Source organism: Bufo gargarizans, chromosome 3, assembly GCF_014858855.1.
Source record: "Bufo gargarizans isolate SCDJY-AF-19 chromosome 3, ASM1485885v1, whole genome shotgun sequence".
NCBI classification, from domain to species: domain Eukaryota; kingdom Metazoa; phylum Chordata; class Amphibia; order Anura; family Bufonidae; genus Bufo; species Bufo gargarizans.
The window spans coordinates 110,329,172-110,473,350 of record NC_058082.1 but is presented as its reverse complement, the minus strand read 5'-3'; the positions used below and the strand labels follow the sequence as shown (position 1 = coordinate 110,473,350).

At 44.3% G+C, this 144,179-nt stretch overlaps 1 protein-coding gene and 1 long non-coding RNA gene across 2 annotated transcripts; one reads left to right on the top strand and one right to left on the bottom strand.

Moving 5' to 3' along the window:
• Positions 1 to 45,977: 45,977 nt before the first annotated feature.
• Positions 45,978 to 123,381, top strand: LOC122931975 (solute carrier family 26 member 10-like). Its single transcript, XM_044286100.1, has 18 exons — positions 45,978 to 46,262; positions 58,487 to 58,597; positions 64,349 to 64,509; positions 64,743 to 64,907; positions 66,669 to 66,821; positions 68,180 to 68,262; positions 70,633 to 70,780; positions 75,163 to 75,276; positions 77,530 to 77,607; positions 78,601 to 78,696; positions 80,757 to 80,863; positions 82,839 to 82,908; positions 84,193 to 84,372; positions 91,443 to 91,503; positions 94,408 to 94,487; positions 96,544 to 96,598; positions 116,406 to 116,512; positions 122,400 to 123,381. The coding sequence occupies exons 1-18, from the start codon at positions 45,998 to 46,000 to the stop codon at positions 122,436 to 122,438; spliced, it is 2,073 nt and encodes a 690-aa protein (XP_044142035.1). The 5' UTR covers positions 45,978 to 45,997; the 3' UTR covers positions 122,439 to 123,381.
• LOC122931976 lies at positions 106,612 to 111,175 on the bottom strand. The gene is made up of 3 exons (XR_006388261.1): positions 111,125 to 111,175; positions 107,207 to 107,352; positions 106,612 to 106,671 (listed from the first exon to the last, which is right to left on the bottom strand). It is a non-coding gene; the product is annotated as an uncharacterized LOC122931976 (long non-coding RNA).
• Positions 123,382 to 144,179: the final 20,798 nt, after the last annotated feature.

The following is a 144,179-nucleotide window of genomic DNA, read 5'->3' as shown; positions in this document are numbered from 1 at the left end:
AGCTTAAATCTGTCTGTGGAATTGTATTTTATGTTATTATGCGTTCGGTTAAATTGTATGTTATGTGAGGGCACCCAGATAGCTAATATTATTGTATTCGTGTATTCTGAGTGCCATTCACCTAATGATATGCACTCAGACTTGAGCTATCTGGGGATATGTTAAATGTCTGTGTTTGCTGTGGGGGTGTGCCATTGTGTGTTTAAATGGTGATGTCTGTCCTGTTGTCTCCACATGTGTATTGGTGATCTCCCTTTGTCCTGAGAGATAATTGGATTGCCTTCGGTTGTCTCTGGGACAGAGAGGAGGAAACCATGATGCATTGTGGGGATATGTTGTATCTGTTCTGTATTTGCAAAACTGTAATAAAAACCAGGCTGGGTGTGCCAGCACATGAGAGCACTGCTTGACCCTCAACACGGAGCCTTGTCTCGTTATTGGGGGGATTCCCTGTATGCTGTTAGAGACTGATTGCCAGGAGTGTAAGCTGACTGATACGCTTTTCCTGTTCGTCTGCCGGCAGCTATTCGCGAGGTTCCAGTTTGGAGTTCTATTTTGTATCCAGTTCGGGAGTTTGGTGTTCTGCAGTAGCTGTGCCTGTCTCTCGGAAAGGGGCATATCGCCTAAACGGATTTTACCCCCTTGTCTGCTGAAACGGTCCGTTACACCAGTATACAAGCTACTGGATCTTCAAGAATCCGAACATCCAGAAATACAAGTACAATCTCTGCTATCTCTTTCCAATATCTAAAAAGTCTACGACATCTCCAAAAACAGTGTATAAGATCTGCATTCTCTCCCCTACATTTTGGGCACTTATCTGAGGTTCTCGCACCAATTTTCTTTAATATCCTAGGAGATCTGTGTAATCTATGTACTATAAAAAAAACTGTGATATTTTATGTAAGCTCCTATCCGACACCTTAACTTTTTCCCATTTTTTTTTAGCAAGTATTGTAATCTGTTCTTTTTTTCTCTCCATCAACATCCCATATCTTTTTGCCGTTATTCCTCTTTTTTCTCCTCCATTAGTGAATTTATATATTCTATCTGATTGTTCCTTTCTATATTTGTCTACATGTACCACCGTCCTCAGAGCATTCCTAAGCTGGAAATATTTATAGATATCCTTTTGGGGGATCCCAAACTCCCTAACGAGCGTATTAAAGTCCTTCAGTTTATCTTTTTCGAATACTTGACCTAAATATTTCATCCCTTTTTTTTCCCAGTCAATGTAACTCTTTATCGTTTGCAACTCCTTTAAATTAAATTTTTTCCAAATAAGTGTATATTGCAAAAAACCTTTAATCTCCAATATTTTTTTAATCTGCACCCATACATAGTCCAGTGAATTCAGTATTCTATTTGGTATAATATTTTTCCCTAGTGTGCCAGATTCCAATACCTCTAAGTGATTCCATTCCCCTATCCAACCCAGTTTATTTAATTCCTGTCTTCCCACTACACCATTCAAGCTACCTCTTATCTGACTATATTGTGTAATTAAATAATATAAAAACCAATTAGCAACCGCCAAACCACCCTCTCTTACTGGGAGCTGAGGCACTTCTTTTTTTAACCTAGGGATAGCACCTTTCCAAATAAATTCCCCCATTAAACAATCCAACAGTCTAAAAATCTTCTGCAACAATCTTAATGGAGTATTTTGTAAGACATAAAGTATTTTTGGAAGAAAAATCATTTTTATTAAGTTTACCCGACCCTGGGTTGAAAGTGGTAATCTTTTCCAGATATGTATTTTAGTTCTAGGTTTTTTAATTACATGGAGTACATTACATTTTTCATAATCTTCTATATTGCTGGAAATTTGTATACCTAAATATTTAGGTTTGATGGGATTTGGAATAACAAGAATACATAGTTTCTTCCAGGTTCTGATACCGCCAATATCTATCCAATTAAATTCCAAGGCCAATTTAAACAGATCTACATTTTGTATTCTTCCCCCTCTGCTAGACATTCTATCCTTGAGTGAGTCCATTACAGCATTATAGTCTCCTATCGCAATCATTATGCATTCTTGTCTGTTCAACATAAATCTATGTAATTCATACAGAACATCAGGCTTATATGGTGGTGGAATATATATATTTGCAATTACTATTTTAACCCCTTCTATATTACATTGCAAAAAGAGGTATCTACCACAGTCGTCAGCCTCATATGCGACACACTCAAATTTAATCTTATCATGGATCAGAATTGAGACCCCTCTTGAATAAGTAGTATATACCGAATGGTACCTCTCCACTATCCATCTCTTCTCTAACCACCTTACAGATTATTTATCTAAATGTGTCTCTTGGAGGCAAACGATGGCTGGCAAAAACCTCTTCATCCACTCAAGGATAGCGTATCTCTTTACTCTCTCTCTTAAACCTCTCACGTTCAATGAAAGAATCCTAACCATCTAGCAGAGAGAAAAAAATTAAAATAAAATAAAATTATCCTGTCCCCTCTCTCCCTCTTCTCCAAATTACCTCCCCCCTCCCCTAAATAGCCCCCCTCTCTGCTTATCAGCAGTCAGGGCGGCTCCATTACTTAGCATATGACTCCTTATCCTCTCTCACCCCCCCCCCCCCCAAAGGCCCACCCCATCCGCCTATTCCCTGACTTCAAGTGACGTCTGAAAAAAATGAATCCTTCCTTTATATTCCACCCTTAATTTTGCCGGAAAAAGTAAACTGTACTTCAAACCTGCCTCCCTTAATCTCCTTTTAACCGTTATAAACTCTTTTCTACGTATATTAGTCTCAGTTGACTAATCTGGGAAGAGTCTTAACTTTTCACTGTGTATCTGATATTTTTCAGAGGTTCTAGCGTCAGACAATATTGTATCTCGATCCTTAGCAAGTAGGCAATTAAACAGCATGTGTCTGGGGTAGTCCCCTGGAACCCTCTTTTTTGTGGGGACCCTATGTGCTCTTTCAATAGCGAACATCGGGGAAAGAGTACCCTCCCTACAATTCTCCTTTATCCATCTCTCCATAAATTCAATACAATTATCGCCTTCTGCCCGTTTTGGGATCCCTACACATCTTATATTTGTTCTCTCTCTATTTTCTTGATTTATTAATTTTTGTTCCATCTTGCTATTCATCTGTTTTAAGGATACAACCTGCTTTTCTAAATTCTGAATGGAGAGCTCCAGAGCGGGAATCCTTTTTTCCATCTCATGTAGTCGCTGCCTTATTTTCTCCATCTTATCCCGTATTACACTGACATCTGTTTGCACTGCCCCGATCTGTATCACTATATTCCCCATTACATTTTCCATCCTCGAGACAGTGCAAAATATGTCCTACATAATTTTTACATCTATCTCTGTAAATACGGCAGAGGATCTCCGCTCTCCTACTCCACCCGAAAATCTATTCTCCTGAGTTAGAGCATGGGACTCTACGTCTATAGTTTTTTCTTTCTGTAAGGGGCTAGAACCTGGAGAGTTTGGGACCAGAAATTTATTTAAACCCTGTTAGTTAGACCCAGGCTCTAACCCTGTTACTGACCTCCTACCAGTACCACCTGTAAGGCCACGCTGTTCCTCCTTTTTCTTGGGGGGCATTTTCGTTCTCTCCCTCCTATCCTCCTCTCACTTCACTATCTCGACCCCTCCCAACCGTTCTCCCGTAAGTACAGATGTAAAATTGGTCCTGTTAACATATAATAATCCTTAAAGTTTACAATATAATAACATATTATATCAAAAATCCACTTAATCCCAGCCGTTAGACCGGAACAAAAAAAAAAAAAAAAAGTCCAGCAGCTGGGTTATAAACGTTTTCCTAGTGTCCCAAGATATCAGATACATTAACTCAGAGAAAACAATGTCCAACGGTCCAAGCTCACTTGATCAATCAGGTGGAGTTCCACAAAACAAGTACCAACCTTGTACCTTTAATGAAGAGGTAATCTACTTTAATCCCTGGTTAGTCTGGGAGAGTTTAGAGGTGTTAGAGGGGGTTAGTCTCATAGAAGGTCGTGTGGAAGATTTTTCCTCAAGAGGTTAGATTCCAAGGTCTAAGTCAACATTGCAATAGGGGTAAAAATACAACGATTGCTATACTCTGTAGTCCACAACCGTCTAATTATCTTCTCCCCCTTTTTTTTTTCCTCCTAACCTCCTAATCTCACTTGTTAATTCCTCCTTCCCCCAAAGGGCGCCCAAAGGAGCACATAAAGAACCCCTTTAACAATATCCCTGGATTTATTATAAAGTGGGGGACATCCAAGCAATCTTCAGGGCGGTGGACTCAACTCTGGGGGTACGCTCCTCACCAACAACACCCCATAATGCCATTAAAGTAGCAATTCAGCCCCTCACAATTAAAACCTTCCAGGGACCATCCAAGGAGGGGGGGGGGGCAAGCAGCCTCCTCTGGTCCTCAACTCCTGCGGACCAGCGACTCACCACCCCAGAAACGACCACCGCATCAACATCCACAGCGGACCCCTCAGATCTGTAGACTAGCAAAAGTCAGCATCCAGCTGACCGCTTTATCCTCAGCGATGGCGTCCGCGGAAGACACCTCGAAGCATCGGCAGGAGCAGGGGTGCAGGGGCACAAAGGCAGCATCTAACTCAGGGGCAGACAGGCAGACCGAACCGGCCGGGCGGAATCTAGATCCCCGGCATCCCCAGGCCTCAAACAGTCACAAGTGGACGGGCCGGGTAGCCAACGAGCGGCGGGGGAGAGGGGGTGGAGCCTAGCGTCTTTCGTCAGACGCTCCCATGCTCCTGACATTAGCATATTGTTAATGTCAGTCAGCTACATAATGATTTTTCCCATGACAGAAACCCTTTAATTGTACCTGTGTATGTTGTTTATAGAAAAAGCACTTGCAATTTTGCAACTATTTAAGCTTGTGACTTGGCAATGCTGAAATAGGCTATGTAATAAACACCTGGAAAACAAAAGAGCTGTGCTTCATCATCCTCAAGTAAGAATGTGGTGGTTGTAGTAATGCAAACAGCAGTAGCAGCACCAGCCAGTAGTAGTAGCAGCAGATCACAGTTTTCCGGTAGGCGCAAGATGACATTGTGGACTAGATGGCTATCTACTGACGCTGAACAGGCGTTTGACAGGGTGGGTTGGCCTTGGTTATATGCAGTACTTAGCCATATGGGTATCGAGGATCCTCTGTTATCATGGATACGCTCTCTCTACTCCTCCCCCTCGGCGTCCACAAAGGTGAATGGAGTGCTCTCGCCTTCCATTGAAATTAGGAATGGCACCCGTCAAGGTTGCCCCCTATCATCTTTAATTTTCATCCTTACTTTAGAGCCCCTTCTGAGATCAATTAGGAAAAACCCTGACATCTCTGGTCTGGTAGCGGGGAGTCAGGAATTTAAAATAGCAGCTTACGCAGATGATCTGTTGTTTCTGATTACAAATCCCAGGATCACCTTCCCCAACCTTATTGCGGAATTTCAGAAGTTCCACAACTTGTCCAATTTGAAAATTAACTTACAAAAATCTGAGGCTCTTAATATATCCATTCCAAATTCCCTAGAGGCGGAACTGGCGGGCTCCTTACCTTTCAGGTGGACGAAAGATGCCATCAAATACCTGGGCACAATGATCCCCAAAGATCTAAAGGAAGTGTTCTCTAGAACACTTACATTCCCCTATTGAGTCGGATCAGAGTGGATCTAAAGAGATGGTCCAAAGGCCTATATACTTGGTTTGGCAGGTGCGCTATATTCAAAATGAATGTCCTCCCACGCCTGTTATACTTATTCCAAACCCTCCCTATCCACATACCAGCTAGTTTTTTCAATTCTGCTCATCGTGACCTCTTCAAATTTATTTGGGCGGGAAGACATCCAAGAATTTCTAGATCCTTGCTACATGTCCCGAAGGATAGGGGGGGTCTGGGGATACCGGACTTAAGGAAATATCATGCTGCCTCCATGTTTCAACGTGTGTTAGACTGGTGCCGACACCTCCCTTTTAAACAATGGATTTCTATTGAGCAACTCTCTTCCCGTACCCCGTTGGCTTTACTACCGTGGGTTGATAGGAAGCCTCCGACTGCAATCTCCTCACACCCTATCATAGGCCCTACTCTACTCCAATTTGGCAAATATCAACATATTCCTACAGTCTCACCTACACCATCCCCAATGTTCCCAATTTTGGGACACCCGGACTTCCCGGCGAGTATTTCGGGAGGCCCATTTGTGCAGTGAAGACGGAGTGGGAGGTGTTGTGCGCCTTTCTTTAGAACAGCAGTACGTTGGCTTACTCACGCCGAACTACTAGAGCAGTCTCAGCCATGTACTCTCGGTCCATGGAGAACTAGGCAACTGCATCACTTCCTTTCCTCTATTCCCTCTTCCCCAGATTTTGATAGAGCCCTCACTCCCTTTGAAAAAATATGCATAGGTTCAGGTGTATATCGCCATTCTCTCGCAGAGCTATATAAAACACTGGTAATACCTGACAAAGATTTCTACCCTTCTTACGTAAACAAGTGGACTCAGGATCTACGACTGGATATCTCCTTTGACCAATGGCTTAAAATATTCCAATTAGCTCATAAGTCTTCCATTGCCAGTAAGTATCAAGAGGCTAGTTACAAAATATTGTCAAGGTGGTACTATGTTCCGACCCGTCTCCAAAGAATGTTTCCGACAGCGTCCCCTCTGTGCTGGCGTTGTGAATCGTCTCAGGGTTCGCTTCTCCATATTTTCTGGCAATGTGACAAAATCAGGCATTTCTGGGACTCAATTCACAGGGCTTTATCGTCCGTTTTCCCTTTCACTATTCCAAATTCGCCAGGTTTTTTCTTACTGCTCCACTCGGATTTGCCCATGAGCTTACTCTGACGCTCCTGTTTGCGTCATATGGTCATTGCGGCTAGGTCTTGCGTCCCGATGAAGTGGAAATCCTCTGTTCCACCATCCACTGAAATGTGGATTCAAAAAGTGGAAGAGATCCGGAGAATGGAGGAACTAACGGAATCCTTGAAGTGCAACAACAAAACTTTTGTTACAACTTGGACCCCTTGGTTCACCTTCCAAGATTCAACAGAGTATCAATCCTTGCTTACCTGAAGTGTCCCTTGCGCTTAACCCGCCTATTAAGTCTTCTCTCACTGGATTTGTCCCCCCCCCCCCTTCTGTGATGTGTCTTTTCCTTCTGTCAGTCTTATTGCTGTGTTATTGGTATCTTGATAAGAATACTTCATGATTGGCCACTTTTAGAGAGTGGTTTTTCTTTCTGTCTGCCATGATCAATATTATTTTGTTCAGTCACTATCATGGTTATCATATGCTATGTATATTCAGATTCTTTGTCAGAATATCAATATGTTACTCATGTCTGTATGCCGGACTGGTTTCGGCTGTGCCATTTTGTGATATGTGATTTAACATGTTACAAGCATTGTCATACTCTTGAAACTTATAAATAAAGAATTTATAAAATGTGGACTAGATGGCTCCTTTCTCCTGTCAGTCACAGCAGATTGCTTTGGGTGTTATCTCTAAGTATAACATAGTGCCTTTGAGCTACAGCTCAGCACCTTCCTCCTGACGCTGCTCCTTGTGGCCCCAGAGAAGCATTTCACTTGCATCTATGTGTTTACTGCCCTCTACTAATGGGGCAACTTTTTTTTCCTAAGAAGAGGCAACAATACCCAATGTGCTATAAAAGATACTCATGATAGTCTTCCTCTTGATGACTTATGTGAGAAGGATCAGGGTCCGCATTTGAACTGCCATGAGGAGGAGGTTTAGGTAGAGGTATATATACCCGATATATATATAGCTGTGTTGGTAGTAGTAATAGTGGTACTTGTAGTCACAGTGGTGGTGGTAGGGGCAATGGTAGCCATGGCAGTATTGCCACTTGGGGAAAGTACAGAGGAGTGAATCAGGAGGGGGCCAAGGAGACTATGATCACATATCACAGTTTTCTAAAAGTGGTGATGATTGTGTATTAGGCAGAACCTTGGATCTGGATAGGTGTGCAGAGGAGGAGGTGACATCAGAGGAGGAGGGCGGGGACTGTGGCGGCAAGGGATCATTTTTTGTGCGCTTGTTCACAACAAACAACTGCTTTTTCTGATACTTCCATGCATATAAAGACCAGCAAAAAGAGTCCATTTTTGGAATGTTTTTAATTTAAAAATGCAAAACATTTATTTATTGCGGACAAGGATAGGCTTTGCCGGCCGGGTGTATTGCAGATCCGCAATACACTACGGACATGTGAATGGACCCTTATTTAAAGGATGCTGATGCAAACTGGGAAAACCCCTTTAATGTAATTTAACATTGTTAAAGGGATTCTATCACCACAGACCTCCCTATTAAGCGCAAAGCACTGTTAGATAGCTTTTGCTCACCAAAATAAAATGTTTTTATTTTCTTCCAGATCTGAGGCAGCATTCCTGTGATATTGTATTTTCCCCAATATGTTAATGAGCAGTTTGGTGCTATGATTGCACTACCGTTGCACTCATCACACCAAAGCTCCTATCCTTCTAGCACCCAACCCCCTTACTGCAAGGCCCTGTCAATCAAAGCAGAGAGGGAGGGGCTTGGCACTAGAAGGAGTGGGGTTTTGGTGCAATGATAGCAACAGTGAAGCTCTTGTTGCACCAAACAGCTTATTTCAATATTAGTGAAAACATCATAAGTCAGGAACGAAAAAGGGATAGAAACATTTTATTCTGGTGAGCAAAAATTATCCAACAGTGCTCCATGCTTAATAGAGGGGTCTGTGCTGATAAACTCCCTTTAAATCTTGAATTAATTTATTTGCTCCCAGACATCTACAAGTTGGGTGTAGTTTTCTTTACTGATTACTATCATAGTCATGTTTCACATGGTCTGTACCACGTACACCACAACCTATTTGTACCTGCTTGGCTATAAAAATGTTATTTGAATGCACACGAGAAACCATTTCCTTCTTGTTAGCAACAGGGATCCAGCAGCATACGTTTCAATAGGAGTCAGAGCTCCTTTAGCTTACATGTAAGGAAAATATCACAAAAACAAACAGGAAAACACATCTGAAAAAGCGTGATAAGAAAAACGATTGCAATGCAAAAGTGCTATCTCAAGCAAAATGTTGTGCAGTATATTTTAATATGTATGTGCAGTATATTTTAGGCATCTTATAATGAAGTCATAACAAAAGGAAAGGACTGACATCAAGTCTTTTTTCCATTGTTGGGAAAAAACAAAAAAATAAAAATTTTGGTGTATTTCCTCACAACCCTAGAGTTCTACTATTGTGCTATTATTGGTGACATAAGAATACACCCTCATAATGTGCAGGCCCTTTAACAAGTTTGAGCTTCTGATGTGGTATATGACATTTACAGTCATGGCCATAAATGTTGGCACCCCTGAAATTTTTCACGAAAATGAAGTATTTCTCACAGAAAAGTATTGCAGTAACACATGTTTTGCTTTACATGTGTTTATTCCCTTTGTGTGTATTGGAACAAAACCAAAAAAGGGAGGAAAAAAGCAAATTTGACATAATGTCACACCAAACTCCAAAAATTGGCTGGACAAAATTATTGGCACCCTTAACTTAATATTTGGTTGCACACCCTTTGGACAAAATAACTGAAATCAGTCGCTTCCTATAAGCATCAATAAGCTTCTGAGAGACGGTGATGAACTGAGGTAGGCAGATCTAATGAAAGGAAGGGTCATTGTCCTGCTGGAAGACCCAAGATCTCGGACGCAAACCCAGCTTTCTGACACTGGGCTCTACAGTGCGACCCAAAATCCATTGATAATCCTCAGATTTCATGATGCTTTGCACACATTCAAGGTACCCAGTGCCAGAGGCAACAAAACAACCCCAAAACATCAATGAACCTCCACCATATTTCACTGTAGGTACTGTGTTCTTTTCTTTGAAGGCCTCATTACGTTTTCGGTAAACAGTAGAATGATGTGCTTTACCAAAAAGCTCTCTCTTGGCCACATCTGTCCACAAGGCATTTTCCCAGAAGGATTTTGGCTTACTCAAGTTCATTTTTGCAAAATGTAGTCTTGCTTTTTTATGTCTCTGTGTCAGCAGTGTGGTCCTCCTGGGTCTCCTGCCATAGCTTTTAATTTCATTTAAATGCCGATGGATAGTTTGCGCTGACACTGATGCTCCCTGAGCCTGGAGGACAGCTTGAATATCTTTGGAACTTGTTTGGGGCTGCTTATCCACCATCCGGACTATCCTGCGTTGACCTTTCATAAATTTTTCTCTTCCGTCCATGCCCAGGGAGATTAGCTACAGTGCCATGGGTTGCAAACTTCTTGATAATTTTGCGCACTGTGAACAAAGGCAAATCTAGATCTCTGGAGATGGACTTGTAAATTGTTGGTATTTTTCCACAATTCAAGTCCTCAGACAGTTCTCTTGGCACACACAGACACACATTGCAAAGACTAAGTGAACGTCTCTTCTTTTTATCTACTTTCATGTGTGATTGTTATATTGCCCACACCTGTTTCTTGCCCCAGGTGAGTTTAAAGGAGCATCACATGCTTGAAACAATCTTATTTATCCACAATTTTGAAAGGGTGCCAATAATTTTGTCCAGCCCATTTTTGGAGTTTGGTGTGACATTATGTCAAATTTGCTTTTTTTCCTCCCTTTTTTGGTTTTATTCCAATACACACAAAGGGAATAAAAATGTGTATAGCAAAACATGTGTTACTGTAATACTTTTCTGTGAGAAATACTTCATTTTCTTGAAAAATTTCAGGGGTCCCAACATTTACGGCCATGACTGTAACTACAGAATGATAATGTGTTTGCGCTTATCAAAACAACAGTTTATCTTTAGGCCCCTTTAGGTCCGTGGCGACAGCATGCGATGTTGCGCTGGGCTTAACGGCCCTCTGAGCGCTAGATCAATAGGTCGTGTAATCAAGGATAGGTGGCTATGGATAATGTTTCCTTATTTAGTAATGACACAAAGTATAACAGGTTGTCCCTCCTCTAATGTAACTTTGTATCCATACTATCGATGGCATATTTGTTGTCTGTTCATACGTTCCAATGTGCTTCCCAGTAAGTTTACATCTCCTCTTTTTATGCCCAGCGATATTAGGAATACTATGTTCTCCGGGTGTACAGATTTTATGAAGCTACCTAGTATTCACCTCTTTCTATGTATCGTTTACACCCTCGGACCTAGCCATGTATTGACAGATGGGGGGAAGGCAAATTTCCTTCAGCCTTCCTGTCTGATTGGATCCCTGCCACAAGGATCCTCCTGAAGGGTGTGGCTTCTGCTATTTAGCAGCAGCGCTCTGGCGGCCGTGTTACAGCCGTCATAGTGCCGGAGGCTCTACTCTGTTGTGTGCACGCCATCAGTGGCACGCAATGTCCTGTATATGTGTGGGTTTTTTTTCTCCATGCCGCTCCTGACGATTTGCTGTTCTTACAGCAATGAAATGCGTTGAGCATTAAGGAGTATGATGTTAGTAGCCTGACAATAGGAGGGTTAAAGGGGTTGTCCGGGTTCAGAGCTGAACCCGGACATACCCTTATTTTCACCCAGGCAGCACCCTTGAGGCTAGCATCGGAGCATCTCATGCTCCGATGCGCTCCCTTGCCCTGCGCTAAGTCGCGCAGGGCACAGGCTCTTTTATTTATCATAACACACTGCCGGGCTCTGAACCCGGACAACCCCTTAAATTTAGGGATCCAGACATTATAGGGCAAAACTGCACCTCTTTATCCAGTATACCTAGGACTCAAACAAAGATAGTGGTAAGGTCTGGTGTGTATGTGGTGAATGACCCTGCATGATCTGTAGGTGCATCCCCTGGACAGTGTATGTTTGCTTGATGTGGCACCACATTGCCGCTGTTTCAAGTGGGCATGGTGGAGGTGTGATTGGTTCTACCAGACCCAGTGTTTCGAGCGGGCTAGGGGGTGATATTCGAGCAAAGCACTCTAGGGGGCTCCATCTATTCCTTACCCTCCTTTTTACATTAAGTTTTTAGGCAGATAGCCTTTTATATTATTCTCTAAATAAAGTTTTTTTTGTTTTTCTTTTTTTGATCGCTATCTACCTTATACGGTAGTTAATTGTATATGACATTTAACCATCTCAATTGTATCATGCACTGCAGGGGCATTACTAGGTTAAAGGGATTCTGTCATCAGATTTGACCCCTCTAACCTAAACATATGCTCATGTCCAGACTAATAAGAAGAATCATAAGCTGGCTTTATTAAACCTCACTGTGGCTCTATTTGCCCAAAAAACAGTTTTTTATAACCTGTCAATCACTTACTTAAGGTGCCCAAGTGGAGGTCCGTTAATACAGGGTGCCTGCCCGGACCCCTTTGCCATCCGGTGCCCAACGCCACCTTCCCTGTCTTCAGTCTTCAGCTCCGCCTTCTACAGCTCAGCGCCGCCTCCGCAATCCTCCCCGTCCCTCTGCCAGATTCCGCGCCTGCACACTAGGCTCAGACAATCTGCAGGTCATATCAGGGTTGAGCAAAGTGCGCATCAGGCCGGTGCATGCACACTTCGCTCAACAAAGCCTCTGCCAGGAGTCCTCACGGGCGCATCAGGCTGGGCCTAGTGCGCAGGCGCGGGATCTGGCAGAGGGACGGGGAGAATTGCGGAGGCGGCGCTGATCTGTAGAAAGCGGCGCTGAAAACAGAGAAGGCGGCGACGAAGACAGGGAAGGCGGCGCTGGGCACCGGACGACGAGGGGTGCGGGCGGGCACCCTGTATTAACGGACCTCCCCTTGAGCACCTTAAAGGGAATCTGTCACCTATCTCGAGTATATAAAACTGTTAACATAGCAATGTCCAATAAAGTACCTTCATTCCAGCATGTGTCTTCTTTCTTTTATTCAACTTTTCATTCAGATAAAAAAGTGATTTTTCTGATATGCTAATTAAGCCTCATGGTGCCCAGAGGGGCGTTATTACTCTGCTCTAGTGCCCAGTAATCCCCCTCTGCAGTGCCCAGCCCATCTTTCTTCCAAGCCCAGTACGCCTCTTAAGAAATACATTTACTCCCACATCCTTGCCGAATGGCGCTGCCTGCTCCACTACGTCATGTAATTTATTCACCCCACCATCCTTGTGTCCTCCTTTATTGGCCTCCGAAATCCCGCGCAGCCGCAGTATCGCTGACTGCCTGCACCCATACGATATCAGAAAAATTGCTTTTTTATCTAAATGAAAAGTTGAATAAAAGAAAGAAGACACATGCTGGAATTAAGGTACTTTATTGGACATTGCTATGTTAACGGTTTTATATGCTCAAAATAGGTGACAGATTCCCTTTAAGTAAATGATTGACAGGTTATAAAAAACTGTTTTTTGGGGCAAATAGAGCCACAGTGAGGTTTAATAAGGCCAGTTTAGGATTCTTCTTATTAGTCTGGACATGAGCATATGTTTAGGTTAGAGGGGTAAAATTTGATGACAGAATCCCTTTAAAATATTCGGGGCCTGGGCCCATGATGTTTTGTCCCAGGCCCCGAATGTCCTGCCTGCCAGATAGATACCACTGTATTTCTAATGCCCTGCAAGAGCTGAAGGACCCGTGATGACATCACAGTCCATGTGATCAGTTCTTAATGCAGTAGCTGAAAATGACCTACGATGATGTCTCCATCATGTGACCAGTGCAGGAGAGGAGGGCTCAGCCGTGAAGAGAAGTCCTGGGTAGAAGCTGAGGTGATGTCTGCTACATGAGGAGAGGTAAGTAAAGGGGTAGATTACTCAGTGTGAGAGGCAGAGCAATGTTGGGAGTTGTAGTTATTTAACTGCAACTGTATGTTAGGGCTGAGTAATCTAATATGTTATAAATACTGGTGGAACTGTAGCTTATTATAAATCCAGAGGACATTAGGCGTTCTTATTACTACTGGGGGCTCTATAGAAGGGACTTATAGATCCGTATTATTTCTACTAAGAGCACCATGGGGGTCCTTATTACTACTGAGGGGTTTGTAGAATGCTTTATTACCACTGGGGGAACAATAGGGGGCCTTTTTTTATTGGGGGCTCTGTAAGGGTATTATTAATACTGGAGGGCTCTTCTACTAATGGGGGCACTCTTGGGGAGGGTTATCACGGTTGGGGGCACTGTAGGGGCAGTATTACTAATGAAGGGAAGTACTATTGGTGGGACTATGAGGAGAACTATTACTATTGGGGGCACTAATTTTTCTTTAAGATAGTATTTGGGGGTATTGGGGGGCACAGCGAGCAGCAGGACAACACTGTGGAGGCTCCAATTTGGGGGACGATGATAGAAATGTGAGGAAACTAAGATGTCTATGTGTCCTTCTGCAGAGACGAGGCGGCTGAGAGAAGTCCGGACCGAATGGAGAAGATGATGAGAAGATCTACATCAGAGGATCAGACGTCACCTGGAGGTGCTGGGTGTGACCGGTATGTGCTGCTGTATGGCGAGTACAGGAAAATGTCTTTAGTGCTAGTGTTTTCAGGGGACGGGGAGGGGGGTCTTTTGGTTGACTTAGAGAATTGGGCCATATGCATTGGGGCTTTGGCCCTGGATCTTTTGAGACCCTAGCAACGCCCCCTGCTGCACTGAAACATATGGAGCTGTGTAGACATAGGTTCCATGCTACATGTGGGCCACAATATTACATTTCTATGTATGATAACACATTTTGGGTTTGGCAGTCAGGTGTTTGGTCTTAAAGATGTTTTCCAGTAAAATTAGTTTCTGGAGCATCTCGTAACAATGGTCCATCAAAATCATTGACTGTCAGTTGGTTTTGCGGACCCATAGACTTTAATTGGTGTGTTTGGTCTGCATCATGGACCAAAGTAGTGCATGTCTCAATGGTTTTTCCACCAACCCAAGATCAGTAAAAAAAAAAAAAATCACTGTTGTGTTAATATAAATATTGAAATCAGTGGGTGTGTGAGCTGTTCATGGAATGCGTACAGCCAGGGCAACAAACTGGGCAATTGCTCAGGGTCCCGACCCTCTAGATCGCTGCCAGGACTCCAGAGTGGGGAATTTCCTGGCTTAGGAGTCCCTGCTCTGAATCCATATATGGATGTGTCCATATATGGAGTCAGTGTTATGAACTGAAAGGAGTATTATTCCCATGCATGGTTACTATGCTTGGGGACACCCTGTGTATTAAGGTCTAATTTTGACTCTATTTTTGAAATGTTTTTGCTGAAAAACCTCTCAGAAGTTTCTCTTGCATTATAAAAGCAAAAATGGGCAACAAGGATGGGAGAGGCGCTCATAGGGCGATATTCAGGTTAAAAAGAGGGTCGTTTAGGATGATTAAGCTTACCATATATGGTTGTGCAAACGTAGGCACAACCCTAGTGTACACAGGTGGTAGTCGAAGGTCGGTGCTGCTAGTGTCGTCTAATCCTCGCTTGGATGGGTTGCCAGCCCTTGAGAGGTAAATGGTAATAGTGTAAAGGATGGGGCCCACGTGGAGATCCACACCCTCAGTGAAGACACTAAATCGGCGCAACTGAATGACCAAGCAAATTCGAATTTGAATTTCTCTTTATTCAAGGATGGCATCCTTGAATAAAGAGAAATTCAAATTCGCCTGAGACAATCAAACACCTCCATTTTCTTCTCCACTGTCTAGACTAGAGATATATAGCTACAGTGCCAATGCTAGTGCAAATGTTGGCAAACTCCTGGTCACAATTACTGTTACTATGAACAGTTACAGTGCTGCCCCTGGCAAATTTTGACTTAAAGTTACTTTTATTCAACCAGCAAGTAAAAATGATATAGGTGTCTCCCAAAAGATAATGAGACGATGTACAAGAGGCATTATTGTGGGAAAAAAAAATTCTCACCTTTTTTTACATTTGAGCAAAAAGTGTCCAGTCCAAAATTACTCATACCCTTCACAAACTGTCACAGTCTGTGGGAAAATCAAATGTTCTATACCATTCCAAATAGTCCAAGCTGTTCTAAAGCATCCTAATTACCCTGATTAATTGGGAACAGTTGTTTAAAATCACCTCAACAGGTGAAAAACAGCAGCTCTCTGCAGTTGGTTTGTGGACAGTCATGGCTAAGACAAAGGAGCTCAGTGAGGACCTGCGTCTGCGCATTGTGGCTGCTCACAAGTCAAGAAAGGGCTACAAGGCCATTTTAAAATGTTTTCAAATTCCAGTGGCTACAGTGCAAAGTATTATTAAAAAATACAAGATGTTACGCACTGTGGAAAATCTCAGAGAACGTGGTCGGAAGCCAAAAGTGAATCCAAGGATCACCACCATCTTCTACATTTTCACAAAACAGGAAAAGGACCGGAAGCAAAACTTTGGGCACCCTGCATGGTTAGTACTTTGTAGCATCCCCTTTTGCAAGTATCACAGCTTCTTAACACTTTTTGTAGCCAGCTAAGTGTCTTTCAATTAATGTTTAAGGGATTCTCATCTATTCTTACTTGCAAAAGTTTTCCAGTTCTGTGTGATTCCTGTCTTTGGCTACTTTCACACTAGCGTTCTGCTGTCCGCTCGAGAGCTCCGCTTGAAGGAGCTCACGAGCGGAGCAGAACGCTTGCGTCCAGCCCTGATGCAGTCTGAATGGATGCGGATCCGCTCAGACTGCATCAGTCTGGCGGCGTTCAGCCTCCGCTCCGCTCTTCAAGCGGATCCGTTCCCCATTGACTTTACATTGAAAGTCTGAACGGATCCGCTCAGGCTACTTTCGCACTTAGAAATTTTTCTAAGTTATTAATGCAGACGGATCCGTACGGATCGCAAGTGTGAAAGTAGCCAAATGCATTGCTCGTATGAGGTGTATTCACAGATTTTCAATGATGGTCAGATCCGTGACTGTGAGGGCCATGGTAAAACCTTCAGCTTGCACCTTTTGAGGTAGTCTATTGTGGATTTTAAGGTGTGTTTAGGATCATTATCCAGTTATAGAAGCCATCCTCTTTTCAACTTCTATCTGCAAATTGTTCACTATGCCATTGGCTGCAACCCAACCCCAAACCATAACTTATCCCCACATGCTTAATGGTTGGAGAGCTGTTCTTTTCATGAAATCCTGTGCCCTTTTTTCTCCACACCTACCTTTGCTCATTGTGGCCAAAGAGTTCTATTTTAACCCCATTGGTCCACAGGACTTGTTTCCAAAATGTATTAGGCTTGTTTAGATGTTCTTTGTCAAACTTCTGATGCTGAATTTTGTGGTGAGGACGCAGGAGAGGTTTTCTTGTGATGACTCTCCCATGAAGGCCATATTTGTGCAGGTGTCGCTGAACAGTAGAACAATCTACCACAGTCTGTAAATTTTCCTGAAGGTCTTTTGCAGTGAAGCAGGGGTTCTGACTGCCTTTCTTGCAATCCTATGAACAGCTGTCTTTGAAATGTATCTTGGTCTTTCAGACCTTCTCTTGACCTCCACTGTTCCTAGTAACTGCCATTTCTTAATTAGATTTTGAACTGAGGAAATGGCAACTTGAAAATCCTTTGCTATGTTCATATAGCCTTCTCCTGTTTTGTGGGCCTCAATCATTTTCAGAGTGTTAGGCAGCTGCTTAGAGGAACCCATGGCTGCTGTTTTTTAAACAAGGTTAGAGGAGTCTGAATATTTATAAACCTTTAAAATTTGCATTACCTGGCCTTTCCTAACGATGATTGTAAACAAGCCTTAAACCTAACAGGCTATTTAACCACCTCAGCTCCCCTAGCTTAAACACCCTTAATGACCAGACCACTATTTACAATTCTGCACTACACTACTTTCACGGTTTATTGCTCGGTCATACAACTTACCACCCAAATGAATTTTACCTCCTTTTCTTCTCACTAATAGAGCTTTTATTTGGTGGTATTTCATTGCTGCTGACATTTTTACTGTTTTTGTTATTAATCAAAATTTACCAAAATTTTTGCAAAGAAATTACATTTTTCACTTTCAGTTGTAAAATTTTTCCCCAAAAAACTACATTTCTATATACATTTTTCTCTAACTTTATTGTTCTACATGTCTTTGATAAAAAAAAAAATGCAATAAGTGTATATTTATTGGTTTGGGTAAAAGTTATAGCGTTTACAAACTATGGTACAAAATGTAAATTTCCGCATTTTGAAGCAGCTCTGACTTTCTAAGCACCTGTCATGTTTCCTGAGGTTCTACAATGCCCAGACAGTAGAAAAACCCCACAACTAACCCCATTTCGGAAAGAAGACACCCTAAGGTATTTGCTGATGGGCATAGTGAGTTCATAGAACTTTTTATTTTTTGTCACAAGTTAGCGGAAAATTATGTTTTTTGTTTAGTTTTTTTCTTACAAAGTCTCATATTCCACTAACTTGTGACAAAAAATAAAAACTTCCATGAACTCACTATGCCCATCACGAAATATCTTGGGGTGTCTTCTTTCCAAAATGGGGTCACATGTGGGGTATTTATATTGCCCTGGCATTTTAGGGGCCCTAAAGCATGAGAAGAAGTCTGGAATCCAAATGTCTAAAAATGCCCTGTGAAATCCTAAAGGTGCTCTTTAGAATGTGGGCCCCTTTGCCCACCTAGGCTGCAAAAAAGTGGCACACAAGTGGTATCTCCGTACTCAGAAGAAGTAGGGCAAGGTGTTTTGGGGTGTATTTTTACATATACCCATGCTTGGTGAGAGAAATATCTCTCTAAAAGTCAACTTTTCCCATTTTTTTTATACAAAGTTATTTGTCAGAGATATTTATCTAACCCAGCATGGGTATATGTAAAAACACATTGCCCAACTTCTCCTGAGTATGGCGATACCACATGTGTGACACTTTTTTGCAGCCTAGATGCGCAAAGGGGCCCAAATTCCTTTTAGGAGAGCATTTTTAGACATTTGGATTCCAGACTTCTTCTCATGCTTTAGGGCCCCTAAAATGCCAGGGTAGTATAAATACCCCACATGTGACCCCATTTTGGAAAGAAGACACCCCAAGGTATTCCATGAGGGGCATGGTGAGTTCATAGAAGATTTTATCTTTTGGCACAAGTTAGAGGAAATTGTGAGAAAAAATAAAAATAAAATCAAAGTCTCCCTTTCCGCTAACTTGGGACAAAAATTTCAATCTTTCATGGACTCAATATGCCCCTCAGTGAATACCTTGGGGTGTCTTCTTTCCAAAATGGGGTCATTTGTGGGGTGTTTGTACTGCCCTGGCATTTGAGGGTCTCCGCAATCATTACATGTATGGCCAGCATTAGGAGTTTCTGCTATTCTCCTTATATTGAGCATACGGGTAATGAGATTTTTATTTTTTCCGTTCAGCCTCTGGGCTGAAAGAAAAAATGAACGGCACAGATTTCTTCATTCGCATCTATCAATGTGGATGAAAACATTTCTGCCCAAAAAAAAGGAGGGGAAAGGCGTCTGCCAGGACATAGGAGCTCCGCCCAACATCCAAACCCACTCAGCTCGTATGCCCTGGCAAACCCGATTTCTCCATTCACATCAATCGATGTGGATGAATAAATCATTGCCAGGATTTTTTTTTATATGCAAAGTGTTTGCCAAAGCATATGAATACCGCCCCTCAGCTCATAAGCCTCGGCAAACGTATCTTTTTTACTGCAGAGGAGAAATCTCGTCTTGTAGCGCCGCATACACCGACTTTTGTGTAATCTGACAGCAGCGCAATGCTTCTGTCAGAATGCACATTAGTGCTGCAGCTGGTTCATCGGTTAGTCCACCTAGAAGGTAAAAAAAAAAAAAAACAGGCCACAGCGCAATAAATTTATTAACATTAACTTTATAGAACATTTGAACAGAACATTAACTTTTAAAACTTTTTTGAACTTTTGAAACATTAACTTTTTTGCTTACCTGTGATTTATTTTTATTTTTTACCTTTTACAGGACAAACCTCTCCTTCCCCATGGGACAATGTGCAAAGTCCAAATCGCCCAGAGATGTGGCGAAGTACATTATGCACTTTGTCCCAGGTGAAAGGAGAGGTTTGCAGCAGCTGTGAGTGAAAGCGCCCTAACAGCCCTGTGTGCCTGTCCTGTGTAACGCAATCCCTATGCTAAGTGTACCTGTGTGTGGTACTTCTGGAAACACTCCCCTAAGCATAGGGCAGGGTGGTCAGGGCAGTCAGGACAGAAATGCGCCTTATTCCACTCCTGCTACAGACACAACATTTTTTTCGGGGTGGCGGTTGGTTTGAGGTACCAGCAACGACACTGGGGAAATGTCGCTCGTGTAGACGGTTCACTACACTGGTGGATGGGGCCACGGAACCTCCTGGATACAGGAGGTTCTCGATGATCTCTTCCTGAAATTTGAGGAAGGATCTTGTTCTCCCAGCCTTACTGTAGAGAACAAAACTATTGTACAGTGCCAATTGAATTAAATATACAGACACCTTCTTATACCAGCGTCTGGTCCTGCGGGAAAGTAAATAAGGAGCCAACATCTGGTCATTGAAGTCCACCCCTCCCATGAGCGAATTATAGTTGTGGACACAGAGGGGCTTTTCAATGACTCCGGTTGCTCGTTCAATTTCGATTGTCGTGTCTGCGTGAATGGAGGAGAGCATGTAAATGTCACGCTTGTCTCTCCATTTCACCGCAAGCAGTTCTTCGTTACACAAGGCAGCCCTCTCCCCCCTTGCAAGATGGGTGGTAACGAGCCGTTGGGGGAAGCCCCTGCGACTAGGTCGCGCGGTGCCACAGCAGCCAATCTGTTCTAAAGACAAATGCCTGAAGAGGGGCGCACTTGTGTAAAAATTGTCCACATAAAGATAATACCCCTTGCCAAATAAGGGTAACACCAAGTCCCAGACTGTCTTCCCACTGCTCCCCAGGTAGTCAGGGCAACTGACCGGCTCCAGGGTCTGATCTTTACCCTCAGACTCAAAATTTGTGCGTATAGCCCATGGCCCTTTCACAGAGCTTATACAATTTGACCCCATACCGGGCGCGCTTGCTTGGGATGTATTGTTTGAAGCCAAGGCGCCCGGTAAAATGTATAAGGGACTCGTCTATGCAGATGTTTTGCTCAGGGGTATACAAATCTGCAAATTTGGTGTTAAGGTGGTCTATGAGGGGCCAAATTTTGTGGAGCCGGTCAAAAGCTGGGTGGTCTCTGGTACGAGAGGTGCTGTTGTCACTAAAGTGCAGGAAACGCAGGATGGTCTCAAATCGTGTCCTGGACATGGCAGCAGAGAACATGGGCATGTGATGAATTGGGTACAAGAGTGTGGCGGCTCTCTATAACTCAAAAGGATGGATTACGGTGCTCAATCCAGACAAAGCGTACCCAACGCTTGTAGTGGGGAAAAGTGAGTAGAATTAGAGGGATGGCACTCAAAACATTTGTGCTGTATGGGTAAATATATTTATTAAGGGATGGCTCGGTGTGCCTAGTCAAGTAAAAGCTGAGTAAACACTAGATACAATATCATAAAACAAATATCATAAAACAAATCACTGATAAATTTGAGTATCAAATGTAAAAAACAGTTAGTATTATCAGTATATAGAAAAGAGGGGGGTGACCCTAGGGGCGTCCAAATGGGGACAGAGAGGTCCAGGGGGGCCAGTGCTCCCCCAATATACCCAAAACGACGCCCCTAATGAGAATGACTCGGCTAAAGCTCCCGAGCATAGATAAGAACAAAGAGAAAATGGAGCTCAAAACGCCAGAAATAGAAATTATTATAAATATTTATTTATGTCGTAAAAAAACACATCAAGGTTACATATAGCAGAATGCAATGATACAGGGACAAGAAGAAAACAGGGAAAAAATGGCTAACAGCGCCACCCTGGATGGGAGGCTCTGGTCATAAATGTAGAAAAACACAATCAGCGGAATGGGTACACAATGGTACTGGTACATAGTAATGGCATAATAGCGCCGCAGATGTCAATAAATACAATAATGGGGGTGAGTCCACAGGTATAAATAGAAGAAATAGGTCAAGATAGAAAAACCCATACCCCAAAGGGCAAGAGCATCCAGTTATAAGTCAATGCCTGACGGCACAATAGAAATCCATGTGAGACAAACCGGAATGCACATAATAAGAAGGGACTCACCACAGTAATAGACCAAGAGAGAACCAGCCAGGATGGCGCCACCCCAACGCGCGTTTCGGCGTACCTTCGTCAGGGTACGAAGGTACGCCGAAACGCGCGTTGGGGTGGCGCCATCCTGGCTGGTTCTCTCTTGGTCTATTACTGTGGTGAGTCCCTTCTTATTATGTGCATTCCGGTTTGTCTCACATGGATTTCTATTGTGCCGTCAGGCATTGACTTATAACTGGATGCTCTTGCCCTTTGGGGTATGGGTTTTTCTATCTTGACCTATTTCTTCTATTTATACCTGTGGACTCACCCCCATTATTGTATTTATTGACATCTGCGGCGCTATTATGCCATTACTATGTACCAGTACCATTGTGTACCCATTCCGCTGATTGTGTTTTTCTACATTTATGACCAGAGCCTCCCATCCAGGGTGGCGCTGTTAGCCATTTTTTCCCTGTTTTCTTCTTGTCCCTGTATCATTGCATTCTGCTATATGTAACCTTGATGTGTTTTTTTACGACATAAATAAATATTTATAATAATTTCTATTTCTGGCGTTTTGAGCTCCATTTTCTCTTTGTTCTTATCAGTATATAGTTGACATCTTGGTGGTAAAATGGTATATTGAATGTTAATTTGATAAAATCCTGTTAAGAAAAGGAGGCAGTTTTTATAGGCCTGTTGGAGAAAAGCGCGTTGAAAGGAAATCCAATATCATGCTATAATGTCCGGTAGGAAAAAAAGTGCAGGAAACGCAGGATGGTCTCAAATCGTGTCCTGGACATGGCAGCAGAGAACATGGGCATGTGATGAATTAGGTTCTTGGACCAATATGACCGCAATTCATGCTTTTTTGTTAGGCCCATGTTGAGGAGAAGGCCCAGAAAAAAATGTAATTTGGAAACTTGGACGGGTTTCCACCGGAAAGACTGGGCATAAAAGCTTCCTGGGTTGCCGGCTATAAAATGAGTGGCATACCGAGTGGCATACCGATTTGTTTCTGCCACAACTAAGTCCAAGAGCTCCGCAGGGTTTGCCAGCACCTCAGGGACTCTAGGGGCTCTAAGGCCTGTCTGTGCGACAGGGGAACTAATGCACGTGCCACCGTACCAGCTTCAACTGCCCTTATGGTGCTCGCCACTTCACCATATTGTACGGCAGTGCTGGTACTAGGTCCAGGATGGGCTGCGCTGCTGGTGTATGCCTCACCACGTAATCCGACAGCGCCAGCCCCACTCTGCTGCCCTTGAAGCGGATCCTGCGCAACCTGTGGTCTAGCAACACAGGGCCGGGTACGCCTGGTGCTATCAGGGACCTCAACCTTCTCGTCCGAACTTTGGGTCAGACTGCCACTGCTTTCTACAGGTTCATATTCTGACCCGCTGGATTTGTCAGATGAGGGTTCCCATTCCTCATCCGACTGGGTCAGAAGCCTGTAGGCCTCTTCAGAAGAATACCCCTTACTTGCCATTTGGTCAACTAAATTTAGGGGGTATTCCCTGAGACTACCCAAGAAAAAAAGCAAACCTGTCTTACAAATGGGAGGCTAGCGAAGTACCAGAAGCCGCTGCGATTCATAAAAAATATCAAAACAGACTTTTTTTTTTATCGCTGCAGCGCTTGTGAAGTGATGGTGCAGTGGGGCGGGCGTGGGTGAACGCAAGTGTGGGCGTTTTGGGTTGAGGGTGAACTAAGGTGACACTAATACTATTATAGATCTGACTGATCAGTTCTGATCACTTACAGATACTATAAAAGTACCAATGCTGATTAGCCATACGCTAATCAGCGAATCAGTGACTGCGGTGCGGTGGGCTGGGTGCTAACCGACGGTAACTGCCTAACAAAGGGTCCTAAACTATCCTAAACCTAACCGTCAATACTAGTGAAAAAAAAAAATTTACACTGATCACTTTTTCCCTTTCACTAGGTGATTGACAGGGGTGATCAAGGGGTTAATTGGGGTGATCTGGGGGCTAATTGTACTGTTTGGTGTACTCACTGTGATGTGTGCTCCTCTGCTGGGACCAACTGACGAAAGCAAGCAGCAGAGGAGCACACAAGCCATTTAACACCTTATATTTATAAATATAAGGTGTTGGCTTCTGATTCGAATTTTTGAAAATCACCAGCCTGCCAGCAATGATCATTGGCTGGCAGGCTGGTGAGAAAATGCTCCTTTAACTTTTGCCGGCCCGCATTGCGCATACGCGGGCCGGCTCTGCCCGAAATCTCGTGTCTAGCGAGATGACGCGCCGGCGTGTCCAGGAGGAATAACAGGGCCGCTGCCAGGACGCAATCCTGCGTACGGCGGTCCTGAGGTGGTTAAGGTCTGAGACAATGGTTACAGTTATCTGAGTGCTCAAATCTCCTTGGGTTCCCATACTTTTGCAAGGTACTCCTTTCCCTTTTTTCACTCTAAAATTGTGCAAAACCAAAATAATGCACCGATATTGCTTAAAATGTTGAAAAGTGTCTTTCATCTTTAACTTTATACCTTTTGGGGATGATTTTATCTTTAACTTGCTTAACTGTTCACAGTAACAGTAATTGTGACTGGGGGTCCCCAAACCTTTGCCTGCCACTGCATATACAGTTGCAACAAAAAGTATGTGAACCCTTTGGAATGATATGGATTTCTCCACAAATTGGTCATAAAATGTGATCTGATCTTCATCTAAGTCAACAATAGACAATCACAGTCTGCTTAAATAACACACAAAGAATTAAATGCTACCATGTTTTTACTGAACACACCTTGTAAACATTCACAGTGCAGGTGGAAAAAGTATGTGAACCCTTGGATTTAATAACTGGTTGAACCTCCTTTGGCAGCAAAAAGTTCAACCAAACGTTTCCTGTAGTTGCAGATCAGACGTGCACAACGGTCAGGAGTAATTCTTGACCATTCCTCTTTTAATTGGGTTGAGGTTAGGACTCTGACTGGGCCACTACAGAAGGCGTATTTTCTTCTGTTTAAGCCATTTTGTTGTTGATTTACTTCTATGCTTCAGGTCGTTGTCCTGTTGCAACACCCATCTTCTGTTGAGCTTCAGCTGGTAGACAGGTGGCATTAAGTTCTTCTGCAAAATGTCTCGATAAACTTGGGAATTCATTTTTTCTTCGATGATAGCAATCCATTTCTCTACTTTATGTATTGTCTCCTTATGGCCAGTATAATTGGTTGATAAGACGCTGAATCTAGTGATCCTATATGTATATGCCATGTGGATCGCAGGTTTGCAGTGCTCTAGACCCCGATATCAGTATAAGATTCTTTAAAATGTATTAATCATTAGCAGAAACCTGTTCCTTGTATTTGCTGTTATCTATTTACATTGGGCCCCCCAAGATAAATTTTACTGGTGGGCCCTAGACAGCCCAGTCCGACACTGACTATATCTAAATATGGTCGCTATGCACTCTATTTGAGAGGTCAATAACCTCAAAAATACTCTGTAGCTATTGCTAGTAATCTGTTAGGTATCAAGTGCACGATACTGTAGATCCACTGGAAGAATGATGGCACTACTCCTTAAAAGGATATATACTAGCGCCACAGCTCCCTAGGTGGAATACACTGGGGTGTGATCACTGATGGTGAATTGATGGTGACCCACTGGGCTCTTTATATTAAAGGTTCCTATTATAAGTGGATATATTTTTTTTCCTATATATCAGACATCCATCATTCATTCACACCATCTAACACACAGGGAGACCAAAGGTGGATAGCTTCCGGACATACACTCAGTATCTAATTATCTGGACAGAGATCACAACCCTTGTAAATATTAGATTCAGCCCAATACCGTAACCTGCCTAAAATGCAAAAACTATCACTACCCCACCCAACATGTTTCGCTGCGATGCGGCTTCCTCAGGGGAGTTGGGGTAATAGCGTAGCATGCTATAAATCGCCTAGCTAAATAAACTATCTTTCCCCTCCCAGTTTGTCCTCTCCACCAGTGAAAATTAGCCACTGTAGATTGACAGGTGCCAGGAAGGGTTACATCACTGAGCTACCTCTTACCTTCCACCTATCATGCGATCCGCATTGAGATTGACATGTGGCGCATGCAAGCAAGAGGCGCAACGTCATCAAAGTGCTGCTTCCTCTCTACCAATGAGACACATTGCACTAGAGGCACGCCCCCATACACCGCAAGTGTTTCTTAGCAGGGGCGGAGATTTGGAATCATTGTTTCCCACGTTTGATGTAATGATGCACAACAACAAAAAACTTGTGATTCTGTATCGAAGATGATTCTTATGCACCTTTGTACTTTGTGATTTGGTACCATTTGGTATTGCAGAGTGAGCGTGGATTCATAAAGAGAACAAGGAAGCCGGATCACAAAGTACAAAGGTACATAAGAATCATCTTCGATACAGAATCACAGTGTGAGTCGCACAACAGTGACGTCAACTTAGCGTCCATCCGGTACCCTAGACAACCTGGTCACCTGGGACGCCACGTACAGCTGAGTACACCACGTGGGACGCTGCAAGTGTACGGCCACCGGAGAAGCCAGCGCTGCGGACAGGCAGTGAAGAAGGGTAAGACCGGGTCTAGACCGGGTTCGCACTGAAGTAGTACAAGTTGCAAAAGACTGTAAGTAAACTGGACTGCCAGTCTAATTGCTACATACCTTTGAACGCTCATATCACCGGACACTGGTACTGGGTGATTACATCACCATACTGCTCTATCAGGATTGGCCATAATTGCCATCGCCACCATCCAATTGGCCATAGTGCCATCACTATAATATTGTTCCATCAGGATTTGGCTATAAGGCCACACCAATAGTACTATATTACTATACAACATCAGGACTCTGATTGGGACACAGTCGGCACCATTACTATACGCACAGTGGATTGGGACATTGCTGCTGCCACGTAGAGGTCATTGTGTAAGAGTGTAGCATATCACAATCATCATTGATGTGCGTTTTATGTGTGTTTTATATTTATTTTAAGGGAGTGTTTTTAATGTATTAAAGTATCATCTGTATCATCCATTTAGTGTTTCCCGCTTGAGTGTGCCCCTTCAATCCCCATTTGCACTTGTACTTCAATCTAGGTCCTGAGGGTAGGACCGGAGGGTGAGCACCTTTCCATACGGAGTGCGGGTGAGCCGCTGTATTCCTCTCTTCTCAAGTTCCCAGAGATGCTTAGCACTTGTTGGCCCTTTTGCCTTCACTCTGCGGTCCAGCTCACCCCAAACTATCTCGATTGGGTTCAGGTCCGGTGACTGTGGAGGCCAGGTCATCTGGCGCAGCACCCCATCACTCTCCTTCATGGTCAAATAGCCCTTACACAGCCTGGAGGTGTGTTTGGGGTTATTGTCCTGTTGAAAAATAAATGATGGTCCAACTAAACGCAAACCAGGTGGAATAGCATGCTGTGGTAGCCATGCTGGTTCAGTATGCCTTCAACTTTGAATAAATCCCCAACAGTGTCACCAGCAAAGCACCCCCACACCATCACACCTCCTCCTCCATGCTTCACGGTGGGAACCAGGCATGTAGAGTCCATCCGTTCACCTTTTCTGCGTCGCACAAAGACACGGTGGTTGGAACCAAAGATCTCAAATTTGGACTCATCAGACCAAAGCACAGATTTCCACTGGTCTAATGTCCATTCCTTGTGTTATTTAGCCCAAACAAGTTTCTTCTGCTTGGTGCCTGTCCTTAGCAGTGGTTTTCTAGCACATATTCTACCATGAAGGCCTGATTCACACAGTCTCCTCTTAAAGGGGTTGTCCAGGTTCAGAGCTGAACCTGGACATCCCTCCATTTTCACCCCGGCAGCCCCTCTGACATGAGCATCGGAGCAGTTCATGCTCCGATGCTCTCCTTTGCCCTGCGCTAAATCGCGCAGGGCAAAGGCATTTTTCTGAGTTCCGGTGACATACCGGGCTCTCTATGGGGCTGACAGGCAGCCCGGTGACGTCACCGGCACTGATGGGCGGGATTTGGCTCTGCCCTAGCCAGTAAAACGGCTAGGGCAGAGCTAAAGCCCGCCCCTCAGAGCCGGTGACGTCACCGAACACACTGCTGGGCGGAAGTTACCGCCCGGCAGTGTGTTATTGAAAACACAAGAGCCCGTGCCCTGCGCGATCTAGCGCAGGGCACGGGAGCGCATCGGAGCATGAGATGCTCCGATGCCAGGCTCAGGAGGGCTGCCCGGGTGAAAATAAGGGTATGTCCGGGTTCAGCTCTGAACCCGGACAACCCCTTTAACAGTTGTTCTAGAGATGTGTCTGCTGCTAGAACTCTGTGTGGCATTGACCTGGTCTTTAATCTGAGCTGCTGTTAACCTGCGATTTCTGAGGCTGGTGACTCGGATGATCAGTCTATTCAGTAGGACTATCAGCTGTGTATCCACCTGACTTCTACACAACTGATGGTCCCAACCCCATTTATAAGCCAAGAAATCCCACTTATTAAACCTGACAGGGCACACCTGTGAAGTGAAAACCATTTCAGGTGACTACCTCTTGAAGCTCATCAAGAGAATGCCAAGAGTGTGCAAAGCAGTAATCAAAGCAAAAGGTGGCTACAAGAACTAGAACCTAGAATATGACATATTTTCAGTTGTTTCCCACTTTTTTGTTATGTATATAATTCCACATGTGTTAATTCATAGTTTTGATGCCTTCAGTGTGAATCTACAATTTTTATAGTCATGAAAATAAAGAAAACTCTTTGAATGAGAAGTTGTGTCCAAACTTTTGGTCTGTACTGTATATATATATTTTTTTACTTTTACAGTGACAACATTTAACCCCCTTAGAGGGCTAGAACCTGGGATCTTTTGATCTCTTGTGCTATTCACCCTAATAGAGATCTATTAGGATGAATAGTATTTTGATGCATTCCTTGCTGAGCTGTGTTTTAATAGTAGCAATGGAAACTTCAAAAGTGTCCAGGCTGACACATGGTAACTGATCAGAGCCCAGCAATTTCACTGCGGGGGCTCTGATCGGAAGGCAGAGGGAGCCGCATCCCTCTGCCTTACCTCCCAGATGCCGCGATCAATGTTGATCATGGCATCAGAGGGCCTGAATGACAGGGATCGTCGGTATCGCCATTTTCCACCATTGCGCCCGGGTGTCTGCTGTATGATACAACCGGCACCTGCCACGTATGGAGCAATCTCACTGCAATCGCCTGCTCCAGACATTCCCTCTGCCACCATGACATATGGGTATACATGATTTATAACGATTTGTGACAAATAAATTTAGAACAAATCAAATTTCTTGGTTAACTTCGGCAAAATCGCTGAAATCGAATTTTTCAAAACTTTGTTCATCTCTAGTAATTTTTTTATAAAAATGGTGCAGTTCTACTTCATCTAGGCCACAGACATTAATCCCACAGTTTGGCAAGTAGCAAAATACTCCTTTAATTAAAATACAACACAAAAAATATTTTCCAGACATGCCTTAAGAGTTGTAGAATGGCATCTGCACATCAACGTTATGTGTCTGCTTCTGCCAGACGTAACATCATTCCCAACATAATTCTGCCTGAAAGGCATTCAACAAATTCTGTTTATTTTCAAATAAAATGTACAATAGGAATGTGCCTATTTTGCCTAGACGAGGTCCAAACACAATTATACAGCTGTGTGGAGGAAGACATGCACAATGACTCTACACTTAGCATTGTTACTTTAAGGGTGAAGTGAAGGTTGACTGCTATGCATCATTTTCCACATGCCAGTGTCTCTATAGCTGAGATAAACATACTGATGTACAAACAGAAAAGGTGCCCTCAAAATAAAAAAAATATTAGCTTTTATAATTTTTCGATGTTTCTAAAAATTTTTACCTATTCAGAACAAGTATTACCCAGAAAGGATCTAGAACAGAGTTCTTCGGGGCCTCAGTGCCCACTTGCTGGTCATGATTTGAGAATATCCCACAGAATACCTGTGGTACCTCCTAATTCATTAACATAAACTACAGTATATTACCTGTTCAAAACTAAGGACATCCTGAAAACATGAAATGCTGGGGGGTCATGAGGACTGGAGTAGAGAAAAACAGATCTAGAGGAAGCATAACTTACACTGTTACTACTTAAAATGTGTCTATGACATTAAATATCAAAGTTGTCCAGAGTGAGGCTTATTTTGCACATTACGCATATTGAGACTCCAATCAAACAAAAAGAGAACTATGCTTAGAAGATTAAGGGATTAAGAAGATAACCAGCAACAAGATCAGAAATGTAAACATGATCAGTCATGTAAGCAATACATTTTTCATTTTGGCAAATACAGTATATACACTCCTCAACATTGAAATTGCAACACCAAGAAGGAAAAGTTGGGGAATTATGGAAAGGGGAACACATCAATGGATATGTTAATGATATGCAAATGATTAAAAAATGTAAACAAAATATTCAAAACATCTCAATTTTAACCCCTTAAGGACCCCCGCCGTACATGTACGGCGCTGGTAGACGTGACTTAAAGACCAGCGCCGTACATGTACAGCGGGTTGATCGGGCTGGTGCAGGAGCTGTGCCCGCCTGATCTGCGGCACAGACCCGGCAGTCACTGACAGCCGGGCCCCTGCTGCATATGCCGGCATCGGTGAAAACACCTATTCCGGCGTATTAACCCCTTGTATGCCGCGGTCAAAGCTGATGTCAGCATGCTGAGGGTTTACAGATGGTACGCGTGCCCTCCGCATTTCCATTGGGTCCCCGCGCTGCAGTGGCGGGGACCCGATGGCAGAGAAGGCAAGCCCAATGCCTTCCATAGGCATCGGGGCTTGCCTTCTACGGAAGACTGTGAGATCCAGCCCTTTAGGTTCGGTCTCAAAGGCAGTCTGTCAGCATAAAAGCTGACAGTCAATGCATTACAATACAGGTTGTATTGTAATGGATTGCAGAGGGGATTAGACCCCAGAAGTTAAAATCCCAGAGTGGGACAATCAAAAAAGTTAAAAAAAAAAATGTTTTTCAGAATAAAATTGTTTTTAGTTTTAAGTAAAAAAAAAAAGCCCCTTTCCCAAAATAAAACACACAAAATTGTAAAAAAAAATAGAAAACCAGACATATTGGGTATTGCTGTGTCCGGAACAACCAGCTCTATAAAAATATCACATGATCCACCCCCTCACCTGAATGCCATAGAAAAAATAAAATAAAAACTGTGCTAAAACAACAATTTTTTGTCACGTTACATCACAAAAAGTGCAACACCAAGCGATCAAAAAGGTGTATGCTCCCCAAAATAGTACCAATGAAACAGTCACCTCATCCCGCAAAAAGTTAGCCCCTACATAAAATAATCGGGCAAAAAAATAAAAACTATGGCTCTCAAAATATGGACACTAAAACATGATTATTTTTTTTTGTTTCAAATATGCATTTATTGTGTAAAACTTAAATAAATAAATAAAAGTATACATATTTGGTATTGCCGCATCCGTAACAAACTGTTGTATAAAAATATCACATGAGCTAACCTCTCAAAACCATCACAAAAAGTGTAATACCAAGCAAAGTGCAATACCAAAAGCTTGCCCCTAATAGAACAGTACTATTCTTGTCTGTAAAAGTGCCACCTTATCCCGTAGTTTCCAAAATGTGATCACTTTTTTGGAGTTTCTACTCTAGGGGTGCATCAGGGGGTCTTCAAATGTGACATGGCAACTTAAAATTATCCAAGTAAAATCTGCCCTCCAAAAACCATGTGGCGCTCCTTTCCTTCTGCCCGTACAGCAAACTACAGAATCAGGGTAATAAATATTGAGTTTTGTTTGGCTGTTAACCCTTGTTTTGTTGGTGAAAAAAAATGAATTGAATTGGAAAATCTGCCAAAAAAGTGAAATTCTGAAATCTCATCTACATTTTCCTTGAATTCTTGTGGAACACCTAAAGGGTTAACAAAGTTTGCAAAATCAGTTTCAAAAACCTTGAGGCGTGTAGTTTCCAAAATGGGGTTACTTTTTTGGAGTTTCTACTCTAGGGGTGCATCATGGGGTCTTCAAATGTCACATGGTGTCACGGACATGCCGAGTCATACGGACGTCCCGGCGAAAGTGAGTGGCAGGAGATCTGTGAGACTGGCAACACGTGGTTTGATCTGACAGGTTTTCCTTGTGGATCAATAGGTGTCTGTGTTGTGTCTGGTAATGGCCACACCCCTTGCCTCCAGGTGTTGTTTATGTGGTCATTTAACCTTCCTTATCTATAGTTGTTTCTCCCACTACACTGTGCAGTTTATAGCTTCTGTGCCTGTGGATTGTTTGTGGTTGGATTTCGGCTGAGTTCTTGGTGCTTCCATAGCCTCTTTAAAGTTAAGGCTTTCCTTTCCCTTTTGTATTTTGTTTGGGTTCTGTGTGTTGCTTTTCCCTATTGTATGTATTAGGCCTGAAGTAGACTCCTGTTTGTCCTTCCTTTTGGAGGAACAGATAGTCTCGTCCCTGCCATTAGTACCAAGGTCCTATAGAAGTAGATAGGACTCTAGGTATTCCTGCGTCTGAATTCACCTACCTTTGGGGTCTGTTCATACTAGTAGTCAGTCAGGTTTTTGGTTAGGGTTTTCACTAGGAGGTGTCCATCTTCCTTCCCTAGTTCTCAGACCTGATTCCCTGTTTCCTCCTTCCCTCCTATACTCAGTGGGGTGTTTCTCTCCGACACCGAAGTGTGACATTATAAACCGCCAAAACTGTCATTTTTTGTTTGTTTGTGTGCAGCCATGGATTCTATTGCTGCACTGGCAGGTCAGCTGCAAGGGCTGTCTTTGGAGGTAGCTGACCTCTGCACGACCGTCTTGCAGATGCAGAGATCACAGGCTGTTGGTCCTGGTGGTAGTGGTGGGAGACAAGGCCTATCTGGAGCCTAAAGTTTCCCGCCCAGACGGATTCTGTGTAAGACGTGATAATTTCATTTTGTTTAGGGAGGCGTGCAAACTGTATTTTAGGCTACGTCCACACTCATCTGGGGATAAGAAATAGTGAGTCGGTGTGTTTATTTCCTTGCTGAAGGGGGATGCGCAATCATGGGATTTTTCTCTGTAGACCGGATTGCAGTCTCTCTGGTCAGTAGATGGATTTTTCGAAGCGTTGGGTCCTATCTATGATGATCCGGATTGGACCTCTCTAGCCGAAACCAAGCTGCACGGCCTTCGTCAGTGTGATCATAACCAGTTTTGTCAAGAGTTATCAGAGAACTGAAGGATGCTTTGGCCTTTCATGAAACCCCAGTGTCTCTGGAGGCTGCTATGTCTCTGGCTTTACGCATTGATAGATGCTTGAGAGAGAGATCTAGGGGCCCTCATTCTCAGGACATACTATCACATGATGTATCGTCCTCCTCTGACACTTTGGGTGAAGCTACTAGGGGGAGCTACTAGGGCGAGCTACTCCTGGATCCGCTTTTAAGCATACTGGTAATAGGAAGGGAGTGTGTTTTTTCTGCGAACAGAAGGGACATTTTATCAGAGTATGTCCATACATTCAACGGCAAAAAGAAAAAAGAGGGACATTTAATTCCCATCTGACTCTTGGAGGGGTGAGAGAAGAGTCAGAAAATGTGCATTTGTCTTTGACTGGTAGTACCCCATTTCTCCTGACTACTGAGGTGACGCTAGAGTCAAAAACTGTGGGGATTGAGGTGTTTATCGACAGCGAGCCGGGGTGAACTTCATGGATGCTTAGTTTGTCCGTATGCACGGGTTGTCACCAAGTGCATTAGAAAAAAACATTTTCATTTTTGCTATTGATTCTGCACCTCTAACTCAGAAGTGTTTGTCTCTAGTGGTGCATGATATCAGATTAAGAGTGGGTGACTTTCATCAAGAACTTATCTTGTGTTTTGCGTTGAAGGGTCTCCATGCTCCAGTGGTTCTGGGTTTACCATGGTTAAGCAAGCACAATCCAACCATCGATTGGCAGGCTAGGCAGATTCTGGATTAGGGTGATTTTTGCATTGACAATTGTCTGAATACATCTTTTTCTGTTTTAACTACTAAGACATTACCCTCTTTTATATCTGATTTTGCCGATGTATTTTCTGAGAGTGGATGCCAGGATTTACTTCCGCATCGGGGATTGTCCTATAAACCTTATTCCCAGAGCTAAATTGCCAAAATCTAGATTGTATAGCCTTTCTTCATCTGAAAGACTGGCCATGAGAGAGAATATTGCCGAGAGTTTTGCTAATAGACGCATAACACCTCCCAAGTCTCCAGTGGCAGCAGGGTTCTTTTTTGTTAATGTACACGATGTGCAGTTTATGGGCTACCTGCTGTCATCTTCGGGTTTTCGAATGGATCCAGAAAAAGTCCATGCTGTATTGGACTGGGATCGACCCAAAAATATGAAGGCTCTTATGTGGTTTTTGGGGTTCACCAACTATTACCGAAAATGTATTCAGGACTATTTCACAATAGTAAAACCCTTAACTGACATGACTAAGAAAGGGACAGATGTTTTAGTGCGTTGCGAGCCTTTTCTGCGATTAAGGAATGCTTCTCTTCAGCCCCTATATTGATGCAGCCGGATGTATCACACAACCCTTTATTGTGAAAGTGGACGTGTCCGAGGTGAGGGTAGGAGCAGTTTTATTGCAAGGCCCGTCACTTGGTAAATGGCGTCCATGTGCATTTTTCTCTAAAAAAAACTCTCATCCGCTCAGAGAAATTATGATGTGGGTAACAGAGAGTTACTGGCCATTAAGTTGGCTTTTGAGGAATGGCATCACTGGTTGGAAGGGGCGATTAATCCTATCATGGTGTTCACTGATCACAAAAACCTGGCTTACCTGGAAACGACTGAACACGAGGCCAGATGGTTTTTCTTTTTCACCAGATTTTATTTCACTGTCACCTATCGTCCTGGGGTTAAGAACATCAAGGCAGATGCCTTGTAACGTAGTTTTCCTGGAGGTGGTAATTTGAAAATCCGAGTCCTGTACTGTCGGAAGGGGTGGTGATATCCGCTCTTTACCCTAACACAGAGGTCCAGGGAGACACACTGGATTCTTGTCCCTCTGGGAAACTGTTTGTGCCAACGGAATTGCGTCACATGGTGTTTGAGGAACAGCACTGTACAGTTCTTACGGGACACCCTGGGAGCAGATCCACTGCTGACCTCATCTCTCATAGATTCTGGTGGCCAGGGCTAAGTAAGTGTGTTGAGGACTATGTGTCAGCCTGTGGTACCTGTGCACGCGCTAAGGTGACACATACTCGGCCTTCCGGATCCCTACTTCCGTTGCCCATCCCATCCAGACCATGGACTCACTTATCCATGGATTGTATCACTGATCTACCTAATTCTTCAGGAAAGACAGTTATTCTGGTGGTAGTTGATCGCTTTAGTAAAATTGTGCACTTTATAGCGTTGCCGGGCCTACCTATTGCTAAAACACTTGCACAAGTGTTTGTTGACAACATTGTGAAACTGTCACGGAAGGTGTACAGGAAACTAGAAGACACAAAATGAATATCCGACTCACTGGATCCAAAACTAAGGAACAAAAGGGAGAGCCCTGCATCAGACCTGGCTCTCTCCCTGACTGCTCAGCCTATGCAAAAATCCCAATGGTTGATGATCGCATATCCTCGTACCTCGACTGTATAACACCTGAACACCCTATAATAGTGAGGGGACACGGCCACAGGCTCCCTACACTTGATACGGAGGGAGTCAGGGTCACCTGGGATCCAGCAAACAGAAAAACACAAATGAATGAACAAAACTTATCTGTAGAAGACTCAGAAGTAGGATCAGCATGCACACACTCCAGAAAGGAATATAAACCGCAAAGTGAAGCAGTCTGGGAAGGGATTTAAAGGGATGCAATCAGTGCAACTACATGACAGCTGAGAGAGGCTAACGAGATGAGAAAATGAAAGTAAAACAAAAGGAAGCTCAAGGAGGAGGTTCTGAAAGGCATCTGTCAGAGCTTCTCAGATGTCTGGTGGTGACAGAAACTCCATGGCATTCCCTCTGACATGGTCTTGGATCATGGGACTCGGATTGTTTCCAGATTCTGGAAGGCGTTTTGTACTCAACTGGGGGTACAACTGTCCTTTTATTCAGCTTTTCATCCTCAGTCGAAAGGACAGACGGAGCGCACTAATCAGAGTCTGGAGACTTATTTGAGATGTTTTGTCTCTGAGAACCAGGAGGAGTGGTCTTTGTTTTTGTCTTTGGCAGAGTTTGCCATAAATAATCGTAGACAGGAGTCCACTGGGAAGTCGCCATTTTTTGGGACATATGGGTTTCACCCGCAGTTTCCCACATTTTCTGGTTCAGATACTTCTGGTATCCCTGAGGAGGAACGTTTTTCGTCATCATTGTCAGCTATATGGTGGAAAATTTAATCTAACTTGATGAATATAGGCAACAAGTATAAACGTGTGGCTGACAGGAGACATATGACTTGTCCAGACCTAAGAGTGGGTGATTCTGTGGGTGGGCGGCAGTTTGGAATTTCAGATCACCAAGATAATTGACTATTGAGTTCTCCGTAGATCTCTTCAGTATCTTGTTCACTGGAAGGGTTATGGACCAGCGGAGAGGATGTGGGTACCGGCATCTGACATGAATGCCAGTTGTTTGGTGAAAGCTTTTCACAGGTCTCATCCGGAAAAGGTCTGTCCTGGCTGCCCGGAGGTCACCTGTAGAAGTGAGGGTACTGTCACGGACGTACCAAGACATACGGACATCCTGGCGACAGTGAGTGGCAGGAGATCTATGAGACTGGCAACACGTGGTTTGATCTGACAGGTTTTCCTTGTGGATCAATAGGTGTCTGTGTTGTGTTTGGTAATGGCCACACCCCTTGCCTCCAGGTGTTGCTTATGTGGTCATTTAACCTTCCTTATCTATAGTTGCTTCTCCCACTATGCTGTGCGTTTTATAGCTTCTGTGCCTGTGGATTGTTTGTGGTTAGATCTCAGCTGGTTCTGTGTGTTGCTTTTCCCTATTGTTTGTATTAGGCCTGAAGTAGACTCCTGTTTGTCCTTCCTTTTGGAGGAACAGGTAGTCTCATCCCTGCCTTTAGTACCAGGGTCTTATAGGGCTAGATAGGACTCTAGGTATTCCTGCGTATGAACTCACCTACCTTTGGGGTCTGTTGATATTGGTAGTCAGTCAGGATTTTGGTTAGGGCTTTCACTAGGAGGTGTCCATCTTCCTTCCTTAGTTCTCAGGCCTGGTTCCCTGTTTCCCCCTTTCCTCCTATGCTCAGTGTGGTGTTTCCCTCCCACATCGAAGCATGACACATGGCAACTTAAAGTTATCCCAGTGAAATCTGCCCTGCAAAAACCATATGGCGTTCCTTTCCTTCTGTGCCCTGCCATGTGCCCGTACAGCAGTTTATGACCACATGTAAACTACAGAATCAGGGTAATAAATATTGAGTTTTAAAAGAAGAAAAAAATGGAAGGCTCAGACACCTCAGTGGAAGATAACAGTGGGTGCACTACTCACTGGGTCACCTACCCAGTATAGAAAGTCATAGAATGGAGAATGAAGAAAAGGGATGAATAGGCACAACCACTTTCTGGAGTGTATACTACAAATTTAATTCAGCACACAGGTATTGCAACATAAATACTAAAAATCACATACAATAAATATAATTCATAAAATATCATTCAATAAAATAGTATACAGCATATAACACAGCAAGTAATTAATCAATATGGTGGCAAAATATAGCAGTAAAAAATGTCCAAAAATAGCAGCAATATATATCGGATTGACAGTCAGATTTCCAGTGTATTTAGATAAAATGAGGAAGAAGACACCTAGTGTATATAACACTATTATCCGTGTGTCACGTTTAGGGTGAATCAGAAAGTCTTCACTTATGTGTATACAAAGTTCTAGTGCCCAATATAGCACAAAATCACTCACCGCTCCTTCTCTCTGGTTTGTGGGTATTTATGGCATAACATGCCTACTGACGTGCATGTCACAGTCCAAGAGGTGCGGGAGGTTGGTTATTCGAATGGACGCTGGAGACACATGTGTCCTGAGCAGTCGTGCAGTCAAGGACCTTCTGCTACGTCATCCAATAGGACGTAATTAAGTAGGTGTATCCTTGGTGATGTATTAGGTCAGGTGTCTGGTCAGGTGATCCGTAGGTCCTATGCCGATATAGGCAAAACGCTATGTATTATCACAGGTCCTTTATGATATTCTTCCTTCTTTCAAAGAGCTTTCTGTGCACACATATGCTCTTATTTGATCTGGTACCGGTTGTATAGAATGAAGACGCCACAGTTGGCTGGACTAGACGCGTTTCGAGGCTACTTGCCTCACTACCGTTCTGGAGGCGGCTCACTCAGGCACAGTCACGCATCTACGCGTCATCTCGCGAGACGCGAGATTTCCTGTGGACGCGGGCACACAGACGCGCGCGTTCACAGGAACTGCAGGTAAGCGAGTGGATCTACAGCGAGTGGATCGTTCGCTGGCAGGCTGTAGATGCGATTTTTTGACCCCCTAACAGGTATATTAGACGCTGTTTTGATAACAGTGTCTAATATACCTGCTACCTGGTCCTCTGGTGGTCCCTTTTGCTTGGATCGACCACCAGAGGACACAGGCAGCCTTACAGGGGGGGTGATCACCCCATATAGACTCCCTGATCACCCCCCTGTAAGGCTCCATTCAGACGTCCGTATGTGTTTTGCGGATCCGATCCATGGATCCGTGGATCCGCAAAACACATACGGACCTCTGAATGGAGCCTTACAGGGGGGTGATCAATGACAGGGGGGTGATCAGGGAGTCGATATGGGGTAATCACCCCCTGTCATTGATAACCCCCCTGTAAGGCTCCATTCAGACGTCCGTATGTGTTTTGCAGATCCGCAAAACACGGACACCGCGGATCCGCAAAACACATACAGACGTCTGAATAGAGCCTTACAGGGGGGTGATCAATGACAGGGTGGTGATCACCCCATATAGACTCCCTGATCACCCCCCTGTCATTGATCACCCCCCTGTAAGGCTCCATTCAGACATTTTTTTGGCACAAGTTTGCGGAAATTGATTTTTTCTTGTGACAAAAAATAAAATCTCACATGAACTCTCCATACCCCTCACGGAATCCAAATGCGTAAATTTTTTTAGACATTTATAGTCCAGACTTCTTCTCACGCTTTAAGGCCCCTAAAATGCCAGGGCAGTATAAATACCCCACATGTGACCCCATTTTAGAAAGAAGACACCCCAAGGTATTCAATGAGGGGCATGGCGAGTTCATAGAAGATTTTTTTTTTCTCACAAAGTCTTCCTTTCTGCTAACTTAGGACAAAAAGTGCAATCTTTCATGGACTCAATATGCCCCTCAGCGAATACCTTGGGGTGTCTTCTTTCCGAAATGGGGTCACATGTGGGGTATTTATACTGCCCTGGCATTTTAGGGGCCCTAAAGCGTGAGAAGAAGTCTGGGATCCAAATGTCTAAAAATGCCCTCCTAAAAGGAATTTGGGTCCCTTTGCGCATCTAGGCTGCAAAAAAGTTTCACACATGTGGTATCGCCGTACTCAGGAGAAGTTGGGCAATGTGTTTTGGGGTGTCTTTTAACATATACGCATGCTGGGTGAGATAAATATCTCTCTATAATGACAACTTTGTATAAAAAAATGGGAAAAGTTGACTTTTAGAGAGATATTTCTCTAACCCAGCATGGGTATATGTAAAAATTCACCCCAAAACACATTGCCCTACTTCTTCCGAGTACGGAGATACAACATGTGTGACAATTTTTTGCAGCCTAGGTGGGCAAAGGGGCCCACATTCTAAAGAGCACCTTAAAGGGAACCTGTCACCTGGATTTTGGGTATAGAGCTGAGGACATGGGCTGCTAGAGGGCCGCTAGCACATCCGCAATACCCAGTCCCCATAGCTCTGTGTGCTTTCATTGTGTAAAAAAAACGATTTGATACATATGCAAATTAACCTGAAATGAGTCCTGTCCCTGACTCATCTCATGTACAGGACTCATCTCAGGTTAATTTGCATATGTATCAAATTTTTTTTTTTACACAATAAAAGCACAGAGAGCGATGGGGACTGGGTATTGCAGATGTGCTAGTGGCCATCTAGCAGCCCATGTCCTCAGCTCTATGCACAAAATCCTGGTGACAGGTTCCCTTTAAGGATTTCACAAGGCATTTTTAACACATTTGGATTTCAAACTACTTCTCACGCATTAGGGCCCCTAAAATGCCAGGGCAGTATAACTACCCCACAAGTGACCCCATTTTGGAAAGAAGACACCCCAAGGTATTCCGTGAGGGACATGGCGAGTCCCTAGAATTTTTTATTTTTTGTCACAAGTTAGCGGAAAATTATGATTTTTTTCTTTTATTTTTTTCTTACAAAGTCTCATATTTCACTAACTTGTGACAAAAAATAAAAACTTCCATGAACTCACTATGCCCATCACGAAATACCTTGGGGTGTCTTCTTTCCAAAATGGGGTCACTTGTGGGGTAGATATACTGCCCTGGCATTTTAGGGACCCTAATGCGCGAGAAGTAGTTTGAAATCAAAATGTGTAAAAAATGCCCTGTGAAATCCTAAAGGTGCTCTTTGGAATGTGGGCCCCTTTGACCACCTAGGCTGCAAAAAAGTGTCACACATGTGGTATCGCCGTACTCAGCAGAAGTGCAATGTGATTTAGGGTGTCTTTTTACATATACCCATGCTGGGTGAGAGAAATATCTCTCTAAAAGACAACTTTTCCCATTTTTTTATACAAAGTTGTCATTTGACAGATATATTCATCTCACCCAGCATGGGCATGTGTAAAAAGACACCCCAAAACACATTGCCCAACTTCTCCTGAGTACGGCGATACCACATGTGTGACACTTTTTTGCAGCCTAGGTGGGCAAAGGGGCCCACATTCCAAAGAGCACCTTTAGGATTTCACAGGTCATTTTTTGGGCATAGTGAGTTCATGGAAGTTTTTATTTTTTTGTCACAAGTTAGTGGAATATGAGACTTTGTAAGGAAAAAAAAATAATAAAAAAAATCATCATTTTCCGCTAACTTGTGACAAAAAATAAAAAGTTCTATGAACTCACTATGCCCATCAGCGAATACCTTAGGGTGTCTACTTTCCTAAATGGAGTCATTTGTGGGGTTTTACTACTGTCTGGGCATTGTAGAACCTCAGGAAACATGACAGCTGCTCAGAAAGTCAGAGCTGCTTAAAAAAGCGGAAATTCATATTTTTGTACCATAGTTTATATAGAAATGTAGTTTTATTTGAAAAATTTTACAACTGAAAGTGAAAAAGGTCATTATTTTGCAGAAAATTTCGGTAAATTTCGATTAATAACAAAAAAAGTAAAAATGTCAGCAGCAATGAAATATCACCAAATGAAAGCTCTATTAGTGAGAAGAAAAGGAGGTAAAATTCATTTGGGTGGTAAGTTGCATGACTGAGCAATAAACCGTGAAAGTAGTGTAGTGCAGAATTGTAAAAAGTGGTCTGGTCATTAAGGGTGTTTAAGCTAGGGGAGCTGAGGTGGTTAATGAATGCCCCCTGAATATATGGAGGTATAACATAAATTTCCTTACTGCTAACATTTACACTGATAATCATGTAAGCCTGCAGGGAAGAGTTAAAAACTGAATACATTGGGAAAACACTGCCCTGCTGAGCAGCAGTGAACATGCCCTAAAAGGGTCCATTCACACGTCCGTAGAATGGGTCCGCATCTGTTCCTCAAATTGCAGAACGGGTGCGGACCCATTCATTCACTATGGGGCAGGAATGGATGCGGACAGCACACAGTATGCTGTTCGCATCCGCATTTCCGGAGCCCGGCCCCGATCTTCCGGTCCACGGCTCCGAAAAAAATAGAACATGTCATATTCTTGTCCGCAATTGTGGACAAGAACAGGCAGTTCTATGGGGGTGCCGGCCGGGTGTATTGCGGATCTGCAATACACTACGGACGTGTGAACGGATCCTTATTCAGACTATCTGGAAGAAAGTGTAAAACCCCAGAGGAAAATACAAACCTCTGAGGAGTAAGAAAAGTTTGGCTGAACGTCTGCATTTCTGTACTTTCGACCTTACTTTGATGGAATACAGTACATATAAACCTGGGCTGGCAGAATGCACAGATGTGTAATGTGCGAGCTTTAGACCAAGGCCTTGGTCACCAGTGAAAGCGGACTTGTCCCTGTGCATAGGGGCAGGGGAAACTGGAAACTGTGGTTGTGTAGGCTGTGAACTGGAGGTCAACGGTCGTGATACTAGCCTATGGAAAGCTAAGGAGGAGATCACCTGTGAATAGGAGGTCAACAGTTGTGATGCTAGCCTATGGAAAGCTGAGGAGATCACCTGCAGAGAGTGAGAGAGGGAAACAGTTTGCCTTATTTGGTAAGTGGGGCCTGGAGCTTGTGTCACAAAATGGACAGGGAACCTGACAAGGGAAGATACCGCCACATTCCAAGGCTCCATTAATTACTAATAAGCAGTAGCGTAATTTTTTAACGCCTTCCCCCCCAGCAACCTCTTAGCAACCCCTTCCTCCCGTGTATCCCCCACTCCTGTGGCTAGTCAAGATAGTTTTCTCAGACCAAACCGAGCAGCCGCTCCATTCATTTTCTGCACGTATATACTGTATGTCATGTCACTTTATATAGTGTCATTGTATATAATGTCATTGTATAATACTGTTGAGGGAGCCCTGACAATGACAATAAAATCGTTTAGTCCTCCTCCTGGGTGGGCCCCTTCTCAGTTTGGGCCCCATAGCAGCTGCTTCCACTGTAGCTACGCCCCTGCTATTCAGCAATGGAATGAAGAGTTATTGTTAACAGAGACATCAAGTGGGGAAAAAACTATTAATTAAAAAAGGAGTGCCAAGTTCAAGTGTAGTCAGGATCATCTAATGGTTCGGTGAAGTCATCTCTACAACATACCAGGGGTTAAATGTGCTATTAGAATCTAATATTGTTCTTAGTCGCACGTAGCTAGTGTAGACAATAAGGCTCTGGGGAATGCCTCACCCAACATCCAGGGCAGGTTTTGTTTAAAAATTTCCTGAGACATCATTTAACACTTATATTGCCAGACCGGCTAACTACAATATTAATTCGGCTAGGTTTATATATATTTGTATAATAATAATGTAGATAAAGGTCAGACATACAGTTCATTGAATAATGTCAACATGTGAAAAAGCATGAGGTCATAATTAGCTATTGAGGAACTCAATGGTCCTCCTTGGAGAGACTCATTTCCTTAAAGAGGACCTGTCAGCAGGATAAACCATATCAAACCTGGAACACTTCCTGATAAAACTATTATTATCATTTATGCCACCAATGTCAGATAGGTAACTCTGGGACTCACGTCTATCTCTAGAATGGGGCCTTCAAAATGAGTGTGCACCCTCCATTCACCTCTATGGGTGTTCCGAAAATAGAGCTCGGAATAGAAGTTAATGGATAGCGCACCACACAAGTGCTCCTATCTGTCCATTCACCTCAATGGGAGTTCTGGAAACAGCCAAGCTTGCTTGCTCAACCCCTTTTCGAAACTCCCATTTAAGTGAATGGAGCCGATGAGCGGTGTGCTCTCCTTCACTTTCGGGACCCCGTTCTAGAAGAAGGTGTGAGTCTCAGCCATATGCCACCATTGTGTGAGAATGGCCATCCCTCTTAATTCCGTGGCGCTGTACATCTAAGAGGGAGTATACATACCTAATATAAAGCAACACAAGTACAATAAGCAAGAAACTTATTAACAGACTGGTACAGAGCAGAAGAGGATCCTGCCCGCAAGAGACCATCTGCTACCTGTATTGATAATATCCATTGCTCCGTTCCAGAGTCATGGTTGTTTTATTCAGTATAAAGGTATCATCATTGTGCTCTTGCCTGGTACTGAATTCCTGTGCATTCTCTGCTGATTCAACTGCATACAGCAAGGGCAAGGGGTGAGTTTAAGGGGCCTTTCTAGGGTATGTATTTAGGGTGGCTGGGATGCTAGGCAGAATTGTCCCCGTCGCAGCATGCTATTGGCTGACCCCCTCCCCTCGACGCTGGATGTATTTATCCGTGCGACAGGAGATGCAGCGGTGGCCATGCCGGTATGAGAAGCAACGTGGGTGCCAGGGAGCAAGGTAAGTACAACCTCTGTGAGGGGAACGGGCATATGGGGGCGGGCATTATAGAACTTGGATAACCCCTTTAAGGGATGTGGCTGCCATGGGTCTGAATTTATTTAGGTTGTTTGGGCTTGGTCTGTATTCAGAGACTCTGGGGTCTGAATTTAGGTGGTCTGGTTTGACAGTCTGTATTTATTTAGGGGTTCTGTTATCGAGTCTGTATTTTTTTTTTTTAGGGGATGTCTCGTATGTGGGCTATTAGAGTTTAAGTGGTCTTGGGTCTGCATTGTTTAAGGATGTCTTCATTTATTCTGGGGTCTGATCTGAAGTCTGAATTTATTTGTGTTGCTATAGAGGCAGAAGATGGCTGCAGAAGAAAGGGGCCAAAGATATCTGGCCAGTAGACTCTGCCTATGTCAAAATAAATTATAATGGCAGTCTGGGCCAGATAAACTAGAAAAGGAAATCTAGCACCTAAATCAGAGCAGACATCAGTCCTTGAGTCGCGGGATTTATGGAGGAGCTCTCGCCTTTCATGACATGTCTGTAGCCTAGGCTTAACTGACAACTGGGTGATCCCATTCCCTTTGTCAAGAGGATGTGTCTCCTCACAGTCTGATACTGTCAACAATGATTCGGCACTGTCAGAATATAGAGAACAGCCTTCTGACAGTGTAAATGGTAGCATTCAGCTGTCAATACTAGCACAGAAATGTGGTGTTGACCATAAATACAGTGTGGCATGGTGGTGGTAGGAAAGGGAGACTGAGTTTTTATAGGAGTCCATGGTCTGTGGTCTACTTAAAGAGAACCTGTCACCAGGATTTTGTGTATAGAACTGAGGACATGGGTTGCTAGATGGCCACTAGCACATCAGCAATACCCACTCCCCATAGCTCTGTGTGCTTTTATAGTGTAAAAAAAACGATTTGATACATATGCAAATTAACCTGAGATGAGTCCTGTCCCTGACTCATCTCACGTACAGGACTCATCTCAGGTTTATTTGCATATGTATCGTTTTTTTTACACAATAAAAGCACACAGAGCTATGGGGACTGGGTATTGCGGATGTGCTAGCAGCCATCTAGCAACCTATGTCCTCAGCTCTATACACAAAATCCCGGTGACAGGTTCCCTTTAAAGGGAAACAGCAGGTGACACTATACAGATTTATTGATAACTCAGTGGCTATGCTAAGTATTTAATTACCGTACATGCAATTACAAGTATTCAGATCCAGGTGCCGGTGTGAAAACTTGAGAATATTTTTTGTGGGACAACCCCTTTAATCTGCCACTCATCCCCTACTGTGTGCAACCAGTTCTTCTTGATTATAAATCTATTCTATGCAAAGAAATTAAACTATTAACTTCCATTTCTCCTGTCTCAACTGTATCAGTTGGATTAATTAAACACAAGTTTTTTATTAGGAAATCACAGGTTGTGTCTTCATAATTTCCATCAAATCTAGTAAAAGTTCATCTCAGATGTCTCTGTTCAACAACTACCCAAAAAAAGAGACAATTTCAGCGAGATACAATACTTTTTTCCGGTGACACTGGTGGAGAAACTTTTTTTATGATGGTTAGTCCCTTAGGCTTAAATAGAGGATGTCATCCTTTTCCTGAAATGTGCCTTTTTAAACAGAAGTGGTTAATAAAGGATGTTTCCAGGGAGTCTATTCCCAAAGCAGTCTAATGTATGATTGGCCCACCTCTTGAAGCAGGAAAGCAAGCACAGATTACAGACAAATATATAAGGGCTTCCCTCGCTCTACCCCCAGTGATCTCAGGTTACATTGGCAGCATTCAGTATGAGTACACTGGCGGTGTACAGGAACATCTACACGGAAGAGCAGTTTCACAAGGTGTATGGCACAGCTAAGGATTTGGAGAGGCCTCCGCTGACTATAAAGGAAAAATTAGCCAGGAGCTGTAAATGCTCCACTCGTAGTTTCCACACTTTGCTTAAGCATAGGATCCCCATTGTAGGCTGGTTACCCAGGTACAAACTGAGGAAGTGGATTCTGGGAGATCTTATTGCAGGTCTAACGGTTGGCATAGTGCATATCCCACAAGGTAAGTGCACCAACTTTCTTCACTGCGTTCACAAGAAAATTATTCTTCCAAAATGTGGCTCCTCACAATTTGTCAACCAACACAGGTCTATGTGTCAAATATAAAACTTAGGGGAAATTAATTGTGGTATTTGGTTATGGTTCATGTCATATCAAATATTTACTGCTGACCTTCCATCATCTATAAATTCACATCAATCTCATATCTGTCTACGTATCTATCCATCTATCTATCTATCTATCTTTCGTCTGTCTATCTATCTTTCGTCTGTCTATCAACCGTCTGTCTATCTATCTTTCATCCATATATGTATTTATATATCTCATTATCTATCTTTCTATCTATCTATTTATCTATCTTCCATCTGTCTCTCTGTCTATCTATCTATTATTCTATGTATCTATCTATGTATCTATGTATCTATCTATCTATAATCTATCTCTCTATCAACCATCTGTCTGTCTAGCTATCTATTATTTATCTCATTATCTATCTATCTATCTTTCATTCATATATGTATTTATATATCTCATTATCTTTCTATCTACCTATCTATCTATCTATCTATCTATCTATCTATCTATCTATCTATCTTCCTTCTGTCTCTCTGTCTATCAATCATCTGTCTATCTATCTATTATTCTATTATCTATCTATCATCTGTCTCTCTATCAACCATCTGTCTGTCTAGCTATCTATTATCTATCTATCTCATTATCGATCTATCTTTCATCCATATATCTGTTTCTATATCTATCTATCTTCCTGGTTTTGTGAAGTACTAGAAGTACTAAATGCATCTTCCATTTTTACACTATACAATAGGGTTTGCAGTTTTCACTATTTTTATTCTCCCATGTCTTAGTATTTTATATTTGCTGATGATAATTCTATATAGTGGCTGTAAGACTTTTTCATGAGAATTTTTTACATCTATAAAAGGATACAATTTTGAATGCGTGCCAGATTTCTTAAAAAAAAAAAAAAAAAAAAAAGCTCCGAAGTCTATATCTCAGTAATTTAGAAGCTTACAGTGATGGGAATCTCAAGTCTCATATTCCTCAATAAATTACACTACAATAAATTCAACAACAAAAAAAGTATCCTTTGGACTTCTAGCTCGTGAAACTTTATTCTATATATAAAGTAATACTATGTAATATGTTCTGACATCAGAGGAGGGGACAAACTCCCTTTCTCACCTAGTTGGCACTAGTAGCTGATAATGTAGCTCGGAGTGGGTGGCATATATCTTGAAGAGGTTATCTTCTCTTTAAATCTCCATCTTAATCTTCTATGCTCCAGCAACCACTTTGGAGCAAAACCTTGTTTCTTATGGGTTGATTCACAAATAACACATTAGACTTCATAGATAATATATCCTATGCTTACAATTAGAGATGAGCGAATTTCTGCTTATGAAATTCATTCACACTTCGTTTGGTGGCAAAAAAAGGTGAATTGCGTTGTGGATTCCGTTACCACCGACCATAACGCAATTCTATGACGGAATGCATAACGGAATGCCTTTAGAGTCATTCCATTATTCATTTCGTCATACTAGAAGTCTATGGCCTGCAAAACGGATCCGTAGCGTTTCCGTTATGCAGGGGAGGGGAAATTCGCTCATCTCTACTTACAATGATAACAAATCATAGCATGCAAATGAAGATGAGCACACATGTTTTCTGTATATATGGAGGGTGGACAATCATTAGAGAGTAATTACCTCTCGTGGACCTAAGAAACCTGTCATGTTTAAGGTGCATTCATACGATCATATGTATTTTGCAGTCCACAAAAAAAAAAAAAAACGGATGACGCCTGTGTGACGTCCATGTTGCATCCATCTTTTGGGGGCGGGCCCATTGTAATAATGCCTATTCTTGTCCGCAAAACGGACAATAATAGGAAATGTTCTATCTTTTTTCAGGACTGTGGAAAGAACATAAGGATGCAGACAGCACACGGTGTGCTTTCCGCAATCTTTGTGGTCCCATTGAAAGGAATGGGTCCGCATCCAATCTAAAAAAAATGCGGATTGGGTGCAGACCAACAATACAGTGGTGTGCATTGGACCTCATACTGTATGTGACTTAGTTTACCTAATTTTTCTCTAATGCTATTTTAAGCGAAGACAAATGTCCTTTTCTATGTCACACTTGAGGTTCTTTAGATTCATCTGCAACTATTGTGCTGTAATGATTTTGAACAATGAATTATTGCAATTAAATGAGGATTCTTAGCCTGTGAAATTCAAACAAGAATGGTGTCATTCACTGACAGAAAGCAGAGTGCTTGGTGACGGTGAGGTAATTAGAAAGTTGCCTAACGTTTTATAACGGAGTGTAACATTTTGTTTACACAAGATTGGAAAAAAACTTTTTACAATAAATCACATAACAGACACGTGGCAGCAAATGTTCAGACCTGTGTTCAAGACATAACGGAAATCATGCAAGAGCACCTCTTATACCCGGGGAGGGATAAGCAAGGTTTCAGATCACAGGAAGCTCTTGTATACACACCCATGGATAATAAGCAACAATAGTATGGCTGTTTTAGAAAGCATTGAATTGACAATGCTTTACATGTTGTCGAAGAAAGCAGATTTATCATTTACTTTGCTCTAGGAAAGTGACGTTAAAAAGTGGCAAACTGTGTATTTATGACTTTTTAAACGCATCTATAGGAAAAATAGTTGGAAGTATCGGTTTCTACGCCGCCCTCGACACTTTTCGAAAGTGACTGTGGCTAGGGCCGGAAGGGGGGTGACCAGCTGCAGAAACGTATTTATCTTCATTTACGCCAGTTTTCTGACGTAAATGAAGCCATAAATCTACGGCGGCTCAGAGCTGCCATAAATTTCTGTTTAGATGCACAGACTGCCAGAGGATGTACCTAATTATGACCAGGATAAATTAGGTGCATCCTCCAGCACCGCAGGGCACATCAAGACTGGCGCAGAACGTGCCAGTCCTGATAAATCTCCCCCATTGTATAAAAAAAAGTAACAAAAAATCATAAAAAAGAGTGACATTGTGGTTTTAAGTACTGACTGCGTTCATTAATCGGCTCTCATTGTCATCCCTTCCAGTTTGCAAAATCAGAGGGATCTGCTGGCAAACCCTGTTAAATATCAGAGTATATGGTATATAGCTGTAATACCAAAAATAGCAGACATTTACATGAGCTTGTTTAAGCCCTTAAGGATAAGCCTCATTTTAGACTTAAGACACAGCAGGGAAAATTTCCTAGTGAAAATGCACAATCTTTGGCACAATTTGTGCTAAAAAAAACGGGTGTGCATGTTTTGCTTCACAATTACTGTTTTACACACTTCTCTAAGCTTTTTTCAGACTTGTCCGACAAGGGGGCATGGCTTAGATATAAAATTGAGCTTGGCTCTAAAATGGAGCGTGGCCTAAATTAGTTGCATTAAAACTTAGGACTAGACAGTTTTTGGCACACAGACACAATTTTTGGCATATGGACAAATTTCTAGTAAAAATCTGGTGCAGGACTCCAAATTCACAAAGGTTCATGCGTCAGAATGGTAAATTTGTCCAAATTTTTCCCGACCTTATTTTCCTTTCAAAGTCAAGACATTGCAGAAATCATATTTTTTCACTGATGTAGATGTATGACTTCTTGTGTATTTATCTGGTAAATTTAATTGAGTGTTTAATTAATATTAGTGGGATGTGGAGAAATGTAAAACCTGAATTTGTTTTGGGATTTTTACAGCTCTCAAATTAAATTACACTATATTACTATATATCGCCCAAAATTTCTTATACAATTAAGGAGGCAGATTATACCAATAGACCATCTCCTTGAGAAGGCCACTGTCATGATGGGGAGTGAGGGAGACTCCCCACCGTATGATAAGGTGGGTATACGGGAATGCAACTAGGCCTGGATGCCGGGATCAGGGAGCAGGTCACCTCCTTAGGCCTCATGCACACGACAGTTTTTTTTCATGGTCCGAAAAAACGGGGTCCGTGGGTCCGTGATCCGTGACCGTTTTTTCGTCCGTGGGTCTTCCTTGATTTTTGGAGGATCCACGGACATGAAAAAAAAGTCGTTTTGGCGTCCGCCTGGCCGTGCAGAGCCAAACGGATCCGTCCTGAATTACAATGCAAGTCAATGGGGACGGATCCGTTTGAAAATTGAGCCACAGTGTGTCATCTTCAAACGGATCCGTCCCCATTGACTTACATTATAAGTCTGGACGGATCCGCTTGCCTCCGCACGGCCAGGCGGACACCCGAACATAACTTGAAGCGTCCCCATCACCATGGGAACGCCTCTACGTTAGAATATACTGTCGGATATGAGCTACTTCGTGAAACTCATTTCCGACAGTATATTCTAACACAGAGGCGTTCCCATGGTGATGGGGACGCTTCAGGTTAGAATACACTGCAAACTTGGTACAAGACTGCCCCCTGCTGCCTGGCACCACCCGATCTCTTACAGGGGGATATGATAGCACAATTAACCCCTTCAGGTGCGGCACCTAAAGGGGTTAATTGTACTATCATATTCTCCTGTAAGAGATCAGGGCTGCCAGGCAGCAGGGGGCAGACCCCCCCCTCCCCAGTTTGAATATCGTTGGTGGCACAGTGTGTGCCCATCGCCCCCCCCTTCCTCCCTCTATAGTTAAAAATCGTTGGTGGCACAGTGTGTGCCCATCGCCCCCCCTTCCTCCCTCTATAGTTAAAAATCGTTGGTGGCACAGTGTGTGCCCATCGCCCCCCTCCATCTTCCCCCCCCCCCCCCATCATTGGTGGCAGCGGAGTTCCGATCGGAGTCCCAGTTTAATCGCTGGGGCTCCGATCGGTAACCATGGCAACCAGGAAGCTACTGCATCCTTGGTTGCCATGGTTACTTAGCAAAAGTACAATTGTAGAAGATTCATACTTACCTGCCTGCTGCTGCGATGTCTGTGACCGGCCGGGAGCTCCACCTACTGGTAAGTGAAAGGTCTGTGCGGTGCATTGCTAAAGAACTGTCACTTACCAGTAGGAGGAGCTCCCGGCCGGTGACAGACATCGCAGCAGCAAGCAGGTAAGTATGAATCTTCTACTATTGTACTATTGCTAAGTAACCATGACAACCAGGGATGCAGTAGCTTCATGGTTACCGATCGGAGCCCCAGCGATTAAACTGGGACTCCGATCAGAACTCCGCTGCCACCAATGATGGGGGGGGGGGAGATGGAGGGGGGCGATGGGCACACACTGTGCCACCAACGATTTTTAACTATGGAGGGAGGAAGGGGGGGGCGATGGGCACACACTGTGCCACCAACGATTTTTAACTATAGAGGGAGGAAGGGGGGGCGATGGGCACACACTGTGCCACCAACGATATTCAAACTGGGGAGGGGGGGTCTGCCCCCTGCTGCCTGGCAGCCCTGATCTCTTACAGGAGAATATGATAGTACAATTAACCCCTTTAGGTGCCGCACCTGAAGAGGTTAATTGTGCTATCATATCCCCCTGTAAGAGATCGGGTGGTGCCAAGCAGCAGGGGGCAGTCTTGTACCAAGTTTGCAGTGTATTCTAACTAGAAGCGTCCCCATCACCATGGGAACGCTTCTGTGTTAGAATATACTGTCGGAAATGAGTTTTCACGAAGTGAAAACTTAGATCAGAAAAAGCTTTTATGCAGACCGATCTTCGGATCCGTCTGTATGAAAGCAACCTACGGCCACGGATCACGGACACGGATGCCAATCTTGTGTGCATCCGTGTTCTTTCACGGACCCATTGACTTGAATGGGTCCGTGAACCGTTGTCCGTCAAAAAAATAGGACAGGTCATATTTTTTTGACGGACAGGATACACGGATCACGGCCTCGGCTGCAAAACGGTGCATTTTCCGATTTTTCCACGGACCCATTGAAAGTCAATGGGTCCGTGAAAAAAAACGGAAAACGGCACAACGGCCACGGATGCACACAACGGTCGTGTGCATGAGGCCTAAAGCGTATAAATCACAGAAAAAAAATGCACCAAACGGATATGCCACTGACTATACTAGCTAGTCATACAAGCAAATATTAAAAGCTGAGACTTTTGCCAATATATTCCTGTCAGGAACACATCGTAGCCCATCATGCACCACGTCACGGTTCTCAGCATGGCAAGGGTCCTACTACTACGCTAACTATGGTGTGAACACGGTCTGAAGGTGATGAAATCCAGCTCACAGCCAAGCTTCCACACAACCGCATAGCAGGACAACTAATGCAATGTGAACAAAGCCAGACTGTAAGCCCCACCCATATCAGACCGTGTGATGGAGGTCACCAGGTGCAAAAGAATGTTTAAATGCCAGGTAAAGGCACATTCATTCAAATAATAGAAATATAGTGGCAAATATGGGGGAACTGCTCAGACCCCAAACACTGTAGCGTGTTTCTCATTGGGGGAACAGTCCCAACCCATGTGGACGGCAGCAAACGACCATCTCCAGCAAAAGATGCATACAATGGGGGATGCCGGCGTGGTCCACATGCACCACAAAGGCATCCTACACAAAACGGAGCATTGTGCGGATGAAAATATAATTATATAAATCACAGGAAAATAATGCACCAAACGGATATGCCACTGATATACTAGCTAGTCATAGAAGCAGATATTAAAAGCTGAGACTTTTGCCAATATATTCCTATCAAGAACACATCGGAGCCCATAATGCACCACGTCACGGTCTCTCAGCATGGCAAGTGTCCTACCACTACGCTAACTATGGTGTGAAAGCAGATAAAGCAGTGTGTGCTCCCTGTGTGATCGGTGTGTGCTTTCTTGCCCCTTGTGTGAGTTGTATGTGCCCTGTGCCCCCTATGTGAGCTCCCAGCATCACCTGAGCTCCCTGTGAATGCTCCTGTATGAGCTGTGCGTGCTTCCTGTGCTCCTTGTGTAAGTGGTGTGTGCTCACTGTGCCCCCTATGTGAGCTCCCTGTGTTGCATGTGCTCCCTGTGCTCCCTGTGTGTGATTCCAGTGCCCCCTGTGTGAGTGATGTGTGCTTCCTGTGCCCCCTGGGTGAGTGGTATGTGCTTCCTGTGCCCCCTGTGTGAGTGGTGTGTGCTCCCTGTGCCCCCTATGTGAGCTCCCTGTGTTGCATGTGCTCCCTGTGCTCCCTGTGTGTGCTTCCAGTGCCCCCTGTGTGAGTGATGTGTGCTTCGTGTGCCCCCTGGGTGAGTGGTATGTGCTTCCTGTGCCCCCTGTGTGAGTGGTGTGTGCTCCCTGTGCCCCCTATGTGAGCTCCCTGTGTTACATGTGTTCCCTGTGTGAGCTGTGTGTGCTTCCAGTGCCCCCTGTGTGAGCTGTGTGTGCTTCCAGTGCCCCCTGTGTGAGCTGTGTGTGCTTCCAGTGCCCCCTGTGTGAGTGATGTGTGCTTCCTGTGCCCCCTGTGTGAGTGATGTGTGCTTCCTGTGCCCCCTGTGTGAGTGGTGTGTGCTCCCTGTGCCCCCTATGTGAGCTCCCTGCGTCGCCTGTGCTCCGTGTGTGCCCTCTGTGTTACCTATGTGAGCTCCCTGTGCCCCTGTGTGAGCTTCTTCTGTTCTGTTGGACCCATGTGACTCCAGTATGAGCTAGGTCTGCAGCACTTTTAAGGCACAACCAAACGGCGTGCTAGTGTGGTTCTTGTGACGTGGTCGCGCACTGCTTTTAATACCCACATGACTGCCTGGGCCATAGAGGGCCCTACTTAAACTAATGAAGACAGCCTTATTTAGGTGGTCTGCATTGTTAATGGCAGGTGGGCCCCCAGTCCACAAGCACAGAATCTCAAATAACATATATCAATATAAAAAACTGGGTAGACTATCCAGTTTATTATTATAGACGCATCCGAAGGATAAGATGGCCTCTAGGAATAGAGTCCAAATTAGCAGTGTCTTTTTTTTTCAGTACCAAGGGAGCAGACCAGGGCTGCTAATAAAGGCATCTGTAAAGCTACAGTATGTTACACATTGTGGCCGTATCTGAGCCAGAGCCCCCATAAAAGTGTGTTATCCACAGATCCCCCATAACAGTGTGATATTCACAGATCCCCCATAAGAGTGTGTCATCCACAGATCCCCCATAAGGCTGGGTTCACACCTGAGCGTTTTACAGTGCGTTCCTACGCGCTGTAAAACGCTCAACAAGGAGAAACCAATGCTTCCCTATCGGCATGGTTCTCACCTGGGCGTTTTACAGCGTGTACGATCTCGCTGTAAAACGCCCGACGCCCCAAAAAGTACATGAATTTCTTTGGGGCGTCTTGTCGCGCGTTCCCGTACATAGACTTTCGGGAACGCACGACAATGGGCGTTCGCTTGTCTCTGTATGCACGATTGCAAACGCCGGTACAATCGCGCATACAGAGCGCTCCATCACGAACGCTCAGGTGTGAACCCAGCGTAAGAGTGTGTCATCCACAGATCCCCCATAAGAGTGTGTCATTTACAGATCCCCCATAACAGTGTCATCCGCAGATCCCCCATAACAGTGTGTCATCCGCAGATCCCCCATAACAGTGTGTCATCCGCAGATCCCCCATAACAGTGTGTCATCCGCAGATCCCCCATAACAATGTGTCATCCGCAGACCCCCCATAACAGTGTGTCATCCGCAGATCCCCCATAACAATGTGTCATCTGCAGACCCCCAATAATAGTGTCATCTGCAGATCCCCCATAACAGTGTGTCATCCGCAGATCCCCCATAACAGAGTGTCATCCGCAGATCCCCCATAACAGTGTCATCCACGGGTCCCCCTTAACATCCGCAGATCCCCCATAACAGTGTGTCATCTGCAGATCCCACATAACAGTGTGTCATCCAAAGATGCCCCATAACAGTGTGTAATTCGCAGATCCCCCATAACAGTGTGTCATTCATAGATACCCCATAGCAATGTATCTTATACTGATCCCCCTTAACAGTGTGTCATCCATAGATGCCCCATAACAGTGTATCTTCTACAGAACCCCCTTAACAGTGTGTCATCCACAGATCCCCCATAACAGTGTATCTTCTACAGATCCCCCATAACATGTGAATTTGCAGCATTATCTCCATTCACTGCTATGGAATTGCCAGTGATCAGCTATTATCAGAACACTCATAGCATAATGGAGGATGACCATGCATGCACATTGTGATCTCCCTTCACTTCAGGGGCCCGGATGGGACAACAACTTTTTTTTACAGCTTCTGTTTTATAAACTGCACCATGGCAAAAAATCATTCTTGATGTGGGTTACATGTCCAGAATTCCCATTGAAAGTGGGAAGGAATGAAAATCCACGTCAAAACTGCATAAGAAAGGTGTTATAAAATGAATCATAAAAAGAAAAAACACCTCCAAATAAAACTGATGCGGATTCTGCATTAGGGTTTTTTTAAGTACAGAAAATGCTCTGTGTGAACATACCCAAAGAGGCTGCAGGATCAGCAGCTTACAGTAGAAAGGCTAAAGAGATAATGTGGCATTCTACACTCAGCTGGTTGCAACCACTGTCTGTGCCTACAAAGTCCTGTAAGACTACTGGTCCAATATTTCAGGATTTGAGGCCCTATTTTCAATTTTACCCAGGGCCACACTTCGACTAATATCGGCCCTGCCTAAGAGGGATTATCACATTACAATGCTGGCACCGTAAATCGGTTATCCAGGTAAATAAATGATTACCTATCCTCAGGGTAGTTTATCATTATGACATCGGCGGGAGTCCAAGTCCTGACACCCCCGTCAATCAGCTGTTACAGGGAGCCGCCATTCTCACCGGAGCTCTAATGCTTTCCAACCACAGTGCCATACATTGTACAGTGGTTGTGCTTGGTATTGCAGCTCGGCCCCATTTACTTAAATGAGGCTGAGATGCTCCAAGGCCATGTGACCGATGTACAGTGATGTCACATGGTCTCGGGGGCGGATTGGGAACTTAAAGTGGCCCTGGAAAAAATACTGAAAAGTGGCCCCATGTTGTAGGAGGGTATAAATTGACAGGAGGTGGGGCAACAAAAGTTAAGGCAATAGCATAATGCAAAATACCATATACCACAGTGCCACACAATATACTGCCCCAAAAGCTGTTCCTCACAGTTGGCCATCAATAGCGGCTACATTTACTCCTCCTCCAGTTGTCTCTGACTATGATATGGAGCAGGGGGCTTAGGAGGTGAGATGCAGGACATAGTTGAATTCAGGAGGGCATGTCACTGGCCAGGTACATGATTATCTGATTCTGAAAGCGTTAATGACCACTGAGAGCCTATTGTGTACCCAGCGGCAGTGATGGTGGCTTGGGCGGCCCCCTGAGCATCGGCCCATCTGGAGATTTCCCTGTAAGGTGTATGGCCAATCCGCCCCTGCATGGCCTTAGGTGGTGCTCATGCACAGCTGATCGGCGGAGGTCCTGGGTGTGTGAACCCTGACAAACTGATATGATGACCTACCTAGAGGATAGGTCTTCAATATAATTTACTGGATAACCCCTTTAACTAAAACCACCCACCCCTGTAAATGCTACTAAATAGAGTCTCCCTTTCTTGTAATGCCATAATCCCTAATAATTGTGGTCATTATAAGCTTAAAGAGCGTCTGTCACCATGGTCAATCATATTAAACCAGGCATACTGTCTGGTACGGGTGTTCATAACGAATTAAGTGTGACCTCTATTGCTGCAATCTGATGTAAGGTTGCACCAAATATTCCACTTTTATTCTTACGCAAATGAGGTGCTAGCCTAGCCCATCAGAGTAATCCTTCACCTCCCCTTCTCCGCCTTCGCAACTGCCCCTCATGGTCAGATTGACAGGGCTAAGTATCGTGTATGTGCAGTTAATCTCAGTAGGCTCTCCAAACTCTGAGATCTGCACTGCGCAAGCCAGTGAAGGTCAAGCATCACTATTAGTTGGTAATGGTGTTTACAAAGTGACCATTGCTAATCACCTGGCCATGTCTCTGTCAGCACATTTTAACTAGAACTTCATAGTAGACAAGAATTCTTGCAGGAATAAGATGTATTTTAATAGTAGTAGTCAGGCTCGGACTGGCCCACAGGGGAACAGGGGAATCCCCTGGTGGGCCCCTGAGAAAGGTGGGCCCCCAGTCCACGAGCACAGAATCTCAAATAACATATATCAATATAAAAAACTGGGTAGACTATCCAGTTTATTATTATAGACGCATCCGAAGGATAACATGGCCTCTAGGAATAGAGGCAGGCCAGCCAGTATAGTCTCTTCCTTGGGGCCCATCTTTTGAAGTTGTTGCAGAAACCCCCATAATCAATTATCATTATTATCATTATTATTATCATTATCATAGCATCTTGTTCTGGAGCAAGGGTACTTTGGAGTATGGACATTTGTGGACATGGGCAGCACAGTGCTCAGTGGTTGGTACTATTGCCTTGCAGTGCTGGGGTCCTGGGTTCTAATCTGACCAAGGAAAACATCTGCATGGAGTTTGTATGTTCTCTTGTGTTTGGCCTCATGCATACGACCGTTGTTCCGTTTTTCGTGATTTTCTGCTGACCCATTGACTTTCAATGGGTCCATTGAAAACTCGGCTAATGCACCGTTTGTCATCCGCGTCTGTGATCCGTGGTTCCAGTCCGTCAAAAAAATATAACCTGTATAATGGTTCGAGACCCATTCAAGTCAATGGGACAGCAAAAAAAAAAACAGAGGCACATAACATTGTCATCCGAGTCCGTTTTTTTTTTCCTATCATTTGCATGGCAAACCTGTCTTAGATTTTTTGTTAATTTCCTTCATGTCTGGTGATCCTCCAAAAATAAAGGAAGACACACGAAAACAAAAACGGAAACTGATCACGGAACCCCATTTTGCGGAACGGAACACAACAACGGTCGTGTGCATGAGGCCTTTGGGTGGGTTTCCTCCCACTCTCCAAAGACATACTAATAGGGAACTTAGATTGTGAGCCCCATTGGGGACAGCTTGGTGCTAATGTCTGTAAATATAGTAATGGAATATAGTAGCGCTATATAAGTGCAAAAAATAAATACATAAACCATTATCTCCTGTCTAGTAACTTTGCTAGAAAATTCACATTTACATTTCAAAATATTGTAATAATGGATTTTTTTTTTCTAATGTACTGAATCTATTAAAAACTTCATACAGTATATTAATATTAGGATCAAGCTTAGCTTGACAGTAATGGAACCTGTTGAATCTCTCCTAGGAATGGCCTTTGCCCTGCTGACATCTGTGGCTCCGGTGTATGGACTCTATACATCTTTCTTTCCTGTTTTACTGTACATGCTACTGGGGACTGGACATCATGTTTCTACTGGTGAGACCACCTAAAAGAAAACAGTTTAGTGTGATTTTGATTCATTAGATTGTTCTTCCTTTATAATATAGATACAGTACCTTAGAAGTATTCATACCCTTTGAACTTTTCTACATGTTTTTATGTTACACCCACAAACTTAAATGTATTTTATTGGGATTTGATGTGATAGACCAACAAAAAGTAACAGGTATGTGTGAAATAAAAAGAAAATTATACATGGTTTTCAAAGTATTTTATAAATAAGAATCTGGAAAGTGTGGTGTGCATTTGTATTCAGCCCCCTCGAGTCAATACCTTGTAGGATCATCTTTTGCTGCAATTACAGCTGCAAGTCTTTTGGGGTATGTCTCTACAAGCTAGAGGCTGAACTTTTTGCCCATTCTTCTTTGCAAAATAGCTCAAGCGCAGTCAGGGCCGGTGCAAGGATTTTTGCCAACACAAGCGAAGCTACATTTTGGTGCCCCCCCCACGCTTCTCCTCTCTGTGGTCCTGGTATCTTCTCTCTGCTTCAGACAATGGCTGGTTTAAGGACACACCTAGGTTTTAGAGGAGGATAATAAGAAAAAAATATTTTCCATTACACCTCAGGTCAGACCAGCAATCGGACCCCCAATGTTAATCAGACCTCAGCTCACAGCCCCAATCAGACCCCCAATGTTAATCAGACCTCAGATCAGAACCCCATGTCAGACATCATCCCCCAGCCATCAGCCCCCAATGTCAGCCATCAGACCCCCATGTCACATTTCTCCCCCTCCATGTCACATTTTTCCGCCCTCCCCCAGGGTGCGCCCTAAGGTGGCCGCTTGGTCTGCCTTATGGTAGCACCGGCCCTGAGCGCAGTCAGATTGGATGAAGAGCGACTGTGAACAGCAATTTTCAAGTCTTGCCAAAGATTTTCAATGGGATTTAGGTCTGGACTTTGGGCCATTCTAACACATCAATATGCTTTGATCCAAACCATTCCATTGTAGCTCTGGCTGTATGTTTAGGGTTGTCCTGCTGGAAGGTGAACCTCTGCCCCAGTCTCGTTTTCTGCAACCTCTAACAGGTTTTCCTCCAGGATTGACCTGTATTTAGCTCCATCCATCTTCCCATCAACTCTGACCAGCTTCCCTGTCCCTGACGAAAAGCATTATCCTGCCACCACTATGTTTCATAGTGGGGACAGTGTGTTCAGTGTGATGTGTAGTGTTAGTTTTTCACCACACATAGCGTTTTGCATCTAGGCCAAAAAGTTAAACTTTTGGTCTCATCTGAATAGAGCACCTTCTTCTTGTCACGAACCAGCGGGAGTGAACCCACTGTGCCACGTGTCCTACCTCCTCTAAGGTTGTTGTCTAAGTGAACCCCTCGATCTTCACAGTACCCCTGATGGTGAGGATAGACTTTCCCGAGGGGAACACCAGGTCACTACCTCTTGAGGAGGATTGGCACATGAGGCAGCTGGTCCAGGCGGACCAGGAGGTACCTGAGCAAGGTACCAGAAGTACAGACGTAGTCAGTAGGCCGAGTCATAACCAGGAGCAACAGTGCGGGACCGAAGTATGAGGCAGAGGTGAAGTTAAACAAGCAATAGGTCCTGGCACGTGGCACAGGTACAGGTCAGGCAATCCGGATCAGCAACAGGAGAGTGAAGGCAAGCAGGCAGGGATCAAACAGGTAGCGGAGTCCATAAACATAAGCACGAGTCAGGTACACAAGCAGAGATAACAGCAACCTTAGCAGGACACAAGGACCTTGACGCTTAGACATCTGGGAAGGGGGCTGAGCCACTTATATATGTGCAGGAGGGCTAAGATTGGTCAGCAAGGTCACATGATCTAACCCAGGCATGCTCAACCTGCGGCCTTACAGCTGTTGTAAAACTACAACTCCTACAATGCCCTGCTGTAGACTGATAGCTGTGGGCTGTTCAGGCATGCTGGGAGTTGTAGTTTTGCAACAACTGGAGGGCAGCAGGTTGAGCATGCCTGATCTAACCCATAAAGCACAGGAAGTGACACGCGCCGACCCTTAAGGAAGTGCTGCAGGGAACAATGAGCAAGCATACTGTGGCCAGGGCTGAAAAGAAACTGTGTAGTAGATCCCAGAACAACAGTACCTAAACGGACAGAGCCCAGGACTTCAGCGGTGAATGGGGAAGCACTGGCAGCAGATGACTGCTAAACACAGCGCCCGAGACTGCAGCGGTAAGCAGGGAAACAGCAGCGCACAGCAGCGCACAGCAGCCGCTGTTACACTTCCACATGTTAGCTGTGTTCCCTACATGGCTTGTGGCAAACATCTTATGGCTTGCTTTCTTCTTACTCCTCCAGAGTGACCATGGGCCTCTTAGCTGCTTCTCTAATTAGTGCTCTCTTTGCCTCGGCTGTCAGTTTAGGTAGACGGCCATTTCTTGGTATGTTTGCAGTTGTGCCATACTCCTTCCATTTTCAGATGATGGATTGAACAGCGCTCTGTGTGATGTTCAGGTCTTGGGATATTTTTTATAACCTAACCCTGCTTTAAACTTCTCCACAACTTGATCCCTGATCTGTCTGGCGTGTTCCTTGGTTTTCATGATGCTGTTTGATCCCTAATGTTTACTAACAAACCTCTGAGGCCTTCACAGAACAGCTGTAGTTATACTGAGAAAAAATTACACAGAGGTGGACTCTATTTACTAATTAGGTGACTTCTGAAGGCAATTGGTCAGACTGGATTTTATTAGGGGTATCAGAGTACAGGGGGCTCAATACAAATGCACGCCACACTATTCAGATTTTTATTAATTAAAGTTTTTTTTTCCACTTCACACATACTTGCTATTTTCAGTTGGTCTATCATGTAAAATCCCAATAAAATGTTTACATTTTTTAATTACATTTAAGTTTGCAGGTGTAACGTGGAAAAGTTCAAGGGGTATAAATACTTTTTCAAGGCACTGTGTTTCATGGCAGTTCATGATGAGAATTTCATTAATGGTCAAGATAAACCAAAACTGATATATTAAGTAATCGAGTAGAAGAGGACGTGCAGTGCAATCCACAGGCCGCATGTTATTGAGCAGGAGGAGCTGAGCAGATTAATATATAGTTTTGTGAGATATACATTTATATATTTGCCCTTTCTAAACTTAAGTCTGCCCCCATGTACAGCTATCAGTGTGTGACAGCTATCTATGTATACACACTTACTGCTTGTCTGCCCGTGTACCAACTTCTGCTTAATTCCCTGGTTCTGACCAACTGATGCCTGACCTATGCCTGATCACTGTACTGACCCTGAGCTGCCTGCCCTGCCCTTTGGACTATTTCACGGATTCGTAGAAACTGCCTAGGGTCAACTGTGAACCACACTGCGACTACTCCAGGAGGTAGTGGCTCCCCTGCAGAGAAGTCCTGAATAACAAGGGACCGCCTGGATAATGTCCTTAGGTTTAGCCCAAAGTAAAACCAGTTGGTTGACACAGTAATTCCACATCCACTGATCATTACAGAAAAAGCAGAGATTTAAATAAATAGCAAGTTATAATTAATCTTTTCCCACAAACTATATATCAATTTGCTCAGCTCCTCCTGCTCTATACAGTGCTACCCACAAGTAGGACTGCAGAACATGCATGTATGTCACATATTTTACATGGGTGACTTGCAGTAGTATTATACACTGCCTGTCCCAAAAAAGAAGTCGCCACCTGGATTTAATTAAGCAAATAGTTATGAGCCTCCTATTTGATAATTACTGTGATTATCTTTCAGCTGGCAACAGGTTATTTAACCCCCAACTGGTGCAATGAGTTGCTTCTCATTTCTTAAACAACCATGTCGAAAGACACATCTCGTGGTCGTGGAAAAGATGTTAGTCTGTTGGAGAAGGGTCAAATCATTGGCATGCATCAAGCCGAGAAAACATCTAAGGAGATTGCAGAAACTACTAAAATTGGGTTAAGAACTGTCCATTGCATTATTAAAAACTGGAAGGATAGTGGGGACCCATCGTATTCGAGGAAGAAATGTGGCGGGAAAGAAATCCTGAATGATCGTGATTGGTGATCTCTTAAACGTTTGGTGAAATCAAATCGAAGAAAAACAACAGTAGAACTCAGGGCTATGTTTAATAGTGAAAGTAAGAGTATTTCCACATGCACAATGCGAAGGGAACTCAAGGAATTGGGACTGAACAGCTGTGTAGCCGTAAGAAAACCACTAATCAGTGAGGCAAACCAGAAAAAAAGGCTTCAATTAGCTAGGGAGCATAAAGATTGGACTCTGGAGCAACGGAAGAAGGTCATGTGGTCTCAGTCCAGATTTACCCTGTTCCAGAGTGATGGGCACATCAGGGTAAGAAGAGAGGCAGATGAAGTGATGCACCCATCATGCCTAGTGCCTACTGTACAAGCCTGTGGGGCAGTGCTATGATCTGGGGTTGCTGCAGTTGGTCTGGTCTAGGTTCAGTAACAGTATGTGCTCCAAGAATGAGGTCAGCTAACTACCTGAACATACTGAATGACCAGGTTATTCCATCAATGGATTTTTTCTTCCCTGATGGCACGGGCATATTCCAAGATGACAATGCCAGGATTCATCGGGCTCAAATTGTGAAAGAGACATCATTTTCACACATGGATTTTTGGGGGCGACTTTTTTTTGGACAGGCAGTGTATCTCCATCAGCATATGCCGCTTGTCCACATTCCTAGTATTCCTTGTACCTATAAGTGAAAGAAATAATCCTGAATTAGGCCTCATGCGCACAACCACGAACCCCAGATCTGCAAACTACAAATACCGGCTGTGTGCATCCCGCTATTTCCATGGACCCCATTGTCAAAATGCCTACTCTTGTCTGCAAAATGGTTCTATTTTTTTGCATGATGGAAGTGCGGACATATGGATGTGGACAGAACATGGTTTGCTGTCTGCATTTTTTATGGATCCATTAAAATGAATGGGTTTGCATCCAATCTGCAAAATATGTAAGAAAAAAAAAAAAATGTTCATGTGCATGAAGCCTTAGGGGTCATGCACACGACCATATGCCCGCCGAGATATACGGTCCGTGAGCGGGCCATATGTCCCGGAGTGGCATACATTGTGTGCACGGGAGTACACAGCATCATAGGTTACTATGATGCTGTGCGCATAATGAGTGCAGGACAATAGCCCCGCAGGCGGCCCGATGCGCACAGCATCATATTAACCTATGATGCTGTGTACTCCCGTCCACACGATGTATGCCACTCCGGGACATATGGCCCACTCACAGACCGCATGTCTCGGAGGGCATACGGTCATGTGCATGAGCCCTTAGACTGGGTAATCCTGAAAAAAATGAAAAAGTGTCAGAGAAGTGATATATCCAGAATTGGAAAAATTAAGTAGAAAAAGTGTACTCTAGGTACAAATACCCTTTTTACATGTTAAAAAGCTATTACGGCTGTATGAGTAAAAGTTAATCACACAAGTGGTTGGCTCGTTACAAGACACAGCTCTATATCCTGCACTGTAATTTCACCAGACAAACTTTCATCGGGTGGTAAACAATAAAAGTTATTACTGGATAAATACAAGCAGAGAGCTTTGATAAAGAAAGTATATTGGAAAATTGTATAACTTTACACAATGAATAACTTTTACTTTTAATCTCTACAACTTCTTTTGTGGCAGCAACATCTTGTGTTGGTGAGAGGTCAGGACAATTATCTGTTGAATCTGCTTCAGTTATCAAACCTAATTTTACTGCATTGCATTTTTTTGACCCCTAGGTACCTTTGCTGTGCTAAGCCTAATGACTGGCTCAGTCATTGATGAACATCTTTTTGAGAACACATTACAGAGAAACCTCACCAGTGAGGAGCAATCAGAAATATATGCTCAGAGAATAGGGATGGCTGCTGCTATTGCCTTCCTAATGGGACTTATAATGGTAAGTTTACCACAGACACAATACCTATAATTGTGTCACAAAATAAGTATAAGACAATTCTCAAATAACGTTGTGCTTCAACCAATATAAATGTAATAATGTTATAAATGTCTTTATAGCTAACAATAAAGTTTTCACTTCTAACAATAAAGTGTATATAAAAATAAATGTAAATACTATTAAAATACAATGCAAACTGACACGTTTGGACTACTTCTGCTCTATCCTCTCAGGTTATTATGTTTGTTCTACAGCTGGGCTTTCTGTCCACGTACTTGTCTGAGCCTATAGTCAAAGCTTTCACCAATGCTGCTGCTTTTCATGTCACCGTTTCTCAGATCCAGAACATGATGGGATTACCTCTCCCACGTCCTACTGGATCCTTTTCCATTTTTAAGGTGAGCCAAAAACACTGCCAGTTTCTTCTAGGAATTGTGTTGCAAAGACAAATAAAACAAAGCCTAAAATAAGCAAAAGTATCAACAAGCACAACTAGGACTGCATCTATTAGAGACAAGAGGTGGCTTCTATCAGACAGGCCTCTAGAAAAGGTTACCTGATACTCAGGTCAGGGCTTTTTTAATAACTCATCTACTTGGATTTGGTTAAGTATTCTTCATTCAGTTCTTATATGCAGACCCCACGCTGTAAGTACTGATGGAAAAAACTTACAGTACCACCATTGGCCATCATGGTTAAAAGTTGATTGTACAGGAGACAATTGTGTGCCTACATACTCCTGATGAGTAAATCCAGTACTAAGCAAAATTATGGCCAAGTACTATTTTGCATACCTTGATATATAAATTGGGCAGCCGTTATTACATGTTTCAGGATCCTAAGGATATTAGCACAATTCTTGAAACTGTGCTTACGAAAGGAAAAAATGCAATATTAATGGAAACATTTGATTAAAGAGATTCTATAAGATTTACATATTGATAACCTGTTCTCTGGCTAGTTTGTCAATATGAGATTGGTGGGGGTCAGGGCCGGTGCAAGGATTTTTGTCAACACAAGCGAATCTACATTTTGGTGCCCCCCCCCCCCCCATCATTTCACATTTCTGCCCCTCATGATTCATGTCCATTTCTTGCCCCCCCCCCTATCATTTCACATTTCTGCCCCTCATGATTCATGTCCATTTCTGCCCCCTTCATGTGCCAGTATCCCCTCCCCCGTGGCAGTAAAGTAACAGTCCGCTATTTAAAAAAAAAAAAAAAACACTTTTATACTTACACCTCCATGTCAGCGATGCGATGCAGGCCTCTTCCGGCCTCTTCCGGCCTGTGTTCCCACCAGCCTCTAGTGTTGAAGATTTGGTGGTCGTGTTCTTATTTAGCCTGTCTTTCAGAAAAGTTTATGCTGGGATTTGAACCCATGACCTTCTGTATCAGAGGCAAGGCACTTATCCACACAGCTACGAGAGCTGTATATCCAGTTACTTAAAAAATAAAATAAGACTTCTACTGTAGATAACTTTAATACCTAGTGTACATCCATACACATGATAGCTGCCCCAGTACACTGTTTATGGATGTAGCAGAGCTGGGTGTGTTGGGGCAGCTGTCATGTGTATGGATGTACACTAGGTATCAAAGTGACCTACAGTAGAAGTCTTATGTATATATATATATATTTTTTTTTTAATTAACTGGCTATATAGCTCTCATAGCTGTGTGGGTAAGTGCCTTGCCTCTGATGTGAAAGTTTGTGAGTTCGAATCCAAGGAGAAACATGCTAAATGAGATTTAAATACACCAGGGTCTCGTAGCTCACAGTGTGTGTGTGTTTTGTGCTGCTGCCTCAGCCTGTCAGCTGCGTGCTGCTCGCTCTGTGACTGAGACAGTGAGGGCCGGGCTGTGGGGCAAGTTAATTGTTTGCAGCCGCTTGAGCTGCCTTATGATAGAGCCGGCCGTGGTGGGGGTCCATCTCCTTGCACCCCTGCCAATCAGCTGTTTGAGAAAGCTGCGGCGCTCTAGGGAGCTGAGCTACACCTAGGCCATGTGACATGTTCATCGGTCACTCATGGAGCACCATGGCCTCTTTGTAACGCTGATTGGCGGGGGTCCCGGCAATCGAACCTCCACTGATCTGATATTGATGATCTATCCTAAGGATAGGTCATCAAAGTAAATTTGCTTTTATTTGTTTTTCAGACATTGGCATCAGTATTTAGAGCTGCCCATATGACAAATGTTGCAGAGTTGATTATATCAATACTCTGCTTAGCTGTGCTGATACCCATCAAAGAACTTAATGTTCGGTTCCGAACAAAGCTCCGGACACCAATACCAGGAGAGATCATTATGGTAAGTTTTTTAAAACGTGACGATGCAAATGCTGGCTGGTAGTACAATACAGATTGAAGGGCAGCACATGGGTCGGTTTGTAATATGCCACTGTATTCCACTGTATTTAGAGGGCATTTCAAGCAGTGATATGCAGTGAGTGTGGAACCACTTGGGGCTACTCCTAAGGGTGTTATCCTGGCAGTCCCCTGGTCATCACCCTTTAAGTCTTATACAGGGATCTAGACTTTGCTACAGGGGAACCACCAGGCTGCTACCTCCTGTAGTAGTCTGTCCTTGGTTAACACCTGACCCACAGGGTAAACAGACAATGATGCAGAACACAGAGTGACCAGTAAAAACCATAGTTTGGAACAAGCTGAAGTCAGAGCAGGCAAAGTACATTCAATCCAATAATCAGGCTAAAGGTCAAGGTGAGCTGCACACGAATAGTCAGATGGAAAAAAACGCACCTCTGCAGGGTCTAGCAAACTAGAAAACCTATTGCTCAGTCACCTTGGCATAGGGGAAATACCACAGAGCTTCTCCAGCAGCCAGGCCTGCTGGATAAATAGAGAGGGATGCTGGGGGATCTGAACTGCTGAAGACCAGGAGCAGGGGACGGGTAAGCTAGGTGGCCATGCCGAGCAATATGAGCAGAGCAGTGGCAGGCATGGGCCATCACGGCAACCAGGAGATCTTGCTTTAGTCTGTAAGAAAGGGGTCCAGTGATGACAAATTAAATGAAAAATGTATATGGCTTTTTTTAAATGAAGATGATTGATGCTTATCACAATGGAATAAATACAAGTCATATCATTGCCTACCGTTTATGTATTGGACTAGGCATCTTGGACTCCACTGAGAAAATGATTCCTCTCATCCTCCACCTATATAGAACATGCCCATATCCTTTTGTAATTGCATTGTAAACTTTGGGGCCCATTAGTAGACTTACGATATGTCAAACCTATTTTGCTAGTGTAAGAAATTGACCTGTAAAAGATGTCTTGATGTAAAGTGCCCAAGCTACTTTTGTATTTGTTAGTCATGGCTTGTATTCTTCACCAGCCATCAGGAGATGATTGTGAAGGACTTATGTAACAAGTCCAGTACACTGTGGATCTGTGACTACACTAACAACTACCGGAAATATCTGATAATCATATTGTACATGAAATTGCTGATTTGACCACCACAAAAAAGGAGACCTCTCTATAAGGATGAAATTGCCTGTGACAGTATAGGAATATACTGAACGTGAAAAGAAAATTGCTCCCCCAAATATAACATTAACTTGCATATATGTAAATCAGCTTTATTTAAAATAATTTAAGAAAATGAATGCATCTCATTTAATATTTCTCTTTTTATTACAGGTTCTTGTAGCAACTGGAATAACGTTCGCTTCATCTCTAGATAACCGATATAATGTGCAGATAGTTGGAAGTATACCAGCAGGGTAATAACCATTATCATTTATTTATAATGTGGCAATATAGGGGCAGATTTATCAAAGTGGACCTGCTCCTATCTCTAGAATGGGGTCCCCGAAGTGAACAGCCGTGCATGCATGCCCACCATCCGTTCACTGCTATGGTAGTTCCAAAAAATAGGCGAGCGCCGACTCGGCTATTTCAAGCACACCCCTAGTGGTGAATGGAGAGGTGAGCGAGCTTGCGTAGCATGCTCTACATTTATTGCCATTGGATTTCCAGAAACAGCCAAGCGCATTGGCTATTTCTAGAACTGTAGCGATGAATGGAGAACACACCGCACATGCGTAGTGTGCGCTCCTTTACTTCGGGTGCCGCGTCCTAGTGATACGCCATCAATGTGCCAGATGGATTAACTACTGTTAAAAAAAATTCTTCCAAATTCCCCTAGTGTCTTTCCAATACAGGTTCTTTGATTCATATATTGTGGAGTTGTTCAAAACAGAGAATCTCCTGGCTAGACTACCAGGTCACCCACCTGACTCCTGATGCTTCTCTGGCAGTCCATGTCCATCAGTGTCTTCCTTTTCCTCCTCAGTGGAGAGAAATAAATGACAGTGGCAGAAAATGACTCTAATTGTAAATACTAATAAAATTATTACAAGGACCCAGAGATACAAAAATCTAAAATGAAATTCAGCAGACAAACAATTACCATATTCTACAGTCAAACAAACTTCAAGGCTAGAATAAAGGCAAATGCTAGAAGACTAGAAAAACTAAGCTACACTGACAAGACACCAATCTACGATACAAACAAAAATCAAGGAATGACCAGATTCTAAATGCAAATGCACAGAGCTCACATTATATACCATACCAGTACCCCAGAGCAGGGGTATCTGCAAATGTATGTAATATACTGTTATGTATTGTCATGTTATTCATTGTATCCAGCATAACTATGGATGGATGGCACAACTGGGGTTGACAATCTTGGCTGAGCTCTTGTAGGAGGTCAGATGTGGGCTGGCCCCACCACTATGCTTAAGTCAGTCTAGACTAGAGTTCAGAGAGAGTGGAAGCTGTGACTTATGCTCCATCTTCTTAGGCTGAAAAAGCTACAGAGACTCACTGATCTCTACATGATCTACAAAAGGAGAGAAGGAGCAAGACAAATTAGTGAACTAGAGAACCTAGAATCTGTATGGCAGAGCACTGGAGTCAGTAAGGTAACCTGCAACCAAAATCTATTAAGACTTTACTACAGTGAGGGAAAATACACTTTACATCTTGGCTAGTCAAATCTCTAAAACCCTGTATCACTCAGTGGATATTACAAAATACTAAGCCGCCATATATTCTGCAGGAAGAGTCTTAAGACAGATAGAGAAGAAAGAGGGCCATCTTTGGCTAAATCCATACATACTTATCTGGGAAGAATTGCAATGTGTACAGTTGGAATTCTGTTTTGCTTTCGTTGGATGTACTACAACTTCTATTTTGCATATCAGTAAAGGGCATTTATTCTGCTACATCTAGCCTGGTTGTTGATGCCTGCACCATGCACCAGCCATTGTACTCTACATGCCCTGCCTTGCACCCATACAAACACTCAACATCCCGGGCACCTTGACTACCACAAGGCAGGAGCCCCAATATCAGGGTGAGCCACTGGGATAGAAAAGGTGCAGCCTCCTTTTACTTCATGGTATGAAGAAAGCCACTGGGATTGAATGTAACAGCGCGAGCTACTACCACTCCCATCCTCCCTTCTGGCTCATCATGGGCCACTGCAAATGCAGAAAGCAAAAATACTTGTAGGAAATTTAACCCATCAGGAGCTTCTCCCTTAACTAACCAAGCAAAGCAATGTGGTCAGCAGACCGATAGTAAATGATCTGGTGTAAGGCAGTTGCATAGCTGCCCTAAACAATTGTAGAAGACAGAAAAAAAAAAACAAGAGAAAAAATCCATTGCTCTCTTCTCCTCATCTTACAAAGACTTATACCTATCTACAGAATAAGGGAAAAGTGTCTGATAGGTAGGGGTCTGCCCGCTGGGGTCCTGCCAGTCACAAGAATGGGGGAACACAGGGCCCCTGTTCTTGTGCTCGGCAGGGCCCCAGAGGTAGGACATCCCCCCTGATTACACACATCCCCTGTCCTGTGGATAGGGGATAAGACTTTGTAATGGATAAACCCCTTCAATGTTTTTTTTATATCAATAAAAAGTACTGAGGAATAAAATACATTTTTCTTTTCCTCTTTTTATGATTTATTTTCTTCTTTTTATGATCATAAGTGACATGTAAAGAGTAAAGTTACCTTTAGTGGATTTTCAGTAAAAGTAACAGGTCTTTCAACATATTAACTTGTGTTTTACTTTTTTAACAGTTTTCCAACTCCCAAGCTTCCTGCCTTGGACATTATTCCAAATGTGATTGGAGACACTATCGCCATCACTTTTGTTGGTTATGCCGTGTCCGTATCACTTGCCATGATCTATGCAGAGAAACATAGATATAGCATTGATCCCAATCAGGTATTTAACTTTTTTAGCTTTCATAACTTTAAAGGGACACCGACAGGCCCAATTAGCATATTTAGGTATATATATATGTCAGTACAGGTCTTATAAAGTCTATTAAAATCATCTAAGTATCCCCCCTGTCCACCTTATAAATACCGAAATATAAAGTTTTATAACCTTGATTAGTACAATTGTCTGTTATGTATGTGCACCGCTTATCATATGTACAGCGCTATGGAATGAAAGGCGCTTAAATAATAAATAATAATAATAACCTGCTTGTCCAGTCACCAATCTGCACAAGGGGCGGTGTTTCATCTCAAAATGCAGCCCAGCCAGCCGCTCCCGAACTGCCGTTCTGAAGCCCCGCCCAGCTCATCAATATTCACTTCGCTGGGCGGCAGCTACAACTCTCCCGACTCAAGTGCCCGGCGCATGCACATAAAGCTGGGGCTGCAGCGCTCTGTACGCAGGCGCGATGTGACCCCGGCCGGGCGCATGCGCTGAAGATTGGACGGAGGACATGCCCAGAGGATTGAATGGGCCGTGCGCAGGATCTTGAGTCGGGAGAGTTGTAGCCGCCGCCCAGCGAAGTGAATATTGATGAGCTGGGCGGGGCTTCAGAACGGCAGTTGGGAGCGGCTGGCTGGGCGCATTTTGAGATGAAACGCCGCCCCTTGGGCAGATTGGTGACCGGACAAGCAGGTTATAAAACTTTATATTTCGGTATTTATAAGGTGGACAGGGGGGATACTTAGATGATTTTAAAAGACTTTATAAGACCTGTACTGACATATATATATATATATATATATATATATATATATAACTAAATATGCTAATTGGGCCTGTCAGTGTCCCTTTAAGCTTTCTTGTTTATGAAGGTTTATATGTACTCAGGTTCTGCTATGCATAGTAGTGGCAAAACAAAATCAATTGGACTGGACTGGACTGGTTTGGACACAGTTGCAAGAAAAAGTATGTGAACCCTTTGGAATGATATGGATTTCTGCACAAATTAGTAATAAAATGTGATCTGATCTTCATCTAAGTCACAACAATAGACAATCACAGTCTGCTTAAACTAATAACACACAAGTTAAAGCGAACCTTTCATCAGGATTTCACTTAATAAACTATTACCAGTACCTTATAGATCATCCTCATTGTGTTTCAATGCATTCTTGTGCCGCTTTCCTGGGATGTATATTCATGAAAAAATGACTTATAAAGTCCTTGTCTCCAGCTCCTGAAGTAACGCTAGAAGTCAAGGGGGTAGCCCTTCCCTCACTCCGGGCTGTAACTCCACTGCCCTAACCCCTCTTCTAAGTAGTGTAACTGACACCCGGCTCAGTCGCCGGGACCGCGCTTGTACAGGCGGCACATGCGCCGTCGGACTCAAGCGCGATCCTGTAACTGAATCGCGCATGCGCCATACCCGATGCCTGCCTGTCTTCTCTTCCTCACGCGCGATTCAGTTACAGGATCGCGCTTGAGTCCGACACTACTTAGAGGAGGGGTTAGGGCAGGGGAGTTACAGCTCGGAGTGAGAGAAGGGCTACCCCCTTGACTTCTAGCGTGACTTCAGGAGCTGGAGACGAGGACTTTATAAGTCGTTTTTTCATGAATATACATCCCAGGAAAGCGGCACAAGAATGCATTGAAACACAATGAGGATGATCTATAAGGTACTGGTAATAGTTTATTAAGTGAAATCCTGATGAAAGGTTCGCTTTAAATGTTACCATGTTTTTATTGAACACACCATGTAAGCATTCACAGTGCAGGTGGAAAAAGTATGTGAACCCCTAGACTAATGACATCTCCAAGAGCTAATTGGAGTGAGGTGTCAGCCAACTGGAGTCCAATCAATGAGATGAGATTGGAGGTGTTGGTTACAGCTGCCCTGCCCTATAAAAAACATACACCAGTTCTGGGGTTGCTTTTCACAAGAAGCATTGCCTGATGTGAATGATGCCTCTCACAAAAGAGCTCTCAGAAGACCTACGATTAAGAATTGTTGACTTGCATAAAGCTGGAAAGGGTTATAAAAGTATCTCCAAAAGCCTTGCTGTTCATCAGTCCATGGTAAGACAAATTGTCTATAAATGGAGAAAGTTCAGCACTGCTGCTACTCTCCCTAGGAGTGGCCGTCCTGTAAAGATGACTGGAAGAGCACAGCGCAGACTGCTCAATGAGGTGAAGAAGAATCCTAGAGTGTCAGCTAAAGACTTACAAAAGTCTCTGGCATATGCTAACATACCTGTTAGCGAATCTATGATATATAAAACACTAAACAAGAATGGATTTCATGGGAGGATACCACAGAGGAAGCCACTGCTGTCCCAAAAAAACATTGCTGCACGTTTACAGTTTGCACAAGAGCACCTGGATGTTCCACAGCAGTACTGGCAAAATATTCTGTGATCAGATGAAACCAAAGTTGAGTTGTTTGGAAGAAACACACAACACTGTGTGGAGAAAAAGAGGCACAGCACACCAACATCAAAACCTCATCCCAACTGTGAAGTATGGGGGTGGGGGCATCATGGTTTTAGGCTGCTTTGCTGCGTCAGGGCCTGGACGGATTGCTATCATCGAATGAAAAATGAATTCCCAAGTTTATCAAGACATTTTGCAGGAGAACTTAGGGTCATCTGTCCACCAGCTGAAGCTCAACAGAAGATGGGTGTTGCAACAGGAGAACGACCCAAAGCATAGAAGTAAATAAACATCAGAATGGCTTAAACAGAGGAAAATCCGTCTTCTGGAGTGGCCCAGTCAGAGTCCTGACCTCAACCCGATTGAGATGCTGTGGCATGACCTCAAGAAATCTATTCACACCAGACATCCCAAGAATATTGCTGAACTGAAACAGTTCTATAAAGAGGAATGGTCAAGAATTACTCCTGACCGTTGTGCACATCTGATCTGCAACTACAGGAAACGTTTGGTTGAAGTTATTGCTGCCAAAGGAGGTTCCACCAGTTATTAAATCCAAGGGTTCACATACTTTTTCCACCTGCACTGTGAATGTTTACATGGTGTGTTCAATAAAAACATGGTAACATTTAATTATTTGTGTGTTATTAGTTAAGCACACTGTGATTGTCTATTGTTGTGACTTAGATGAAGATCAGATCACATTTTATGACCAATTTGTGCAGAAATCCATATCATTCCAAAGGGTTCACATACTTTTGCAACTGTATGTGTTTTATACGATTGTGGTTAATTCCATAATCCTAAAGTGAAGATGAAGCCCCCTAACAAATAGTAGTGGTCACCAGAGGAAGTTGTGTGGGGTCAGATTTTTATCCTTGAATAAGCGATTATGTAATATGTGGATTCACTGACTATTCTGGAGTAGGGGGCTTTGCAGAGATGCTAATGGGAGTGTCCTGAGTGGAATTACCTTTATAACATCCATATGCCCTAACAAGACCTCTTTCATCCAATCCTGACACTTGCCTATATCAAGCTTCACAAAAAGAAGCAAGATAAGATGTGCATTTTTTATTTCCTTATTAGATTATGTAGGAGGATAACTTTATTAAACATTTGTGATTTGCATATGCGGTAATAGATATTGAATTGTTTGTTACGCAATAGCCACAGGTTCCATCGTGCCAACAAATACACACGTTTAACCTACCTGTTTATTCTCATTGCCTCAGGCCTGATATTGTGGGCAGTGGTGTAGCTATAGGAGGTGCAGAGGTAGCAGTCAGTAGTGGTCCCAGGAGCCTAAAGGGGCCCAAAGACCCCTGTGTGGTATTATAGAAAGTACCTGCAGGTCAAGTTTCACCTTTGGCTAGAGAGAAGGGGTTAGGTCAAGAATTTGGCATGGGAGGTGCCGTTTTAATTTTTGCCTTAGGCAGCAGGAAGGCTATGTGCTTCCCTGGCCGCAAAGCACTGACGGAAGGGGGGCCCAAGCTGAACTCTTGCACCAGGGCCCATGAGTCTTTAGCTACGCCCCTGATTGTGGGTCATCACATGAGTGAAACAAGGGACTAGATTTTACTTTGCATTGATTGCAGGAATTATTTTCTACTTTCCAGTCTTTTCTTCCACTAGTCATCCTGATAGACACATGGCCATAATACAGGGGAGGTGGGGTGTCCTCCACACTAGACCCCTTTTCCTTGAATTAGAGCAGAGAGCTCTTATTGTAGAGTAATCAATGTGATTATGATTCTCATGATAATTCAATATATCCATAGTTAACCTGGATGTCCGTATGGGTACAAGCCCATTGCAGTAGACAACTTCATAAGCACTACTACAGTACAAACAAACTGTAGGCCAATTGACAGGCCCTACTACAGGACATATGAATACAGTAAAATGTGATACAAATATGGTAGTCCTAGCAGTATATTTTTATTTTTTAGGAGCTGTTGGCTCACGGAATATCCAACATGGTCTCTTCCTTGTTTCATTGCTTTCCCAGCTCTGCCACTTTGGCTACAACAAATATTCTTGAAAGTGCTGGAGGTCATACTCAGGTAATATTAATGTATTGGCATATATGCTTTTTGTATTTGTATATACATCTCTCTAGATCATTTATACGAATCAGGTGTTTGTGCCTGCCATATCGCATAGGGCAAAGGCATTTTCTGGAGTTTCGGTGACGAACTGGGCTCTCCATAGGGCTGCCAGACTGAGGCTTCCGCCCCGCAGTGAGCCCGTTGACGTCAGCGGCACTGATGGGCTAGGGCAGCGCTAAAGCCTGCCCATGAGAGCCGGTGACATCACCAAACACTCTGCTGGGCAGAAGCAGGGCAAGGGAGAGCATCGGAGCATGAAATGCTCTGATGCTAACAACAGGGGGGCTGCCTGGGGGAAATTATGGGTATGTCCGGGTTTAGCTCTGAACCTGGACAACCCCTTTGATTTAAAAATACTTTGTATTGGATCATTAGCATCGTCAATGAACTGGCAAATTCAATGTGGCTACCAAATAGTGCTACCACCCAGCTGCATACTGTGGAGATATCCTCCTCTAGAAGCAATGTTAGACTAGGGTTCCTTGGGCACACCAGAAAAAAATATTTTTGGGAACCACCATGGTTTCAAAGGCTGGGCCTACAGGAGGATCCGCTGGCACTTTGGTGGGCCAGTCCGACTCTCTCTAGAGGCAACTCTTTGGGAAGATTATCTCCATAATGCAGCATCTAGTGGATCACGGCACTTTTCTTATCCTGTCAGATTCAAACAGAACAAACCTTTGCTTTCATATGAAGGCAATAGATTTTTAAGACATATTGTTAGTTAGGGATCCCTCTGAATGAGGTCACCTTGTTCTGCAAGACACACCCAATATTGTCAACAACTTGATATATGCTTTGAAATTCACAATGAAAATACATATTCCAGTAATATACTTTGATAGCCATGTGGATAAAATAAACATTTAAGAGTCTGCACTGCATGCTAAATTAAATACAGCCTCTAGTGATTAGTGAGGGTCTCGAAGATCGAACCCACATCAATAACATATTGATGGCCCATCTTAATGGATACATAAAGTGAATGCTAATAATTTAAAATAAGCCACAGTTGTATTATTTGCATATATTTAATTTATCTAATATAGCACATGATGCTGCTGCATGTTTATGTTTGGTTATGCTATGGTCTTTGGCCATTTTTTTGCCAGATTTTTACTTTTTGTAGATTTTCTGTTGTAGTTATGCTTTTTTACCATAGTACATGACAATCTCTCTAACAAAGCTAGAACCAGCCCTGTACCTCACATGGGTCCAGAGATCTCCCCATTCATTGCTCTGCTAGATTTATATCAAGCTGAAAGCTCAAGGGGAGTGTCTTTTCGACTGCAGCTAAGGGGGCGTGTCCATGCTCTCCCAATCACAGCTCAGGAGGCAGTTGAAGGATGAAACTGAGCATGTGCGGCCAGCTCAGTGAGCAGGACAAAGAAAAAAGAAAAAGAATGAACAGCAGGTGGTGCTATACAGATAAATTGTATTGAATAACTCACATACAAAATTATTATTTACATGCAATTACAAAAGTATTCAGATCCAGTTGCTGGGTGAAAACTGTAGAATATTTTTCTTGGGACAGCCCCTTTAATATGAGATTGTGTTTGTTAGTTTTCCAGCACCCCTGTCGATCAGCTATTTGAGGAAGAGCAGCGCTCACAGCTTACCAAGCACAACGCCATACATTGGTTAGTGGCTGTGTCTGGGATTTCAGCTCAGTCTTAATCCCTTGATTAGGACTGAGCTGTTCCTAGTCCATGTGACTGTTGAATGTGATGTCACTCAGCCCAGCAAGCAGTTGTTCTCAATTCACTGGTTTTTCCTTCTAGGGTCTCATGTATGGGTAAAATGTGTATGTGATTCTTTCTCCATGGACCAATCTTCCAACATAATATACATGCACAATAAGTTACATACTCATTCTTCTTTTTGCCTTTTTATTTATAAGTGAAAGTTAAGAATAGTGGAAGGAAGATGTTGGCAAGGTTTGGCAAGTTGGGGGTCACTTGTTTTTTATTTTCCTAACAAAAGTGCTTTTTCACAAACAACACCTTTGGGTTGTCAGAAATGCCTTGATCATATGCACATTGTATGACCCTACACAGTCACAGTCTCTAAAAAAAATAATCCCCATATTTTATGGTACTGTTCTAGACCATGTGTAATTTTAGAGGTTGGAAAGTTGGAACCAAATACATTCATTTGTTTGTACTAAAGATTTATCCAATCAACACTCTTGTAATATATTTTTAGCTTTCAGGGTTCTTTACTAGTAGCGTGGTGCTTGTTGTTTTGATGTGGGTTGGCCCACTCTTCAACTACTTACCAAAGGTAAGAAAAAAAGACATGGTGTGATAGAGGGAGACATTTGATCAATACATTAAAATTAAAGGGGTTAAAGGGGTTTTTTGGTGCTCAAATATTGATGACTGATCCTTCAGAATAAAGTCCAAAAAGAAAGTGATGGCAGCATCTCCAATCCAACAGGCTTTATTCACACGTGGTGCATAAAACAGTACAAAAGGTCCACAAACAGCAACGTTTCGGCTACATAGTAGCCTTTTTCAAGCTGTCATAGCATAGCTTGAAAAAGGCTACTATGTAGCTGAAACGTTGCTGTTTGTGGACCTTTTGTACTGTTTTATGCCCCACGTGTGAATAAAGCCTGTTGGATTGGAGATGCTGCCATCGCTTTCTTTTTGGACTTTATCGTATTGACCCCTTTGGATCTGGGGTTCTTGATTGGCTTATGCAACTCTGAAAATCCGGATTGAGGTACTGATGTGCTGCTCCAAATTATTTATTGTCGATACTCATAATAAGTAATCTGTTTCAGATTAGTGGGGGTGTGAGTGGCAGACCACCACCAATCTGCTGTTTTGGCAGCTACCAGAGCTAGAAACTATACAGTGGATGGAAGACGTCATCCACTGTGTAGTTTCAGGCACTGGTATACTGCAGTTCAGCTCCAAATAACTTGAATAGGAGCTGAGCCACAGTACCCCGGCACAGCCACTACACAATGGATGAAACCTTCTGCTTGTGGCAATCATCCCCTTTATACTTTCTGGCTGCACCAGCTGCCCAAAACAACGAAGTGTGTGTGTGGGGGGGGGGGTTGCTGAGCGGCAGACCCCCACCAATCTGATATATATGACTCATCTTGAGAATAGGTCATCAATATCTAAGTACCGGAAATAGATATGTAAATTTCATGATACATCTATTCTTTGTATGCATATCTACAGGCGTATCTCTTTCATATTACTCTACAATGAAATATATGATCTGCTTACCAGCTATTTTTCCTTTTTTTTTTTACAGGCAGTACTTGCCTGTATAAATGTTGTGAGCCTCAGACAAATGTTCCTACAATTCCAGGAGCTTCCAGAATTATGGAAGATCAGCAAGACCGACTTTGTGAGTATTTTTATCAGGTTTGCATATTTTTAAGGCTGGGGATTCGCTGATTTTGTTTTGTGCATTGTAGTGATAATCTGTGGCAGATGCGCAACATAATAGGCATGCTGGCATGCTGGGGATTTGAAATCTGTAACCATGAAAATGCACTGAAAATCTGCACCTAATGCGCTACTTCTGTTCGTAAAGAAATCGCTATTTGGACTATTTGGAATCTCGCTGGCTGAGTGTGATGCCTTGGATGCGGCTTAGACAGTGTGCTAGGTCTCCTTAAAGAGAGCAGCTGTGAAAGGAGACTTATACTATAGATAAGCTGCCTCCAAGGCATTGCACTCAGTCATCCAGAATCCTGTTCCAAAGCAGCTGTCTATGAATGGTTACTTGGCTATTTTCCAGTGTCATGTCCCAAGCCATGTTAAAAAGTTGGATTTTGACCCATAGGGAGTCATTTCCACAAGCTGGCGCCAGCAAGATGGTTCTCTTTCCTTGGGATATACTGTATCTCTTTGCTTATTATTTTCCCATGGAGTATTGATTATAAGTGTCTGTAGACAACTGGTCTCTTTAAGGTGACTTAGCACACTGTTTAAGCTACCTCCAAGGGATTGCACTCAGCCAGCCAGAATCCTACTCCTTACTGTCGAGGGGCAAGCACCCTAAACAGCTGTCTATAGATGGATATTTGGCTTGGCTATTTTCCCTTATCATGTTTTTGTGCCATTGCCACAAGATGACACTACCAATTGGTTCTCTTTCTTGGGAGACACCTGTTTGCTTACTGTTTGAACTTAAAATGGGATTGCATGAAAGGCAATTACCTAACATTTTTTAGCCGGAAACACAATCCCCATGTAAAGGCTGGGGACAATTAAGCCCTGAACTCCACCCTCACCACTGTTCCTACCTATTTTCACGATTCGTTCTAAGCGATAGCCCACAAATGGTCAACAGTCCCTTCTTTGCTAAATGCAGGGGCTCAAACCTGGAGGGATAAGAGTTGTCAGACAAAAAGAAGTCTGAACCAAACAGGCAAAACTGGACCAGATAAGAATCCAAGAACAAAGTCAAAACCAGGCTACAGAGAGACATGTCAGAACCAACACAGAATACAAACACAAAATGAGATATCAAACAAGGTCAGTGCCAGAAGATCTCGTCAAGGAATAAATGGCAGTCAAGAGCAAGATCAGGGACACTCCAAAAGTCAGAATACCAGAGATACAAACAACAGTACAATACACGCTAGTGAGGCAACTGGCAGAGAGCATGTGACACCTGAGTCACGTCTGTTTGGCCCCGACACTTCTGTTCCCTGACAGGTTGGGCTCCCATGTCAACAGGGCTTGCTGCCATTGCAATGGAATGACGCCAGCAGCACTGCCATGAAGGGTTGGGACCTGCCACAGGAGTGCCACCAGGTGAATCCATGACACCCTCACAATTCAGCCATTTAAAGGGATTGTGCCATCTCAGCATTTATGGCATATCACTAAGATAGTCCATAAATGTCAGGTATACAGTATGTGGCTCCTATTTCTGGGACCATCTCCTATCTACAGAACAGGCCACTGAAGTGAAGGGAGAGCAGCCACACATGTGCGACCATCCTCCATTTGCTGTTATTGGAGTTCAGAAAATAGCTGATGTCTGGTTGGCTCAGCTAGTTTTGGACGTGTCATAGCCATGAACAGAGGGTGGCCATGCATGTGCGGTATTGCTCACTTTCATTTTGAGGGCCCCATTGAACTTAGCTGACAAATATGGCATATCCTAGAAATATACCATGAATGTTAAGATGGGCCAACCCCTTTAACAATTGTGTCAGGCAATAGACTGTTTTCCAAGTTATAAGGGGAAATTATGAAAATTGATGAAAGGGAAAATTGGAGGAGTTACCCATAGCAACCAATCAAGTTGCTGATATTATTTAAAAAAAAAGTCTTTGAAAAATGAGAGCTGGAATTTGATTATATTTTCTTTGTGAAATATTTTTAGAACTCTTCTCTGCTGTTAGTCATTTCTTTGCTATAATTTATTAGACATATGGTTTTGTTTTCCAGTCTGTTTGGGTGGTCACATGGTTGGCTGTGGTCATTCTCAATGTGGAAATGGGTCTTGCTGTCGGTGTAGTTTTCTCAATGATGACTGTAGTTTGCAGAACACAAAGGTATGTTCCCCAAAAATAGAATACTTGTATAAAGATTTGCAGTGTATAGTATAGCGTATATTTTATATATATATATATATATATATATATATTAGTAATTTATATATAGTATAGTTTACAGCAGGGATCAGCAACCTCTGTCTCTCCAGTTGTGGTAAAACTACGATTCCCATTTTGCACACTTGCTTGGCTGTTCACCCCAATAAAAATTAATGGAGCATGTTGGGAGTTGTGGTTTCACAACAGCTGGAGCGCCGGAGGTTGCTGACCCCTGGTTTATAGTACAATCGGTGACCAAACAACCTGAAAACTGAAGGTTTACAGCATACCGTAAATGTATGCCACAAATCTGCTTCAAATGTTTTTTATCCTAATGTTTATATTTGTTTTGTTTATATCTAAATAGGTACAAATTCTGTGATGGTTAATTTCATAATAATGTAAATGATAATAATCGTAAAGTCACGATACTGAAGAAGAATTTATGTATTTGTAATTGAACTGAAAAAAAGGGGGGCAGTCAGCACATCCCAATGCGCAGGTGCATGTTGCCGTAGCTGAAAGCACAAAGACGAAAAAAAAACATGAAACAGCACCCTGCAAACACAAAGAAAGTACAATAATGGCATAGTTATAGAAAATATTCTGGTGCTAATGCTACACTCATTTTATAAGTTTTAGATTCTTGGCAAATCCATTTTGTACAAAATTATTTGGACCCGTCTACTGAGATCAAGGCGATCTCTATGGGACAGAAACCTAACACTAAATGCTACCTGTTATGGTGCCATACTTGCCACCATAGAATACAGGGAACGCATGTTCCACATGCATGCTGGGTCCACTAAGCCTTTTGCTGTTTTTGGTGCCATAATGGCCTCCATTAAATCCAGGGAATGCCGGTCCAACATGCATGCTGAGCCCACTCTATACCTTACCTTGTGCCAGAAGGCTTCCAATGAATGCAGGGAGAGCAGGCTACAGCTTGCAGACTCAGCAAACATGTTGGACCTGCATTTCCTGGATTTAATGGAGGCCATTATGACACCAAAAGTAGCAAAAGGCAGAGTGGACCCAGCATGCATGTGGAACACGCATTCCCTGTATTTTATGGTGGCCAGTATTGCACCAAAAGAGGTAGTATTTAGCGTAGGTTCCTGTCCTATAGAGATCGTCTTGATGCCAGCAGACAGGCACAAATAATTTTGTACAAAATGTAATTGCTAAGAATTTCAAATTTGTAAAATGAGTGTAGCATTAGCGCCAGAATATTTTCTATAATTCTGGCATTATTGTACTTTATTTGTGTTTGCAGAGTGCCGTTGCATTATTTTTTGTCTCTGTAATTGAACTCGGTAATAAATCTGTCCTCAGTGCACTTCTAGTCTCCCCTTACTGGTAGCTACAAGCTGCCAAAATGGTATCATTCAAAGGGAATTTGTCACCAGCAGCCTCCCTACGAAACTGTCTGCATCGACACATAGCAGTGGTTCACCTGATTAGGCTGTGCGTTCAGTGCTATGAGATATCCAAAAGTACAATAGTGGTGAATGGAGTGGTGGTCAGACTTGTCCAGTGTGCATTCTCTGCTATGGAACTTCCAAAAATAGCCTAGCTCACTTGCTGGGCTGTTTTTGGCACTATTTAGCCCTATTCATAGCAATGAATGGAGAGCACTCCTCTCAGTGTGCAGTGGCTCTCCTTCACTTCAGGGGTCCTGTTCTCCAGATAACAGCAGATCCCAGAGGTGGGACTGGCACCTATCTAATATTGATTGCATATACTAGAGATATACCATATGTGTTCCAAATGGGCCAAAAAAATAGTTTTTATCTTTAACTTCTTTCTTTTTTTTGGAAATCACAAAATTATATATAATTCTACAATGTAGGAGGAAATTGTATCTGTTTTTATAAAACTATATTTTCTAACCTTAGTGTATTCACCTTCATATCATTTTATCATTTCATTTCAGAGCACAGTGTTCAGTTCTGGGAAGAGCTATTAATACAGAAATATATCGACCCATTGAACAAAATGACAAGGTATGACTTCAGTGAGTCATTTTAGTTTTGGACTTTATGCATTATAAGTATAAAAAAAAAAAATTGAGTGAGTCTCAAAATAGAATTATCCCCTTATGCATGCCTCCATTTTTCCATCAACATAACTTTCAAAGCAATTCTGCTACTGTTTTTAGGGTTTTGTTTTTTTCCACAGTTCACTCTGCAGTAAGAATGCAATGTTAACTTTATTCTCCTCGGACACAGCAATACCAATTATATTTACCTTTTTTATTATTTTTTAATGGGAAAATAGTTTTTTCTCTTGAAGTTTCTTTTTAAATACTTTTAAAAACTTTATTCAACAGTTTTTCTTTTAGTCCCCTCAGGACACTTGAACCAAGCAAATTTGATATCTTATACTACATGCTACAATACTTTACATTAATGCATTACAGTGTATAGGTATTTTTACCGGAATTCAATTACATCCCACCAGAGGCAGGGTATAATCAAGGCAGTAACATGGCAGACCTACAAATCTCCGTGATCCTATAACGGCAGTCAGCAGAAATACAAACCTGTTAGTGCAACATTTGCAATTTTAAAGTCACTGTGTAGCCCTGGCCATAATTGATAGTAATCTTTTAAAAAATTACCTCAATTAAATATATACAATCTATCTATCTATCGCCACCTCACAATCTGAGAAGCACTGATCTAGAAATTGCATGCTTCTAAAATCACATTGGTGACGTATCATCACTTCTTTTTTACAATGAAGGGCTCCATAAAGCACTGACGCCCATTTGCCACACTGGACCTCATTTATCAAAACTGTCTAACAGTAGGACTGTCTTTGTTGTCCATCAGAGTTTAGATTTTATCTTGTATCCTGCCCTGAAAAATGAAAGCTCAGTGTTGATTAGTCGCAATGTGCAAAAAATACATGAGTATCCCTTTGGCATAAATGGCTGGTATAAGTGCCCGTATGCGGTGTGTACCTAGACTAAATAACACGTGTCCAGTATTTAGAGATGACGGACAAGTAAATTGAGTAGATAGAAAGTGATAGGAGTTACATTTTGATATTCACAGTATACAGGAACATATTTTTTCGGCACAAGAAGCAGGGCGCCATCCAAACCACAATTAGAGCAACACATAAATCACACACGACAGGAATAATGGATTCAGCCGCCAATAACACATCTCTTAAACAATGGCATATTTTAGCTATAAATTGTCATTTTCTTAAGATATAAAACTGCTTCCAGGATCCACTGCCAAAAATTATAGACCCTTTGTCTGCATTCTTGTTTTCAGTGTTTTGAAATCCCAGGCGTGAAGATCCTGTCTTATAACTCCCCCATATACTACGGCAACAGGGACATCTTTAAGGAAACAATGAGCAGGATTGTGGGGCTGACGCAGGAAAAGATAAGGAGGAGAGAGAAAGCATTAAAAGCCATGGAACAAGGCATGAAGATGAGCGTCTCAGTTGTGGTAAGGCTAATTTTAAGTATATACTGAACGCTAAGTCTGCCCTTTTATTTAAAGGGACATATCATCAGGAAAAAAAATGTAAAGGCCGTGGACGCCTTTGGGTGCATTTTTTGTTCTTAGTTAATTCTACTAATTTTGGCCTAAAAAAAATATAATTTTTTCAACTGGACTTTATTAAAACATTTCACGTTTTTCTTCTAGAGCTTTCAGTTTCAGTGATTAGATAAATAGCAGGCTCTTTGCTTTACACTTAATGTGTCAGAGAGCTTCTCTGTCAGCTGGATCTGTAGCCCTTATCTGTACTTTCCTCCTAAACTTTCATTATAGTTAATTGCTTATCAAATATAACAAAAAGTAAAGACTGGGCAACACCGCAGTATAGCTTGTATATATAGAGTGCCAGCGGCTGTGAAGACGATCCACCCGCCCTGGATGTGCCGTGGGATTTTTTTCTTTATTTTGAAAATTGCTTATCAAAGTGATAAGAAAATGGCTTAAATAAGTGTTTATGAAGTGTCAGGAGTTCAGAGGTAAGGGCTACAGGTCCAGCTGACAGGGCAGCTCTCTGACAGATTCAGTGTGAAGCAGAGAGCATGCTAGTCTGCAAATACACTAAAAGTGAGAGCTTTAAAAGAAAAAATGTTGAACATTTTTAATAAAGTTTAGTCGAAATAAAAATATTTAGCCGAAAATGAGTAGAATGCAATAATAAAAAATTGGCCCCCAAAGGCATCCATATACTTTAAGGGTTTTCCGAGACTTTTATACTGCTGACTTATCGTCTGGATAGGTCATTACTATCTGATCATTAAGGGTCAGACACTTGGGACTCCACCGATCAGCTGTTTAAGTAGGCACCGATGTTCGCAGCAGCCCTGCAGCCTTCTCACAGCTTGCCCTAGGCCATGTAACATCAGGTTCATTGGTCACATGACCTAGGCGCAATTCAGCCCCACTGAAGGGAATGGGGCTGAGCTGCGATACCGAGCATAGCCACTGTACAATGTACAGCGGTGTGGTTTGGTGAGCTGAGAGAAGGCCATGGTGCTCCCCAGAGCACTGCTGCCTTCTCAAACAGCTGATCACTGGGGCTTCTGGGCGTTGGATCCCCACCGATTAGATACTGTATAAAAGTCTTGATAAACCCCCTTAAGGTCATAACAACTGATGATCTGTTGACAGTGGTACCAGGTATTTGCATTTTCAGTTGTGGCTATTCTCCCTTATTATGCAAAGTGCTTCCAATCACAAGTGCCTTCACAATTCTCTGCTCTGTTGGATACCTTGACAAAGCATTGACCTTAAAATACAAACTTAAATTAAATAAGTGAGTATATAACTATTCGGAAATGGCATTAAAGGAGTATTCCCATCTGGAACATTTATGGCCTATCAATAAGATAGGCTGTAAATGTGAGAGGAGCAGGTCTCAAAGGTAGGGCCTGCACCTATCTATAGAACAGAGCCCCTACGTGAATGGAGAGTAAGCACAGCCACTATCTATTCACTGCTATAGGGCTTCCAAAAATAACCAAGAATTGGTTTGGCTATTCTTGGTAGTCCCAAAGCAGTGAACAGATGAGTGGCTGTGCTTGTCCAGCTTGCTCTCCATTCACTGCTAAGTGACTTAAGAAAATGCTCGATGTTGCCCACTCAGTGACAGTCAGTCTCATAGCAGTAAGTGGAGAGTACACTGTCCTTGACATAGAGGTGGAACCTGTACCTATCTGACATCGAAGGCATAGGCTATCAATATACTGTAAATGTTCCAGGTGGGACAACCCCTTAAAAGTGATTAACAGTGTAATTGTCTGCACTTTTTCTTTAGGAGCTATACCAAAGAATCATGTTATATAGGATATTTTAATCTTCTGGGATATAGCTTTTCTGGTGCTGGATATTATAAACGCGTTTACACAGTTATTAGTTAATCAGGGGATTGATAAACCAATGGAGATTACCATATGTAATCAAACCAGTCAAACACAACAATACATTGCATTAAAAAATTCTCCTTCCTCCTCAAAATGCGACCAACTCCAGGCACTTTTTTGTCCCTTGGTAGAGACCCTTTTTGTCAGGAAGTACGTATAATGTTCATAGAGTCATACAATACCTATCCAATAATAGGTCTTCACTTTGAATGATTCACATCACAAAGACAAACATATAGATTGACTTCCTTAATTCTTGGTTAAATAGATATACTTCCTTATCAGAGTGCATGTATAATATGATATTAGAAGAACAAAAAAGCATACAAAATGCATCAATAAAAAAAATTCATCAATAATAGGTGATACATCCATAATATGGTTACTCACTTGCATTTTATTTTGAGGACTTATATGCAATATGAAAAAGAAAAGGTAAGAGGGGGAGAGACATAGGGTCATAAGACCCTATTCATCCTGAACAGGGTCTTATGATGGCTTTTTGTTTGCTCATATAGTACTATTACAATTAGAGATGAGCAAATTTTTAAAAAATTCTATTTGGCCGGATTTTTTTGTAGCGAATTTAGTTAAAAAACTGCTATTTCCTGGCTGCAGAAAGCTTTTCTAGTGGTGTAGAACACTGTGCCTTGCAGTAACACGCATAGGGAGTCTGCTTTGGTAGTGAAATGATACTGTGAGTCAGTATGACATGCAGATGACAGGCGTCGCTCTTAGAATCACTGCACACTTCACTTTTTTAGGCAGTAACGGGGCCAAAACTGACCAAATAACTCAAGTATAAACTCAGCCTTACAGTTTAATGTTAGGGCCAAAAAGAAGCGCACTCCTTTTACACCGTCATCAGCTGATTCCACATAGATGTCTACAGAACCTGTTCTATTAAACGCTTGTACAAGTAGAGCCCCTTCCCCCCGCAGACATAGTGGAGAGGGTGTCAGCAGTAAGTTTGTGTCGACGTCACTGATTATTTTGCCCTTCCTCTGATCCGTCGGAACAATAACCCACAAAAAAACTGATCCTGTCTGTTGAGCATCCGCCTTCACTCGGTCAGTATTTGGTCAGTAATCCATCAGTATTGCTAATGCCAAAAAAATAGTCGGCCTCTGCCCTCCCCTATCCTCTTGTCCAGACCCGGAATCCCCACTGGCTACCCCAGTGGAAGAGATGGCATCTGGGCAGAGCGCAGTTGGCCTCTGCCCACCAAGTACCTACAGCTCCAAGCTAGAGAACACAAATGAAACAAGAAGTAGCAGATGCCCACTCAACAGCTGGGGAAGTACAGAACAGAGCCAGGCCCCAAAATTCAACAGGTCCAGTATTTGGTTGTGGGTGGACTGCCAGACTAACTCAGGTACCGACCGGCGTGAGGTCAGGTATCTGGTTAGTCTTCCCTGGGAAGGGGAGATGTGTGGCGAAACCAACCTCGCCAATGGGTTTTGGAGGGGCCTTATTGACAGCCTCTTGCCCCAGGATTATGGCCCATACTAACCTTGAAGGAGAAGACAGACCGGCCGCACAGCTTACATCTGTGGAACTGTTTTGGGCAGGAAAGCCATGCTTGCGGCCGGCCAAATGTGACTTCCATGGAATTCGGGACCCCCTGCTCGGATGTGGGTGATTTTTGGATATGTTGTTCACCCAGATCAGAGCTATCCATGGATGTATACATTATGGGGATGTGTTGGGTTTTAAGGTGTTTTCTGTGTGTTGGGCAAAATGTGTGTGTTCTGTCTGTGAGTGATTAAGTTAGCCCATTATGCTTGGTAATTGTATTTTGTTGATTGCGTCTCAGACAATGCCAGTGTGTTAGTTAATTGCGTCAAAGACAATGCTCATTGTATTTTGTTGATTACGTTACCGACAGAGGGAAGGGGGTTTTGTGTACAATTGCTGGGAAGGTTTCAATACTGTAAATGCATGTGATTGGCTAAAATATAAACTGTCACAGTCTTCTACAAGGGCCCCAAGGGGAGTGTCCCTTGCTAGGAGACCTGCATAAAAGGCTGAAAAATAACCCATTAAAGAGTTGCTGTTTTACATTCAACATAGAGCCTCGTCTCATGTGTGTGGGGATTGCTATACGTGTATACTCCCCTGGCTATTACTTCTAGCTCTTGTAAGAGCTGTTCCTGTTTCTGGCTCTTGTGGTGGTTTTGGTGTAGAGCGGAGTGCTTGGAGTGTTTGGGAAGCACTGGGAGCATCCATCAACGGAGGTACCCGGTCTGGGTGCTAGGAGATCCGTTACAGGCACCATGGATGATCTAGTCCAGGCATTCTCAAACTGCGGCCCTCCAGCTGTTGTAAAACTACAACTTCCACAATGCCCTGCTGTAGGCTGATATTTTTAGGCTGTTCCGGCATGCTGGGAGTTGTAGTTTTGCAACAGCTGGAGGGCCGCAGTTTGAGGATGCCTGATCTAGTCTGATGCATCATGCATTGGTGGGTGGAAATCCTGGCTGAGCCACGCCTGATTCATCTTGACAAAGGTCAGTCTCTCCATATTTTGGGTGGACAGGCGAGTTCTTCTTGGGGTAACTATGGCCCCCGCTGCACTAAACACCTGCTCTTATGCACACTACTGGATGAGCAGGACAGCTTTTCCAGGGCAAACTCTGCCAGTTGCGGCCACAAATCCAGTTTGGCTGCCCAGTAGTCCAGCGGATCTTCAATGTTGGGTGGCAGAGTGCTGTCCAAGTATGCCACTACCTGCTGGTTCAGGTCCTGCTCCAGATCTAGCTGCTGCTGCTGGTGAGTAGTTTCTTCACTAGGTGGGTGAAGAAAGCTGCTCATCAGTGAATCTAGACTCAAGTTGCTGCTGAAGGAGCTGGAACTGCTCGCACCCCCCCACCCTGCCCCAGTAGCCATGGCAGAGGAATGTGAGCGCAGAGGGCCCCCCTCCCCAGTCAGACCTGCGATGGACGATGGCGCAGATAGGCAGCGGCCAACTAAATACATAGGATGTCTCTATAGTAGTTCAGTTTGGACTGGTAGCAAGGGTCCAACAAGGTGGAGAGCCAGAAGTCATCCCTCTGCCGAATGGTGACAATTCGGCTGTCACTACGTAAGCAAGTGAGCATGCATTGGGCCATTTGTGCAAGTGACTCGGAGGGACTCCCTGCCTCCATCTCCACTGCATACTTCTACGGTGTGTCTGGGTCCACTGCCTCCTCTTCCTCATCACCCTGTAGCTCTTCTGCCTGCTCCGGCTCCTCCTCTCCTGTCACCCGTGTATAAAAACCACCCATTTCGCTACACATTGCTTCTGCACCAATGTCCTCTTCCTCCTCCTCCGCCATTTCAGCCCGCACAGGGCTCGTGTGGCCGTGAGATGTAGGAACCACGTTTCCAGTCCCCTGACCAGCTAGATTTAGTAGCATCTGTTCCAGGACATGAAGCAGTGGAATGACATCGTTCATCCAGTAGTGGCATCCTCAAAGGGCCTGAGCAAACGGCAGGTGTCACGCATGAGCTGCCACTGGCTGACATCGAAGTTACACAGTGGAGTACTCCTGTCCGCTTGGATCATCAAGAAATCGTTTATGGCCTTTCTCTGTTCATATAATCGGTCCAACATATGGAGGGTGGAATTCTAACGGGTGAAAACGTCACATATCAGCCTATTTTGGGGGATGCCTTTCTGCCGCTTCAGCTCAAGGAGGGTGTGCTTTTCAGTGTATGAGTGGCTGAAGTGCATGCAAAGTTTCCTGGATATTTTTAGGATGTCTTGCAGATGGGTGGAAGACTTCAGGAACTGCTTGACAACCAGATTCAACACGTGTGCCATGCAGGGTGCATGGCTCAGCCCTCCTTGACACAGCCCCAACACCATGTTCTTCCTGTTGTCGGTCACCATGGTTTTGATTTTCAGTTGTCGTGGAGAAAGCCAGGATTCGATTTCTTGATGAAGGACATGGAGCAGTTCCTCCCCTGTGTGACTCCGTTCGCCCAGGCAAACGAGGTGCAGAACAGTGTGACACCACCGTGCCCTGCACATGTGGTATGCTGGAGGGGCACTGTGAATTGTACCTGCAGTGGAGGCTGAGGACATGGTGGAGGATGAGGAGGCAGAGGCGGACCTTGTCGCAGGACCAACTGCGTGAGAACGTGGAGGTGGAGCGGCGTCACCTGGCCAAGTTGCTGGTGTGGCTGGGCAGGAACTACATTTACCCAGTGGGCCATAAAGGACATATATTGTCCTTGACCGTAGTTACAGCTACCGACCAATTTTAACAAAAAAGGCTGTTTCACAAAAACATTTCCCCACTGAATGGTTAATCAACGTTATTCGGTCCATACATGAAAAAGGAAGTGTACAATCGCCCATAAATTTTCCCACAAAAGGCTGTTTCACAAAACAATTTCCCCACTGAATGGCTAATCTACGTAATTCGATCCATACAGCAAAAGGAAGTCTGCAATCACCCATCAATTTCCCCCCCAAAAATAAATATAACAATCACAATTTACTGCAGAACAGCTAATAGGACATACGTATTTATTCTATTAATACAACCTGTAAATGGCTGTAGTACAATAGAACTTCACAGCTGAACAGAAAAAATATTTTTCTTTTGCCACTAATACACGTCACAAAAGGCTTTATAGCATATAACTGCACCGCTGTAGGGCAAATATATTTTTATTTTGCCACTATTACACGACAAAAAGGGCTTTATAACATATAACTGCACCGCTGAACGGCAAATATATTTTTCTTTTGTCACTAATACGAGCCACAAAAGGCTGTAATTTTAGCCCTTCACCACACAACGGCAAATACGCCCTTTATCCCACTAAAACAAGCCAAAAAATGCTTTAGAACTGGCATCTTAAACTGCGGCCCTCCAGCTGTTGTAAAACTACAACTCCCACAATGCCCTGCTGTAGGCTGATACCTGTAGGCTGTCCAGGTATGATGGGAGTTGTAGTTTTGCAACAGCTGGAGGGCCGCAGTTTGAGATGCCTGCTTTAGAACATAAAATTGCACCACACAAGGGCAAATAAGACATAGAAATATTTTTTATGGCTCATCTATAAAGGATCTAGGGAGGAGCTTCTCTGCACAAATGCATTCATGAATTGTATTATATTTAACTGTATTTTATGTTGTAGGATACAGGAATTGCAAACCCAGTTTATCATCTAGATGGATGCAACATAAAACTAGAACAAGGTACAATACTGTTTATTCAAAAAAATTATCAAAATGAAAATGATTGCTCTGTGAATGTGACGTTGTGATGGTCTGGTTCAGTAGGCTACGCAATCATAGGGAAGACTGGTGAATTGAGAGTTGTCCAGAAGACAGTCATTGACCTCCGTGGCCCGACACATTCAGGCCTCATGCAAGCAACCATATTTTTGGTCCGTGTCCAATCCACATGGACCCATTAATTTCTATGGGTTTGCAAGGATTTCATCCATATGCTGTATGCATCCATGCGGCTGGGCAGCAAAATATAGAACTTGTACTATGCTTGTCCGTTTTGCGGAAAATTGCAGGATACACACGGACCGCATTCATATTTTGCTGATCCGCAATTTGTAAAACGGATATGGTCATGAGGCCTTAGCAATATGTCTGCCAGAAAACTGGAGTAGATTCCATTGCTGGAGCACGGACAGCAGAGGATGCAACCAATTTATTAAGGGGCTTGCACCTCTTAATAAATTGGTCAGATCTTTCTCCAGTGGGGTTTTCACTGACGCTAGCATGTGAAACTATGGTGTTAGTAAATGACCTCCATTGACTGTTCCTGAATGTTGCCCTGACCCTGATGGTAACGAGGCATGTTATATTTTTGTTTCTGCTAATTCAGAATTAGCAGAGTAAGACCCAGAAGGGGCTGCAAAAAATGCTCATAAATTGAAAAAAAATTTTACCCTACCATAAGGGTTCATGCAGACGGCCATAGTTTCTGTCCGCATCCAATCTTCATTTTCTGAAGATCAGATGTAGACCCATTTATTTTAATGGGGCCGCAAAAGATGCAGACATCACAAGGTGTGCTGTCCGCACCCGCACATCCATTCCATGGCCCCGCACAAAAATAGAACATGTCCTATTATTGTCCGTTTTGCAGACAAAGATAGGGCATTTCTACAGAGGTTTTTTTTTTTTTAATGGCAGCATGCACTCAGCAGGGATCCATGTTTTGAGGATCTGCGATTTACAGACCACAAAATGCTTACAGCTCTGTGCATGGGCGCCAAAAAGGCTGTTTTCCGCAGTATTTTCCGTATATTTTATGCTGGCCCCTGTGGATACGGCACAATACTAACAAAGCCAGCCACAGCACCATCATACAACTGTACCAGCCAATGGAGAAATGTATCAAAGGTTTCTGGATTTCTGGTGTACAGAAGTCACAAATAGCCTTTATGTGCAAAAGTATGTTGCTTTCAAAAAGCATGTGAAGCTTAGCGGAAGGCCTGGGGCACTCTGAGCCTAATACATTTATCATAATTTATCCCAGAATATTGGTATAAATTATAGCTAAAATGTACAGCAACCTACAGCTGACGCACATTTCAGTTTGTGGCGCACGTACAGCCCAAGATGCAACAAATTTATTAAGAGGTGTGCACCTCTGACAACCTTTTCACTAAGAATGACACGTGAAACCCAAAAGATTCAACAAAACTTGAAATGTATTCATCTTCTGCTTATTCTGGGCTCAGTAACCATGTGGGAGGTCTTATCAGTGACTGACATCCGACCTTCAGTGTATAACTGTGTAGACATAGATAACTGTCAATCACTGATAAGACTGCCCAATTGGCTACTGAGCCCAGAACTAGCAGAGATTTAAAGAGGTCGTACCACAAAAAATATTCTACATTTTTCAAACCGGCACCTGGCTCTGAATACTTTTGCAATTTCATGCAATGAAACATTTAGTATAGCCACTGAGCTATTCAATAAAATAAAAAAAATGTGTGCCACCTGCTGCTTGTTCTTTTCTTAATTTCCTGTCCACCTCATTGAGGTGGTGGCACGCCTTCAGTTTAAATCTTCAACTGCCAACAGCCATATCTTCTGTTTGAAGCTGTGACAAAGTAAAGAGCCATAGCAGAAAGGACATGCCTCCTGAGCTGTGATAGGGAGATAACTGCAGTCCCTGAGCTGCCAGCCTGAAATAAGTCTAGGAGAACAATAGGAGCAATGCTTGGGAAGATCTCTGGATCCATGTGAGGTACAGGGCTGGTTCTAGCTTTGTTAGAAACAGATTGTCTTGTAGTATATGATGTCTACTTTTCATGTTTTAGATCAATAATGAGATAACCCCTTTAAATGGATAAATTACATGTTTTGCTTAGTATTTCCCCATTAAACTATATATCAATCTGCTAACCTCCTCTTGCTCTATTACATGCTGCAAGCAGATGGTACTTCATTTGCAAAAAAAAAAAAAAAAAACAATAAATATAAATTATATATATATATATATATATATATACACACACACACACATAATCACCTATAATATAAAATACTTCCATGTCACTTTCCCACTACCAGAAAGTGAGAAGCTAAAACATCACCCCTTCTGGTGCTTTCTGCAGAGACAAGAGGTGGGTTACAGTTCACCAGGAACGGTGTATAACTCCACTTCTGAACAAAGCTACTTATTAGCAACCTACAAGCAGGGGCGTAGCTAAAGGCTAATGGGCCCTGGTGCAAGACTTTAGCTTGGGCCCCCCTTCTCTCAGTGCTAAGTAGCCAGGGGCAGGGAAGCACATAGCCTTTCTGCTGCCTGAAGAAAAAATTGAAACTGCACCCCCCCCCCCCCCCATTCCAAATACTTGACCGAACCTCTTCCCTCCAGCCAGAGGTGTAACTTGACCAGCATGCACTTTCTATAATACCAGTGTCTTCTTATGTGGCACAGGGGTCTATGTAGTGACTGCTACCTCTGTACCCCCTATAGCTATGCCTCTGCCCACAAGTATAAATTCTCTCTACTCATCATCGATGTGTGGGTAGCATGTGGAGCTACATATAATAGTCTTAAAAACAACTGTTTAGTTTATGCATGAAGTTGCAATTGTAGTAAAATTATTTTTTTCTCTGCAGACACTGAAATCAAGTCACTTATCATTGACTGCAGTGGGATTATATTCATTGACATTGCTGGAGCTCGTCTTTTTATACAGGTAGATTGATCAGTCTCATGAATGTGTATCATTTATTGTCATTTTATATATCATTTTTTAGAAAGCAGCATGTAAAAGACTGGTAAACATGTAGGCACCATTAGCACCAGTAGAGTAAGCGAATAGAAGGAAAGTCCTGACATAAGGTTATTTTTCAGACTCCAGTATAGATGCACAATTATATAAGGGAATGAAATAAACTGTAATTTTCACGGATCAGCGGGTGTGAACCCACGGTGCCACTGACTGGCAATATTCTGGAGGGGCATGTCTAAGCAACTAGCTGGTTTTTACTAGAGCCTCAGATGGGGAGGATAGACTTGAGCCATTAGGGTAGTTGCGGTCAGTGGCAGCTGGTCCAGGCGGACCAGGAGGTACCTGAGTAGGTACCAGAAGTACAAGCGTAGTCAGGCGGGCAGAGACATTACCAGGAGCAATGGTGCAGGACCGAAGGATAAGGCAGAGACGTGATCAGACAGGCAATAGGTCAGGGCAGGTGGCACAGGTACCAGTCAGGCAATCTGGGTCGGCAACTGTAGGGACAAAGCAAGCAGGCAGGGATCAAACAATAAGCAAAGTCCAGGAACGAAGTATAGATCAGGAGCACACAAGAGTATCAGGAACCAGCAAACTCAAGAACCTTGACACTGAGGCATCTGGGAATGGGGCAGAGTCAGTTAAATACCTGCAGGAGAACCAGAGTTGATCAGCGAGGTCACCTGACCTAACCCGCACAACCCAGGGAGTGATGCGTTCCGCCCTTAGAGCAGTGTAACACAAAACCAGACGAACTCATGCTGTGTCCAGGGGTGAGTGGAATCTGTGGAGCGGAATCCTCAAAAGCAATACCAACTACAGAAACAAAGCCCAGGACCGCAGCAGTGAAATGGGAAGTAACGGCCACAGGTCACCGCTGAGCGCAGCACCCGGGACCACGACGATAAGTGGGGGAACAGCGGCGTACAGCAGCTGCTGTTACAGTAATTTCTCATTACAGACCTATTATCAGAACAATTTAATGTAGGGCTCATGCATATGGCAGTGTATAAAGGACATATGGCTCACTAGTAATACACTGAACCTCGTAACCAAGTGACCACCATTACATTGAAAGCTTAGAAGAGAAATTAAACTTTAAAGGGGTTGTCCAGTCCTCTTATATGGGCCATCAATTTTTGGTTGGTGGGGTCCGTCATTCCGCACCCCCACTGATCATCTGTTTGGGAATAACTGTACAGCTCGGTCCATGGAGTAGTGGACATAGCTGGTTAGTGGAGCACTGTTCCCATTGAAGTGAATGGAAGCAGTCTGCAGTAACAAACTCTGTCCACTACACAATAGACAAACCTGTGTAGCTCCGGCGCTGGAGCTACTACCAAACGGCTGATTGGCAGGGGTGTCAGACCCCCACCGATCTGATATTGATGACCTATCCTGAGCATAAGTTAACAATATGAAAGAGCTGGACAACCCCTTTAAGGGTATAGTCACACACAGGGATAGATTTATCATCTCCCTTGCGCCAGAAAATTTTACTTTAAAAAGTCGCAGGCTGTGTGTTTGCGACTTTTTAAATGCATATATTTTTTTAAGTTGCAAGTGCCTCTTTTTATGCCACCTGTGACACTTTTCCAAAAGGGGGCATGGCAAGGGCTGGAAAGGGGCATGCCCAACAGCTGAGACAAATTTATCTTGATTCACACCAGATTTCTGTTTAGGTGCACGGAAGCACCTAATTTACGATCAGGCCTGCACCTTGTCATAAATGTGGCGCATGCTCTGGCAGCGCAGGGGGTATTAAGACTGGACAGAAAGCACCAGTCTTGATAAATTTCCGCCTGCGTGTTTTCTAAACGTTTCCACCATGGTTTTCTTTTGGAATGAAGCCACAGCATCTTGAGTTACATGGTCATGGCTCTTTCCAATTTGATTCCATTGATATGTACACAATTGCTGAGATAATTTGATGGTGTTGCTCTAAGGTTGTGCTTGATAGATTTTTTTTTTTTAAATGTCTTTTTCTAACATAAAGGTATTTGTTTTTCATGTTATTTAGATGTGTGTTGAGTGTCAGAAGGCTGGCATGCATCTTCTCCTTGCCGGATGCAATGGTGAGCACCTACTCATTCTTTATATCTACTGCTCCAGTAATTCATTATGTAGTATTAAGGTACTTTCACCTTTGTTGTTGGATTCCGGCAGGCAGGTCCGGCAATCTGCATGCAAACGGATATCATTTGTAGACGGATCCGGATGTGGATCCGTCTCACAAATGCATTGCAATACCGGATCCGTCTCTCCGGTTGTCATCCGAAAAATTCGATCCAGTATCTTTTCACATTTTTAAAGGTCTAAAGCCGGCTCCATTTTTCTGGACCACTTGGGGCCAGATCCGGCATTCCAGCAAGTGTTCCGGAATTGCTGCAGTATTTTCTCTGTCCAAAAACTGTACAACCTGTAGTGAAGTGAGGAACTGCACTCAATCAAAGTGTCCCTGGTGCCAATCAAGGGCTGTTAAGCCACCATCCAAAAGATAAAGTATTGGGGCACTCAGGTTAAGGTTTTGCAATTAAAGTATAGCTTTATTTCACATGATCTGCATCATCCATTTCCCCAGTGGTACATATAAATAACAGAATATTTCTGACCGGACGTTTCGGTCACGATGGACCTCTATCAGCGAAGTGGTTCCTGGGGCGCTGGATGCATCCAGTGCCCCAGGAATGCCTTTACCCACTTTACAGATAATGTGACCGCTGATGAAGGTCCATTGTGACCGAAACGTCCGGTCAGAAATATTCTGTTATTTATATGTACCACTGGGGAAATGGATGATGCAGATCATGTGAAATAAAGCTATACTTTAATTGCAAAACCTTAACCTGAGTGCCTCAATACTTTATCTTTTCTAAAACTGTACAGTGACTGAACTGAAGACATCCTATACGGATTGCTCTCCATTAAGAATGCATTAGGATAAAACTGATCAGTTCTTTTCAAGTATTGAGCCCCTAGGACAGAACTCAATACCGGAAAAAGTTAACACAAGTGTGAAAGTAGCCTTACAACATTAGTAAAATGGAAATCAAGCATGATATCGTTATTATAAAGGGGATTATCACTTACCTGGTGTTAATGGTATAACAAAAGAAAAATGAACATTTTATCTAATCTGTCTATTTAGTGGTTTGCAGGATCGCAGCTGTAAAGGTGCATTTACACAGCCCGAGAATCGGACAGATTGTCGGGAACAACTTTTCCTGTAACCGACAATCTGGCCATGTAAATGTGCCGCTGATCACCCGATGAATCGGGTGATCCTGTCGTTCATGCAGGCACCACCTATCATGGCTTCTGGGCAGCAGCTCATGTGGTGTAAACGGCGATCTGCTGAAACATCATGATTTTGTATGAGGACGAGGGATGGAAATAGCAATCCCTCGTCCTCCTACTGTGCATGTAAATACAGCGGTCTCCTTCACTGAACGAGCAGCCCACTGTCGGGAAGGAACGTTTCCTTAACGATCATCGGCCGCTCAGTTGACCCTTGTAAATCCAGTTTAAGGCTGGGTTCACATCTGCGCTGGGAATGCCGGCAGTCTGTTCTGGCGGAGAAACAGACTGCTGGAGTTCACCGTATCCGGCATAGCCGGATACCACCGTGCAAGGCCAGATGCCCATTCACTGTAGTTGGATCCGGTGGTAACCTGGCCGCTTTCCGGCATATATGCGAACTTTTGTCAGAAAGAAAAATGCTGCGTGCAACATTTTTGTCCAGCTGAAAGCTGGCATATAGACCGGATACAGTGCCTGAGTGGTATGTGTGGTTCTCCACACTCGGATGCAGGAAGGAATCAGGAAGACACAGCTGCAAATGAAACAAGGCTGTCTTACTGATCTCACGTGGGGCAACAACTTTAGAGGGTACAGCAGTCTATCAATAGGCAATGAGGTTGGAGGTTTCAAAGTCTCTCATTGAGGACAGAGTCTTAGGCTGGGTTCACATCTGCGCTTTTATTTCCGGCAGAGGAACAGACTGGCGGAATTCACTGTGTCCGGGGACATGCCGGCTTTCATCCGGACAAAAAATACTACACAAAGCATTTTATATCCAGCCGAAAGCCAGCTTATATGCCCGGAAAGCAGCTAGATCCCATTACAGGAAATGGGGAATCCGGCGGTGCGCGGTGATATCTGGCTGTGCCGGATATGGTAAACTCCAGCAGTTTGTTCCCCCACCGGAATTCAAAGTGCAGATATGAACCCAGCCTTAGGCCTCATGCACACGACCGTTGTGTGTTTTGCGGTCCGCAAATTGCAGATCCGCAAAACACAAATAGCGTCCGTGTGTGTTCCGCAATTTGCGGAACGTCATGGACAGCCATTAATATAACTGCCTATTCCTGCAAAACGGACCATGGAACAGCGCAACCGATGCTGCGGCTCGGATGCGGACCAAAACAACGGTCGTGTGCATGCACATGACCGTTTGCCCCCCGTGGCCGTATTGCGGCCCACATACAGCGGGTCCGCAATACACGGGCACCGGCTGTGTGCATTCCGCATCACGGACCCATTGACTTGAATGGGTCCGCAATCACGGAGATGCGGAACGGAGGCACGGATCGGAACCCCATGGAAGCACTACGAAGTGCTTCCGTGGTGTTTCTGGCCGTGCCTCTGCAAATAAGTCGCGCATGCACTACTTTTTTGCGCGGACCGTCGGATGCGGATCGCAGACCCCATTCAACTGAGCCCTAACGCTTGTGTGCATGTAACCTTAGTCTGTGGCAACAGGCAAATATAACAGATTCCCTTTAACAGAAAAGCATTCGTCCTCATCACTGCCCTGTGAACCCAGCTCTCTGGCTCTGGTGTGCCCAGACTGGCAGAAATAAAGATAGCTCTCTCTTAATGTGGTGCAGTAACACCAACCTGCACAGACTCTGCATGGATCACTGCAGCATCGGGGTATCTAATACCAGGGCCATGGAAAAAGTTGCATACCAGCCCCACAGCTTTGCGTCATTATTTACTTGTTTATAAAAGGGGAAAGCATTCATTTTAAAACACGTGTGTAAACACGAATATGAACTTTGCCCCACGATAGCTCTTTTGTAGAACCCCATTGTTCATATTATCACAGTGTTTTCCCAACCAGGATGCCTCCAACTGTTGCAAAACTACAACTCTCAGCATGCTCAGCCACTGTTTTACCACGCCCTTTGACCCTTTTTGTTGGCCACCTATTTAATGATTGTTGCATGCAACATTTTACTTGACCAGCTATTTTAGATATTCTACGGCAGCCCTGTTACAATCCCCCCTCCCCCAATGAGCCTTTCAACCAAATAATAAAAATATTTATAAAATCTCACCCATATGCTGCAAAAAAAATTAAAAATCTGCAATGTAAAATCGATAATAAAGATCAATACAAACATAAACATATTTCACATGAACACTTACAGTTACTTGGCTTGGCCCTTGGGGATCTCGGACGCCACTTCCACACTTTGGCCGGGGGCTCGGCGGAGCTGATGTTGTGCTTTATCCTAATGAGAAAGATTTCATAATAAGGATTTGGAGAAGGGGCAGAGGGATAGCAGAACAGGGAGAGGCTGGTGCTGCTACTAGGGGGTCATACCATGGGGGAGTAATAAAGCCCCCATCATGATCCAGTATTATACCTATATAAAAAAATAAAAATAAAAATAAACACTTAAACTTACCTCCAGCTATGTGCCAATAGCCCCCATATCATGTGCCAATAGCCCCCATATCATGTGCCAATAGCCCCCATATCATGTGCCAGTAGCCCCATATCATGTGCCAATAGCCCCCATATAATGTGCCAATAGCCCCATATCATGTGCCAATAGCCCCCATATCATGTTTCAGTAGCCCCCATATCATGTGCCAGTATCCCCCCCAATGTGCCAATAGCCCCCATATCATGTGCCAATAACCCCCATATCATGTGCCAATAGCCCCATATCATGTGCCAATAGCCCCCATATCATGTGCCAATAGCCCCCTTATCATGTGCCAGTAGGCACCCCCTTATCATGTGCCAGTAGCCCCCCCATCATGATCCAGTATTATACCTATATAAAAAAATAAAAAAAATAAACACTTATACTTACCTCCAGCTATGTGCCAATAGCCCCCATATCATGTGCCAATAACCCCCATATCATGTGCCAATAGCCCCATATCATGTGCCAGTAGCCCCCATTTCATGTGCCAATAGCCCCCTTATCATGTGCCAGTAGGCCCCCCCTTATCATGTGCCAGTAGCCCCCCCCCCTATCATGATCCAGTATTGTACCTAAATAAAAATATATAAAAATAAACACTTATACTTACCTTCAGCGATGCGATGCAGGCCTCTTCCGGCCTGTGTTCAGTGGCGGATCCAGAGCCTGGTCTCGGGAGGGGCACTTTCAGATTATTTTCTGTCCGCTGCCACAAAACAATGGTGCTTATAGAACAAACTACACAGTGTATGCTATATGTGTATAGCAATCATATTTCACATGAACACTCACAGTTACTTGGCTTGGCCCTTGGGGATCTCGGACACCATTTCCACACTTTGGCCGGGGGCTCGGCGGAGCTGATGTGTTTTATCCTAATGAGAAAGATTTAATAATAAGGATTTGGAGAAAGGGCAGAGGGATAGCAGAGCAGGGAGAGGATGGTGCTGCTACTAGGGGGCTCATACCATAGGGGAGTAATAAAACCCACCATAATGCCCCCCCAGTAGAAATAATTCTCCTTATAATGTGACAGTGCAAAAAATACCCCCTTGTAATGCCCCCAGTTGAGCTAATGTCCCCATAGTGCCCCCATAATGTGCCAGTATAAAATACCCCTATATAGTGCCCCCAGTAAATGACCCATAGTGCTCCACACCCTCCTTACTCCTAGTGCCCCCCATAATGTACCAGTATAAAATGCTCCAGTAGATGCCCTCAGTGTCCCCCATAATTTGCAAGTATAAAATACCCCTTCTTAGTGCCCCCCGTAGATGACCCCATAGTACTCCTCTCCCCCTTCCCCATAGTACCCACCATAATGTGTCCCAGTATAAAATTGTACTGTACAGAGAGCCCATATAAAAAACCCCTTCTTTGTGGCCTCAGTAGATGCCCCTATAGTTCCCCCAATCATGTGCCAGTAATAATTACCCCCCTGTGCCAGTAATAGCAGCCCCCAGTAATAACAGCCCCCCCTGTGCCAGTAATAACAGCCCCTCTGTGCCAGTAATAACAGCCCCCAATAATAAGAGCCCCTCTGTGCCAGTAATAACAGCCCCCAGTAATAAGAGCCCCTCTGTGCCAGTAATAACAGCCCCCAGTAATAAGAGCCCCTCTGTGCCAGTAATAACAGCCCCCAGTAATAAGAGCCCCTCTGTGCCAGTAATAACAGCCCCTCTGAGCCAGTAATAAGAGTCCCCCTTTGCCAGTAATAAGAGCCCCCAGTAATAAGAGCCCCTCTGTGCCAGTAATAACAGCCCCTCTGTGCCAGTAATAACAGCCCCCCTTTGCCAGTAATAAGAGCCCCCAGTAATAAGAGCCCCCCTTTGCCAGTAATAAGAGCCCCCAGTAATAAGAGCCCCCCTTTGCCAGTAATAACAGCCCCCCTTTGCCAGTAATAACAGCCCCCAGTAATAAGAGCCCCCCTTTGCCAGTAATAAGAGCCCCCAGTAATAAGAGCCCCCCTTTGCCAGTAATAACAGCCCCCCTTTGCCAGTAATAAGAGCCCCCCTTTGCCAGTAATAAGAGCCCCCCTTTGCCAGTAATAAGAGCCCCCTTTGCCAGTAATAAGAGCCCCTGTAGCGTTATACTACCCTACCTCGTGAGATTTCCCTACCCTCTGACTTCCTGTCGCATGAGCGATGACGTCGGGGGGCGTGTCTCACTTTTCTCCATCTGCGCATGCCCAAAAGGACACTCTAGTGAAAATCTCAAGGCTGAACTTAGCAGCACGCCGGGAACCTGCGCATGCGTCTGGGAGCCGAGGTAGGGAAAAATCACGGGTCAGTGCGCAAGCGCAGTTAACTCATTAAAATCCACCCGATATACGCGCCTGCGCAATGTGATGGTAGGGAAAAATTACGTCCCAGTGCGCAAGCGCCGAGGGTGAGCATGAATATCCATGCCAAAAGCACTTTTAACCCTTTGCAGGAGCTATTCTCATATTGGTTCTTGACTGATTGTCCTCCTATATATAGGTTCTATTATATAGGGGGTCTGTCTGCACAGTATATGGGGGGGTCTGTCTGCACAGTATATTTGGGGGGCTGTCTGCGCAGTATATTTGGGGGCTGTCTGCGCATTAAATGGGGGGGGCTGTCTGCGCAGTATATGGGGGGCTGTCTGCGCAGTATATGGGGGGGCTGTGTGCGCAGTATATGGGGGGGCTGTGTGCGCAGTATATGGGGGGGCTGTCTGTGCGGTACGGTATATTGGGGGATGTATGTGCAGCATATTTGGGGGGGGGGCAGTGTATTATATTTGTGGCCTGTGTGTTAGATGTGTACAACCCTATTTTCACAAAAAAATAAATAAAAATTCCCTATATCTCCTATGCATGGCATGTTTTTTGCTACGAAACTGCAGTCATCTCGTCACTTGGAGAAGGATGAGAAGCGGCCCCCATCCAGAAGGACACACCTGCCACCAAATCCGTCTCTCACTGGATTCTGTAATTCCCGTCTGTTGTGTATGTGTGCACCGTCCGTCTGCTGCACTGCGTCTGTTCTGCCATTTGCTCTAACCATTTTAATTAAAAAAAATTGTGTCACAACTCTGACCAGCATGTTCTCCTATGGAACACAAAGTACCTGAAGTGGTAAGAAGAAGCCCATGTGTGAGGCCCGCGCCCTGGCGGGAGCAGCGAAGGGACATCTGACAGGTGACGAGCTGCTCCAGCATTGTGTACTGTGATCACCACGAGTTCAGAGGTCGGCACCCATAGGCTGTCCACATGCTGTGAATTACATCTCCCATCATGCTGGTAAAGTATTATGGGAGGTGTAGTCCAAAACATCTGGAATACCAAATGCGGATGAATGAAAAGCATGGTGTGTGTGACTGGTCAGTAACAAGGGTTGGAGCCTTGACGTGGCGTTACTGCTCACATGTGTATCCATGTGCCAATTCAACCAATGTGAGTGACTGTAATTAATACTGATAGGTAACTATAAATACTGTGACAATGGAGAATTAAACGACTGTATCACCTACACACTGTGACCGTATCTCCTACACACTGCTTACACTGTGACCGTATCTCCTACACACTGCTTACACTGTGACCGTATCTCCTACACACTGCTTACACTGTGACCGTATCTCCTACACACCGCTTACACTGTGACCGTATCTCCTACACACTGCTTACACTGTGACCGTATCTCCTACACACTGCTTACACTGTGACCGTATCTCCTACACACTGCTTACACTGTGACCGTATCTCCTACACACTGCTTACACTGTGACCGTATCTCCTACACACTGCTTACACTGTGACCGTATCTCCTACACACTGCTTACACTGTGACCGTATCGCCTACACACCGCTTACACTGTGACTGTATCTCCTACACACTGCTTACACTGTGACCGTATCTCCTACACACCACTTACACTGTGACCGTATCTCCTACACACCGCTTACACTGTGACTGTATCTCCTACACACTGCTTACACCGTGACCGTATCACCTACACCCTACACTGTGACCGTATCTCCTACACTGCTTACACTGTGACCGTATCTCCTACACACTGCTTACACTGTGACCGTATCTCCTACACACTGCTTACACCGTGACCGTATCTCCTACACACTGCTTACACTGTGACCGTATCTCCTACACACTGCTTACACCGTGACCGTATCTCCTACACACTGCTTACACTGTGACCGTATCTCCTACACACCGCTTACACTGTGACCGTATCTCCTACACACTGCTTACACTGTGACCGTATCTCCTACACACTGCTTACACTGTGACCGTATCTCCTACACACTGCTTACACCGTGACCGTATCTCCTACACACTGCTTACACCGTGACTGTATCTCCTACACACTGCTTACACTGTGACCGTATCACCTACACACCACTTACACTGTGACCGTATCTCCTACACACCGCTTACACTGTGACTGTATCTCCTACACACTGCTTACACCGTGACCGTATCTCCTACACACTGCTTACACTGTGACCGTATCTCCTACACACTGCTTACACCGTGACCGTATCTCACCTTTTGGACTCTTGTACACGACTATATGCACTAAAACATGTATAGTGTTAGTTAACGGGCCATATTGATCGTGCGTACAGGAGCACATGGCATCTTGATGTTGTTCATGTTGTGCCTCACAATGGGCTATTGTCCCGCATTCATATGATCTATTCTCTATTCGTGCTAAACAATAGTCCCACCTGAAGCTCGACTTGCGCAGCATCATTGTAATCTAGGATTGTGTGTACTCCTGTTGGCATGATCAATGCCAGTGCGGGACATATGGCCCTCTTGTAGGGAATACAGTCGTGTGAAAGAGGCCTTAAAATGAGTTTTCTCATCTCAGACAATAGGGGCATATCGCTTGGATATGCCCCCATTGTCTTATAGCTGCTGTTCCCCGCACCTATATTGAGAACTGGTCCCCGAAATTGGAGTATGGCGCAATGCGCATGCTCTGCCGCCCTCCATTCTTCTCTATGTGAGAGTTGTGGATTAGCAAACAGTGGTCGACGGACCCCATTAAATCTGGTGTCCTCCAGCCACAGCGCTACCTGCTCCGTTCTCAATATAGGTGCGTGTCCCATCGGTGGTACCCACACCTATCAGACAATGGTTGCATATTCAAGTGATATGCCACCATTGATTGGGATACCCCTTTAACAGCAGTTAGTCCCTTGTGTGTCCATTGTGGTAATCACACTAGTTATGTCATAGCGTCATAGGGAAATCATTAATCAAACTGTTAAATTACAATTTATTAATGAATTCCTGATGATGCTGATGGACCATGACTCCCACAAGGGCTCAAATGAAAAGGGGCAAGATTGAACAACGAACAAGCATTTGCTGTTCATGTGCCAATCATAGGGTCTGCGATCAATAAAGAGCCAAAAGATAGCTCATTACTGATGGTATTGTTCATGGTTCACCTTTCGCAATAATGTCGTTTAGGGAAAAAAAAAATACCAAGGGCTTTTCAATAAACGTACAGTAGTGACCCTATGGTAGTTGTAATGTCACCACAGCGGTAGTGCCAAAGGTTACTGTTACCCTGTACCGGACAATGAAAACACAAATACATCGAAGTTAACTATACATTTTTTTATTTTTTTATAAATTACAATATATCCATAAAAAAAAAAATATATATATATACATACTATACAAAAAATATAAATTTTTAGTGGAGTAGGACTGTCGTGTAGGTGGTTTGAGGTTGGCAATGGTAGCCCCCCTGTCCTCTTTATTCTCTGAGCTAAAAATACAGTCCACAAGAAAGGATGCAGGTTGAAATTGTGGGTTGTATAAGGGTCTGAGGAGGAGGGTACCAGAGCATGTGTAGAGGTGGTGGGGAAAATAGTGGGACGGAGAAGTAGAAAAGAGACAGAAGGGAACACATGCCCGGGGGCTGGGAATGGGAAGGTTGTCGGTAATGGTCACTGGTGTGGGATGGGGTTGTGGGGGCCGTGGCCAATTTCTGTGACACATTCTCTAAGCATGATATTAAACTCATGCAACTGCTCGGGCGTCATTGAGTCCACCAAATTGATTATGCTTACCCCATAATGGTAGTTAGGGCTGCATTGGATCGCCGACTCTGCTCCCTCCCAGCGGCGAATCAAGGCAGCACTAAACTCCTTCTGATGTTCGTCCAAACCTTCTACAGTGTTGGAAACAACCTCTACACGGTCCACATAATCATTTTGCTTTGGCCTACCGGATCTCTGCATGCTCAGCAGGGCTCTTAAATTTTGATGTCAACCTAAGAGCCTCTGTTGAGCAGAGGGATCCGGTAGGGGACCCGGATTCTCCCAAGCAGATGCATGAGGGACAGGAGGTCTGGCGTTGGCGATCCATTCATTTTCCGCATCAGGAGGTTGTTCAGTCTCCAGAGTGCTGCTCTTAGTTCTGTATGAAAAAAATGAAATAAAAATTTACCTTTAAAAACACCATCCATGTCCGATGCTACGTCTACATTACACCATAAGTTGGCTGTCCAAAACAGGGTAGCCAAACGCTCTGCTGTTACAGACAGTCCCTTAAAGGGAACCTGTCACCGGGATTTTGTGTATAGAGCTGAGGGCATGGGCTGATAGATGGCCGCTAGCACATCCGCAATACCCAGTCCCCATAGCTCTGTGTGCTTTTATTGTGTAAGAAAACAGATTTGATACATATGCAAATGAACCTGAGATGAGTCCTGTCCCTGACTCATCTCACGTACAGGACTCATCTCAGGTTAATTTGCATATGTATCAAATTGATTTTTTTAAGCAATAAAAGCACACAGAGCTATGGGGACTGGGTATTGCGGATGTGCTAGCGGCCTTCTAGCAACCCATGTCCTCAGCGCTATACCCCAAATCCCGGTGACAGGTTCCCTTTAAATTACATTTCTTTTTACATTTCATTTACATTTCTTTAAAAAATATATATAATTTACCTTCTTTGTGCCATTGTGCGTCGTCGTAAACCAAGGCCGCTGTATATGTACTCCCTGAGGTTGCGCCGGACCCAATCGGGACTGAACCTCCTTCTTATAGTCCATCCTGAAGCCGTCCTGGATAGATCAGCAACGCGTTGTGTAACCTGTTTAAATGTTGGAAAAAAAAAACATAACATGATGTAAGCTTAAGAACAATATGAATGTTTAAAAAAAAAAATTGCTGTTCTTACAACATATCTTCTGAGACACCGCATTTAAATCCCCCCAGGTCTCAGAAAGGTCAGAACATATGTCCCTCTATGGCCGTGTAAGCAGTGTGTAGGAGATATGGTCACAGTGTAAGCAGTGTGTAGGAGATACGGTCACGGTGTAAGCAGTGTGTAGGAGATACGGTCACGGTGTAAGCAGTGTGTAGGAGATACGGTCACGGTGTAAGCAGTGTGTAGAAGATACGGTCACGGTGTAAGCAGTGTGTAGGAGATACGGTCACGGTGTAAGCAGTGTGTAGGAGATACGGTCACGGTGTAAGCAGTGTGTAGAAGATACGGTCACGGTGTAAGCAGTGTGTAGGAGATACGGTCACGGTGTAAGCAGTGTGTAGGAGATACGGTCACGGTGTAAGCGGTGTGTAGGTGATACGGTCACAGTGTAAGCAGTGTGTAGAAGATACGGTCACGGTGTAAGCGGTGTGTAGGAGATACGGTCACGGTGTAAGCGGTGTGTAGGAGATACCGTCACGGTGTAAGCAGTGTGTAGGAGATACGGTCACGGTGTAAGCAGTGTGTAGGAGATACGGTCACAGTGTAAGCAGTGTGTAGGAGATACGATCACGGTGTAAGCAGTGTGTAGGTGATACGGTCACGGTGTAAGCAGTGTGTAGGAGATACGGTCACAGTGTAAGTGGTGTGTAGGAGATACAGTCACGGTGTAAGCAGTGTGTAGGAGATACAGTCACGGTGTAAGCGGTGTGTAGGAGATACGGTCACGGTGTAAGCGGTGTGTAGGAGATACAGTCACAGTGTAAGCGGTGTGTAGGAGATACGGTCACAGTGTAAGCGGTGTGTAGGAGATACGGTCACAGTGTAAGCAGTGTGTAGGTGATACGGTCACGGTGTAAGCAGTGTGTAGGTGATACGGTCACAGTGTAAGCAGTGTGTAGGAGATATGGTCGCAGTGTGTAGGAGATACGGTCACAGTGTAAGCGGTGTGTAGGAGATACGGTCACAGTGTAAGCAGTGTGTAGGTGATACGGTCACAGTGTAAGCAGTGTGTAGGTGATACGGTCACGGTGTAAGCAGTGTGTAGGAGATACGGTCACAGTGTAAGCAGTGTGTAGGAGATACGATCACGGTGTAAGCAGTGTGTAGGAGATACGGTCACAGTGTAAGTGGTGTGTAGGAGATACGGTCACAGTGTAAGTGGTGTGTAGGAGATACGGTCACAGTGTAAGCAGTGTGTAGGAGATACGATCACGGTGTAAGCAGTGTGTAGGTGATACGGTCACGGTGTAAGCAGTGTGTAGGAGATACGGTCACAGTGTAAGTGGTGTGTAGGAGATACAGTCACGGTGTAAGCAGTGTGTAGGAGATACAGTCACGGTGTAAGCAGGTGTAGGAGATACGGTCACAGTGTAAGCAGTGTGTAGGAGATACAGTCACAGTGTTAGCAGTGTGTAGGAGATACGGTCACAGTGTAAGCGGTGTGTAGGAGATACGGTCACAGTGTAAGCAGTGTGTAGGTGATACGGTCACGGTGTAAGCAGTGTGTAGGAGATACGGTCACAGTGTAAGCGGTGTGTAGGAGATACAGTCACGGTGTAAGCAGTGTGTAGGAGATACGGTCACAGTGTAAGCAGTGTGTAGGTGATACGGTCACGGTGTAAGCAGTGTGTAGGAGATACGGTCACAGTGTAAGCGGTGTGTAGGAGATACAGTCACGGTGTAAGCAGTGTGTAGGAGATACGGTCACAGTGTAAGCAGTGTGTAGGAGATACAGTCACAGTGTAAGCGGTGTGTAGGAGATACGGTCACAGTGTAAGCGGTGTGTAGGAGATACGGTCACAGTGTAGCAGTGTGTAGGTGATACGGTCACGGTGTAAGCAGTGTGTAGGTGATACGGTCACAGTGTAAGCAGTGTGTAGGAGATATGGTCACAGTGTAAGCAGTGTGTAGGAGATACGGTCACAGTGTAAGCGGTGTGTAGGAGATACGGTCACAGTGTAAGCAGTGTGTAGGTGATACGGTCACAGTGTAAGCAGTGTGTAGGTGATACGGTCACGGTGTAAGCAGTGTGTAGGAGATACGGTCACAGTGTAAGCAGTGTGTAGGAGATGCGATCACGGTGTAAGCAGTGTGTAGGTGATACGGTCACGGTGTAAGCAGTGTGTAGGAGATACGGTCACAGTGTAAGCGGTGTGTAGGAGATACAGTCACGGTGTAAGCAGTGTGTAGGAGATACAGTCACGGTGTAAGCAGTGTGTAGGAGATACGGTCACAGTGTAAGCAGTGTGTAGGAGATACAGTCACAGTGTAAGCGGTGTGTAGGAGATACGGTCACAGTGTAAGCGGTGTGTAGGAGATACGGTCACAGTGTAAGCAGTGTGTAGGTGATACGGTCACGGTGTAAGCAGTGTGTAGGAGATACGGTCACAGTGTAAGCAGTGTGTAGGTGATACGGTCACGGTGTAAGCAGTGTGTAGGAGATACGGTCACAGTGTAAGCGGTGTGTAGGAGATACAGTCACGGTGTAAGCAGTGTGTAGGAGATACGGTCACAGTGTAAGCAGTGTGTAGGAGATACAGTCACAGTGTAAGCGGTGTGTAGGAGATACGGTCACAGTGTAAGCGGTGTGTAGGAGATACGGTCACAGTGTAAGCAGTGTGTAGGAGATACGGTCACAGTGTAAGCAGTGTGTAGGTGATACGGTCACAGTGTAAGCAGTGTGTAGGTGATACGGTCACGGTGTAAGCAGTGTGTAGGAGATACGGTCACAGTGTAAGCGGTGTGTAGGAGATACAGTCACGGTGTAAGCAGTGTGTAGGAGATACAGTCACAGTGTAAGCGGTGTGTAGGAGATACAGTCACAGTGTAAGCAGTGTGTAGGTGATACGGTCACGGTGTAAGCAGTGTGTAGGAGATACGGTCACAGTGTAAGCGGTGTGTAGGAGATACAGTCACGGTGTAAGCGGTGTGTAGGCGATACGGTCACAGTGTAAGCAGTGTGTAGGAGATACAGTCACAGTGTAAGCAGTGTGTAGGAGATACGGTCACGGTGTAAGCAGTGTGTAGGAGATACGGTCACGGTGTAAGCAGTGTGTAGGAGATACGGTCACGGTGTAAGCAGTGTGTAGGAGATACGGTCACGGTGTAAGCAGTGTGTAGGAGATACGGTCACGGTGTAAGCAGTGTGTAGGAGATACGGTCACGGTGTAAGCTGTGTGTAGGCGATACGGTCACGGTGTAAGCAGTGTGTAGGAGATACGGTCACGGTGTAAGCAGTGTGTAGGAGATACGGTCACGGTGTAAGCAGTGTGTAGGAGATACGGTCACAGTGTAAGCAGTGTGTAGGAGATACGGTCACAGTGTAAGCAGTGTGTAGGAGATACGGTCACGGTGTAAGCAGTGTGTAGGAGATACGGTCACGGTGTAAGCTGTGTGTAGGAGATACGGTCACGGTGTAAGCGGTGTGTAGAAGATATGGTCTTTTAATTCTCCATTGTCACAGTATTTATAGTTAACTAATCAGTATTAGTTACAGTCACTCACATTGGTTGAATTGGCACATGGATACACATGTGAGCAGTAACGCCACGTCAAGGCTTCAACCCTTGTTACTGACCAGTCACACACCATGCTTTTCATTCATACGCATTTGTTATTCCAGATGTTTTGGACTACACCTCCCATAATACTTTACCAGCATGATGGGAGATGTAATTCACAGCATGTGGACGGCCTATGGTTGCCGACCTCTGAACTCGCGGTGATCACAGTACACAGGAGCAGCTCGTCACGTGTCAGATGCCCCTTCAATGCTCCCGCCAGGGCGCAGGCCTCAAACATGGGCTTCTTCATTCCACTTCAGGTACTTCGTGTTCCATAGGAGAACATGCTGGTCATAGTTGTGACACAAAAAAATAAATTAAAATTGTAAGAGCAAATGGCAGAACAGACGCAGTGCAGCAGACTGACGGTGCACACATACACAGCAGACTGACGGTGCACACATACACAGCAGACGTTGATTACAGAATCCAGTGAGCGACGGATCTGGTGGCAGATGTGTCCCTCTGGATGGGGGCCGCTTCTCATCCTTCTCCAAGTGACGAGATGGCTGCAGTTTCGTAGTATTTGTTAAATTAGGGTTGTACACATCTAACACACAGGCCACACGTGGTGCACAGCTCCACATCTAACGCACAGCCCACAAATATAATACACTGCCCCCCCCAAATATGCTGCACATACATCCCCCAATATACTGTACCGCACAGACAGCCCCCCCATATACTGCGCAGACAGCCCCCCCATATGCTGCGCAGACAGCCCCCCCATATACTGCGCAGACAGCCCCCCCATATACTGCGCAGACAGCCCCCCCCCATATACTGCGCAGACAGCCCCCCCCATTTAATGCGCAGACAGACCCCCAAATATACTGTGCAGACAGCCCCCCCCATATACTGCGCAGACAGACCCCCAAATATACTGCGCAGACAGCCCCCCTATATACTGCGCAGACAGCCCCCCATATACTGCGCAGACAGCCCCCCATATACTGCGCAGACAGCCCCCTATATACTGTGCAGACAGCCCCCCCATATACTGCGCAGACAGCCCCCCCATATACTGCGCAGACAGCCCCCCTATATACTGCGCAGACAGCCCCCCCATATACTGCGCAGACAGCCCCCTATATACTGCGCAGACAGCCCCCCCCATATACTGCGCAGACAGCCCCCCATTTAATGCGCAGACAGCCCCCAAATATACTGTGCAGACAGCCCCCCAAATATACTGTGCAGACAGCCCCCCAAATATACTGCGCAGACAGCCCCCCAAATATACTGCGCAGACAGCCCCCCAAATATACTGCGCAGACAGCCCCCCAAATATACTGTGCTGACAGACCCCCCCATATACTGTGCAGACAGACCCCCTATATAATAGAACCTATATATAGGAGGACAATCAGTCAAGAACCAATATGAGAATAGCTCCTGCAAAGGGTTAAAAGTGCTTTTGGCATGGCTATTCATGCTTACCCTCGGTGCTTGCGCACTGGGACGTAATTTTTCCCTACCATCACATTGCGCAGGCACGTATATCGGGTGGATTTTAATGAGTTAACTGCGCTTGCGCACTGACCAGTGATTTTTCCCTACCTCGGCTCCCAGACGCATGCGCAGGTTCCCGGCGTGCTGCTAAGTTCAGCCTTGAGATTTTCACTAGAGTGTCCTTTTGGGCATGCGCAGATGGAGAAAAGTGAGACACGCCCCCCGACGTCATCGCTCATGCGACAGGAAGTCAGAGGGTAGGGAAATCTCACGAGGTAGGGTAGTATAACGCATCACCCCCAGTAATAAGAGCCCCCCTTTGCCAGTAATAAGAGCCCCCAGTAATAAGAGCTCCCCTTTGCCAGTAATAAGAGCCCCCAGTAATAAGAGCCCCCCTTTGCCAGTAATAACAGCCCCCAGTAAAAGGAGCCCCTCTTTGCCAGGAATAACTAGTGTTGAGCGCGAATATTCGAATTGCGAATTTTTTTCGCGAATATCGGCACTTCGCTAATTCGCGAATATTTAGAATATAGTGCTATAAATTCGATATTTCGAATATTCGTTTTTTATTTTTTATTTTAATTGTTATATTTTTTCCTTTCCCACTTCCCTAAAGTTGTTCTTACCTGTCCTTTGGATTCCTGGCTTCCTGGCTGCTCCAGTCAGTGCCCGTTGCCGCTTCTGCCGCCTTCCGTGCTCATGGAGCGTCCCCATCTCCATGGGAACGTCTCCATATACTAGAATGTACTGTCGGATTTGAGAATTACGTTGAAATCGCAATTGCGATTAATATAACACGAAATAATCGCATTTGCGATTTCAACGTAATTCTCAAATCCGACAGTGCATTCTAGTATATGGAGACGTTCCCATGAGCATGGAATATAGCATTACTAAGTTAAAATCGCAAATGCGATTATTTTGTGTTATATTAATCGCATTTGCGTTTTTTTTTTTGTTGTTTTTTTTTTACTATGGTTGGCTTCAATGGTAGAATTAGCGAATATGACGAATATATTCGTTATATTCCACAAAACGAATATACGAATGTATTCGTCATATTCCACAAAACGAAGATAACGAAGTATTCTGCATCTCAGTTATATCTACCTATTCATCAACTTCGCTAATTCTAGCAATCATATAGGAAAGTTGACTATAGAGACAGCTAAGTATAATTCGCTATGCGATTATATGACTGCTTTTTTTATATAAATAGAATAATTATAATACCTGATAATTATTATAATCTATTTATATAAAAAAGCAAAGTAATATAATCGAATATTCGCAAATTTCGTCGAAATCGAATATGGCACCTGCCGCTCATCACTAGTAATAACAGCCCCCCTTTGCCAGTAATAACAGCCCCCAGTAATAAGAGCCCCCCTTTGCCAGTAATAAGAGCCCCCCTTTGCCAGTAATAAGAGCCCCCTTTGCCAGTAATAAGAGCCCCCAGTAATAAGAGCCCCCCTTTGCCAGTAATAAGAGCCCCCAGTAATAAGAGCCCCCCTTTGCCAGTAATAAGAGCCCCCAGTAATAAGAGCCCCCCTTTGCCAGTAATAAGAGCCCCCCTTTGCCAGTAATAAGAGCCCCCAGTAATAAGAGCCCCCCTTTGCCAGTAATAAGAGCCCCCTTTGCCAGTAATAAGAGCCCCCAGTAATAAGAGCCCCCCTTTGTCAGTAATAACAGCCCCCCTTTGCCAGTAATAAGAGCCCCCCTTTGCCAGTAATAAGAGCCCCCAGTAATAAGAGCCCCCCTTTGCCAGTAATAAGAGCCCCCTTTGCCAGTAATAAGAGCCCCCAGTAATAAGAGCCCCCTTTGCCAGTAATAAGAGCCCCCAGTAATAAGAGCCCCCCTTTGCCAGTAATAAGAGCCCCCAGTAATAAGAGCCCCCCTTTGCCAGTAATAACAGCCCCCAGTAATAAGAGCCCCTCTTTGCCAGTAATAACAGCCCCCAGGTGCCAGTAAAAGTATTGTATATAATGAAAAAAAACAAAAAACACATACTTACCTCCATGTCAGCGATGCGATGCAGGCCTCTTCTGGCCTGTGTCCCACGCTGTATGGCTCAGGCGGCCGGCAGCCTATCAGAGGAAGGGAAAGGGACACGCCTCTCCCTTCCCTGCCACAGCACAGGCAGGCATCTGTATCGCTGTCCTGAGGACGGCGATACAGATGACTGGAGATGAGCGCTTCCACAATGGAAGCGCTCATCTCCCTGTGCCCCGCCGCCAGCTCGGGGGGGGGGGGGGGGGCAATTGCACCCCTCCTGGATCCGCCACTGCCTGTGTCCCTTGCTATACGGCCAGCAGCCTATCAGAAGAACAGGAGGGGACGCACCTCTCCCTCCCCTGCCGCAGCATAGACATCTGTATCGCTGTCCTGAGGACGGCGATACAGATGACTATGGAGATGAGCGCTTCCACAATGGAAGCGCTCATCTCCTGCTGTTGTGCCCTGCCGCCGGCCACCCCCACTTGCCATGCTGCAGTTTTATCTCCGTCTAAAATTCCAGAAAACTTGCCAGAATTGTTTTCTATTGAAATGCATTAATGCCGGATCCAGCCCCGTAACACAAAATGGATCCGGCATTGCAATCTGCGCTTGCTCAGAAAGCAAAAAATGTGAAAAACAATAAATGCAGAATCTGTTTTTCCGGATCACACCGGAGAGACGGATTCGGCATCTCAATGCATTTGTCATACGGATCAGGATCCTAATCCGTCTGACAAATGCCATCAGTTGGCATACGTATTGACTGATCCGGCAGACAGTTCCAGCGACGGAACTGTCTGCCTGAATCCTCTGCCGCAAGTGTGAAAGTTCCCTTACACTTGCCCTATCTACAGTAGGCCCTAAGGTGGCACATATGTTAATGTGTATTGTATGCTATTACATTTGGCCACACTTACAGGGGTTGTGCAGTTTTAAGAGGCCACCTGTGTGAGTGCTACGTCCTCTTCCATGTTTACCTACACGCCGCCTCTCTTGTAGCGGTGTTGCAGTGTTATTACAGATATTCGTCTCTTTTACTTGAATGGGAGCGGAAATGGTAATTACACTGTATCACTGCTACAGTCTAGACCAGTGATGGCTAATCTTGGCACTCCAGCTGTGGTAAAACTACAACTCCTAAGATGCCCCCCTTGCGTTGCTGCTCTCAGAACTCTGTAGAAATAAATGGAGCATGCTGGGAGTCGTAGTTTCACCACAGCTGGAGTGCCAAGGTTAGCCATTACAGGTCTAGACAGTGTGCAGGTGAACATTGAAAAGTCCTCTTCAAACAGATGATAGTCTGGAGTGCCTGGAGCTGGACCCCTATGGATCTGATATTGATGACCTATCTTGAGGATAGGAAGACCTGACTAAGAAAGGACCATGTCTCATATGTAAATCCCGACTTATGAGAAAGATATCGGAATAATAGACCCACCTAACAGAAGATGCTTCTCAGACAGCACTGATGTATGAACATAGAACGAATATACCGATCTATACTGGGGCAACCTCCCGCTGCAGGTGTTCCAATCAGGAGAAAGAATAGGGCAGATGAAGGCGTGCTAAAGTCTAAAAAAAAGATAAAAAAAAATAAAAACATACAAGATTAGGAATAAGGGAGTCGCCGACTTCTTCAGGCGGATCTAAGGGTCTTGTAAAAACACAAAACCATGTTCTTCAACTAGTGATGGATAAGGATAACTTTTTCAAAAGAGTGGAGGCTGCTATAGCAGAACATGAAACCAACTCCATTAAAGTTGGTACAACAAATACATACGATAATATAATATCTACATCCATTAGACAGCAGGTGAGTAGAAAGACGTGATAAAAACTTGTGTGTTCCTGCCACATCATTAAAGAGAGTTTTCTTATTAAAATTAAAAAATTTTAACTTTTTATCGTCTTTTTGCTTTCTAGCTAAAGTGCTTAGAACATTGGTCTCCATTGGTATCATGGATCATCTCAGTGAACAGCAAGTCTTCATATCTGTGCATGATGCTGCGTGTTATGCCGAGCAGAATATGGTAAGGATTTTTTAACACGTATAATATTTTTATATGCTTATTTGAGCTCAGTCAGAGGAATGATGTTGACGTCCAGGGGCTGTCCAAAGTAGAATGGACAGCATCCGGACTGAACATTGACCTACTATAGTCAATGAGCCAATCCGAGCATACACCATTTAAGGCCTCTTTCACACTACCGTATGGCTATTTCAGTGTTTTGCTGTCCATTTTTTGTTTCTGTTGTGTTTCCGTTTCGGTTCCGTTTTTCCATTCCGTTTTTCCGTATGGCATATAGAGTATACAGTAATTACATAGAACAAATTGGGCTGGGCATAACATTTTCAATAGATGGTTCCGCAAAAAACGGAACAGATACGGAAGACATACGGATGCATTTCCGTATGCATTCTGTTTTTTTGCGGACCCATTGACTTGAATGGAGCCACGCAACGTGATTTGCTGCCAAATATAGGACATGTTCTATCTTTGCACAGAATAGAGATACGGAAACGGAATGCATACGGATTACATTCCGTTTTTTTTGCGGACCCATTGAAATTAATAGTTCCGTATATGGACCATGTACGGAACGCAAAAAACAGCCCGCAAAACGAAGAAAAAAAAACGGTAGTGTGAAAGAGGCCTAAGTCTACTTTCCCACAAGACTCACCCATTCTAGTGGATGAGTTTGCAAGAAAAACAGGGATTATAGGGACCAAGTATGAAAATACAGTAAAATATTAGGTTAGCGAATGCTGAAGCTTGGAAATTCTCTAATTTCTATTAAGCCTCTTTCACACTACTGTGATGACATCCGTGATAATATGGTCAGTGGTTCGACTAAAGAATCCGTGTTTGGTCCGCGTGTCCTAACACTGCTAGGCTGGAAATTAATTTCCAATACAACTCCTACCAATGGTCCGTAGAAACCATGGACCAAACATCGATGGCATGCCATAGACTGTAATGTGTGTGAGGGATCCGTAATCACAGACAAAAACACGGCATGCTTCTGTGGCGTCACCTCGGACTCGCAGTCTGTGGAAAACCACTGATGTGCGAACATTAAAGTCATAAGGTACGTGTGCTGTCCGTGGAGACCATGGACAGCACACCTCCGTGATTCACTGACACGGAGGTGTCACCACTGAACTGAAATTTAGGGTAGCACTAAACACCACACGGGTAGTATTAGGGATGTGGGGTTTTGAGATTTTTTTTTTTCCATAAAAAAACTAACTATTTATTACATTAACCCACCAGGCTGGTAATGTAAGGTAGCAGTGCCAACCCTCATTATTACACTGCAATTCTTATTTTTCATGTGTGTAACGGATCACCTGGCACCCCGACTGAGTACCTCCGTTGCTGGATGCTCCTAGCGTTTCCTGAGGTCTCCAAGCACTCTGGCAGACACCACCATCACCGAACCGAAGAAGCAGATAAATCCTCTTCAAACATATGAATGCTATAGACAGTGGAATAGGAAACCATACGAATAGGTTTACGCTCCGAGCAGTCAAACTGGAACAGCATACCATAAATCCTCCCCCCAAGAATGAGACGACACTTCACTTTGAGGGTTAAAACAGGAACTGACTGTACTTGCACGTACAGCCTCTTTTATTCACAAACCACCAACATAGTACTGCCCACAGGGTTTTGAAATACAACCAATCAATATATTACAACACATACAATCTAAGTACAGCAACCAATCGTTCACGCCCCTAGGGGACCAGAAGGGAGACTGCGACACAGGACAGATACAACACATCCCCACAATGCATCATGGTTTCCTCCTCTCTACCCTGGAGACAACCGAGGAGCAATCCAATTATCTCTCAGGACAAAGGGAAATCGCCAATACACATGTGGAGACAACAGGACAGACATCACTATTTAAACACACAATGGGACAATGGCACAATAGGACAATAGAAACACACCCAGCATATTCCCCCCCTCTATCTATCCACTCAACTATCTCCCAAGCTGACAAGTTACACTTATTATAAATTGTTACAACTTTGTGAGTTTACATTGTCCATACATATAACTTACATCAATTTAACCAGTATAACTTGGGGACAAACCTATCCAAAATTCACTTGAATAGGTTCAGGGGTTTAAAAGTTAGTATGGGCCATAATCCTGAGGCAAGAGGCTGGTAAACAGGCCTCTCCAAAACCCAGTGGCAAGGTTGGTTTCGCCACACATCTCCCCCTCCCAGGGAAGACTAACCAGATACCTGAGTTAGTCTGGCAGTCCAACCACAACCCAATACTGGACCTGTTGAATCTTGGGGCCTGGCTCTGTTCTGTATGTCCCCAGCTGTTGAGTAGGCATCTGCTACTCCTTGCTTTCTTGTGGTTCTCCAGCTTGGAGCTGTAGGTACTTGGTGGGCAGAGGCCGACTGCACTCTGCCCAGATGCCAGCTCTTCCGCTGGGGATGCCTGTGGGAAGTCAGTCTCTGGACTAGAGGATAGGGGAGGGCAGAGGCCGACTGCGCTCTGCCCTGATGCCAGCTCTTCTGCTGGGGTAGCCTGTGGGGAGTCAGCCTCTGGACAAGAGGATAGGGGAGGGCAGAGGCCAACTGCGCTCTGCCCAGATGCCAGCTCTTCCGCTGGGGTAGCCGGTGGGGAGTCAGCCTCTGGACAAGAGGATAGGGGAGGGCAGAGGCCGACTGCGCTCTGCCCAGATGCCAGCTCTTCTGCTGGGGTAGCCTGTGGGGAGTCAGCCTCTGGACAAGAGGATAGGGGAGGGCAGAGGCCAACTGTGCTCTGCCCAGATGCCAGCTCTTCCGCTGGGGTAGCCGGTGGGGAGTCAGCCTCTGGACAAGAGGATAGGGGAGGGCAGAGGCCAACTGCGCTCTGCCCAGATGCCAGCTCTTCTGCTGGGGTAGCCTGTGGGGAGTCAGCCTCTGGACAAGAGGATAGGGGAGGGCAGAGGCCAACTGCGCTCTGCCCTGATGCCAGCTCTTCTGCTGGGGTGAGGGGGGTACAAGCCAGTCCTGTAACAAGGGGGTCGGTGGAGCAGGGGCTAGCGGCACTCTGCCCGGATGCCATCTCTTCCGCTGGGAAGGGATCAGTGGGTATCGCAGGCTCATCCCCTGCCCCCAGAACTCGGTTGGGAAGTAGCTGTGAAGGGGAGGGCTCGCTTACCTCCTCCTCCTGGTATCCCTGCGGAGATGGATGGGGATCTGGACCGACCGTCCAGAATCCCTGAAGGACTGGCACCGAGCCCGCGGTCTCATCTGCGCCCATGCAGAGGGGCTTGTGTTCCCCTTTTCCCGGTATCTCCGGCTGCTGGTGGAAGGTGAGGCCGGTTGCCTCTCCTCCCCAGGACTCTGGTTGCTGTAGGGCAGAGGGACCCCACATCTCCTCCCCCTGGAACTCAGGTTGCCGCTGGGGAGAGAGACCGGTTGTCTCCTCTCCCTGTGATATGCACTGCCGTTGGAGATCTGGGCAGGCGGCCCAGCATCTCTGTAGGGCCGGTAGAGAGACCTCGGTCCCATCTCCACCTGCCATCTGTGGGTCCTCCCAGGACCAGTCTGTGAGGTCCCTCAACATTTGCGAGTAAGGACCACCTGCGTCCACACCTGGCAACTCCGGCTGCTGCTGAGGGTCTGGGCCAGCTGCACAGCATCCCGGTGGAGAGCCTTCGGTCCCTTCTCCACCTGCCTGTTGTGGTTCCTCACAGGACCAGTCTATGAGGACCCCTACTTTGGGTTCCTTTGGCCGCCTCAGGGGGAGACTGCTAACCTCCTCGGATGCAGCCTCTGCTCAGCTGCTGTAACACTCCTTCCGCTGGGCAATTTCTCTCTCTTTCGCCAGTCAGAATTCTCGTTCCATCCTTGCGTATCGCTTGGCTGTGACCTGGTTCCAGATGGCCTGGCATATATCCATGGACACATTATCTCCATACTGGGCCACTCGCTGCCTCACCTCGGCCAGCCAGTCATCTTCAGAGCCTTCCATACTTGTCTGCTCCAAGTCGCTGGATACCTCTGCTCCCAGGGGCGCTGCACGAGTGCTAGCGTTTCCCTCAATTTGTAACTCCACATGTTACCGGTGTCTCTGAGCTGCTTCTCCTCGCACTAGGACGCCATCCCACTGCTTGCCACCAATGTAACGGATCACCTGGCACCCCGACTGAGAACCTCCGTTGCTGAATGCTCCTAGCGTTTCCTGAGGTCTCCAAGCCTTCTGGCAGACACCACCATCACCGAACCGAAGAAGCAGATAAATCCTCTTCAAACATATGAATGCTGTAGACAGTGGAATAGGAAACCATACGAATAGGTTTACGCTCCTAACAGTCAAACTGGAACAGCATACCATAAATCCTCCCCCCAAGAATGAGACGACACTTCACTTTTATGGTTAAAACAGGAACTGACTGTACTTGCACGTACAGCCTCTTTTATTCACAAACCACCAACATAGTACTGCCCACAGGGTTTTGAAATACAACCAATCAATATATTACAACACATACAATCTAAGTACAGCAACCAATCGTTCACGCCCCTAGGGGACCAGAAGGGAGACTGCGACACAGGACAGATACAACACATCCCCACAATGCATCATGGTTTCCTCCTCTCTGCCCTGGAGACAACCGAGGAGCAATCCAATTATCTCTCAGGACAAAGGGAAATCGACAATACACATGTGGAGACAACAGGACAGACATCACCATTTAAACACACAATGGGACAATGGCACAATGGGACAATAGAAACACACCCAGCATATTCCTCCCCTCTGTCTATCCACTCAACTATCTCCCAAGCTGACAAGTTACACCTATTATAAATTGTTACCACTTTGTGAGTTTACATTGTCCATACATATAACTTACATCAATTTAACCAGTATAACTTGGGGACAAACCTATCCAAAATTCACTTGAATAGGTTCAGGGGTTTAAAAGTTAGTATGGGCCATAATCCTGAGGCAAGAGGCTGGTAAACAGGCCTCTCCAAAACCCAGTGGCGAGGTTGGTTTCGCCACAATGTGCATTTAAAAAAAAAATCCAGAAACAGCACCATTATTGTCCTCTGGCTGTTTGGTAAAATTCAGTCCTTTTCTCGAGTGGAGTGGGTGGTAATACCAGATACAGCCCATGGACAAATGTGGCACTGTTTATGGAAAACCCACAAGGCCTATCATAATTCTTGACATTTTTCTTGGAATGTCTTTATCAGCAACGAAAAACGTGTAGATCTAAATCAAGTATGTACACTGTATAAAGCTTACTTTAACAGAAATTTACATCTGAATTGTAGTGCAGTCTTGCAGTAAAAGGTTGTATATTAGGCCACACCCCTTTTGTACAAAGCCATGCCCCTTTTATGTAAAACCACACCTCCTTTACAGGCTAGTCACTGATTATTTCTCTAAACCTACATACGGCATGCAACATTTGGTTAATTTGTGGTAAAAAAAAAAAAGGCATAAAAGAAGCAGACTCTCCATAAAGTTGCTTTAGATATTACCCTCATAATACATTAGTGCCTTAGACCAGAGATGCTCTGGATTTATTAAAGAGGCTGATGCTGGAAGACGGTGCATTATTAGACAAAAAAATTTAATATATATAATAGTGGTTTATACATTTGGGGGGTCATTTATCAAACTGGTGTAAAGTAGAACTGGTTTAGTTGCCCACCACTTTTCATTTTCCAAAAGAGCTGTGAAAAATGAAAGGTGGAATCTGATTGGTTGCTATGGGCAACTAAGCCAATTCTACTATACACCAGTTTGCTAAATCTCCCCCTTGGTTTTCTAAAGCAACTTATTATACCTTTATTCCATTGCCTGTATTAGTAGTCACCTAGTATGCCGTTCTGGAACTGTTCCTGTGTGGTCATTTATTTATATATTTTTATCCCCAACAGGACAGTTTGACGACCAAGGGCCCAATGGTGTGGGTGTAAGAACCGCCTTTTCTGGGAATCAGGATAGAAAGAGCAAAAGGATGCTGACTGGATGAAAAGTCCTACTTGGAGACAAGGAGGATGACTTATTAAGCAGTTTGGATCACATGCTTTACAACACAACCCTGGGATCCAAGATAACAGGACTGAGTGTTAAGGAGCACTTACCATCATTTTACTCAGCTGGAACAAATGAGGCACAGACAGCTTTTGTTGGGTTGTAAAAAGAACATGGCTTATTTTATTAAGGAGGTAAAGCTAACAACTGTCAGACGTCATCAGGCTGTGATAATGGACACTTGCATAGCTACCTATCGTCATATGGAATACGTTTCAAGACTGGAGACTATTCAAGATACACCTACTGTCTTTTCCTCTAGTAGATTGTAAGCTCTTGCTGGTAGGGTTCTCACCCCCCTCTTTTACGAATTTCATGCAAATTGTACTTGTGTTTTATATTACGTATGTACATATCCTCTTACATGTACAGCGCCATGGAGTTAATGGCGCTTTCTAATAAATAATAACTTATACACACCCTAAACAATCCTTAAAGGGGTTATCCAATGATGTAAAACATGAAAATCAGACATTATATAGTACAAGACCATCTCTTTAAAATTAAGCTAGAACCAGCCCGATACCTCACATGGATCCAGAGCTCTGCTTATTAATTTTCCCTATTTCAAATTGGAAGCTCAGGGACGTGTCCTTTCTGCTCCAGCTTTCTCCCTGTAACTGTCACAGTAGATTTGGCTGCTGGCAGTAGAAGAATAGAACTGAGCGTGTGCGACCACCTTCTTTAGGGCGGATGTGTGTCCCTAGCGGACCTGCTACATCCACATGTGATCGCCAAGCTGACATTCATTCATGGGGCAGGGCATAAGGTGCTCCCCCCATCTCCATCATTCCATCTTCTTCTGGCGCAAATTCTTGGTGCTCTTTTCTGTGCTACGCCCACTTGCTGCTTCAAAAGGACCTCTGCAGGACTCTGACACTCATTCTCTCTACAAGGCACTCTGGACAAGCTACATTGAGGGACACAGGTCAGGTAAGCTACCGTCCCCTTCCTACATGGTCTAGCCTACTCCCCTCATCTTTCACTGCAGGGTAATCACTATGTCAGAGCCCAGACCCCAAAACAAGCGGCGACTTCTGTGCACCATTTTGCCTGTGCTTCTTGTCGCTCTAAATTCCCATGCGGTCAGTTAGATCCTCTCTGCTCGTCGTGCTCTGCTCCATCACCAAGTGTCTCTGACCCTGACCCAGTCGCCCCTCCTGCCCAACCCACGGTAGAACCGGAGTGGGCGCATTCCCTGTCAAAGATGGTACAGGATGTCTCCCATACCAACAAATACTGGAATACTGGAAATACTGGGGCATTTGTCCGCTAGGCAGTCCTCTGAGCAGTCTGACTCTGGAAATCCTGTGGCTAATGCCCATCGTAGTCGCCCTGCAAAACGGGACAGGCCACCCTCCACCAGAAGAGTGTCTGCATCCCCCGTTTCTTCTGTCACACCACCACCTCCCAGAGATTCTCGCTCGGACATGTCCTCCCTGGAAGATGCCAGTTTTTCCTTCAGGCATTCCAGTCGCTCTCCGAAATGGTTCCCCAACCATCAGGAGTTTGATTCCTCTCATTCCAAGGAGTGGAATTTCCCTGACAGAGGTTTTACTTTGCCTAAACTCTTAGATGTCTAATACCCTTTTCTGGAAGATTTGACAAAGTGGTCGTCCTCTCCTATTGTGGACTCTCCCGTATCTCGCTTGGCTAAACATACCACCTTGCCTAAGGCAGATGGGGCTTCCTTTTACGACCACAGGGTTAAAAAATGTGAATCTTTTGAAGCAGTGGGCACAGCACTGTGGCCAGTTTTTGCCTCTATATGGGTGAGCAAAGCTATGTTTGAGTGGGCAAGCAAACTACACCAGGGCCTCTCCTCTGGGGACCACTCAGAGGAACTTTCTGAGATTGCCCTGCAGCTCTCCCAGGCCAGTCAAGGCCAAGCCTCTCTAGACACGGCCAGACTTATGGCCCGCTCGTCAGCTCTCTTGGTGGCTATTCGCTGTACACTTTGGCTCTCCTGCTGGGTGGCAAATGCCTTTAAAACGAGCCTTGACGGCCCTCCCTTTTGCCGGCAGCAGACTTTTTGGCAAACGCCTGGATGAAATCATCTCTGACGCTACAGGTGGTAAGAGGACTCATGTACCACAGAACAGGACACGCTTCAACAGCGTAGGCCTCTTTTTCACCCCTTTCGGAGTTCTAAGCGGCCAGCCGACAAGGCTACCGCAGATCAGGAGCGCAAGCCTTCCTTCAAACCTCTCCCTTCCTGGTGTCTCCGCCAACAGGGCTCCAAGTCCTATACCCGCAGACTTCCTCGGCCACCTTCATCTGTTTCGTCATGTCTGGCTGGCTCATGTCTCAGATGCCTGGGTGAGAGAAGTCATCTCAGAGGGTTACAAGCTGGCCAGGTAAGCTACTGTCCCCTTCCTACAGGGTCTAGCCTACTCCCCTCATCTGTCACTGCAGGGTAATTACTATGTCAGAGCCCAGACCCCAAAACAAGTGGCGACTTCTGTGCACCATTTTGCCTGTGCTTCTTGTCGCTCTAAATTCCCATGCGGTCAGTTATATCCTCTCTGCTCGTCGTGCTCTGCCCCACCACCAAGTGTCTTTGACCCTGACCTAGTCGCCCCTCCTGCCCAACCCACGGTAGAACCGGAGTGGGCGCATTCCCTGTCAAAGATGGTACAGGATGTCTCCCATACCAACAAATACTGGAATACTGGAAATACTGGGGCATTTGTCCGCTAGGCAGTCCTCTGAGCAGTCTGACTCTGGAAATCCTGTGGCTAATGCCCATCGTAGTCGCCCTGCAGCACGGGACAGGCCACCCTCCACCAGAAGAGTGTCTGCATCCCCCGTTTCTTCTGTCACACCACCATCTCCCAGAGAGTCTCGCTCGGACATGTCCTCCCTGGAAGATGCCAGTTTTTCCTTCAGGCATTCCAGTCACTCGCCGAAATTGTTCCCCAACCATCAGGAGTTTGATTCCTCTCTTTCCAAGGAGTGGAATTTCCCTGACAGAGGTTTTACTTTGCCTAAACACTTGGATGTCTAATACCCTTTTCTGGAAGATTTGACAAAGTGGTCATCCTCTCCTATTGTGGACTCTCCCATATCTCGCTTGCCTAAGGCAGACGGGGCTTCCTTTTACGACCACAGGGATAAAAAATTTGAATCTTTTGAAGCAGTGGGCACAGCACTGTGGCCAGTTTTTGCCTCTATATGGGTGAGCAAAGCTATGTTTGAGTGGGCAAGCAAACTACACCAGGGCCTCTCCTCTGGGGACCACTCAGAAGAACTTTCTGAGATTGCCCTGCAGCTCTCCCAGGCCAGTCAAGGCCAAGCTCGTTAGCTCTCTTGGTGGCTATTCGCTGTACGCTTTGGCTATCCTGCTGGGTGGCAGATGCCTTTAAAACGAGCCTTGACGGCCCTCCCTTTTGCCGGCAGCAGACTTTTTGGCAGACGCCTGGATGAAATCATCTCTGACGCTACAGGTGGTAAGAGGACTCATGTACCACAGAACAGGACACGCTTCAACAGCGTAGGCCTCTTTTTTGCCCCTTTCGGAGTTCTAAGCAGCCAGCCGACAAGGCTACCCCAGATCAGAAGCGCAAGCCTTCCTTCAAACCTCGCCCTTCCTGGCATCTCCGCCAACAGGGCTCCAAGTCCTATACCCCCAGACTTCCTCGGCCACCTTCATCTGTTTCGTCATGTCTGGCTGGCTCATGTCTCAGATGCCTGGGTGAGAGAAGTAATCTCAGAGGGTTACAAGCTGGAGTTCAGCTTCCCCCCTCTATCCAGATTTTTCGCTTATCTCCCCCAATCTCTTCCTTCACCGCCCATTCCTTTTTTCAGGCTATTCTCACCCTTTTTTGGCAGGGAGTGATTATCCCAGTTCGTTCAGTTTTTGCGAGTTTTACTCTAATCTTTTTGGGGCCCTCAAAAAGGAAGGTACATTCTGTCCCATCCTGGACCTCAAAGCCCTCAACCGCTTTCTTTGGCTCCACCGCTTCTGGATGGAGTCCTTGAGATCGGTCATTGCGTCCATGGAACCGGAGGAGTACGTGGCCTCGATAGACATCAAGCATGCTTACCTCCATGTCCCCATTTGCGTCAGTCACCAGAATTTTCTCCGGTTCACAGTGGGTCCTTTTCACTACCAGTTTGTGGCTTTCACGTTCGGGCTGGCCACAGCTCCCAGAGTGTTTACAAAGGTTCTGGCATTGGTCATGGCTCGGCTCCATGCCAGGGGAATAGTAGTGACTCCATACTTAGTAGATATTGTTCCGGGCAACGGTGGACAGCCTGTGCATCATCCTCATCATCCTGGACACTCTGGAACGCTTCAGATAGTTTCTGAACCAGCCAAAGTCACGTCTCGATCATCTCAGCAGCTGACTTTTCTGGGTTATTCGACAACTTTCAGGATATCTACTCAGAAGCTACCCACTCTCTGGCTTCAGATTATTCCCTTGTTGCGGCCCCGTCCTCTCCCCATTTGTCTCTGCATAAGGGTTCTTGGTCACATGGTCTCTGCCTTCGAGGCAGTACCCTATGCTCAGATCTATACCAAGACTCTTCAGCAAGACATTCTAACCCATTGGGACCGATCCCCAGCCTCCCTGGATCGGCTTGTACGCCTCCCTGCTCCAACCCGCCGGGCCCTCAGGTGGTGGTTCTTTACCCCTACGCTGACATCGGGCCGCTCTTTCCTTCCCCTCCGCTGGACGGTATTGACAACGGACGCCAGCCTCCAGGGCTGGCGGGGGAGGCTGCTGGACACTCTCTCCGTTCAGGGCACCTGGTCGCCCAAAGAATGCTCCCTTCCGATCAATATTCTGGAATTGCGGGCGATTCGTCTCTCTCTGCTCCATTGGACGGACAGTCTCCAGGGATGTCCAGTTTGAGTTCAGTTCAACAACTCCACGGCAGTACCATACCTCAACCACCAAGGTGGCACCCGGAGCCCTTCAGCCATGTTGGAAGCAGCGCTCATCCTCAACTGGGCGGAGAGCAATGTCCCTGCTCTGTCAGCAGTTCACATTCCTGGCATCGACAACTGGATCGCTGACTTACTCAGCCAGGGAGTCTCGATCCCGGTGAATGGGCTCTGCATCCGCAGATCTTTCTCACGATTTGCGAGCAGTGGGGTTGGCCGGATGTGGATCTCATGTCATCCCACTTCAACCGCAAGGTTTAGAACTTAGTCGCCAGGTTCAAGGATCCTCTGGCCCTGGTGTCGGGCACCCTGGTAATCTCGTGGAGTCAGTTAAAGTTTCCCTAACATTAACAGATTTATTTAACCAATCACTGGTAACAGGAGTCGTCCCAGATGATTGGAAATTAGCAAATGTTGTGCCCATTCACAAGAAAGGTAGTAGGGATGAATCGGGAAACTAGGCCAGTAAGCCTGACATCAATAGTGGGAAAATTAATGGAAACCATATTTAAGGAGAGGATTGTGGAACATCTTAAATCCCATTAGTTGAAAGATGAAAAACAGCATGGGTTTACTTCAGGGAGATCATGTCAAACTAATCTTTTTGATTTTTTTGATTGGGTGACTGAAATAATAGATGGCGGAGGTGCAGTAGACATCGCTTATCTAGACTTTAGTAAGACTTTTGATACTGTCCCACATAGAAGGCTTATCAATAAATTGCAGTCTTTGTGATTGGACTCCCATATTGTTGAATGGATTAGGCAAAGGCTGAGGGACAGACAACAGAGGGTTGTAGTCAATGGAGTATATTCAGACCATGGTCTTGTTACCAGTGGGGTACCTTAGGGATCTGTTCTGGGACCCATATTGTTTAATATATTTATCAGCGAAATTGCAGAAGGCCTCGATGGTAAGGTGTGTCTTTTTGCTGATGACACAAAGATTTGTAACGGGGTTGATGTTTCTGGAGGGATGCACCAAATGGAAAAGGATTTATGAAAACTAGAGAAATGGTCAAAAATCTGGCAACTAAAATTTAATGTTGATAAGTGCAAGATAATGCACATGGGGCGTAAAAAACCCAAGAGCAGAATATAAAATCAGTGATACAGTCCTAACCTCAGTATCTGAGGAAAGGGATTTAGGGGTCATTATTTCAGAAGACTTAAAGGTAGGCAGACAATATCATAGAGCAGCAGGAAATGCTAGCAGAATGCTTGGGTGTTTATAGTGAGAGGCATGACCAGTAGAAAGAGGGAGGTGTTCATGTCGCTCTACAGAGCACTAGTAAGACCTCATTTGGAGTATTGTGCTCAGTACTGGAGACCATATCTCCAGAAGGATATTGATACTTTGGAGAGAGTTCAGAGAAGAGCTACTAAACTAGTACATGGATTGCAGGATAAAACTTACCAGGAAATATTAAAGGACCTTAACATGCATAGCTTGGAAGAAAGATGAGACAGAGGGGATATGATAGAAACTTTTAAATACATAAAGGGACGCAACAAGGTAAAAGAGGAGAGAATATTTAAAAGAAGAAAAATTGCTACAAGAGGACATAGTTTTAAATGAGAGGGGCAAAGGTTTAAAAGTAATATCAGGAAGTATTACTTTACTGAGAGAGTAGTAGATGCATGGAATAGCCTTCCTGCAGAAGTGGTAGCTGAAAATACAGTGAAGGAGTTTAAGCATGCATGGGATAGGCATAAGGCCATCCTTCATATAAGATAGGGCCAGGGGCTATCCATAGTATTCAGTATATTCGGCAGACTAGATGGGCCACATGGTTCTTATTGCCGACACATTCTATGTTTCCCTCCTCTTCCCCTAATTTTGCATCTTCTCCGAAAAATCAGGTCCGAGTGTCATTCTCATAGCCCCGGACTGGCAACGCAGAGTGTAGCATGCATCACTAGTCTTCCTTCTCGCCGACGAACCCTGGCTTCTTCCCCTTCTGGAGCACCTTTTGTTGCAAAGACCGATCTTCCACCCAAATTTAAGGTCTCTAGATTTAATGGCATGGCTGTTGAAACCGGCATACTAGGGGCTCGGGTTTCCCAGATGCTGTTGTCCAGACCATGATTCGTGCCAGAAAGCAGTCGTCCTCCCAGATTTGGAAGTCCTACTATAGTTGGTGTGAACGTCACCAGCTGTCTCCTATTCGTTTCTCATTGCCGCCACTCTTGTCTTTCCTGCAGTCGGGCATGGACTTAGGGCTGGCTTTCAGTTCCCTCAAAGGGCAAGTTTCAGCTCTTTACGTTCTATTTCAGTGGAACTTGGCTTCGCTTTCTGCGGTTCGGACCTTTTTGGCGGGGGTTGCGCATGCTGCGCCCCCTTACCGTCCTCCGTTGAATCCTTGGGACCTTAATTTGGTGCTCAGCGCTCTCCAGTCTTCACCGTTTGAGCCTTTGCAGCAGCTGTCCCTTTACTTCCTGTCCTACAAGGTGGCCTATTTGGTGGCAATCCCTTCCATCCGCCGGGTGTCGGAACTGGCAGCTCTTTTCTGTCGGTTGCCCTTCCTGATCCTCCATCAGGACAAAGTTGCTCCACACTCTGGATTTGGTACGAGCCGTTCGCATCTGTCTCAGACGTCATCTTTCTGACAAACTGATTCTCTGTTAGTCATTCCAGAGTGGCCGAGACGAGGGCTGGCTGCGTACAAATCCCTGCCCTTCCGGGTTACTGCTTATTCTGCTCAGGGAGTAGGGGGCCTCTTGGGCAGTGCATCATGAGGATTCGGCCCTATAGGTATGCAAGGCGGCTACCTGGTCGTCTTTGCACACCTTTTCCAAATATTACAGAGTACACACCTTTGCGTTTTCTGATGCTTCTCTAAGGGCCTAGAGTTTTGCACACGGCGGTTCTCTGATTGGCCAGAGGGCTTCTTCTTTTATGACCTACCCTTGGGACTGCTCTGTAATGTTCCATGGTCAAACCTGTGTCCCCCAACGATACGGATGAGAAAACTCGATTTTTGTACTTACCGGAAAATCTGTTTCTCTTCTGTTCATTGGGGACACAGTTTCTACCTGTTCTCTCTTTTCACAGGCCTCTTTGTGGCCAGCGTGGTTCTGAGTTTGGACATTGTTTGGTTTTCCTATTTTTGTCTTGCGTCTCCTACTGCTTTTGTACAAAATGTTTTAGCTTAGTCTCTGTAGGAAGGGTATAGCTGAAGGGAAGAGCTAACACTTTTGTGCTTAGTGTTTGCCTCCTAGTGGCAGCAGTTTTAAGCCTGTGTCCCCCAATAAATGGAAGAGAAACAGATTTGACGGCAAGAACAAAAATCTAGTTTTTCCAGGGGTGTAGCTAGAACTGACTGGGCCCCACAGCAAATTTTTGTACGGCCTTGCTCCCACTCTTACCACATACATGGACACGCGCTCACCACATACATGGACATATAGAATATATATAGGGATGAGTGAATCGCCTTTGGATGAAACATCCGAAGTCGATTTGCATAATACTTGTGTTGAATACTCTACAGAGTGAGCGTTCCGTACAGTATTAGAAAGCATTGGCTCAGATGAGCCGAAGTTATTACTTCGCAAAGTCTCATGAGACTTCGCATAATAACTTCATAAATTAATCTATACTGTAAAAAAAAAAAACATTTCCCGAACTCTGGTTCGGTTGCAAATTACAGTAGAAATTAATTCATGAAATTATGTAAAGTCTCGTGAGACTTTGTGAAGCAATAACTTCGACTCATCTGAGCCAACACATTCTAATACTGTACGTAGCACTCACTCTGTACAGTATTCAAACAAAGTATTATGCAAATCAACTTCAGATGTTTCATGCAAAGTCGAATCACTCATCCCTAATTATATTATATATATAGTGGGGATTCGCTCTGGTAGTTAGGATAAGCGTACAGAGGCCAAATACAAGTTCGTAATTCAAACTTCAGTGTTTAGTCACACATGATGCCAAAAACAAAACGTCACTTGCATTGTTGGTGTTACTTCACACCCAATGGCAAGTTAATAAAACAAAAGTCACCTTGATGGCAGTTCTGCCTCAGAAAGTTCAAATACAGGATTTAGGTGGCCTGTTCCCCTGACACACTGGTCCCCACTCTCCAGCCCAGCACAGGCCTCATATCCCAGCACACAGACCTCCTGAGTTCCACTGAGATAATCCTCTCCACCTGGCAGTGCTGGCTGGTTTTTATGCCTGGCAAAACCCGGCCTGGAACGTGGGGAGTAGTCACCCACCCAGCACTTTGACTACTCCCAGTAAGAGCCGTCCCGGATCAGCTATCACAGCCATGCTAAGTACCAAGTACCAAGTACTGAAGAAGGAGTGAGAAATTATATACACTCCGAAACGCGTTTGGTTTTAATGAAGTATCTATGAAGTGCCCAGGTATTTTCTGAAGAAAAACTACAGATTTGCGCAATTGAAACAATATACAGAACTTTACCTACAAAATCATGCTCACAAGCCTGATCAGGTATAAGGAACAGCTGTCCACCAATCCACATACCCCAGGATTGAAAGCCGGCAAGTTCAACAGGGTGAACACTTCAAATTCACGTGATAACTCACGAGACTTACTGCACAAAGAACCATAGTCACGCTGAATACAGGTGGGACGCCACACAGCGTGCAATCCGCAGTCTGGTCACATCAACCTTGAGTACCCTGTTATGCTGATACGCAGAAAGAATAATTTGTAGAGATCTGGTGTTAATTTAAAGTGGACGAGCAACAACATTTAATATCCCCACTTTATGAAATCTTGGGGAATACACTGAACGACATCAGTGTTAGGACACACAGCACATAACCAACTTGTTGTATTATCCCTGGAGAGACATTGATATTAGATCCAATCTTGATCCGTCATCCATAGATTGGAGTCCATAGTTTTTTCTATATGTGAACATTGTTTTGTCATTGCACATTATTGCTTGGTGATTTCTTAATATTTATCTCCTTGTTTTATTGCCCTGTGGCGAAATGACAATAGTTTTTTTTATATACAGTCATGTGAAAAAATTAGGACACCCTTTGAAAGCATGTGGTTTTTTGTAACATTTTTAATAAAAGGTTATTTCATCTCCGTTTCAACAATACAGAGAGATTAAAGTAATCCAACTAAACAAAGAAAACTGAAGAAAAGTCTTTTCAAGATCTTCTGTAAATGTCATTCTACAAAAATGCCTATTCTAACTGAGGAAAAAGATAGGACACCCTCACATGTATTCCCTCTTAAATTGGCTCAGATCTCACAAAGGTATATCACACCAGGTGCACATAATTAGTAGATCGTTACTCTGCATGTTGAATGAGGCTTGCCCTATTTAAACCTCAGACATTTAGTTTGGTGTGCTCCTGACTGTTGAAGTGAGAGTGAGCACCATGGTGAGAGCAAAAGAGCTGTCAGAGGACTTCAGAAAAAAGATTGTAGCAGCCTATGAGTCTGGGAAGGGATTTAAAAAGATCTCAAAAGATTTTGAAATCAGCCATTCCACTGTCCGGAAGATAGTCTACAAGTGGAGGGCTTTCAAAACAACTGCCAACATGCCCAGGACTGGTCGCCCCAGCAAGTTCACCCCAAGAGCAGACCGCAAGATGCTAAAAGAGGTCTCCAAAAACCCTAAAGTGTCATCTCGAGAACTACAGCAGGCTCTGGCTACTGTTGATGTAGAAGTACATGCCTCTACAATCAGAAAGAGACTGTACAAGTTTAACTTGCATGGGAGGTGTGCAAGGAGGAAACCTTTGCTTTCCAAGAGAAACATCGAGGCCAGACTGACATTTGCCAGAGATAAAGTTGACAAAGACCAGGACTTCTGGAATAATGTTCTTTGGACAGATGAGTCCAAAATTGAATTATTTGGACACAACAGCAGAGGACATGTTTGGCGTAAACCAAACACAGCATTCCAAGAAAAGAACCTCATACCAACTGTGAAGCATGGAGGTGGAAGTGTCATGGTTTGGGGCTGCTTTGCTGCAGCAGGACCTGGTCAGCTCACCATCATAGAATCCACGATGAATTCTACTGTGTATCAGAAGGTGCTTGAAGAACATGTGAGACCATCAGTTAGAAAATTAAAGCTGAAGCGGAACTGGACCATGCAACATGACAATGACCCAAAACATACTAGTAAATCAACCAAAGATTGGCTGAAAAAGAAGAAATGGAGAGTCCTGGAATGGCCAAGTCAAAGTCCAGATTTGAATCCCATTGAGATGCTGTGGGGTGACTTGAAAAGGGCTGTACGTGCAAGAAACCTCTCAAACATCTCACAGCTGAAAAAGTTCTGCATTGAGGAGTGGGGTAAAATTTCCTCAGACCGATGTCGAAGACTGGTAGATGGCTACAAGAACCGTCTCACTGCAGTTATTTCAGCCAAAGGAGGTAACACTCGCTATTAGGGGCAAGGGTGTCCTATCTTTTTCCTCAGTTAGAATAGGCATTTTTGTAGAATGACATTTACAGAAGATCTTGAAAAGACTTTTCTTCAGTTTTCTTTGTTTAGTCGGATTACTTTAATCTCTCTGTATTGTTGAAACGGAGATGAAATAACCTTTTATTAAAAATGTTACAAAAAACCACATGCTTTCAAAGGGTGTCCTAATTTTTTCACATGACTGTATATGTTTTTTATTATATTACATATTATTCTTATGCCATCGGATGTTTAATAAATTATTGTATTTTCCAAGTGACCCAAATATCTGGTTGTGCCTATCTCTATTTTGAACATTCAATACCTTTGCTGACAGGGGGGATCATTTGATAGTAGCACCCATCCATCCCACCTATCTTGCGGAGCCACCCAAATATATTTTCATTTCTCTAAGTACCAAGGTGTCAAACAGCAACTGCTGCTGACACATAAAAACTGGCTCTTACTCCACCGAGGCCAGGAACCTCGTGACACGTACCCATCATCCATGATGATTCCTTGTACCTTCTTACATGCCTCCCCCTTTGTTCAACCCTGAGCGGGTGAACACATGTCATACAGTATACTCGGGACAGGGGATCCGCGTTTCCATGCAACCGGCCTGCCCTGTGTTCTACGGAGAACTTAAAGTTTTGTAAGGACAGGAACCACCTGGTGACTTGGGCATTTCTCTCTTTCGCCTGGCTCATCCACTTGAGAGGGGAGTGGTCAGTCACCAGGCGGAATGTTCTCCGCAACAAATAATAGCGGAGAGACTCGAGTGCCCACTTGATAGCCAGGCACTCTCTCTCCACTATACTATACCGGGTCTCAGCTGGGGTGAGCTTACTGCTGAGGAAGACAACAGAATGCTCCTCCCCGTTGACTTCCTGAGACAGTACAGCACAGATGCCTACTTCGGAGGAATCGGTCCGTACTATAAACTCCCTTTTGAAGTCGGGCGTCACCAAAATTGGGGACCTGCGCAGGGCCGACTTCAAAGCGGAGAAAGCCTCATCCGCCCGATCATCCCAGCGAACCATCACTGACTTGTGTCCCTTCAAGACAAGTAGTAGGGGACAAACCTCATGTAATAGCCCACCATTCCCAGAAATTACTTTACTTGCCTAGTGCAACTGCTGCTGACACATAAAAAACGGCTCTTACTCCACCAAGGCCAGGAACCTCAGCGACACGTACCCATCATCCATGATGATTCCTTGTACCTATGCACACACACAAACATAGTTGTTATACACCTATTTCTACACACAGACACTTACCTTTCCAGTAAATAGCTGATGTCTGGTCCTCACAGAGCCTGGAGAAGTATGTGCCATCACCCCCTGTGTCATCCAAGGACCACAGTGGAGGGTATTCAGTGAATAGCAGCTAGAGGGTGGTCAGAGAGCAGAACAGCTGGAGGGAGCTCTGTGTTCAGGAGCAGCCAGCCTACTCTACACTAGCTTCCCGCTGACAATCATTAGTACTGCTCCCAGGCCCCTTCTGAGCTCGGACCCTGAAGCAGCTGCTTCCCCTGCTCGCTACGGCACTAGATGTTTCGTACCTACAATATTCACGAGACTACTGTGGCTAATCAGTGTCCTATGTACAAATGGCACGTGACTGCAGAGTAATGTCAGCACTCATGGTCCAGCAGGAGCGAAACTTTGGAGCTGCAACTGCAGGACTTTCAAAAGGTGAGTGATGCCATTCATTTTTCATTGGAGTCCGACAACTCCTTTAGGGCTCATGCACACAAACGTATTTTCCTTCCTTGTCCGTTCTGTTTTTTTTGCAGACCATATGCGGAACAATTCATTTCAACGGGTCTGCAAAAAATTAAATAATTGGAAGTTACTCTGTGTGTGTTCCATTTCCGTATGTCTGTTCCACAAAAGAATAGAACATGTTCTATTATTGTCCACATTACGGACAAGGATAGTACTGCTCTATTAGGGGCCAGCTGTTCCGTAAAATACGGAATGCACTTGGATGTCATCCGTATTGTTTGCAGATAGTTTATTTTGCGGACCGCAAAATACATATGGTTGTGTGCATGAGCCCTTAAAGGGCTTGTCTGAGAATTAAAAACCTGACAAGCCCCCAACTTCTAAAAACAGTTATTGGCTGAAGTGGTCACTGGTAAAGTTTGTAAACATGCAGGAGGACCAGTGATGGAAAGAACAGTGCAGGAGAAGGAGGTTAGTACAGCCTTATTTTCTTTATATATCATTCAGGCTCTCTTGTCTGAGATTATTGCGGACATTCCCTTTAAGTACATTTCTAGGGCAAGCCTTTTTTCTTGTTTTGTTCCGTAGCTTTAGAGGGATGATCAATTATAAGGGGCACAGTTCATATTATACAAAAGGAACCTTACAACTAAAGCTTTGAGCTAGGCTATGGAACTTTTTTCTGGCATTCAATAGATGATTTATTTTTCACTTGTAAATTCTAATTATATTTTGTTATGTATTTGTTAATCTATTTAAGACATTCCAAGAAGAAGTGAATGGAGAACATGCAGCGCATGCGTGGTGCACTCTACTTCACTTTGAAAAATCGTATTACCCGCACAATCATGATTAATGGCTCAACTGAAAAACCAATCTTTACAACATTGTGAAATTATTTTATTAAAAATCATCATAAAATAAATTTACAATAAAAAATACATACAAACACCCACCTGAATACGCAATGATAAACCTTTCAACTAGCAAAAAAAATTAATAAAAAATTAACTGCACAATCAGTAAAAAGAAAAGGATCCGTCTTCAAAATGCGTTCAGTGTTACTATGGCAGCCAGGATGCTATTAAAGTCCTGGTTGCCATAGTAGTAGCGGGGAGCGGGGGAGCAGTATACTTACAGTCCGTGCGGCTCCCGGGGCGCTCCAGAATGATGTCAGAGCGTCCCATGCGCATGGATGACGTGCTATGCGATCACGTGATCCATGCGCTTGGGGCGCCCTGACGTCACTCTGGAGCGCCCCGGAAGCCGCGAGGACGGTAAGTATACTGCTCCCCCGCTCCCCAGTACACTTTACCATGGCTGCCAGGACTTTAGCGTCCCGGCAGCCATGGTAACCATTGAGAAAAAGCTAAACGTCGGATCCGGCAATGCGCCAAAACGACGTTTAGCTTAAGGCCGGATCCGGATCAATGCCTTTCAATGGGCATTCATTCCGGATCCGGCCTTGCGGCAAGTCTTCAGGATTTTTGGCCGGAGCAAAAAGCGCAGCATGCTGCGGTATTTTCTCCGGCCCAAAAACGTTCCGTTCCAGAACTGAAGACATCCTGATGCATCCTGAACGGATTTCTCTCCATTCAGAATGCATTAGGATAAAACTGATCAGGATTCTTCCGGCATAGAGCCCCGACGACGGAACTCTATGCCGGAAGAAAAAAACGCAAATGTGAAAGAGCCCTTAATGATGCAGTATAAGATAGTACTTGACAAATGTAATTATACTACAACAAAGTAGAAAAAAGCATGAAAGGTAAAAGGAAGAATAAACATTTTCAACCATTGCCTTGTCCGTGTTTATTTTATGTATTGCTCAGTATCCATTTATATTTTGATGCCATCACATAGTAAAAGCAATTCAAAGCAGGTCTAAGCAGTTCTAATACCCCATCAAACATTCCATTATGTGAAAATATTGGTAAACATTTAGTTAATTTGCAAATTTGTATATCGCAACCATGGATCCCATGTTTTTAAGAAAGAATTATGACTAGTCAGCTCCTCCATACGACAGATTTGGTGTGATTTTTTAAAACCATTGTTTTACTGAAGGTGGTTGGGGTTTCAGCCATAACAGCGGAATTAGGCATTTAGCTGCTGCCAATAGGTGTGTTAACAGAGAGTTTTTTGACGGTCTATACTGCTGTAAAGGTAAGGCCAATAGTACCAACTCTGCCGTCAGATTTATATTTGATGGATCAAGTGCACATAGGTGCTTTTGTAATACTGTCCATAAGGAGCGGACCACCGGGCATGACCACCAGACATGGCTCAAGGTTCCAACTTGCATCTGGCATTGCCAACATTTATTTCGAGGTGATAAACCTATTTTTATAAAGCAAGTCAGGGGTTTTATACCATCTGGAAAGGAGCTTATAGTGATTTTCTTGTATCTTAACACATGTTGAAAAACCATGTGAGTACATTAATATAGATCTTATATCTTCTTCAGATATAAGTTTTATGTCTAGTTCTTTTTCCCATGCTCTCAAGAACTGAGGAGGGTCTTTTGATTTAGTAAGCGATAGGTGCGAGTATAGAGAAGATAGCTTTTGCTTTTTGCTTTTGTGGAGGAGAATTCATTGTTCAAACCATAACAGTGGTCCAATGACTTGATTATGAGACATAAATAGTGTGCATATAGTTTTGAAGTGTTCAAGGTGTAGGAAGTTAATTTCTGATGACGTAATTAATGTTTGTAGTTTAGTGAGGTCTGGTATTTTATTGTCGGTGAGACATGTAGCTACATTTATATCTTTTAATTGTGACCAAAATAATCTCATAATTATTTAGTCTTTAACTGTGGGATCAAGCGACATATCTTTTAGAATTGTATTCGTTTGTTGGAGGGATTTCCACACATGTACTGTGCCTTGTACCAGTGAGTGGGAGAGTGCCTGAATATCCTTATGGTCTGGTAACCACAATATTTTTGAGTGTGTTGGGCCTGAAAGGATTTGGACCTTTCTGGACCTCTACGACAACCTTGGTTTGAGACACTGACGTCAGGAGAGATGTTTCTCAGTTGGCAATAACAGACACACACACAGGTATCACTGAGAAACACTAACTTTATTATGCTATCACTTGGCCTTATATAGGCAGTAGAAAAGTTTGCATAACAACAGCGTTAAACCAATCATAAAGATAAACATTGGTGCTCATACAGATACTACCGAAACATCCTTTTATGGTATGTGGACGTGCAGTAAGCTGAAATAATAGGTTTCAATCACTCACTATAAGAATGTACGCAGTTGTGCCGAATGACCCTGAATAAGACAAGAACGTTTGTTCTAGTTCTAGGATATTCCCAGAATCTGTCCTGGGACAGATAAGTGAACCTAACTCACAGCGGGGGAAGGTGAAACAGTGCGTGGGTGAGATGTTATAACAATTCTTTACATATTTAGAGAAGACAAGATGGAGTCACATTTCTCTTCAATCTCTTTAGAACCAAATTTCTTAGATAATATGGTTCTTACCCTTGCCCTTTTCCCTGTATACCGCCAGATATTTTCTATATCCTTCATGTGAGTTGTATTCAGGATTAGGCATCAGAGTCTCATAAAATGACATATTTGATACTCCTTTCATTATCAGTTTCCGTACACATGGTATGATACATGTTGCAACTATTGCTATTACTATAATAATTATCAGGATAATGATTCCCAATTGTACAAGTGCCTGTTTCCAGTTAGTGAACCAGCCAAAATACTGATCCCAAGGGTTATCGATACCTGAGTTTCTTTTGAGCTTGATTGATAAATCCTCGAGTTTCTTTATTTCCAGTGTGACCTTACCATTAGGGCCGGCGTTGTTGGGTATGAACGTGCAGCATGATGAGCGGTCCGTCAAAAATACCTTACAGACACCACCTCTTTCTGCAAGTATCATATCGAGTACCATGCGGTTTTGAAATGTCATAATGGAATCTGCCTGTAACTGTTCTACTACACCCTGTAACGCATCCCTAGTCTTCGTTTACAAACCTTTGTTGATTATAGTAAATATAGTTGATCCAGTCTACATTTTTGTTGATTGTTATGTGGGGAATTATGGATTCAAATCCTGCCGCCACCTGACCTCTGGCCTTGAATTCATCAGGGACCGCTCTTGGGATGCCTATTGCGTCTATATACACATGAGGATCAAAACTACCCATGGGGAGTGATCTTATGGTCCTTTTCACTCTTCCTACACTAGGGGTCTCTTGTTCACGAAATATGTGTATATTCATTATAGCTTTAGCAAGAGCACATTCACCTTTCCAGGAACCCTCTAGTCTAGATCTTATCTTTCCATCCCCACAGATCCAATATACAACTCCAATCGAGTATACTTGATTCTGTGTGAGGGAGGTATCTGTTTCACTGTAAGTTGCACAGTATCCTTCAGTGAAATTACCCAGGGATCTTCCTTGATCTCCCCCTCTGTGGCAGGTATAGTTACCAGGATAGATATGTATACATGCACCAGGGCGGGGAGTTTTTATGAGGAGTGGGTATATTTGCTTCCATTCTTCACATGCAGACTGGTTACTAGATGAATTTGAGAATAATTGCAAAAAACATTCCTCAACACTAGAGGGCAATATTAAGGGCACGGTACCTAGGTGAGGCTTAGCGGTCCCACATATATAACAATTACTTTTATTTACTGAAGCTGCACTGTACTTCATCCATTCTAACCATAGGTTGGCATCAGAGAACCCAGTTTCTGCTGCAAGAGCCTCCTCATATGTTGGGTCAGATATTGCTCTCATATTGTTAAAAGTTAAGATACAGGGTTTGAGGGGGTTTGTTTGTTTCTGAGGGTATGTCCATTCTTATAGTGGTTGCCGCATCTCGTGGAAGGACTGCACTTCATTATGCTGCATAAACAGAAGGAGTAAGTTGCAATGTGAGTACTGGAGGAAATGTACCAGAAGGTAGTAATTCCACCTTTCTGAGTTATAGCAACTTCAGCTTTGTTATCCTCCGGCAGAGTCATTAGGATCGTCAGTAATCCCACAGTCCAAGTGGACCGTCTGTGCCATCTTCCAGAATTGAGGGAGTGCATCCTGGTGGAGGTCAGAGCTGTCTGCTCCCGTTAGTACCTCACTTTGTCCTTTTTTCGAGGTCAGGACTGTCTGTCCCCGTTATTACCTCCTTTTGGGGTGCCTCCTTTACCAGTTTTACTCTGGTGGCATGGATCCAAGTAGGTGCTTCTTCCGTGAGTACTGCTGTGCGGGTCGCGGCTACCACTGTAGTTGGTGGTCCGTAGGTGAAGTCTCCTGAAAATTTTCCTTTTTTTAATTTCTTTATCAGCACGATATCTCCCACTTGGAATGGGTGAGTTGGTTCCTGTGGAAGACAAGGAGACTTACAAGCAACGTTTTCAATTTCACTTAGGGCTTTAATCAATCTGGTTACATTGGTGTTTGGGTTGTTCCTCAAACATGTGATACACCTTCCCACATAATCTGACACTAAATGTTTAATGCCTGTAATATAGATATATTCCGTGCTAGCAGCATGTGTGTTGTTTGAATGCTGTTGTGTCCTACTCAATGAAAATGTGCAATGAACAGAGGGGAGCTGTGCTGTGGTATGCATGGTTTCCCCTCTTTGCAGATTAATCCTGTCCTAGGATTCTTCTGCAAGATTGGATAACACCAATCAGCCATTTCATCGTCAGTAGCTGAGGACTGGAGATCCACAAGCATCTGAGTTAACTCAAGTGAAGGAGGTACTAAATTCACCATTTGCAATGTGGCCGGGGCCATCAGTGCAGCCTTCTTGGCCTCCGCGTCTGCCAGGGCATTGCCTTGGGACACATGATCTTTACCACCAGTATGCGCCCTGCAGTGGACAATTGCAATCTGTGAGGGAAATCTTATGGCTTCTAAAAGTTGTATGACAAGTTGTGAATGTGAGATGTGCTTACCATCAGCTGCAATGAATCCTCTCCTTTGCCAAATGACCCCGTGGTCCCAGACCACTTCATGTGCGTACCTGCTATCAGTGTGAATGGTGACTGGCTTGCCTTCATGTAGTATGCATGCTCTCGTGAGTGCAATTAATTCTGCTGCTTGTGCAGATTGGTATGTGATGGGTCTGGCTTCCAGGACAACATGTGTTTCATGTTGTATGGCGTGTATACAATCATGTGCCTCTGTCAAGTGATCCTAAGGTCCTTTAAGTCCTAATAGGGCATTCAAGATAGGTGCTGGACCTGAGGTGTGTGTTGCATATTTGATTTGGAGGGAGGGATTGCTGAGGAGTAGAATCTCACATCCAGATAGTCTTTGTGCGGAGATGTGCTGTGTGTGTATGCCTTTGAGAAGGCCTACTACATCATGTGTGGTGTACAGGATAGTCTCATGTCCCATTGTGAGTAGCGTTGCAAGCTCAACCACCATAGCACAGGCTGCAAGAGATCTCAGACAGGCCGGCATTCCTTGGACGGATGCCAGAACCACCTTTGAGAAAAAGGCACAAGGACGTAACTTGCCTCCTTGATATTGTGTCAGCACACCCGCCATGGTTTTACAATATTGTCATGCATATACGTGGAATGCGAGTTTGTAGTCAGGGAGGCCCAAACCCGAACTTGTCATTAAAGACCATTTCAAATAATCAAATGCATTAAACATTTCCTCAAACCACCTGATGAGATCTGACATGTCTGCCAGAGTGGCTTGTCTTATTACATTGTCATAGTAGGAGCAATCAGGAATCCATTGTCTGCAGTAGTTTATCATACCAAGGAAAGATAACATTTCTTTCTTGGTGTGCGAGGTGACCAGGCCCTCAACTGACTGGACTCTTTCTGTGCTGCTTCTCCTTTCTGCCTTTGTGAGAACAAAGCCCAAGTATTCAACTTGCTTTTTACACCATTGCATTTTCTTGCGTGACACCTTGTGTCCACATTCAGACAACCATTTCAACAAAGATAAACCATCTGTTACATTGGCCTTCTTTGACACTGCACAATAACACATTATCCACATATTGCAAGAGTACAGAACCCTGGGGGGGGGGGGGGGTGCCATGTTTTTAAACTAGCTTGGAGGACAATGCTGTACACTACAGGTGAATCAGCATATCCCTGGGGCATCCTGCACCAGGTGAGTTGACGACCCTCAAAGGAAAAAGCAAAAAGAGTCTGGTCTACTTGTCAACCGGGATAGAGAATAAAGCATTTTTCAAGTCTATCACGCTGAAACAGACAGCATCTGCAGCGATGGTTGAAAGCAACTGAGAAATGTCTTGGCTGTCTCTGTTTACTCACGTGTTGGCTCCTGAACTTTTGTAACTATGTGTGGGGGTCTTTATCTTCCTGATCTCAAAGCATCCTGCTGCCTCCTTCTCATATAAATGTTATTCACAGTCTTGTATTTTGTCTGAGGTCCATGAGAAAATGCTCTGCTTTACAATCAACGTGAGACTGGGAAGGAGAACTAGGCTGTCACTATTTGCAGCCTGCAGTCCGTAGTTGGGAGGGGGAAACTCACACTTAAATTTTCCTCCACTTACAGTAAGAAAATTCACCAAATGACAGAGTGATAATATTACAGTGAGATATGTTCTTACACTTACCACCAGAACAATAGCTCTCACACAAACAGATGAATCTTAACACTCTATGTATCTTATACTCTAAATATAGGTATGCGTCAAACCAAGGTAGGTCAGTCTCCCTGAGACTGTTCTCTTACATGTACCCCTGGTACTAAAAAATCTCTGTCGACAATTAGATAAAGTAAATAGATCTCCCTGAGATCCTATGGTGTGTCCCTGACACAAACCAACTTACGGATAGATCTCCCTGAGACTCTATGCCGTGCGTGGCACTCCAAGTGCCGGCCTTATTCATGAAAGTACTCCAAGTACTTGTTATAAACTCCCGGAGTCTATTTTTAAGGCTTATTATGTATCCTGGATACATAATAAAAACTCACGGGTAGAGATGTGGCAAGTGCCCTCGGACCGGCCAGTGGACAAAAGGGATGTCTCTCTTACCGGACACGAGGGTGGCTTTCTCTATCCCGGACGGAGCCCCCAAACTGAAAGGATTTGGACCTTTCTGGACCTCTACGATTGGTTCGAGACACTGACATCAGGAGAGATGTTTCTCAGTTGGCAATAACAGACTTACTTTACATATTTAGAGACGACAAGATGGAGTCAAATTTCTCTTCAGGGCCAAAGACCCTTAAGTCTGATTTATGTCATGGGTCTTTACCTGCGGGAGTACTGACTGTTAGTTCAAGCCATCTTTGCAAGTGAAGCGCTATGTAATACTGCTTAATGTCAGAGAGACCTAGCCCACCTCTTTACTTTTTGCGAGTTAGTATCTTATATTATAGTCTAGGTTTCCTTCCCTTCCACAGAAAAGAAGAGAAGTGTTTTCTCATGGTGGTGAAGAAAGTTTCAGGTAAATACATCAGTAAATAATAGAGTATTTGGGGAAGTACGTATGTTTGCAATAGGTTTTTTCATCCCATCCAGGACAGGTATGGAAAGTAGTATTCCCTGAGTAGCCTGGATATCTTAAGTGTTAGAGGGTGGAAGTTAATTGAGT

Excerpts from the sequence above, each read along its gene's own strand:
- LOC122931975 (XM_044286100.1), top strand. The coding sequence starts at position 45,998 with ATGAGTACACTGGCGGTGTACAGGAACATCTACACGGAAGAGCAGTTT. Across the intron at positions 70,781-75,162 it reads ATAGCATTGATCCCAATCAG|GAGCTGTTGGCTCACGGAAT; the intron begins GTATTTAACTTT and ends TTTATTTTTTAG. Across the intron at positions 82,909-84,192 it reads CCATTGAACAAAATGACAAG|TGTTTTGAAATCCCAGGCGT; the intron begins GTATGACTTCAG and ends TCTTGTTTTCAG.